This window comes from Neomonachus schauinslandi, chromosome 2 (assembly GCF_002201575.2).
Source record: "Neomonachus schauinslandi chromosome 2, ASM220157v2, whole genome shotgun sequence".
NCBI classification, from domain to species: Eukaryota; Metazoa; Chordata; class Mammalia; order Carnivora; family Phocidae; genus Neomonachus; species Neomonachus schauinslandi.
The window spans coordinates 15782489-15926667 of NC_058404.1; the positions used below are offsets into that span (position 1 = coordinate 15782489).

The window sequence follows — 144179 nt, forward strand, 5'->3', positions numbered from 1 at the left end:
AGAAAACAAGAGACATAAAATTTCTACAGTAGAAATTTGTCTCCATGATTCGCTCTCAAGCTGTGGTCAAAAAAAAAAAAGTTTCTGAAAACAGTTTTCATCCTTGTAATGACCTTGCTCACTCTGACATGACTTTTGGGTGGCCTGACAGCACACACAGTTGTGCAGATGATTTTGTTCCCAGAGTTCAAGGCAGCTAGTTCCCTACCTCAGGGATCTTTTTCTGCTCAGCCAAGAATGAAACAGTAAAAGAGTCAAGGTGCCATCAGCCAGACAACCTCAGGTCAGACAGGCTGCCCTCTCAAACCCCCAGGTGACACAAAAACCTTCTTTCTGGAACCTTCTGTAGGAGTAAACGGCTCCCCCCACCCCACCACCACCCTCTGGCTGCCGCCCTGTGTCTCACAAGCCACCTCTTTAACCCTGTCACTTAGCATAAAGAAAATCATTACCAGCTGCCCTACCCCTTCACCTCACACCACTGCCAGGACACAAACATGCCTGACTTTTTATTTCCTGGGCTTGGAGAATAGGAGAAGACTTCCTAGAGGAAGTGGCATCGACAATCGAGTTGGAATAAAGGGATAGGAGTCAGCTAGGCCAAGGTAGGAGAGGGCTCTAGGGAGAGGGCATATGCAAAGGCCCAGTAGTGAGCAAGAGCGGGATGCATTCTGGGAGCTCGAATACGTTCAGTGTGGCTGGAACAGAGTTGGGGTGGTGGCAAAAGGTGAGGCTAGAGACACAAACAGGGGTTCCCCAGTTCCTTGCTCCTCAAAGTGTCGTACCCAGACCAGCAGCATTGGCATCCCCTGAGGAGCCTACTCAAAATGTACAATTTCAGGCCCAATTCCAAATTTATTGAATCCAAATCTACATTTTAAGATCCCCAGGGGATCTGATGCACAACAAAGTCTGAAAAGCCCTCCTCTAAGTATATTAAGCAGTTCAGACTTGGGAGCAACCGGAACTTTCTGAATGATAACACAGGGGAATCACATGATAAGACTTGTGATTTAGAAAATTCATCCTTGCTGCAAAGTGGAGGAAGAGAGGGTGAGTCAGTGGAGACCCACAGAGAGATACAGAGGCCGGTTAACAGGCTGGTGCAGCTGTCCCAGCGAGAGTCGGCTGCCACCCTGCCTGGGCAGTAGGGATGGGAGATGGGGAGTGGACACAGCCAATAGGCTACGGGAGAGCGCGTCCACAAGACGGTGGTGGTGGGCGGAATTCCTCCCAGGTGCAGGGTCCACTGCCCACCCGGCCGGGTGGGGCCGGGGAGCTGGCGCGAGCTCAGCAGGGTGGGGAAGGCAGTATTAGTGGGTGTGGGAAAGCACAGGACTCTTAAGGGAGAGTCCCTCTATGTCTGCACATGTTAGAGCAGAATGTGAGCAAACCCGTTTCACGCATGCTTCACACGTGTCCCATTCAGGGCCTGGTGCTTGGGTACCCCTGTGGCAGGGCCCCCCCACCCCCGGCCGTCACTCCCATGACTCACCCTCCGATTTTAACTGGCCACGTGCAAAGCAGGAAAGACTGCCTAGAGTTCCGGGGGGGTGGGGGGCGTGGGGGAGGGTGAACCAGTAGCCTTAGCATTGAGCAAGGACAATTTCTGTAAGGGAAATTTGACAGGCAAGACCATTCCCCCTTCCCTCATTAAAAATCGCAACACAAGTGAGTGGCTAAGAACTTAATTTAACATGTATTTGTGAAAAACCCCTGCTTCTGGCCAAGAACAGTCCATCTCTGTAGCTTTAGGAATGCTACTGAGGAGCAGAAGTCCTCCAGCAAGACTTCTACATGTTTGCAAGTCAACAGTGTGAAGGAGTTAAAAGTCAAAAAGGACAAGTGTGGGTTTCTTTTTATGCCAAATAGGAGGCTCGCGCTAACCTGCAACTGCACTTTCTCAGCTCCCGGCGCTGAGGCTGGTGCAGCCGGGAAGGATGGAGGAACGGCCTCTGTCCTGGCGGACTGTGGCCGCGGCCAACCTCCAGGATAGATGCGGAGGGGGCTGGAGGTGGAGGAATGGGAGGGACGCTCAGTCCAACAGCCCCGCGGTCCTCGCCTCCCAAGGTGCCGCCGGGCCTTCTGCCCTCTGTCCACCTGTCCTGCCTGGCATCTAGGGCAGGCTGGCCGGCTTCTCTTCTGCTTATGCTGCCGTGAAAAGAAACAATTGCCACAAATATGGAAGAAAGTTCCAGAGTCCACGGCATTTACCAGTCTCCACCTTGTGACATGGAATAAGCTGCAAACAGGTGCATTTACAATGGAGAGATTGGGGGCCCCTGGGGACTGGCTAATGAAGGAAATGTGTCCGACACGGTGACGGGCATCACACCGTGGAGGGGAAGGCACAGCCAAAAAAGGTGACCCAGGCACGAGAAGTTGTGCAGCGGGAAAATTCCGGACTAGTTAGCTGATCTTCCTGACTTCGCGGGAGCCCACGCCCCCACTCACTCCCAACGGGCTTCTGTCCTCACTGCTCTGCTGGAACACTTATGTCCAGAGTTCTCACCGTGGTGGAATCCACTGGAAGTTCCTCTGTCCCCACCGTATTCCACCTTTCAATAGCATGTGACGTAACTGATCCCCTCCCTCCCCAAAACTTTTCTCTCTTGGCTTCCGGGACACCACCTGCTTGGTTGCCCACCTTCCTTCATGGCAGGTGATTCTCAATCCCCACTGCTGGCTCCTTAATTCCCTTTCACATATGCAAGGCTGGTTCTGTCTTGGGACCTCCTCTATTTCCCATCCAGATTTTCTGGTTCCCCGGGTTACCTGGCGAAGTCTCTTTGACCTCCCGTACACTGCTGACTTGCCCATGTGTTATCTCCAGCCTGACGGTCTCCTGAGCCACAGACTCCTATCTTCACGGGCTTGTCTAGCAGGCACCTCCAGGAGAAACTGTGTCCGGATTCAACCTCCTGATTCCCTCTCCCAAAGCCCATGCAAGTCTTCCCAGCTCAGCGAGGGCAGGTGCTCATCTCCCCAACTGTGTGCACACCCCAATCCCTCCCTTTCCCTGGTTCCACCTCCAACCCCTTTCCTATCTCCGCGGCCACCAACCTGGTTCAAGCCGCCATTATGCACCATGCTGTCCTTGCATGGTCTCCGTGCTTCTCCGATCCCTCTGTGACAGCCAGGAGTGGTCTTTGAAAAGGGTAATTCAGGGAATGTTACCCCTTGCCTCAAAACCCCTCATTGGTTTCCTCCTGAACCCAGAGTCATATCCAGATTCCTGTCTGGTAACCCGGCCCTCCTTCTGTAACTTTTCCCAATACTACACTTGCCCTCGCTTATGATGCTCTAGTCTCACTCGCTTTCTTTCAGGTCCTGGAATACATCACACGCCTTCTCACCTCAGGGCTTTTGCACTCACGATCCTGCTTTTTGAACCCTTTCCCCAAACCCTGTGAAGCTGGTTCCCCTTCCTCATTCTTCAGGTCATCACCGTAAGTGTCACCTCCTCAAAGGGACCTTCTCTGACCCCAACACTTAAACCAGGCCCTGTGGTCCCCTCCCCAATACTGTCTCAGTGGTTTTTTTCAAAGCGCCCATCACAATCTGAACTCATTTGTTTGTTGATGGTAAACACATAATTGTGGATTCAACCCCCAGTGGGTCTCTATAAGGACTGAATGGGGACATAAGTAAGGAACGAACACAGCATAGCACAGGAGTGTACTCCCTAGGATAATCCCACAGCTGCCAGGACCCCCATCCCTGAGGATTTCTTTCTTTTTTTTTTTTTAAGATTTTATTTATTTATTTGAGAGAGAGAATGAGATAGAGAGAGCATGAGAGGGGGGAGGGTCAGAGGGAGAAGCAGACTCCCCGCCGAGCAGGGAGCCCGATGCGGGACTCGATCCCGGGACTCCAGGATCACGACCTGAGCTGAAGGCAGTCGCTTAACCGACTGAGCCACCCAGGTGCCCCTGAGGATTTCTAGAGCAACTTCTGAGGGATCTCATGAACCAGCTGTATGCCTGTACACGGCCTCACACACACTCTCCTCTAAAACAGAGTGGCTCGTTCTACCAAACTTTTAGTCCTTGATGGATCTGGGGTTACCAACATCACAGAGAGCAACTATATTTAATTTCAGATAAGCCATAAAACCAGAACAAGACTCTGGGAAGTGATATCAGGCCCTGCTGGGATGAAGAGCAATCGTAGGATAGGAATCAAAACCATTTGTACTGACGCTTAGAGGCAGAACGGGTAGGGCCGAGAAATAATCCACCGACCTGTTTGGTCAGAAGTTCACGGCCAGGGCACCTGGGTGGCTCAGATGGTTAGGCGTCTGCCTTCGTCTCAGGTCATGATCCCAGGGTCCCGGGATCGAGTCCCGCAGGGCTTCCTGCTAGGCGGGGAGACTGCTTCTCCCTCTGCCTCTCTCTCTCTCTGACTCTCATGAATAAATAAGTAAAATATTAAAAAAAAAAAAGAAGTTCACGGCCAAAGGTGGACAAGAAGAAACATCCACAGCATGAGGTTGGAAGCTCAGTTCCAGCTTCTGTTCTGTCTCGTATGTGGCATTGATTCCATCACACGTGTGCTTTGATTTCCTCGTTGTAAAATGGGGACAGCGGTAGCATTTGGCTCCAAGGGTTGTAACGTAAAGTGGGGCATCTGGGTAAAATGCTAAGAATAGCGCCTGGCGTGTGGCAACATCGGATGCATTTCAGTTCTTCTTCTTCCAAGTAATTGAAAAAGTGGGAGGCAAACCTATTTACCAAATGCCAAATATCCTTGAAAACAAACTGCCTTTCTGATTTTGGATCTAGAATGTGGGTGCGTCATGGCGGGGGGGTCCTGCAGGGAGGGGCAGGATGAGCTCTGAGCGCAGAGAGACGACTGTGGTTTTAGCTTGCTCTTCCTCACTCCTCGTGCATCCTCGCTCCTCGTCTGTAGGGAGACGCCTGCTCTCTGGCTGTTCCTGAGAGAAGCTTAACACACAGGGGGTCTGGACAGAAGAAAAGACTGCCTCATTCCGAGTCAGCCGTCCTCTTCTGTTCCAGCTGGGTTTGAGACACAGACCACTGGGTTCTGGAGGTGTGGTCTGATTTGTGGGAAGAGTGCCACTAAATATTTACTGCTGTTGAACAGGCTCAGACCCCAAACAGTGCACCGCGGAAGTTAAGAATTGAGACAGTGTTTAGGGATTAATATCCAGAATATATAAAGAATGCCTATAGCTCAACAAAACGCACAAATAACCCTATTTGTAAAAATAGGCAAAGGGCTTGAAGAGACACTTCTCCAAAGAAGATATACAAATGACCAGTAAGCCCAGGAAAGGATGCTGACCCTTACTAATCATTACAGAAATGCAAAGCAAAACCACCACGAGATACCACTTCACATCCATTAGGATGTGCGTTATCACAAACACAGAAACCAACCAGAGAGGACGTTTACAGACAGGTTGTGGATAAATTGGAACCCTTGTGCACTGCTCGTGAGAACATCAAGGGGTGCGGCCACTGGGGCAAACAGGATGGCAATTCCTCAACAAATTAAGCATAGAATTACCATATATATGATCCAGCAATTCCACTTCTAGGTGCATACCCAAAAGAATTGAAAGCAGGGACTAAAACAGATATTTGTACACCTGTGTTCACAGCAGTATTTTTCTCAATAGCTAAAAGGTCCGAACAACTCAAATGTCCATCAGCAAATGAAAGGATAAAGAAAATGTGGTCTGTGCCTACAATGGACTATTATTCAGCCTTAAAAAGGACGGAAGTCCGGTGATGGGCATTAAGGAGGGCACGCGTTGTGACGAGCACTGGGTGTAACACGCAACTCATGAATCGTTGAACACTACATCAAAAACTAATGATGTACTATACTATACAGTGGCTAACTGAACATAATAAAAAAAAGATCAAAGGGAATTAATAAGAGTGTAACAAAGAGTATCCATTCTCCTTCAAGAAGGCCAGAGGTTATTACTTTGAGTTGGTCATGAAGGACATATAATCTTGGCACAATAAATTGGCCTGGCGCTAAATAAAATTTACTATTATAACAAAAAAATAAGTAAATAAAAATAAAATAAAAAGGAAGGAAATCCTGACCTGCGCTACAACATGGATGAACCCGGAGGATATTATGATAAGTGAGATCACCAGTCCCAAAGACAGATATGCTGTAGGATTTACCTGCAGTGGAATTCACGGAGACAGCGAAGACAAAGGTGGTTGCCAGGGGCTGGGGAGAGGGAATGGATGAGCAGAGTTTCGGTTTCACAGGATGAAGAGTTCTGTGGACAGATGGTGCTGATGGTTGCACAACAATGTACATGCACTTAAAGCCTCTGAACGGTGTGCTTAAAAATAATTAAGATGAGGGGCACCTGGGTGGCTTGGTCAGTTAAGCGTCTGCCTTCGGTTCAGGTCATGATCTCAGGGTCTTGGGATCGAGCCCCGCATCGGGCTCCCTGCTCAGCAGGGAGCCTGCTTCTTCCTCTCCCTCTGCCCCTGCCCCTCACTCATGCTCTCCCTCTCAAATCAATAAATAAAATCTTAAAAAAAAAAATTAAGATGATACATTTTACGTGTTTTACCACCTTTTTTTTTTGAAAAAAAGGATAAAACCCAGCGGGAAGATCAACCTCATTACAAGAGAAGCTTTGTGCAAGTATTTGTTCACATGAGATTTAATGAACACCTACTGGTTTGCAGGCCGTGTTGGGCGCTCAGGGAGGGAAAAGAAAGGTCATGCCCAGTGTGAAGACGCTCACACTCACTCAACTCAGGGGAAGAGGAAGAGAAAGGGGAGACGACGAGGGCAGACAAGATAAGGAGTTTATTAGCTCAAGCCAAAGGCAGAATGGATTAGGAGCCTCACCCGAGATATGTGAACAGGGCCTGGGCTTTAGAGGGAAAAACCAACCATCTCCACACCAAACACGAGATTTAAGGGAGGGAGGCGGATTTCAACCCCACACACTAGAGAAGGAACTGGGGGCTGAACACCTACAGAAGAGGAAAATCTTTACAATGACAGTGTAGCCTGGAAACCAGAGGAAAAGGAAAGAGAAAAAGTTGCCTGCTACGAATGAGACATCTTCTAAAACAGTGCTTAGTAAGAGAATTACTAAAATACACAGAATTAAATCCACCACAGAACCGCCACCTACAGCCAATGTCTCCAGAAACAGAGCTTCCCAGCAAAGAATTTGCATTTCCAAGAATATCCGTATTATTCACACCATGGTTTCTTCTGCACAACATAGCAGGGCTGTTGCCAGAGAACACGGCCGGAGGCCCCGGGTCACCCTATGTGGGGGTCAGGGAAGTGGCAGGCGGGCAGGTCTGTGGCCGAGGGCCCATCCTGCTCTGCACCCGCGCACGTCCGAGGCTGGCCCGAACACTACCCCGGTCATGAAAAGAGAGGCTTTCACTCGCTTGAAATGCAGAAATATTTATTTTGGTTTCCTTCATTGTTTTTGGAAATTCTGTTTTGGTTTATAAAACATAGAAATAGCCAACACTTAAAGCAAACATTCAAAACCCCAAGGTGACAAATTACTGACTTTTTGTGCAATGAAGAACACACATATGAAGTTAGGCTACCAAATAGTGTTACTATGATGACAGTTCTTCGGTGCCAACCCCGTCGTGCTTGTATAATACACGGAACTCTCACAAAGCCAAAACCAGCTGCTTTCAATATATAAATGACAACTTAATTCAGTCACACGTAGCAAAGACTTGCAGTCAAGTGAAATGCAGCTAAATTCCCAAATTAACTTTTTCTTTTTTTAAAAAAATCCCTTGAGAAGTTAATCCCAGAAAATGAGTTTTCCAGATTTCTACCTCCTAGAATTTTGGCTTGTCAAACACATTTCATAAAAATCAGGTAGCATTATAAGACCATTTGCTTATTACTGTCCATTTCAATAAGTACCCAAGTATATCTATTCCCTTAATAGGTTTAAAGACATGCCCTGCCTGAGAATTCATTTGGGGGTGGAAAAAGCCACTTAATCACAACACAATCTTTTGATATGAAAACCACATTAAAAATCCGTTGGCCATCACAAAGAATGACTGGTTCAGCGATGATAAAGGGGACAGTTCATGAGGCGTCACAGTTGAGCATCGGCGATCCAGGTAATTATTTCCTTCTTGAAATGCCTGTCTTCACTGCAGAGTCTAAGTCAGATTTTTTAATAACCCCTGGGAGGGAGTAGTGGGGGGTGGGGGACGGGAATCGGGTCTGGAGAAGAGGGTCTGAGATCATTCTGCTCCGCGGGCACCAGAAGCCGCTCGCTCAGGTGAGCGCCCATTCATCCGAGACGACGTCTGTGCTGTTCTGAGTCGGATGTGTTCTCTCCGTCCCTGGGAACCTTTTGCTCCTACAGGACAACAGGGACTGCTGAGAAGCACGCGCCGCTCCGGACCCGACAGCAGAAGGCTCGTCGGAGCGCGTGTGAAGTGGGGAAGGCGAGGAGGCAGGGGTTTAAAAAAATCTCTGGCCCGCTTGCCATGTTCTCCAGCTGGGACAGTTCTTGCTTTGAAGGGACAGCTTCCCTCCAGTGCACTGTACCTTGCAGAGCGGCAGAATCTGCAGCAAGTAGCAGACATCTCAGAAATAGTGAAGTCCTAATCCCTTGGTTAGAAAACTGGGAGACAGAAGTTTTCACCGCCCTTTTTTTTTTTTTTTAAACAGAGGAAGTCTCAAATAACTTAGCACGTGGATCGTTTCCCCTTTACGATTTTAAGGCTCATTTTGGAAATTGTGTATCACCATATACATGGTCTGCAACAGGAGGTGACCGTAAGGCAGTGTTCCGTGTCCTCTGAAATTCCTATGGCGAGAACCCCGAATGCACAAGTCAAACGTGGACGCTCCCTTTCCTACGCGCACTCTAGTCAAAATTACCAACGTGAAGGCCATCAGCAGGAGACTGCGGAGGGGTGTAGTTTCTTCCTGGCATTAAACTTTGATGGTGGAATAAAGTTCGTCTATCTGTGCCCTGAAATAATTCCGAAGCTCGGGCCGTTTTGCCTTCATCGTTGGAGTCAGGAGGCCATTGTCGATAGAAAATAATTCAGTGTGGAGACTAATGCCTTTGACCTGCAAATAAACGAGGCCATTAAAGCAAAAACCGAGGGCAGAATCAACCTGGGCCTAAAAACATGTGGTTCAGAACGGATGGAGACCCCATGGCCGATCCAGTCCCTCCCTGGACTCGGGCCAGTGGGCTCGCTCAACACAAGGCAGGGGCTGCTCCCAGGACAGGATCCGGGCTTGGACCCTGACCTCCAAGGGAAGAGAGTGCCTGCCCTCGGTTACAGAAATCTTTCCCCCCTGGCCAAAGCTCGCCCTTACTCATTCCTCGTGGGTTTCTTTAGGTCCCCTCGTGCTCCATACCTATTCACACAGAACCCTCAGGTCAGAAACTGTTTTGCAGGGGTGCGTGCACGGTGATGCAAATCTCACCTGTTCAAATGGTTTCAGGCCAGATTCCTTCCCAAGCCTCACCATGTCTTCCAGGATGGCTTTTTTGACGTCCTAGGAAGGTGAGAAAACAACACGCTTGCTGTGCTCCAGGTCTCTGGAGGCACGCTCAATGCCAAGCCAAGGTACAGAAGCCAGACCACACACTCCCCGAGCCTTACCTTGTTCCTGCACAGTTCCTCAAAGGAGCCTTCAAATCCTTTCTTTCGGGCCCAGGAACATAATGTCTCAACATCTGGTACCACAATTGCTATGAGAAATGCCTTTAAAACAGACAAGTGAGTTATTATGTGGCTTGATCCAGATGTTCTGAAATAGAGATTCTTTATCATTCTGCATGACGGACCACGGGAGAATCTGATAGATGTTACAGACCCTCTTTTTGGAACATATTACCAGCCCCAGGAGTCTACTGAGCCCAGGTTAAGAGCTCCCGGCTCTAAAATACAGACAGCAGCAGGAATTTTGCAATTAAATGTTTTAAAAGGACCACTAGGAATCAAAACCTAACAAAACCCTAATTTTTATTTACTTTTGCATACATATTTATATATATTTTTTAATAAAACAGTTAAATAAGCAGACAAGATAATGGATATCAAGTAACTGCCTTTAAAAGGAGAGAAAAAAAATTTACACAGATGTTTTTAGATCTCCAATGCCACATTTTTTACAATTTAGTAACAATAAAACTAAATAAAAATCGAAGGCATTTAAGACTCTAGGTCAAAGAGAGGTGCCTGGGTGGCTCAGTCAGTTAAGCACCTGCCTTCAGGTCAGGTCTTGATCCCAGGGTCCTGGAACCAAGTCCCGCATCAGGCTCCTTGCTCAGTGGGGAGCCTGCTTCTCCCTCTCCCTTTGCTGCCCCACCCCCCCAGCTTGTGCTCTCTCTCTCTCTGTCAAATAAATAAAATCTTAAAAAAAGAAAGATTCTAGGTCAAAGAAAAACAGGTATACTCTCAAAGAAAAATAGGTGCATTCCTTATAAGATAATAAAATATTCTTCCACAAGTATCTAAAAGTCTCAAGATTCGTAAAAAGATTAGCTTTCAGGAAACAAGACCACTTTCTCTCCCTTGCCACCATCTGCCCAATATTTTGGCAAAGAGACGTTACACTACAATATTGACCTTGGTTTTCAACTTCATGTATACACCGGCTCACAACCCCCACTGCTCAAACATGATTTAGGAGACACAGCATAAATACGTTGGGTCTAATATGTTGAAAATTCTAAACTTTCTTATAATCTATCAATATTTCCTTTCATAGTTTAAATTAGAAGCCTATTTTACCCACTCCCTAACATCTTTATTCAACTCCCCTTGGTACGCCAGACCTCTAGTTAGGTAAAATAAAAATATGGAATTTAAAGAGAAAAACTTTTCTGGATGAGAAAGGCCAAGCAGCAAACCCCAATAATATTCCAGCATGTCACAGGTGAAAGGCAGTTCAATACTCATCGCAGACCTTCCATCGCACTGCAAACGTCCGGAGTTCGAGGCGCCAGGCACACCTGGGCAACACGGCTTACACCCCAGAACACACGTACCTGCAAGCTTTCTCCATGGACAAACACCTGAGCGATAGGTTCACTTCGCAGGTAGATATTCTCAATCTTCTCAGGTGCTATGTATTCTCCCTGTGCCAGTTTAAATATGTGCTTTTTCCTGTCGATAATCTTCAAGGTACCATTCTGTTTATTAGAGGGGAGGGGAGGGGAGGCGCTGTGAGTGGGTCTGTGGCTGGGGGACGCCCCCGTCCCAGCCCCATATCAATCACACCCAGTCCAGGGCACTTCTCACATGCTTTCCTTTAATCCTGGTAACACTGCCCAGGGGCCAGTTATCAGCCCATTTTAGAGAGAGGGAAACTAAGGCTTGGGGAGACTAAGTAACCTGCCCAAAGCCAGTGAGTCAAGTACAGAGAGAGAAAGGGACTCCAGAGTCCACGCCCTTCACTTCATCACTGGTAGCCCACCAGCCGCGCTCTGTGTGCTGTGTATCTGCCTCCCCAAGGATGAGTCATGCTCCTTAAGGGTACAGACACAGGTTGTCCTCCTAGAGCACCCTGCACAGAGCAAGGGCTCAGTAAAAGCTCCTATAGAAAGGCCAAATGCCACCTTTGCCATTGTTTCAAGGCGGAGGCAGGGGTGGGGGTGGGAGGGGCTCGCTCCTGGGCCCCTGGGGCAGGGTCCGTCAGCGGCCCACATGGGGACCGTGGGAAGGATACAACCCCTGCCCTAGACAAGCCAAATACCATCGTGTCCACCTCTGGTTGCCAAAACCCCCAGCTGACTGTCCACCCGTCCCCACCCCGGGGTCCTTCCTGTGCTTCCAAAAGTCAGCTGTAGGCAAGTTTCTCCGGTTCTCTCACTGCACGTTGGTTCTGTGCCATTTCCCCAAGGAGCAGACTGAGGTCCAAGGAGACGATGAAATGTGTTCACTAGAGCTGAGCCAGAATTGGAAATGACACCCAATCCCTCTTGAACTTGAAAAGAGGGACTTAATTTATTTCTGAATAACTTGGGTATTCTGAAGTCTGAATTAACTGGGTGGGGAGGAGGAGTATTTTCCAAATCTAAAAATTTCCGGGAGTGTCGCGTACATTAAATCTATAAGAATCGAACGACATGCAATAATAAAACTTGCCTTAGCCATTTTAGTAATAGCAATTCAACACAGTGACAACTTAGAAAAAGCAGCGGCAAGCCAAACTGGTCAAACCCATGGGTGGCGCTTCTTGTAGGTTCTTTTCCCTCCTCCGATGGACCCTGGCCTTTGTCTACAGTAACAATTCTGAGACTACCTATGTTTGAAGGTGTTGGCCTAACCGTGGGACACTTACCCTGTTTTTAATGAGATGACCAGCCTAAGAAACATACACTCGCAACTTCTTGCCCACCACACCTTCCTGGCCGTCGACCACAATGTCCCCCCCACCTCGCTCAACTAATGAGGCCTTCACATCGAGGCCCAGCACTGATATAGAAAAAGCCATACATTGTCTCTCTGGATTTCGAACAGGAAGCCGCAACCGGAATTGATGTCACGCATCAAAACCAAACATATTCGCTACAGTTCAAGTGACAACCCTACCCAGGCACACTAAGAGTATAAAGCTGTTCCCTGCAGGAAATGGAAGAGCCTCCCCCTTGCCCCCCTCAGCAGGGAAAGGGAAAAAGTGAGGTCGCACAACAGCAAATGGCAGAAGAAAAGTATCTGTGAACGAACGGGGGAGGTGAGTGCTTACTGGAAGCCACTTTCCAATGTCCCCCGTGTGTAACCAGCCGTCTTTGTCCAGAACTTCTGCTGTTTTCACTGGGTCCTTCAAGTAGCCTTTAAATACATTGGGCCCTTTCACACACACCTGAAGAGAGAAAGTTTGGGAAGGGGGGGTGGTTAGGGGGAAGTGGAGGGAAGGGATCGAAAGTTCCGATTAGGAGACAGGTAAGCACCGGGGACCGAATGTACAGCCCAGCGACCACAACTCACACAGACACGTGATTATATTTAACAGTTAAGAGACGAGATCCTCAGAGTCCTCATCATGGGGAAAAAAAAAAATCTTTTTTTTTTTCCTGTTTTTCTTGTATCTGTGTGAGATGATGGAATATTAACGAGACTTACTGTGGGGAGTAATCCACCATAGATGGACGTCAACCCATTACGCTGTTTCCTTTAAACGCATACAGCATGTATGTCAATAACATCTCAACAGAACTGCGGGGGACAAAGGTGATCTGTAACAGCATTTACGGGGGTTCTCCAGAGAGAACGAGTGTGTGTGTGGGGGGGTGCGTATCTCAACCTTTAGCGAGAAGCCCTGAATTTCATGATCCAGAGTGCTCCAGCACAACCACACTGGGACCCTGGAGGTACGTCCAATGCCCCTGTTCCCTTGTCCTCAAAACATCAGCTGCAGTCAGGTTGTAGGGCTAACGCTTCCCTGAGGTTCTGGATCAAAGCCCCAAAGGGGAGGAAATCACTTTGAAGTCATTAGGCTTTCCTTTCACTAGCCAGTGGCTCACTAATAGGTCTGCAGGGCCATGAGCTGACAGGAGCTGTGCTTCAGGTCTTCAGGCCATGGAGACTTTGCATGCTCTCGAGCCCAAGTCCCTGCGGTGTCTGGTGGAAGAGACGTTCGTGGTCCCCCTCCCCCATAAAGGCCCTTCAAAGAGAAGCCCGTTTGATCCAGGATCACCAATAACGTCAAGTTCAGAGGCTTTATGGGACGCTGCCGAGAAGCGGCCAAGCTATCAGGGGGATGGCAACGTGGATGAGCGACTTGGTGGTTCACTCACCTCACCCTCGCCCTTGGAAGCCAAGTAGTTCATTTCTTCCACGTCCACAAGTTTTATAAGGTTGCAAGGCATTGGGGCACCAACATGGCCTGCGTGGTAAATAAAAGAATGATCATTCCCAGGAGGACTCCTACTATCCTTAAGCCAAATGACGTTTATGGCCAACAGGCCTGCTCGTGATGGGAACAGCTGATATAAACGTCTGTTTGCAGCGATGCCAGCCCGGCTCCCCCAGTAAGTGAGCACAGAGAGTGTATTTCTAGAATAGAGACAAACATTCACAAGTCTCTTAGGATCTTTCCCCAGTTTGATGCCCCAAATTATTTTTTCAAAGTATGAATAATTTGGCTGTCGACTGTAAGGGTTTCTACAAATACCTGGAAGCAAGCTTTCTAAAACTTTCACCAGGCTCCTATGGTCTGACGGCCCCTGCTCATCATTTACCACCCCTCACTCACACAGACTTCTTTTCAACATCCCCACTTTCTCTAAGAAGAGAAAATACACAACTTTGCCAAACTGGATTATTCTTGCAACGTCACCTGGTTCTGACCAAGATGGTCTTTACTTCCTTAAGTATGGGTGAACACATTTTAAATTTAAATTTATTAAGATAGGATGGTGCGGGGGCACCTGGGTGGCTCAGTTGGTTAAGCGACTGCCTTCAGCTCAGGTCATGATCCCAGGGTCCTGGGATCGAGTCCCACATTGGGTTCCCTGCTGCGTGGAGAGCCTGCTTCTCCCTCTCCCTCTGTCTGCCCCACGTCCTGCTTGTGATCTCTCTCTCTCTCTCTCTCAAATAAATAAATAAAATCTTAAAAAAAAAAAAAGAGCATCACAAATAATTCCTCCTATGTTTTAATGATGTTTGTGTAAAGAGATCACTGTTCCAAATTCTCTAGGCTAATAAGGAACCAGGGGTTAAAAATTAAACCAGGAAGAAGGTTCAGAGACTGTTAGTACAAGTCCCAGCAGAATTGTGCTTCTAGAGTCTGGACATGAGAATCCATGTTCCTAGACGGTGCTCATATTTATAATATACCAAATAAATTAGTGGCATTCACGTATCAGAGTGCAGAATGTACCACCGTCAGAGCTGGGTTGGAATCCTGGCTCTGAAACATAATGCCGGGTAAATTCTTAGACACTGTTTATGTGCTTTTTCACCAACACTCATTTCCTCTCAGAGGTAACAGGACTTAGGCCACAGGGTTGGTGCGGGGATGAAACGCACCCATGTGCTTAAGGACAACTGCTCCGTCGATATTTTCGTATCTGCCTCTCCTTGCGCCTTTTGGGAGAAATGACTTGTTTCTTTCTCTCTGTGGTCTCAACACCCGGCCCAGCACCCACTGTAGACTCAAGTCAAATTTACCAGCAAGTAATTCGACCCCAATCCATTCCCGGAAAGCTCTGTGGGGCCAAATGTTCTGAACCTGGGGGAAAGGGCTTTTATCCCTCGGCTGTCAGCTTCAGATTCTAGGTGAATCTAACGCCACCCACCTTCCAGCTGGTCCTCCAAGCACGGATGCTCTGCCATAGCAGCCCTTTCCCACAAGGATCCCGGATTGACAAGACTGTTCGCCCCAAGGCCTAATCACTCGAGACACAGAACTTCCATTGTTCCACAGAATGAACCGAGGAGGAACCCAATTCCAAGAACGCCCACCGGAATAAGGAGATCCCCATAAGGAGTGTCCCATGGCTCCTACCTGCTGTCCAGTCCCCAGGTATGGTCAGACAGCAACCGGCGGTGCACTCGGTCTGTCCGTAGCCTTCATAAAACTGGGCCACCAAGAGACGAAACGTTATTAAAGAGAACAGTCACACTGCTGCAAGGGCACAGATCAGGACGTTCTCCTCACTCCTGAGTGATGGCTAACCGTGGTGACACGTCTCTTTTTAAAATCTGTTCAGAACTACTATGATAGCACCCAAACATCTTCACCCCCAACCTGAAACCCCGGCCACTGTCCGTGGTCATCTTCTACTCGCCCTAGTGTAGACAGGCGAGGGGGCCACCAATACGGCCCGACAGGTCACACTGCACACGACCCACCCAGGAGTGCACTCGGTGCTCTGTCCGCTCACGGCTGTGCCTCACACCTGTCCTGGTTGCCCAGTCTCGGCTGCCTCCCCCGCCCTCTTTAAGGCAGGTTCTCTCCAGGGTTTGCAGGTCGGCTTATTACCTGCAACCCATCCCCGTGCCCTCAGGCCGGATTAAAGGCAAGTTTCCTGGCTGTGCTTTACCCGTCTGTGGTGGCCAGAGACGCATCATCTCCTGCCTTGGGGTCTCTAAGCAACCTGGGAATAACGTGATCTTCCAAACCAAAATGAGACACACACTTATGACTTTTTGGAAAGGAGAGTCCTGGGCTTGAAAAAGCCCGAGACAACCAGCCGCGTGACGCCCACCTCACCTGACAGCCGAGCGCTGCTCTCAGAAACGTCAGCACGGTGGCGGACACGGGCGCGGCTCCTGTGATCATCAGCCTGACTTTTCCTCCCAGGCTCGACTTACAAGGCAAGGAGAGGGGAGATAGTGAGGGGCCGATGGCTGCATGGGGGCAGGCTCCTCAAAGACCCCTTCTGGGAACCCGGGGCCCGGATCCACTGGCTCCTTCTCTGCAGGCCACACAGAGCTCACCAATGCGCAGAGAACTCACAGGCATTCAAAAGAGGAAGGCCTGGCTGGAGCTGGTTTCCTCCTGACGCTACACCCTTCTCTCTCAACGGGTATGAAAAACAAGCCAATACCTCTACCTGCAGGTATTTTGAAGGAATTAGAACAAGACTGTGGTGGGTTGGGAGGCAACCACCACACGTGGCATTTTTGGGGACATAGTATTATTATTCTGCATTCTTTACCACTGGTGCCTAAGAAATGAGTAATGTACTTGCTTCAGAAAAGGAAAGCAAGATAAAAAATTAGAAAGGCCCAGGGTGCCTGGGTGGCTCTGTCAGTTAAGCATCTGACTCTTGATTTCGGGTCAGGTCATGATCTTGGGGTCATGCCCCACGTCGGGCTCTGTGCTCAGCATAGAGTCTGCTTGAGATTCTCTCTCTCCCTGCCCCCCCCTCCTGTGCTCCTTCTCTTTCTCTCAAATAAATAAATCTTGAAAAAAAAATAATTAGACTGATGAATCACTGAACTACTACATCTGAAACTAATGAGGTACTCTATGTTGGCTAATTGAATTTAAATTAAAAAAAGTAAAAAATAAATTACAGAGGCTCTACTCCCCTGAGGCCTTCCATGTTACCATGTTGTTCGGGTTTGCATGGGACACTGAGGTTTATGTACCGGCTTTGTCCTTAATTTTTAGAAATGTGCCCGAATAACCAACAATGTGCCCTTCTCCCTCACCATCACACCTCGCTTTAAGAAGGAGCCCTCATAATTTTTATTTATTTATTTATTTATTTATTTATTTATTTATTTGACAGAGAGAGACACAGCAAAAGAGGGAACACAAGCAGGGGGAGAGGAAGAGGGAGAAGCAGACTCCCAGCTGAGCAGGGAGCCCGATGCAGGGCTGGATCCCAGGACCCTGGGATCATGACCCAAGTGGAAGGCAGACGCTTAACAACTAAGCCACCCAGGCGCCCCAAGAAGGGGCCCTCATAGACACTCCGAAGCCCAAGGTAGTCTCCCTAGCAAACAAGAGTTGAGAATGTAGCACCTGTATTTTGTGGAAGATGAGTCTGTCCCACAGGCTATTGTTTCTAACGATGCCACTGCGAAGCTCTGCTTCTTTCCTCTTAGAGGCGAAGTCCAGCAGCCATCGCTTCAGCGTGGTGTTTGCCTGCCCAAAAATCTGATGGGTCAAGAAGGAAAAGATGGTTACAAAATGACAAGGATGGCGAGAATCGAAAAGTCAGAAAATAACAAGTGTTGGTGAAGATGTGGAGAAATGGGAGCCCTCGTCTGCTGCTGGAGGCGGGGAATGTAATAGGGCATAGTTGCTTTGGAAAGCAGACTGGTAGTTCCTCAAATAGTGAAACACGGAAGTACCATGGGACCCAGCAATTCCGCCCCTTGGTAAAGTACCCGAGAGAAATGAAAACACGGGTCCACACAGACACTCGTATAGAATGCTCGTAGCATCATTATGCATGACAGCCAAGAAGTGACAACAACCCACAGGCCTACTGATGCATGAAGGGATAAATAAAATATGTTCTAGCCATACATGGAATATTACTTGGCCATTAAAAGGAATGGAGTACTGTCACGTGCTCCCACATGGATGAACCTTGTGAAAGAGGCCAGTCACAAGAGAACACGGAAACCAGACTATGCTGTTTTTAGTGATAATCATGGATTCCATTCACATGACAGTCCGGAAGAGGGAAATCTACAGATTCAAAAAGCAGATTCGTTTTGCCTGGGAGTCGGAGGGGGTAAAGGACAGCTACTGGGCAGATCCAGGGTTTCTTTCGGAGGTGATAAAAATGGGCTGTGGTGATGGTTGCAGAACTCTGTGAATATCACAAAAACCTTTGAATTTTACACTTTAAACGGGTGAATTATATGGAATGTGAATTATATATCTCAATCAAGCTGTTTTTAAAAGTTTTTTTTAAAGGACTATTAAAAAAGAGAGAGAGAGAAGGTTCTCATAGATCACAGAAGCCCTGCCTTACAATAGAGAGCATGAAAACTGCCCCGTCCAAATTTATCTTGAAGACTGCTCATGTCACACGCTGGTCTTGCCCGGGATGTGTGGTCCATGCCACAATGACTCCCCACAGAGGGGCTGGCATTCTCTCCACCCGTGGCTTGGCCTGTCACTTCTTTCCATGTGGCTGAGTAATGTTACATGCTCAGGGGCATTACAATTTCTAGAACCATTTCATAATTACAGTTATCATGTGATGCAATTGGCAACTTTATGAGCTAGACAGCAGGAGGAGGTAACACAGTTCATCATGCAGATGAGAAAACAGAGGCTCTAAAGAGTTTATGGTACAAATAATATGACCTTCCATCTTCTACCTGTATTGGGCCTTCCAGTTTACAAAGTATGTTCACCTGTTTTCTCTTATCATCTTCACCAAAGGCTCTGTGAGGTAAATGCATTCAGGCTTTACCGCTGGGTAAACTGCACTTTTTTGAGATGGCGTACAGAAGGTACCCAGAGGGCCCAATTCAAACCCAAGTCTCGGACTCTGGGTCCAGTGCTCTGTCCCCCACTCTGCTGCTCCTTGGAACTTACTCGGTCAAACATCCGGTTCAGCAGTCTGGGGACCACAGGAAAGATTGTGGGTTGAAGTGCCTTGAGGTCATCCATAAGCAGCCTGATATCTCCTTGGAAAAATCCTATTTTAGCTCCATGACACAGCATTACACACTAGGGCAGTAAACAAAAATAACCCACATGTCGTCATCAAAGCAGGGACTACGCAACATACACACAGACACACAAGGCTTCTGTTTTAGCAATTTGGACCAGTTTCCAGAAACCATTAAGTTCCTGCATGTCGACAGCTTTTCAAAAAATGTTCTTGCATTCCCTGGTCATTGCACAACATCAAAGTGTGGTTTTTTTCTCTGTATCCCCCTGAAGATAAAGGAGCTGGTAAGAAACCAGACTATGCTGTTTTTAGTGATAATCATGGAGCTTCTGCTGTTTTAGCTTTAGGATAAATAGCTGGTGAATGAATGACACGGTGTTATGTAATCCAAATATTGTACTTGCCTGGAAACTTTAGGCCTAATTTATTCCCCCAAAACTTAGCTACTTGCAAACTTGGCTATTTGCCAGCTTATTAAAGTCTCATTTTTAAAATCTGAATCTCATGAAGAAATGTCTGAAAGGCCACTGACTCTGTTGCAGTTCAGACACTGGGGCATCAAACAGCAGACTGGCTTGACGTTCAGCTATAATCTACTGCACGGATTTGTTCCCGCCCAATGCAAATCGCCCTGGCAAGCCATATGCACTTGACCCACAGTCAGCCTATTTTAAACGTTAAAGAGAAAGAGAGATTCAAAAGATGATGCCACGGAAGTATAAATGGTCTCAGGCTTGAAAGCACAAACCACTGGAAACGTACACCCTGGTTCCTGGTTTAAAAACTCAAGCTCAGGGAGTGTGCGCCCAGGCACACTTCCAAAACCACTAGGTGTATATGGGCCATTATCAACTCATTTGAGATCACTTTGGAAAGTCACAAGACCTCCTGAGGTGTGCAGGAACCAAGGAAACAGATGCAAGATGGGAATCTCGTGACCCTTGATCCTTCAGGCTAAGTGCATCCTCCGGGCCAGCAGCCAGTCAAAGGGCTGCTCGCTCTCAGTTAGTCACCTCTCGATTCGTCTGGGTCACTGACACCTCGCACAGTGCTTGGCACACACTGGTGCTCAATAAATATTTGTCAAATGAATGAATGGTGCCCACTGGTTTTTCCTAGAAGTATATGATCCAACATTGTCCCAAGAAGGAGAAGTAAGTGATGGTTCTCGTCACAGTTGTATACACTTGACCCAGGCCAAGGTTAGCTAAAGATCATCCTGCTTTTCCAAGGGCACTTGGAATATGGGTGAAAAAAATGAATCTTAAGCCGACTGGTGCATTATGAACAAGCCAAGTGAAAACCGGAAGCTATTTACAGAGGCAGAAGCTTCACGAGGCTTTGCAGGATGGCGTTCATAAAAATTCTACTTTTTACAGTTAATCTTTCTGGAATCACACCCATGTGCATAGCCTTCAGAAGTCTGAGCATCTAATTTTAAAATGAATGATTAAAGGTCAAGTATTCAGACCACCCCCACTTCCACTCCCAACATTTATACTCTTTTAAGCAATTAGCACCATTTCTAAAATGGGGCTGAGCAAAGAATTCTTTCTGGGGATGACAGTCTGCCCGTGAAAACTTACCTGAAGCAGCTGCTCATACATGTGTGCAAGTGGTAAAAACGAAATGTGTGTGTCACTGGCATTCAAGGCAAGAACTGTCTGTAAAACACAACAACTTAGCAGAACACCAACAAACGAGCAAGCAAGCACAAAGAAAACAAAACAAGGCCTACCTCTACAACTCTTTCAAACATATGGGCGAGAGGCAAGAAAGATATCAAAGTATCATCTGGGGAAGGGTTGGCTGTATTCTGTAAGCAAAGACACCGGCAAGGAGAGAAGCCTTAATATTCCCAGTAATTTCCCATTTTATTTCAGAGCACATAATACCTTAATGCTAAGGACAAGTACCGTTTGCTTACAATCTGCAGTTATTTCTCACCAAAGGATGAAATGAAAAAGCAATACTTTAACTAATTATTCAATTAGAGTGGAGGTCATTCCTCATGGTAAAGTAAACCCACTCTGGGCTTTAGTCCAAATAGGGAAAATTTTGTCCAAATTGGGATATTAATTAAGGGATCATGTGCTTTAGTCATTTAGTATTTCAAAGTTACCAGACCCCATTGTCCAGCAAGCTCAATTCCACCTTAAGTAAGAAATAAAGGGTCTGTTCCAACAGAACATAGCATATGTTGTGGAAATGGAAGATCTATTCCAACATAAAATAGCATTTTATGTTGTAAAGGGATAGAAGGAGGGAAGATAAGAGAAACTGATTTCCAGGCTGCTTTAATGTATAGTATGAATGCATTTTGAGCATTTTAGTTTGATCAACATCTTTACCTGAATGGCCTGCTTTACACCCCATGAAAAATGTCTCGGTTTGTTTAGTGCAAGCTCTGATCTGATACCATCTCCTATAAAATGCTGATTTGTGACAGAGGTCTGCATCAAGGCTGAGGGGGACATCTGGTTTCCATTGCAAGGCTAAGAATGGGCTTTACTTAGAGCCAGGCATAGTGAGGGTTTGCGCGGAATGTTCATGTTATTCACATAAGGAATTCTGGCCAAAGCGGAGACTGCCTCTAGCAGCTGCTGCCCCCCCGCAATTAAGAAATGAAGGCTCCGTCAGGTGCCTATGTGACCACTTCCGGGCCATGCCTACCCCCCCCCCCAAAGTCCTGAGCAAACCCAGCAGCCCCAGAAGCACGTGATGTAGCCTGAACCTGCCACAATCTTAGATCAATTTTAGTCAAGTGTGATCTGCATCCCGACTAGTTCATCTCAGGAGGAAACAGTTTATATGAGAAGTCAGACTCAGTAATTTCTACACTTTTCAGTTTTCTGATTTGGTACCCCCAAAAATGTGCATTAGCAAGATTAGAAGTTTTACAAAGTTGAGAATGCCCCGATCTTATCATTAATTTTAAACAAAGTCTGTAATCATTTGCCTCAGTGAGCCACGAGTGTATTTTAAGTTTTCTTCGGAGGCTAATTAGGAAATGAAAATTCCACTTAGGTGAGGTACTAAATGTTGAATTCTGTTTATGAAATATACGCCAAAAAAGGTATCTGGGACTAAGAAAGTGTGGGTGGAGGCAGGCGTGAGACACGGGCCTTCTGTAACCACCAAAGACACGCATTCCCCAAAACCATTAAGCATGGGGGCTCCTGTCGTGAAAATTAGGGCTCACAGAAGAACCCTCCCAGAGACTGCAAAAGCAAATTATGTAAAATGTGCAAAGGTATGAGGGAAAGGCATTATATTGCTCAAGAAGTACTTTTAAAACTCAAGTTTGAAATACACCCTTGCTGCTATAACTGAATTGTATCCCCCTCCTCCCCAAATTCATGTTAAAGCCCTAACCCCCAACGTGACTGGATTTGGGGATGGAGCCCTGGGGTAGGTAATTCAGGTGAAATGAGGTCATGGGGTGGGGGACCTGATCCAATAGGGCAGGTGTCCTTGTAAGCAGAGGAAGAAACACCAGAAACCTCTCCCTCATTCTCCATGCACACACAGAGGAAAGGGCAGGTGAGGACACAGTGAGGGGGTGGTTACCTACAGGCCAGGAAGAGAGCCCTCACCAGCAACCGAATTTGCTGATACTTTGATCATGGACTTCCAGCCTCCCGCACTGTGAGAAAATAAATATCTGTCGTTTAAGCCACTACGCCTGTGTGATTTCGTTACGGCCACCCAGAGGACTAGGACACTTGGGGGGACAAACTTTAAGATTATAGGAAACCAGCGAAAGTTCAAGGCTTCAATCTTTCTTATAAAATGGAAGTGAAGTCAACTGTGATAAAGTATAATAATTCAGAAACCTTCCGTGTACCATTGAACATTGCATTTGTCCACTTAAAGAAATTATTTTCCCCACACTGGAATAGTAGGTAGATAAGAGCCCAAGAGAGTCATTTCTTCTTGGTCCTGTCCTGGAAACATTTATAGAGCAGTGTCCATATAAAGTTGTATCCTATAAAGTTGTAATAGCTTCTGTCCATTCAGCTTTATGGTCACATGCAGGAGTTGGGAGATTAGGTCCGCAATGAAAACAATTTGAGGGCAGGTGACTTAGACCATATTAAAGCTCAGATCTTATCTCTACCTCAAATACAGCAGGGGCCTCACATGGCGGGGCTGCCTTTACCCCTCTCATTCTTGAGGCCTCGTGCCAATCAAAGAACATGAAGAAAGAGGACAAAATCCCTAAAGTTTACCTCTGTGACTTTCACAAAAGCTGAACAGTCGCTCACTACATTTCGATGAGTGATCAGTGCTCCTTTGGGGTTGCCTGAGGAACACACAGGAGCAGAACAAAGTTAAAGAAAGTCCATCCAAAAGTGACAGAAATTAAGGAAGCTGAGAACCCTTTATAATTGGGTTATGCCTCTAGCCTGAGGTGCACCCAGGAAAGCCAAACATTGGATGACCTGACATTCCGGAACAATCTGCCATACTTTACATGAAACTTCTTACCATAAACAACATTTATTAACATAGGTGACTTTTAGAGGGCACGTAAGAGGAGAAAACCCAGGAACTTTATTTCTGGACATCAAATGTCGGTTTGTCCCAGGAAATGGGGAATCTACTGTTGCCTTCCATAACCGTCCGAGGAAGTACACGGCACGCTCAGGTTCCGAGAAGGTCGGATACGGTGACAAGAGAAGAGCGCTCGAGCCCCTCTAGGTCCTCTGCTTTCGGTCCATCTGTAGCTCAACTAAGTCCCCCGTCACCCGCCATCCAAGAAAGGGGGCAGGGGGTACACACTTCCAGATACCACTCAGAAGCGACCACATTTCAAAACTTACCTGTAGTACCACTGGTGAAACAAATGACCGCAAGATCTTCAGGTGCTGGAGGCTACAGCACATTAAAAAAACAAAACCAAACAAAATAAATCACAACCGAGGTGGTCTAAGTCAGAACCGAAAAGAAAACTGTAAGCCATTTGCTAACCCCCAAGATGTGTACTAGTCTCAGACACAACTAGATATTGGAAGGGCTGAAGCAGGGGGCTGACATTATGAACTTACCTTAGGCCTCTGTCTGTTGGCTCTTCCCAGGTCCTTAATGAGAAAAAAAAAAAATCTTAAATGGAAATATTTTCTAAATGTAAAGAAGAAGGTGACATCCAGTCACTTCAAGCTGACTTTACTGTGGGATTCACTTATTGCTGGCTCAAAGACAGCAGACATTTCAAATGAAAGAAACTGGCAATTTTAATGAACCTGAAGCGAAATGTTTACGCATTGTTCTCAGACGCCATTTTCCAGTTGTCTTCTTTCATATATAAAACCATATAAATGGTATGAGGACTAGTCTTTGAAACAGGATTTACTCAAAAGCCAGTAACCAGAGTCTTTGACGATGGATTTCTTGCCCCCACTCCTACACCCTTTCATGGTCTTTAGCAAAGCCTGGCTCTTAACCAACATCAAACCGTAATTATAACCCAAGAACTGAAGATGTTCTGCATCCTCCCCAAATCACCCAATTCTGGGTAACTGGCATCTTCTTCAGTCTGGAGAGAAAAACCCACCTCTGCCAGATGAAATGCTAGAGGCTCAAATATCTGTACCCCCCACATGGAGTGGATAAAAAGAAAAGATTTGGGAACCCTCAATTATAAAACAGTCCTCTTGAACGGACATAAAGAGCAGCAGGTTCATTTCTGAGGGGCACATCTCTCAGCAGCTGGCTCCCCGTCACTACCAGGGGGTCATTTCGATGCTGTTCAGCTCACTGCATGGAAGCATCTCCATGGCCACGTTAATTAGCTATTAATTTCACTAATGAACCATTTATATTCTTTTCCTATTAAAACTGAATGGCTTGAATGAGCATATGGAGTGAGCATACCTAGAATTAAATGGAAATGTGATGAATGTGCTCAGGGCTCAGGGAGTTTCTGCCCGGTGTATGGTTTTAAACTGTTTTTAATCTTAATTACATTTTAAATTATATCTATAAACAGACCACTGATTCAAAACAGGAACAGTGAAGTCCAAATAGAAGTCAACCAAGAGCTGAAGCAATGGTAATTCCATTTTTTTCCCCAAAAGAATCTTCATCAGACCCAAATCTCCACTCATCTGTTCAAAATTCTTACGTAACTTCAATAGTTACATGCGATTTGGCTTTTAATTTATCAGGAACAAACATTATCCAAATGAGTGCCCTATTAGCCAAGGAAGTCCACAGCCTCAAACCTAAGGACATTATGTAGAAGAGTACAGCAACCTTAAAAATAAACGAGTTCCCATCTTCAGGCTCCAAATGCCAAAAACAAACACCTTAACCAGAAGAAAAACCAAATTCTAGTTAATGATTAACATGCTAAAGTATTTAGGGGTGCCAAAACTAGAAGTTAATGAAAATGCATTAAAATAATAGATTCACGAATGAATGGAGGGACAGAGTGATGCATGAGTATGTGATGAAGCAAATATATTAAAATGCTAGCTGTGGGGTGCTTGGGGGTTGTACGGCAGTCTACTGTTCAATTCTCCCAACTGGCTTGCCTGTTTGAAAATTTTCATAATAAAATACCAAAAAAAGCAAAAATTTCAAATACCAATATTTCCCTTTTTGATCCTATAAAACTATCTATTACTATAAACTTGATCATGTGACCAACCATAAAGCCAATTCTAAATCCACATCTTGAAAATTAACCTTTTGCTTACAAAATTTTTAAAAACCAAGTATGAATCATATTACACGGGGAAGTGTGGAATAGCGTCTTTTATAAAATAGAGCTTTTAATGTAAACTTTATATTACAATCTTAACTTACCTAAATTTTTTCATCTTAAAATTACTTCATCGTAGAGCCGTCGAAAAACACCGAAAAATTCCTGTGTGTGTATGTGTGTGCGCATGTGTGCGTGTGCATGTTTGTGTGGTGGGGTTAGGGAGAAGGAGAAAAGATGGGAGGAAACGATGACATTATTGTGAGCGGCGATCACAAGTAAAAAAACAAACGTGCAGAAACACTGGGTAAAAAGCTAGCTAAGGGCGCCTGGGTGGCTCAGTTGGTTAAGCGACTGCCTTCGGCTCAGGTCATGATCCTGGAGTCCCGGGATCGAGTCCCACATCGGGCTCCCTGCTCAGCGGGGGGTCTGCTTCTCCTTCTGACCCTCCTCCCTCTCACGCTCTCTGTCTCTCATTCTCTCTCTTGCAAATAAATAAAATCTTTAAAAAAAAAAAAAAAAGCTAGCTAAAAGCCCAATTAAACAGTATAGCACACCCGTTCTTAAGGACTCAGCTTCTCTGCTACTGTGTGTGTGGGGGGGGGGGGGGTATGTGACAGAGGCTCTGTTAGAACAAATTACAGTTTCCCTACGAAGGCTAAGTTCCTCCGTAAAGGTATTACATAGACCCTTGTTTGTAGGCTCCAATTCCTTGTAGAAGGAGAACTATAAATAAAATTTGAAACCCTATTTATAACAGTTCCAGGAAAATATTTATAACATTTTCGGAAGGAGAACAACTTACTGTATTTAGCCTATTCCAGTGATATGTACCTGACAAGATCCTCCTCTTACCAGCTTCTTAGGATTAAACTCTAATCCAAATCCTACTGGGAGATTCAGCTTCTTACACGATGTTATGTCAAACAACCGATTTAAACATAGGCCCCACTCATTTTCCTAGAATGGTAATTACCTTTAAAGTGTTGATTAATGTGCATCTTAAGAAATTTAATATAAAAATAAACCAAATCCAACATCTATGCTGGAAATTCACAACTTGGGAAAAAGAATAATGAGGCAGATTTCTGTAGCTGGCTCTGTTTTAGAAACAAATCAGTAAGTAAATGGCATGAAAGCTACTATAAGGACATACAAACTTAAATCTCCGCCTGAATTGGAAATGCACGTTTCTACCATATATTGGCGTGGCCTGTCAGTACTCTAGAATAAATATGTGAGCATTGCAACTTGTCTTAGGAGAATACTTTCTATGTGATGAATTCACAGTGGGGCATGCATGCAGAATTCTTCTTTCCAGTAAGGAGACAGGAATTTCCACTCTGCGTCTGTTATGGGTTGTTGAGCTGGGATTGTGTGATTGCACTGGATACCGCATTTGAGCCAAAATGGCCACAGGGGCACCTATCAGAGAAGTGGGCAGGATGACTCACCTCCATTGCCTTCATACTGGTGATTTCCACACCACACCTTTTGCCTCGTTCCAACAGATCGATGCCATAGGAGTCCATGAGGACAATGGTTTTAAGGCCTGGTGTTAACTTATTTTCCATACCATCTAATAAGAGGTTGGCCTTCTCTGGCTTGTCAACAAAAACCAGAGAGAGTTCAGCTGGGAAGGAAGAGACACAATGAAGAATGAGCTCTGAGATATTAAAAGCCTGACTGTATCATATCTGACACCAGGTTATTTTAAGGACTACAGTCTTTGAATAGAAAGATAGATGTGCATTTAAACATAAAATCCTGGGGGCGCCTGGGTGGCTCAGTCAGTGAAGTGTCTGCCTTCAGCTCAGGTCATGATCCCGGGGTCCTGGGATCGAGCCCCGTGTTGGGCTCCCTGCTCAGAGGAGAGTCTGCTTCTCCCTCTCCCTCCACCACTTCCCCGGTTCTTATGCTCTCTCTCTCTCTTCCCCTCTCTCTCGCTCTCAAATGAATAAATAAAACCTTTAAAAAAATAAACATAAAATGCCTATCAAATCAAATATAACCAAATGTAAAGTGACCAAATCTAGCTGATAACTAGGCCAACGTCCACCCACAGACCACAGACATACCTTTGTTGACTATGTAGGTGATTGCTTCTGTTCCAAGGGTATCATAGAGGGGAACGACCACCATAGAGTAAGCAAAGCATCCCTGTTCAATGATCACCCACTAAATGAACAGTAAAGATCGGGGAAAGAAAACGAGATGTCGTCATGGAACCACTCCAAGGAGAACAACACTCTAGAGAGATTCAAAGTGGACACACGAGACGTGACAAAATTCACATTTGTGTGTCTACTACCATGTGCCAGGCACCATGAGGGACTCATCATGAGAACAAAACACCTGCCCCTTCTTCGAAGGAAAGAGCAATTTGCCGGAAGAACTGAGGCAAATATGGGAAAAGATAATTAACAATACAAGAGAGTGACCGACTTGGACACGAGGGAGACCACGGTGGGCCACCTTTTCGGGGAAGGTAACTGAGCTCACCCTTTGCCAAGGCAGCACGGTTTGGACAGACAGAGAGAAAGGCAAGGAGACCCCAGTAGTGGGGACTGCATGATGGAGAGCAGGGAAGAGGGGGTAAGCACCCTGGCCGGAATGGGTGTTCCAGTAGGCCAGGCTGCGGCTAGGGAGGGGCCTGGCTCCACTCCCCGGGGGATGCACAGCTGCGGAGGGCTTCTCGGCACAACAGAGGCTCTTGGGTCTGAGGAAGACCAACCTGGCAGCTGTGTGCAGTAGGACCTGGGAACTGGGGAAGGAGGGACACACACTTGTGTAACAGGAAAAATGTTCTGGCAAAATCTCCCCAGAAAAGTGGTGAAGGGAAAGACGTTATGATACAGTAACTGGTCCCCTTGCCTCTAAACTCATCAGCCATGCGGCAACTACTCAGTCTACACGGCAAACATGGTGAGATCAGCCCTTCACTTAAAATCCTTGGCGGCACCGTTAACCTCCAGCTGCGGTTCTCGAATCCCCTGCAGAACGCCGACGCACAGATAAAGACGTAGCTGCTGTAGGAAGGGAGCACGACGCACTCATATTCACCTGGCCCAGAACTGTTTTTCCCCCCTTGCTTTCCTGGCACCAATTTGAAGCTGTGAACATGGAGGTCAGGTCCAAGCTCCTCAGCAGGGCCGTGTGGTACCGTAAGAAAATGCCTCCTTCCCCAACACAGACATGCTGCTTGATGCAAACATGTGGTTGTTCCTGACATTCCCTTGGCTCCCCCACCCTCACATCCTTCAACACGCCACTGGGAGGCCACCTCCAGGAAGTCCTCCTTGACTGAGCTCCCATAATCCTTTTTCCCTGTGTCCACGCTTACCACGCTACAGAGAAAGCATCAGCTTATGGGCCAGTGTTCCCTCACATGGTACCTTAGGAGGAGGATCCAAGTCACTGTTGTGCTTTGGAGCCTCGCAGTGCCTGGCATATAGTAGGTGCTCAATAAACATTTATTAAACTAGCTGATAAATACAGGAAGGAGCTTACTCTGTGAAGTAAGGAATACCTGTCCTCGTGATAGATTCGTTATAAAATTCCACTCACACAAAAATCTGGGATGTGTTCCCTTGAATGAGTTTTACTTGAGATGAAAGAAACTAAATTTCACGAGCCTGGTCATCCAGCTGTGGGAAAATGCTCTTTTTCCCATACCAATACATAAAACTGTAGGAAACCATGCTCATTTATAAAACAGTCGGTAGCACAGGGATGGAGCCCACACGTCTTTTGGACACAAGAATCAATTCAATTCTTTCAAGCTTAGGTGCTTGAATTTTTCCCAGCCAAGTTATGCCACTAATTTGTTCATGAACACTATAAGCAACAGCTCCAAAAGGGCTTCTCACATAAACTGACCTTTAATGCAAGGATCTGCAGAAGTACGATGCAGCGCACTCGACAGCCAGATAGACTGCACCCCCACATTAAGGCTGACTCACGGTCAAGGCACTTTCCCCGCTGCTCAGGGTATTTTAAATTTTGTAATCTGATCAGAGAGCAAGCTCCTACCTTTCAGAGAGCAAAGAGGAGAGTCTGCAACTGACAAAAATGTGTCCAAGTTTCTCTACAATTTACAGATGCTATTTTTCTAATCACAGACATAAGCCTTAAGGTAAGAAGAGTCTCTGTGAGTTATTTGTTCTAGTAACCTCTTTGTTAGTTTTTATTTGAGACCTGGTTTTAAAAAAACAAAACCAATAATCCAAAAAGAGATTCCCCCCCCCCCCCCGCAACATAAAGGCCAAGGAGGCCCTGGCTTGGGTTTTCATATGTGGCACTTTTTTAAAAATTTTATTTATTTTTATTTAAATTCAATTAACATATAATGTGTTATTGGTTTCAGAGGCAGAGGTCAGTGTTCATCAGTCTTATATAACAGCCGGTGTGCTCATTACATCACATGCCCTCCTTAATGTCTGTCACCCAGTTACCCCATCCCCCCACCTCCCCTCCAGCAACCCTCAGTTTGTTTCCTATGGTTAAGAGTCTCTTATGGTTTGTCTCCCTCTCTCATTTCATCTTGTTTTATTTTTTCCTCTCTTCCCCTATGATCCTCCGTTTTGTTTCTTAAATTCCACCTATCAGCGAGATCATAAGATAACTGTGTCACTTTCTAAGGAGTAACACAGAGACATATATTCTCAGTAGAGATCAGAGCACAAAATCAGGTCCTGGGCAAAGGTAGGTGTGACCTCCCAACTGGCTCTTCCATCTGAGAACTCTCAACACCACACACAATTGTTGTCTCATGGTCAATACCTCGGGTCTGTTCTGAGCGAAGATGCCAATGAACTGATCCGGGGCAGCCTTGAAGCCCTTCTGGATGAGTGCTGAGCCCACGCACTCGGATATCTCTGCAACCTAGAATGGGGAGGACAAATATCAGGAACTGCGTCAGGCCCAACGCAAGGAACAAAGCTCACGGGGTGATGGCCAAGCAGCCCCGCGGGAGCAAACAGGCACTCTTTCTGCTCTACATTTTTGTAAAACGCAAGGCTTGATTCACCAGAACACACCATTAAGGGAACTGATCACAGGGCTCCTTCTGCGAAGCGGACGAATCAGATCCCGACAGCTGCAGGTCACAGGTCAGTGGATGCCAGGCCTTCTGACACATTTCTATTTTACACTTTAGTTTTATAAAATTATAAAAGTAATACAAGGACACAGAATTATTATTATTATTACTGTGACTATTGGTAGTTATAAAGAGCAGCAAAGCTGCCAAAACTTGTCATTTGCTATAAATACAGAAAGAGCAAATTTGGGGGACACCTTCAAAAAACTTGTAACAATTTTAAGTAAAATAAATAAATAAGAAAATAAATACTCTTATTGCAAGTAAAAATAGGTAGATTCAAAAAAATTAGGTAGGACTATAAAACTGGCCCTGTCCTCTCCCCATTCCTATCCCAAAGTAACTAAAAAATAATTTTTTTTAAATCTTCAAATCTGGAATCATTTTCTTGATTCTCAGTTGATGGCTTCTCAAGAGCACTTTGAAATTGCACCCACGCCTGTAGGGAATAAAGCCACACCTCTTCTGGCCCAGAACTCTGTTTGTCCTGCCATATAGCATCACTGCACTCTGCCTATGGGAAGGAGGGCTGACACAGGGGAGGTGACAGCAAGAATGATACGAATATGCTTACTGTTTTTCTACTCACAGCCTGTTTCACAACCTCTGCTCGCATGTCGGGGATGGGAACCCGTGAAATGCTGCCGTGGTTTGCAGAGCATATCGGGATAACCTGCAGGCATTTCTAGCTCTAGAAAGAGGCTCCATACCTTTCTTGAGAAAACCTCAAAGGGGCTCCTAGCCCCACAAAGGTCAGAGTCGCTAGGCTAACGAAAACACTTGAATGTACAAATCCAGAGTTGGCTTCCGTGGGTCTAGTTTTATTTATTTATTTTTAAAGACTTTATTTATTTAACAGACAGAGAGCACAGCAGGGGGAGCAGGTAGAGGGAGAGGGTGAAGAAAGCCCCCTGCAGAGCAGGGAGCCCGACTCGGGGCTTGATCCCAGGACCCTGGGATCACGGCCTGAGCCTAAGGCAGACGCTTAGCCGCCTGAGCTACCCAGGCGCCCCACCCGTGGGTCTAGTTTTAGATCGTCACCAGCCTCTGGCTGAAATGTACAAAAACACAGATTAACGCCTTCAGAAAACGCACTGATTTTCAACCCGCCTTGAAAAATCCAATCTGCCATGGACTTGCCTTCTCTGCCTTCCAGCCAGCATACAACAGAAGGAACCAGACAGCACTTGGGGATTCTGTGAGGCCTGAAGCCCCACCATGCAACATTATGTGTCCAACACACATCAACTGTTTATACACCACGTGTGAAAATGAGGAGGCTCCGCAGCAACTTTATTTTGGCTCTGGTAATGCAAAATAAAAGCGGTGGATTCCCTCTGGCCCCTGGGGCTACACAGCTCTTCGCTCCTTCCACAAGAAAGGTACACCGAGCTGTTTTGCCTCTTTGCTCTCTGTCAAGAGCTACGCAAGCAAAGCCTTCGCATTTCATTCCTCCTCAGAGGAGCGCAGGGGAAGAGCATGTGGTGTGTGTCTCAGTCTAGGGAGGGCCTCAGGAGTTCCTCGTGGCTCCTTGGGGCTCCTCGTGACCATCTCCTGTCACGTACACTCCAGAGCGTGCCAACTGCTAGAAGCACCCTTCACACCAAACATGGAAGGAGGAAGCTCATTTGTATTCACGAATGCCACAGGACGACCTGCCCCTAGAGCACAGAGCTGTTTCCTGGACAGCTGTGCTGGAAACAAAAGGCAGCAGAGCGGACATTTCCAGTGGCTCCCATACACCCCTGGGGTCCTACGTCCATGGGGGCGGGGGAAGCAGGAGCTTCGAGATATCCTGTTATCACGATAAAAATAAAAAGCAATGTCTTCCTGCTCTGCTCCCTGCTGTCAGAAACTATTTAAACAGCTGCAGCTGTGGATCAGTTGGGCTTGCAGAGGGACAAGAATAAATCCGCCCAGATCCCAGCTTCCTTTGTGCTTGTACGATACTGCAGGTGTCGTCTCTGAGCCTCTGTACCGCTCGCTGTGGCTGCCCTGGGGTTCAATGTCACACCAGTCCCAAGCTGGCCGGGTTCATACGATGCACTGAAGAGCCCTAGACCAGAAGATGTGGAGCTCACTTCTGGTCCTGTTTCTGCCACTGACCAGCTGTGACCTTAGGCGAGTCCCGTCCTTTCCTAGGGGATGTTTTCTCATCTATAAAATGAGAGAGTTGCTCTATAGTGGGGCTTCTAAATGTCTCTAGTACCCTGCAAGGCAGAGAATTTCTATCCCCCCATGGGCTCTGGGAGAGAGTCACCTGCTTCAAACACATTTCTAGAACGTTATCATAGAATTATATTCTACTTCACAATGCATCCACTTCAGTTCTACAAGAAAGTGCTTTTGACCCACCAATTAAGTTACTTAACCAGTTTTTCCCAAATCTTTGTGTAAAACTTCTCCCTTTGGATGATGCACGTTTACCCCAGAGCTCTGAGCTAGTCCAGTGCACAGATTCTACAGCAAGCTTACAGCCCTCACAGTCAGTGGCTCCAAGAAGGGATGGATTTCAGCCCCACGGCATGCATGACGACCCACAGAACCAGAAAACTCACCTGTTTGTATGAAAGCCATTCATAGGGTTGGTCTGGCTTCCGAGAGCCTAAACATGGGCCATTATCTAAAAAAAGGGAAAAAAAGGAAAAAACAAAAAAATGGATTTAACGTGCATAAATATTCTAATTTGTATCCCACTTTATACTACAAAGTATCAGGTAGACTTTGGTCCCCAGACTAGAAATAAGGAGTTCAGATTGGAAATGTGTTCTCCCTGGGTTCTTGTCTGATTTTTTGTTTGTTTCGCTGTTTTGTTTCTTAAATGGGGCAGGAGAAGAGGAAAGATAAGAGAATATGAGGCAGGGGCGCCCGAGTGGCTCAGTCGGTTAAGCCTCTGCCTTCGGCTCGGGTCATGATCCGGGGGTCCTGGGGTCGAGTCCCACATCAGGCTCCCTGCTCAGTGAGGGGGTCTGCTTCTCCCTCTCCCTCTGCTGCTCCCCCTGCTTGTTCTCTCTCGCCCACTCTCTCTCAAAGAAATAAATAAAATCTTAAAAAAAAAAAGGATATGAGGCAAATACAATTTTTAAGGACACTCAGTCTGTGAATTCTTCCATACCCTATTGGTTTAGAAAGGAGTCAGTAGCTGCATGGTAAAGAAATCCTGGTGTAGGTTTTCAGAAGAATTCCTCAAAATTTCTAAAGTGTAATGCATTCTAACTCAGAATATAAGAAGGAAAAGATGACTCTTAATTGCCCAAATTCTGATGACCTGGGATGTAGTTACATGGGTGAAGCCTTAATTGCAGAGAAACAAAAATAAGGAAAAGAGGCAAAATCAAGAGAAAATAAGGGGATATTTGTGAAAGCAAAAACTAAGAAATATCAGGATGTGTCCTGACTCTAATTTACGTACTGAATAAGCAGGAAGCAAGAAGACCCATATTAAGTATTCACGCTAAGGGCTAGCACAGTAATAATAAATATCACTCGAATCATTTATATTTGGAATCATGAGATTCCTTCTACAGATTAACTCCAAGCTCACTTTATGCTCAGTTTGTAGCTATTGAAGGAAAAGCTATGTCCACCTAAAAAAAAAAAAAAAGAGAAAAAGCTGCCATGTTCCGATGATCAGAGCTGACCACGTACAAGAATGCTTCCTAACTAACCCAGGCTCGCCCGCCAGCTCTGTGGTAAGCTGGGCCTCATCATTCCTTCTACAGGGTGTTTTTTGTCACCTCCCCTCTGGAACAGGGGATCTACATTTCTGTTTTTTGTTTTGTTTTGTTTTTAAGATTTTATTTATTTGACAGAGAGAGACACAGCAAGAGAGGGAACACAAGCAGTGGGGAGTGGGAGAGGGAGAAGCAGGCTTCCCGCGGAGCCTGATGCGGGGCTTGATCCCAGGACCCTGGGATCATGACCTGAGCCGAAGGCAGATGCTTAACGACTGAGCCACCCAGGCGCCCGTCTACATTTCTGTTTTGAGACTATAATGTATGCGGCTTCCCCATTCTGGGTTTGAGTGTCAGCTAAGGTGTCCTGATCCGGTTTGGGGGCCTGGAGGACGGGGGCAGGAAGGCAGAGCACGGCCCAATCAGCAGCTCTGACGAGGCTGGGCCCATGACATGGAGTTTTGTCCTTGAGAAGAGAAGTGGGATGCGCGCGTGTGTGGGTCAGTTGTGAGGATGGGGAGGACCCAGGCTGGACCGATTCACTGCTTCACACGGACTTTTGGCTGTCTCTACTGCTCTGATGAAAACAGAAAGAGCACAAAGGGCCTCATTCTCAGACCCTCTGCCATTCACTGGGACTGCAGTGAAGACCAGGCCAGATACCTCAAGTTCCATCAGTTGTTTTCAGACATGTGCCATATGAAACGTTATTTTATTCTTCGAGAACAGGGACTGGCAATGTCTAGGCTGCAGCCAAATCAAGCCTGCCACCTGTTTTTGTAAACACAGTCTTATGGAACATAGCCTCACTCGTTCATTTACATATTATCTAAAACCTTCAGCTGAGCAGGCCTAACAGAGACCACGTGGCCCGAAGAGCCCACATATTTACTATCTGGCCCTTTTCAGAAAAGGTTTGCAGACCCCAGCTCCAGGACAGTAGGAACTTAAAAAAATACCATACCCAGGCCCTACTAACCAAAAATTTTTTAAACTTTTAAAAAAAATTTAAATTCAATTAATTAACATATAATGTATGATTTCTTTCAGGGGTACAGGTCTGTGATTCATCAGTCTTATACAATACCCAGTGCTCATAACAACACATACCCTCCCCAGTGTCCATCACCCAGCCAAATTTTTGATATAATTGGATGGGGATGGAGCCTGGGCCTCAGTATTTTTTCAAAGCTCCCCAGGGGATATTGCAGTGCAGCCAGGGACAGGAATCCACAGATTCACAGGCAGAGGCCTCCTCCTTATAAGCAGCTCCCTGTGTACAGTTTGAAAAGACGAGGTTTAAAAACTCCACACTGGCTTCTCCTGTCATTCAACAAACTCCCAACTACCTTATCTAGATGCTGGTTTTTGCTCTCCTATAAAGGCTTATCTTATGGTAGTCTAGGAAAATTAAAGCTTAGAATAAGGGCGCCTGGGTGGCTCAGTCGGTTAAGCGTCTGCCTTCGGCTCAGGTCATGATCCCAGAGTCCTGGGATCGAGCCCAGCATCGGGCTCCCTGCTCAGTGGGGAGTCTGCTTCTCCCTCTCCCTGCCGCTCCCACCTGCTCGTGCTCTCTCCCTCTCAAATAAATAAATAAAATCTTTAAAAAAATACTTAAAAAAAAAAACCTTAGGATAAAAAGCTCCTCTCGGGGAAAAAAAAAAAAAAAAAGGCGAAAGTGACCTGCAAAGCAGCTTCCTTCAATCAGTATAGGTTAAGAAGAGTGAGCTCTGTTTTCTTCAACTTCTCTGAAACATTCATATAAGACTTTCATTTTCTAAGTACAGAAAGTGACCAAAAAAATAAAGGTACTGTCTTGAGGTCAGAGGAGAGTCAGAAGTATAATGTAAGTCACCATACTACCAGGATGAATTCATTCTCTGCTAGAAAAACGTAAGAACATTTCTACACATGACTTTGTGGTAATGGGAAAGATTCTATATACATATATACACATCTATACATAGAGAAGTGTTTAATATATAAATATTTTGAAGTGGTTATATGGATATTTACTATCACAGACCAACCCTGACCCTGACACTGACTTTGAACAAGTTCATAATATAGAAGTTTGCTTTCTCTTTAGAATGGGGCTTAATGAATCTGTTACAGCAATACTGGTCAAAAACACATTAGAGCAATCCGATGTTACCAGTACCCAGTAAAAAACAGGGTACTTTTGAGCACATGTCATATGCAGTCCCTGACTGTCAGGGGACTCTAGTCTAGCTAGTTGTAGCAAAAATAAAGGCTAATCACCAAAAGATTTAAATAACAAACAGGGATCCCAGAGACCATTTCTAGGGAGTAACCTGGAACAAGCCAAAACGAAGAGGCTAAAACACAAAGGGGGGCACGGGAAGCGGGGGGGTACTCTCTCCATCACTGAGGACACATTAATGGAGCACCTACTGTGTACCAGTGCCGAGAGAAGAGACGGCCACCTGTTCAAGGAGCCCTGGCGAGTGGGACAGAACAGCAGGTGAATGCCTCTGTGCCCTGGCGGGGCTATTACAGAAATAAGTACAAGATGCTGGGGGAGGGAGGGCCCTCACCTGGAGGTAGGAGATGAAAATGACAGACTAGGGTGGCGTTACAGAAAAGGGAGAAATGCAACAGGAGCTGCAGAGGGTTAGTAAGTGCATAGCAAGCACCCTGGGCTGGAGGTGGGAAAGAAGAGGCTTTATGATCAGGAAAAAGACAAGCGCAAAAAGGCGTGGGGTTATGAGAAAGGGGAGGAGGTCCAGGTTTTGCAAGAAGTTCAGCGTAACTTGAGGAGAGTCTACCCGGAGCCTGGCAGGGAGAGAGGCCGGAAAGGTAGGCAGGAGCCGCGGAGGGCAGGCCGGGTTTCTCAGGCCACTGTTAGTACGGAAGCGTTGGTCCCATGAGCTGACCCTTGCAAAGGGTCTCATAGAACGCTGCTTCCTTGGCATGTCGGTGTTCATTTCTCAAAATATGGGTCTCATGGTCAAGTAAGTCTGAAAATGTTGGATCGGGCCCCGTTAAACCTGTCTTTTGACCTCAGGAAATGTCAGAGCCCAATAATGAGCTGATGTATGTGAGACTCTCCATAAAACTCAGGACACGCTGCAAACCTATTTGACCATAGAACCCACTCTACCTGGGGAGCAGCAAGAGGGGCTCATGTGCTTTGGGGCTCACTCTGGGAGATGCTATGGGAGGAGGGGGACTTGAACAGGTGGAAGTAGATGGAAGATGAGAGCAAATACAACTTCCTCAAGAGAGACCACTTGTTTGTTCTGAATGAAAATCGTTAAGCATTAGTCACACAAGTTCAGAAAATGCTTACTTGACACCTGGATGCCCCTCTGGAAGCCTTCATATAAGGTTCTGACGTCATCGTAGAAATACACCAAGGGCTCATCGCTATCCAGTAGCGGGGATCTCCGAGCACCATCACTACCCTGTGGAAAGAGACAGACTCATGAGCACGTTAAGAGGAAAATGTTAAAAATAAAAAGCCTAACGTGCATGCCCACCAGGCCCTCCATAGGGCCCCTGTGGGGAGCTGCTCAGTATTTGTTGAACGAACGGAAGTGCAGGATTTGCTAAGAGAACTCATTTGTCTGGGGTCAAGTGCAGGCTTCAGAGAATCAAGGCTAAAACCAAACAGCTATCAGAGGGTCCCAGGGGTCTGGCTGGATAAGGCGAAGAGAGCAGGAGGACTGAAAACCTGCGACCAACACACATGCCTTGAGCATCCTCAGACCTCCACCATCAATGGCCCAGAAGTCCAAGGTTGCATCAGCTCTCACGGAAATGACACACCATTCGCTTTTACTTCTATCATGTTATGTATGTTCCTTTTGAGATTACTGCCACTGTTTTATCTCTGTGTCAACAGCAATATAACCTGTTAGGAACTTCTGATTCTCCGGGGAAATCAGATGAGGATACAAGAACTTCTGGTACTACAAGAAAGGACCATTCACAAGTGGGAGACATCATTTCTAGCATGAGGTTTGAAGAAAGCAGAGAGGAAACCCTTCACGAAGAAGGAGCAAAGGCTGGGTCTCAGAGAGCAGAGTCTGAGCACGCAGAGCTGATGGAGAAATGGGATGCATTCCAGGGGGAAGAACCAACATGGAGACCCTTTATAGGTCATGACCACCAGACAGATTTTGATGTATCCTTTTTCTTCTTCTTCTGTTTTTCATTTGTTTGTTTTGTTTTTAGGATTTAGGTAAGATTCTTCATATTTCCTCCTACAAGCTCTCTCCCCAACCAATTTATCATATATGTACTTCAAAAAAAGCAACAGTACAGAAGTATTTTTTTTTAAGATTTTATTTATTTATTTGAGAGAGAGAGAATGAGAGACAGAGAGCATGAGAGGGAGGAGGGTCAGAGGGAGAAGCAGACTCCCTGCTGAGCAGGGAGCCCGATGCGGGACTCGATCCCGGGACTCCAGGATCATGACCTGAGCCGAAGGCAGTCGCTTAAACAACTGAGCCACCCAGGCGCCCCAGTACAGAAGTATTTTAAGAAAAAAAAAAAAAATGACTAGCCCCTATTATCAGTTCGATGAGTTCCTTCCAGACTTTTTTCTATGCTTTACATTTATATAAACTCTTTCATTATCTACAATGTACTAAATATGTGTTTGACACTTGATCTAAAGCTAATCATCATTTTCTGGAATAAATATCACCCAATGATATATGTTACTCATCATCACAGTCTTCTCTATCTTGACAGACACTTTCTAATACCTGCAGCCATGATTCCAAACATGATTATTAATTATAACACACTACTTAATAAAGCAGAGAAGTTATTCTTTGTGTGCACAATGGTGGGAAAATCTCTGCTCTGTAGAATCATGCATTATTATTACCTAATCTCTGAGTCTTGTTTGCTTGTCTGCAAAATGGGGATCCCATGTGTCCACGTCCAGGGTTGTCTTTAGCTAAACAAAATTGGTCCTATCAAATAGGTCCTATAAAATATGTAGAATACTACTCAGACACCCTGTAACGTGCCCTAACTATAATGAGAGTCCTGCTTAGCCTGGATCTTTTCTCCAACAAATACTCGGATTAAAATTCAGAAGCAATTTTGTGGCTTTACCATAAGTACTGGAAGCCTTTTCAACCCAGGAAGCCACCCACCAAGAAGAACCAGGGTATCACGGCTAAGGTAGGAGAAAAAGGAGCAAGGGATGGAGTGACAGAAAATGGGAAAGAGAAAAAAGCTAAGAAAAGAGGTACGCCCGGTAGAGAGGAGCAGACTCTGCAGTAAGTAACGGCCTGCTGCCCATTGGTCCAGCCCAGCCCACTCCGCCTAGCAAGCATGGCCAGGAGGCACAGGCAGCCTGGTAGCCCAGACAGGTCCTCATGACCTCAGCTTAGGAATGGGCTCTCCTCCACCTCTCGTCCTGACACTCGATATCACTTGCATGGTATCACTCAGGGGTTTCTCTGCAAAAGCAATGCTGTCCTCCCCAAGTATTCCACTGAGAACTCCTACAGCTGTCAATGGGGCAGAGGGGAATCAGGTGAGTGAGACACAGAGCTTTTCCCGAAGGAACCCAAGTGACTCTTATCCTTACATCCCCAGAGGTGCTCCACGGCACACAGGTTGAGGCAAGAGTGCTCAGGAAGTCAGAATGAATAGACAGGAGTAGCCTGGAATCTTTGGAGCACAGGCTCGTCCTCGAGCCAAGGTCCCTGAAGGATGGTCTGGGGAACACCAGGCCCTTCTAAGGAAAGCAAATTAGCTTGCCCTTCACCAGATCTACTGAATCAGAAACTCTGGGAGTGTTATCCAGCAGTGCAGCAAGCCCTCCAGGGGATTCTGGAGCATGCTGAAGTGAGAACCACTCACTGGGGACATTAAGGTCCCAGCAGGAAAGTAGTGAAAATGGAATAATGCTTCAGAAAGACATCTACAAGAAGCGAGTAAGCAGCATGAAGAATGGCATGGAGGGAAAAGGACTAGAGAAAAATGTACTCATGTGGGCCTGGGTGAGGGCAGTGGCAAGTGGGAATGGGGAGAAGGGTGACACCAGAAGTAGGAAGGGTTAATGAATGGGATCTGGCCAGTCACTGGGTCTAAAGGAGGTCTAAAAATAGCAGTTCCGTTTAATCAAAAATAGAAGACTGGGCATGGGCACCAGGTTTGAGAAGAGCGTCAGTTTAGCTTTGGATATATGGAGACCATATCCCTTTCAAGATAGTAGGTCAACCTTCCAATTCCTATTTTGAGAATCGCTGCTCTAGAGTATAATCTTATAACAAACTTTTGGTTAAATAATCCTTTGGCTAAGGTTAATTTTTTGGTGGTATACAATCCTCAAAACTTTGAGAAACAGGGAGGTAAAACAGCCAAATCCAAGTTAAAGAAGTTAATTATATCCCAAACAGCCATCATCTTGACAAAGCAACCTGCAGACAAGATATTTATTATTATTCTAATTAGCAATTAGAATATTTAGCAAAGGTTTGAAGATGAAGCAATAAATGAACTCTATGCCAAAAAGGTACACCGTTTAAGGAATAGGTGAAACCGGATAAAAAGTCACACTGTCACTTACTTGTAATATACTCTGTAATTTCAAGAGAGGAGTCTGAATGAAAGGGGAAGGGGGGGCACTAAGCAAGATTTGTGCTTTGAAATTTGTTGTTCTATGAAATGATCACATGTTCCCCTGAAGCAGCATCATTTTTGATGTGCATATGTGCTATTCTTCCTGAACAAAATGCTATTTGTATACGCTGGGTGTTAGCACCTTAATTATACCTACAAAGGGGAGGGACTGCACTCTGAGTGTTGGGAATCACAGCTAAAACAACCGAGCTCAAATGTCTATATGTGCTACAAATCGAGCCATTTCAAAAGGAGGGCATTCCATTACTGGGTCATGCAAGTGCATGTCGCTATTTCTAGGAACACCTACTTAAATGAAAAAAAAAAAAACAACTTCCGGACTTCTGATATAACCTACAGATGGAGGGTAGAGGCCGGGGTTTCAATTCTGCTCAAGAAACAGGGAGAGCGGGGTTCCTGGGTGGCTCAGTTGGTTGGGCATCTGCCTTCTGCTGGGGTAGTGATCCCAGGGTCCTGGGATCGAGCCCCGTGGAGCGGAGGGTGTCCCTGCTCAGCAGGGGGCCTGCTTCTCCCTCTCCCTCTGCCTCTCTCCCTGGCTTGTGCTCTCTTTCTCTGTCAAATAAATAAATAATAAACAAACAAACATATAAATAAATGAAAGAAAGAAAGAAAGAAACAGGGAGAGGTAAGCAGACAACCCCAATTAAACGTGCAGGAAATCAGTCAGTAAGATTGAGTGACGAGGAGGATTATGCTATACACTTCTTTAATGTGGTTTTAGAGTTTTTCCAATTTAAAAAATTAGAGAAGATCGTGAGTCAAACACACTATGATCACATCAGTGGTCCTGAGTCCATTCGGCAACATCTATATAAGCTAAGGTCCCTCTTGAGGTCAGTCTCCCAACGTGAGCTGAATTAGGACATGAAAGTTCAAGTTCCATGTGGGGCCAGTAAGGGCAGGACCACAGTGGACATCTGCATATCCGTGGTTCCCAAGACCAGAACCTTTGCCAATATGGGCCCTTGCTCCCGCTTTCTGAAAGTTCACTTTATGACACTTGACCTTTATGAAAGACCCACATTAGTAGTACCTGTTTTCACTAACCAGACGAAATCTGAAGAGGAGTTTTGAGTTCATGCGAAGAGGAGTTTTGCGTTCATGCGAAAAGGAGTTTTGTGTTTACGTAGGTCTTTTGTAAAACGGAAGTGGCATAACTTGAACTTTTGGAAAGTGGGGGACACTCTTGCTTTATGCCATTTAGGCTTACAAAAGCTTTCATAGGGGCGCTCTACTTTTGGATAGCAGGGGAAACCTATATTTGATAAAAAGGACTCTTGATGGTGAGAGTCATTTTGTGCACTCTCATATTTAAATGCCAAAAGGGAATTACATCCTTGAGGATTTCTGGGGGATAGAAAGATCCAGGCTTTATAAACCGGTCTCGTTCCTCTCAGTCTAGAAAATGGATATCTGCAGGTCATGACATTCAAGTTCCTCTTGTGTTACTGCTGTTTACTCCTGCTGGGGGGGAGGGGCAAGAAGAGGGAGGGAGACAAGGCAGGCAAGGAGAATGTGTAACTTGTAAGGAAGCTGTTGAAGACGTGGCTGGATTTTCATGTTAAATCCATCTCCAGGGGGAAAAGCAGCGGGTAGAATCACAGTCCTGGGGGCATGGGCACGGGATTTTTTTGTTGGCTTTTTTTTTTTTTTTCTGTTGCCAATATGTTCCATGTGAAATATTCTTCCCAGCACTTATATTTTTACATGCATCTTACCCTGCCCAGAACACCACTGTCTGCTTCTCAGGCACAAAAACCACTCTTCCATCCAGTGACCTCTTAGAGAGACTCCCTGGCCATTGATTCTCATTTCCAGCAACGCTACATCTTTGCTATATGAGCCAGGGCCTTTAAAGGCCAGCCAGTCGGTGACTTTCCCAACCATACTTCCCAAACGCGAACAGACAAAACACACGTAGACTCCCCATGATATGCTGAACTGTCTATGTCCCAGGATAATGGGGAACCCTCAGGTTCACGGCTCATGCTCACCATTGAACTAGCTGACTTCCCGAGATCCTTTATGCCGAGGGAGGAAAGAAAGGGCAGAACCATCACATCACAATCAGTGCTGGGTTCTGTCATCTGAATGCAGGAAAGCTGGAAGCTAAGTGAGTATTTCCTGAGCGCCTCTTACACACCAGGGGCTCTTCAGGTGAGAAAAGAGCCCCAGGGCAAGGCTTTGGCAGGACATCTAAAATGTCCTGGACTGAGCTCCGCGGACATCCGGTATGGTAAGAGGTTTTTGTGAATCCTGAGCAGGTTCAAACTCACCCACATACCGCTCATCTCTACCTTCGAGGAGCCAGGCCCAGATCACCGGGGGCCGACTCGGTTATTTGGTTCTTCAACACCTTCCTCTAATCCTCAGAAGGGCTTCCATTTCAACCCCCCTCCCCAGTTTCCTACTTCCTGAGCCCCCGCTATCCCAAGGGGAGGATGTGCTTCGGTGGGGATCGGGGGCTGGCACGGCACTTAGAAACTATAGTTCTGTGCCCCCAAGCCCATTTCAATGTCATCACCAGGGCAAACCAGCCAACCACCAAAGGGAAAATAGCATCCTCCCACCTCCACGAGAGGGAAGAAAGTCTGGAGCCACCAAATCCAAAACCCACAAACACACATTGTGCCAGCAAAACAAAACTGCCTACAGCATCTCTACATGCCTGCCATTTAGAATATGCGAGACATTCTGCTCCACTTTTGACTATTCTAAAGGGAACCAGTGTCTTTCTTATCCATGGTTGGCCTTCTAGACACGAATGTGAGAAGCAGGGATTTTTGTCGAGAGGCTCAGAAAGTTGGTATTTGTCATTTGGCATGAGTTGACCCTGCCTGGGTGCAGGCTATTTGTAAACTTAAATAAATATTCCAGCACACACTTCTGTCATTTATAAATATACACGTTCTCTGCTTAACGAAGCCTCTGAGAGGCAGCATCCTTCGTACAAAATCAAATTGCATTGTCAGACCTGCTTTACCGTATTCCTATTAAGTGAACGGATTAAGCTTTTACTGCCCAGTTAAATGGAACTGAGGAATAAATTTTTCTAAAACAATCATCTTTCTTTCTTTGAATTCCTAAAGGCAGCTACTTAATATCCTCTGTGGCCCGGTCTTGGCAGGGAGATCAGAAACTCTGCCTTCAGTTCTCTGTCATGCCTGTCCTTCGCTGTTGTGCCCACTCACCCAACCACCACTGCCCCGTGACCAGCACCACCTCATTCAAATCCCTAGTCACTTTCAATTAGTAGATGAGCCTAAAAACATATAGAAGCTCAGTTAAGTTTCCTACAACGTGAGTGCAGTTAAGAAAAAGTAATCAGCAAGGTTTTTCATGCTTGGTCATTAAGAAGCCTGCAGAGTCTTAGAAGAGGTGCTAAAGTTACGGCAAGGTATGAGAATGCTGATGTTTGCACACTCCCAGAATAATACGTCTAAACAAAAACACCCCTCCAAATACATTCTCTCCATCCACTCCCACTGCCCCAACTGCTAGGACTGCTTGTTGAAAATGCCCTCAGATGCCATAACGCTTCAGAAAAAATGTGTCTGAAAACTCTCTGAACGCCACAGCAGCCAAGCTGCTAGGGATAAGATTAAAAAGGCAAATCTTTAAAAAAAAAAAAGAAGAAGAAAGAAAGGCAAATCTTTGCATACATCTTTGTTTGACCACACACCCCGTTATTTTGCCATCAGGTGAGAAAACAGCCCCAGGGCAAGGCTTTGGCAGGACATCTAAAATGTCCTGGACCCAGCTCCGTGGACATCCGGTATGGGCAGTGGGGGAAGCACGGGCAGTGGGGAAATACTGACCAGGACACCTGCAATTACAAACGGCAAGTAAATGAAGGTTAATGCCCCCAAACAGGGATTTACACAATTATCTGTACATTAAGTATATACAATTTACACATTATTGACAGGTTTGAAGCCAGCGATCAAACCAGGAGATTCTCTGGAAGTCCCACCCAGACTTCTAGTCGACCATTCCGAGCCTTCCCAGGGATGAGAATTCTGTTTTTATTTAGGCTTCTATTTACAAGTGACTGCAGAAACAACTAGACTGTTCCTAATACTCCTCCCTTCCTCTTCACGCTCCCCTGCGACCTCCCACCGGGTTCAAATTCATGAGTCTAACACCCCCTCTTACAGGTGCTCTGCCACAGACCGCCAGAAAGGCGGCCATGCTTCCACTAGCTGAACGCACCTGCCCTTCCCAGACAACGTCTCTTCCTGCTCTGCCCTGGCAGCTCCCACGCGGACCCTCCCTGCACCTCTGCCTCATGGCCGAGTTTGCCCCCGCCCCACTGGAAAACAGCGCCCCCACTCGGAACCAGCCCCAGCCATTCAAGTCCAGCGCAGTGCCATTCTTTGCCTTTTGTTCTTCCAGCTTTACTGAGGTGTCATTGATAAAACCGTGAGGCCCCTAGAGTGTACCCAGAGTGTTGCCTACAGTGTGAAAAGATTCTCACCATGGAGTCATTAACATCTCATCACCTCAGAATTTACATTATTTTTTCATTTTTCGGTGAAAACACTTCAGTCCTACTCTCTTAGCGAATTTCAATTGTACAGTGCAGTGTTCTCAACCGCAGTCGCCATGTTGTAGGTGAGCGCCTCAGGCCTTGCTCAGGGGGCAGCTGAAAGTTTGGGCCTCCAGCCCCAGGCAACCCCCCTTCTCCTCACTGCTTCTGTGAGTCAACTTCTTTGGGTCATTTTCACTCTCTGGATTGCCGATGTCATGACCCCAGAGGCAGGCCGTTTGTCTGTGCAAGTCCCACGCGAGTCGTCGTCAAGACTTAAAACCACGCTATCTGTGGCGCACTGGTTCACAGGCCAGATGTGTGACATTTAGTTTGCTCCTTTCAGAGTTCTTATGGGAGAATGAACCAGAGTTCTAGCTCGAGGGCAGGAGTCCTTGGCGGTACTGCCCTCTGGCCTGTAAACTGCAGGAGGCCAGCGGCCTCTTCTTCCCAGGGATTGTGCACACATTACTTGGCCGATGTTCAAGTGCTTCTGAATGGATGTCTGTCAGATCATTACTCTGTGACTCACGGAGGATGAAATCCAGAGTGTCACATCCTCCATAAGAGACCATCTGGAGTACGGGATTAAAATGCTACAGCAAGCTGCTAACCGTATATAGCCCACCATGTGGACGGGTCAATCCCAAGCTCTCATGCTGAAGGAGGAGCCAGCCATCATGCGCCTGAAGGTCACTAGCTCACCTGGTGTGAAAGTCATCTAACTTAGACAAGATGACTGACACCCAAAGAACCGGTTCTGCATCTTGAAAGATATGAACCCACACTAGAACCAAGGAGCCATAACTAACAAGTTTAAACAGTGAATCTGTTACAGACTAATTGGTTTAGTTGACAAAGGTAAATTTGAAACGAAGTTCTGATATTCTTAAAATGAAGTCTCAGAAAGGCTATGGATTTATTGGTATAAAAAAGTTTTTGGGGGGCGGGCGCCTGGGTGGCTCAGTTGGTTAAGCGACTGCCTTCGGCTCAGGTCATGATCCTGGAGTCCTGGGATCGAGTCCCGCATTGGGCTCCCTGCTCAGCGGGGACTCTGCTTCTCCCTCTGACCCTCCCCCCCCCCCCCATGTGCTCTCTCTCTCTCTCTCATTCTGTCTCAAATAAATAAATAAAATCTTTAAAAAAAAAAAAAAGTTTTTGGGGGGCGCCTGGGTGGCTCAGTCGGTTAAGAGTCTGCCTTCAGCTTGGGTCATGATCTCGGGGTCCTGGGATCAAGACCAGCCTTAGCTCCCTGCTCAGCCGGGAGTCTGCTTCTCCCTCCCCCTCGGCCCCTCCCCCTGCTTGTGCGCTCGCTCGCATGAATAAATAAAATCTTAAAAAAAACACAAACTTTTTGCATCCTAAAATTTACTTCCTTCTCTAATATTTAAAAACAAAGCAAATAACTTGGGTTTTCATTTAAGTACATTATAATCTAGCAGTAGTTACCCAAAATCTTTCCATCTTAATTTGACAAGTAAGCTATCTCAAGGCCTATCTCTCACTGCTTAAAGGAATTCTCATATTCTTTCTACTACCTCCTTCAGCAATTACAATGATTCCTTTTTATACTTTGGAATGGTTTGTTGCCTTGATCCCTTAAACTCTGGTAGGTGGGCCTATGACCCCATCAGCACCAAGTTTTGCTCTGACCCCATCTATTTCCAACCTGGTGCAGGGGCAGAGGAGGAGGCGAGGCAGAAGCTCACCAGAAGTCCACTTTTGCTGCTAGCTCAGTTCCATGTTCCCAGCCCCGGGCCTCACTCCCATCCCATCCTTGATGGTGTCTGATCCCACACCCAACCTGTGCGGGAAGCTCAGACTCTATTCTTCTATTACCTGTTCCTTTTCTTCCTTCCATACCATCACTACCTGCAGACTCATTTGCCTGCAATACCCATTTTCAGAAGAGGCTGCTCCTGGGTCCAAAGGTCTAGCCACTGGCTCTTCAAATTAATGTAGGTAGGGGCACCTGGGTGGCCCAGTCAGTGAAGCATCTGCCTTCAGCTCAGGTCATGATCCTGGGGGTCCTGGATTGAGCCCCGCATCAGGCTCCCTGCTCTGCGGGGAGCCTGCTTCTCCCTCTCCCTCCCACTCCCCCTGCTTGTGCTCTCTCTCTCTGTCAAATAAATAAAATCTTAAAAAAATTAATATAGACAGACCCAAACTTTCCTTATTATCCTTATTTTCCTCCTCCCCCTGCCCCTGAAAAGCCCTACCTATAATATATAACTTTCAACTACCGTAATGAAAGCAGCAGAACAGAGCTCTTGATATTCTACTAGCTGTATGATACAATTTTGCTTCTTTGGATTCAGCTGTTTTCTTGTATATAAAACATGACCGTTAAAAGAGGAGGCCTTTTTAGAAGAAGAAAACTAACATTTACTGAACACTTAGTATGGGCCAAGTGGACACTCTGCAAGTATCTATGCAGTCCGCTTAATGTCCACGAGGGAGGACAGAAACTGTCACTCCTGTTTTCCAGGAAGCTGAAGGTCAGGAAAGTCAGGGGAACTTGCCCAAAGCTGCCTGGTCTAAGCAGAGGAGCCAGGCCCAGCCTCTACCACATCCGCCGCTTCCCTGGTCCCTTCCAGCACCATCATGCTCTCCTCTGTCCCTTAGCCGCAACCACCACGGCCTGGGCCCTCACGGGTCCCGAAGGGATTCTAGTCACTGCGGCGAAGGTCATCCTCACCAAGGGACATGGGGATCTCAGGCAACAGGCAGAGGCAAGCTGAAACCTGGAAACATGCACGTCACTTGTGAAAGTGATTAAGGGCCACACGGACACAGGAAAACTCGCTTCCCTCCACAGCTCAGAGTTCAGGCAGCGCTTCGGGCCCCGAAACCACAGGCATAGCCCTCTAAACTCGGTCCAGATCAAATATGCCTGAAAGTTAGGAAAGGCTTGTTGGATTCTGTTCCAAACTCCGGTTTCTCTGTCCTGTTCTGCAGCCTATGTCCTCACTGCCTTTCCTACATGGGGCTACAGCTCGAGTGCTAACATAACTTTTTTTTTTTTTTAATTTTCTTCATTTGAGAGCGAGAGAAAGGGGGAGAGAGACAGAGCACAAGTAGGGGGGAAGGGCAGAGGGAGAGGGAGAAGCAGACTCCCCGCTGAGCAGGGAGCTCAATGCAGGGCTCGATCCCAGGACCCTAGGGTCATGACCTGAGCCTAAGGCAGACGCTTAACCGACTGAGCCACCCGGGAGCCCCTTTGACCCTGACTTATAAAAGGAAATGTCAGAAGCTGTAACTTATCAAGAACTTCTGTGCTGCTACTTTATGAAGGTGTAGCTTGGAATCAGCCGCTGTGAGGAGTAATGAGATGCAGCAAAACCGAAAAGTGCAGATTCCTCTCATTTTAATATCCAGGTAAGGTTTATGGGAAAAGGAGGGTAAAAATCTGGATGCGAAATCGGGGCAGGGGGCGGGGGATCAGGGTGTGGAGTGGCAAATGGCACTTACTTGTTTTCAAAGTAGGAACAAAACAACATTTTATTCTGGCAATCAGTTCCTCGGACCGTGCCAGATATGCCGGCTCTTCATGAATACATAATGAAGTGAATTCAGTGCTTCTTTCTGCCATAGCAGTCCGTATGACCATGCTAGCTATGTAAAAGCCCCTATAATTACCGAGTATCAGAACTCAAAGCTCGTCTTAAATTCAATATTTTAAGTTCTTTCTTAGAAATGCAAAGCAAATTTTGTAACTATTCCTAAGACCTAGAAGTTCTGAAAATCAGAGCTAAATCCATTTCTATAAGTGAAAAGAAAAATCAGGAGGCCTCTCTGCGAGGCAGTGGAATTGGAGATTTTAATTTTCTTTCTGCTTATCGGTAATTTTTAATCTGTCCTACGGAGGACATGCATGCTTATTTTCCCAAGTCTCACAATGACTTTATGCTTAGCTGGAGCTTAAAAAGCACACTGTAAGCACCTCCACAATTTCTCATACAATACATATTAGGCATTTACAGTTACTGCTAAATTATAAATATCTTAAATCTGCACTTGCCAAGTACTCTTTCCATAGCGATGGTAATGCTACTATGAGACACCAGGTCCTCCTCCAGAAAAAAAGGAATGTCAGAAACCTCACACACATCTATTAGGAAAATTGAATTCTACTCTTTCATGGTTTGTGATTAGCTGAGGTAAAATATTAAGTCACGTTCACCTTCTAAACAAGGTATAGAACCAACTTTTCTTGGCAATAATTCAGTCATTCTATTTTTACATTTTGGCATGAATTAGACTGACATATCTTCCATATATTTTAGAAGTTTCAAATTAATGAATCCAATCAATTGTCTAAAGGAAAGCAAAGAACTAAAACCCTATAAATAACAAAGAGGTACTCAATGAAGGCCAAGGCTTCATTTGAAAGGGCACCTCTCCTGCTCATGGCCATCAGCCTGGGGAGCAGGGCAGGATGGGGAAGAAGAAACATTCTTTACGTGTGTTGAAAGTTATAAATACTGAAAATCGATTCTGCCCTGGGTAGGGGAAAGCGAGAGACTACAATGCAGAGAGTAGGCCAAGAGGCCCAGCACCAGTGAGAACCTGGCTGCTTCATCTTTTCAACCCCTCACGTTTTGTACTAAAGAGATTCAGAAGGGAAGGAAGGCAGAGCCAAAGCATTAAGAAAGAATCTTTCTGAAAAGCGTCCTTAGCTTTCCCCGTGCCATCCCACCCATTCAGCCCTAATGAGGGAACACACGCTCTGGTTTCATTTTCATGACGACATGAACATGGCCTGTAATTTGCCCAAGTTCTATACAACCATGGTCTTCAACAACTCAACCTTCGATATCTCCTGAACGCCCTTGGCTTGTTCATGTCCTACCTGAAATTCTGTGGTCATGTTATTCTGGCAAGTTCCTAGCCTCACCTTTTCCTAGGCGAAATCTCAGAGTTCCTTTCAAAAGCTGGGGGAGGTGTTCCAAGTATCAGGTATACCACAGATGAAATCCTTCCTTCCGGAACGTTTGTTCGACAACTCTCTTCTCTGTGAGCCCTGCAGGAGCAGCAACTCTATGCCTATCCTTTCCCACTCACGGAACCCTCTGGGCCTCCTGCAGCGCCTGGCATAGGGTTGAAACTCAATAGGATTTGTGCAATGAGCCTCTGTGTGACTAAAGGGAGACACCCCACCAACAGCACCTCCTTTGTCCCTCTGCCCTATATTTTGGCCCCTACCCTCCATCTACTACCCCGTTGACAAACTTTGGTGTGTTGAGCACATTTTGGCTTACAAAGCGCCCTTGCAAACAAGTATTTGAAGGTGACTGATGTCGACCAAGATAGCACTCAACATGGGAATCCGGGGGAACACAGAGAAAATGCACACGGCAGGCAGGCCGGCCCCTCCACTTACCGCCACCTCCACAGACTGCATGGAGAGGTCGCATGGTGGCTTCAGGGCTTTGGGCCTCGTGGCGTACCAGAAGGTGGTGAGCGCTGCAAAAGCTCCAAAGCCCATGAGCGTGTTGGTCGGCAGCGTGCGAACGTATTGTCGGAAGTCAGCCAGCTCTGGCATTCGAAAATACCGGAACAGCTCGTGGGCTTGCATCGTCCCGTGTTGGTGGTTCCCTAAGCTGAATTCTGTCAAAAGAGAAAAATGTCACATTCCTCTCAGGAAGGCAAGACTTGTCTCCAGAATTCCCAAAGGCCAGCCATCCGGCTTGATGCCTGGCTGACCGATCAAGGCATTAAGCCCACAGTCTAATGGTCCAGCTCTTTTCTTGGCTGTCAAATGTCATTTCTCTAAAAACCCTTTAGAAATTCATTTTATGTCTATCATTTTGTGTCGAGCTTCCATTCCCCACATTAAAAAGGTTTCGCTCACGAAGAATTCTTGTCACAACACGCTCAAGTGGCGTAAGTTACCACCTTCTTCCCTGATACCGTCTCTGTTCTCTTCCACCTGATCAGATACACTCAACTCTCCTTATCATGGCTAATGAGAAGAAAGAGACAGAAGTACAAATAAGCCCACACCACCTAACGGCCGTCCGCGCCTGCTTCTTCCCACGCATCTCAGAACTAGCTCCCAATGGGTAAAACACACCAACCTAAATTCCAACGTGCCTCTCACCTTCCCCATACTCTGTACCACAAAAGCAGCAATACAAATGCAAGGCAACTGTAGTTCGCTATTCTGATCAAACAATCTCCTTTATATTCCTTGAGATACTATAGCTAAAATATTATAATGATAAAAGGGTGCACATAAACTTTAAACCAACCACCAAATATCTAGAGAGAGATTGCAGCATAGTATCTGAGAAAAAGTACAGAATGGTACTTAAGATCCCAGATTCAAGAGCCAAATCCTGTCTTCCCAGCTTATTAGCTGTAGGATTGGGGACACGCTACTTCGCCTCCCTGAGCCTTGTTTCCCTATAAATGGAGGCTGAAAATAGTAGCAATCTCGTGGGGCTTTTATAATGACTAAATGATTTACACCGACAGCTTAGAATGGCATGGGGCACCAGAAACTGCTCAATACATTCTAGGTACTACCATTATTTCACCTACCAAGATTCTGTGATTAGTCCTGTGTGCAGAACAGGAAGGGATAGAGTTAATTAAAAACAACGCTTGCCCACAAAGAGTTTACAAACAAAATTAAGAAGCCAAAAACACACAGAAGAAAACTAGATGAAAAGCCTCACACTGGATGTTACAGACAACTTATATATACATCATTATAAAAAGTGTGCAGTACAGATAATAAATAAGAGTAATTCTAACGAGAAAACTATTGATGAAGAAGTGCTTTAAAGCGCCTTTGACAGTAAAGGGAAGGGCATCATAGTAAATGCTCTGAAGGCTTTTCTCAAAAACAGCCTGCCAACCCGCCAAGTGCTAACGTTTTAGCTATCATTCAGAAGGTATTTGTGAGCTACTTATTATATGTTCTTTTAAATAGCTAGGTCACAAGGCTGAAGATAATTTTTTTTTTTCAAATACAGACATCTTTACATTTCAACCTATACTATCGTTCATTTTTTTTTTAATCGGGTAGCAGAGGATTCAGCTTTCACTGGCCACCAATCCTGTAGTATATTTGCTCAGCTCAGACAGTCTTGTGCTACAACAGCTCTGTGTAGGCGCGCGCACACACACACACACAGAAGAAATTTCCAGGTTTTACGTAACAGTCGAGAAGGAACAGATAAGCAAGACTTCTTCAGGTCATAATCGTGGAGACAGAGCTCCAGGACTTACAAAACCACTCACCATCTGTGCCACCCAGAGCTGACGGCTAGGTGACACGCCATGCAGCCATGCAGAGCAGAAGAGGTGGTGACGGTGGGGGTGGGAGGGGGGCTGGAGGAGCTCAGCTGCCGCTTACCGGACCTGCCAAGGTCTCTCAGGGCATTAGTCACATGCCGACTCCTGCACTGGGCTAAAGGTAACTAGCAGACAAAACTCATACTTGACTTCCCAGGAGGAGACAGGCTGGAGGAGGGGCCAATGAGCAGCTGGGAGCAGAGTCACCCCACTGCTCCACCCATGGGCAGGGACAGGCATCTGCCAGTGCCAGATCTGAAAACGGACACTGTTTTCTTTCTGCTTGGCTTCCCAATAAGAAGAGACAATGGACAGAGTTTTTTTAAAAACACCAGCAAAATACATGATCAGATGTTGGGTGGTTATATCAGACCAAGGAAGAAACAGATTGTCCGTAGTATACTCCCAGCAGATTCATTCTAGATGAATGCATAGGAACTGAGCTACTCTAGTCGGTGCCCAGGGCGGAGCACCCGGCGTGTGCCAGGCCCTGTGCCCAGCAGCCGGGAGGGTGGTGCTGATGACCCAGTGTAGGGTCTCCATGGGCAAACTGGCTGGTGGGGAAGCCACGAAATAAAGCAAGAAGCGTTACCACCGGTGGGAGCCGGGATGAGGCAAGGCCTCTGGCAGGAAGGCACGTGCGTACACTGAGACCGTGAGGATAAGCAGACAAATCGAGTCTGGCCCCTTTTGGCACCGAGTGGGCAGGTTTCATAAACAGCACTGCCACCCTAAGAACGCGAAGCAAGCTGACGTGTACAATGTGCAAACCTGCCTTCCCCTCCAATCATCCCACCTTCCAGCCGTCCTCATACCCACGGCACCCCAAATCTGAAGAGGACTTTCCCACCCCTCACACACACACACACACACACACACACACGCGCGCGCGCACACACATACACACACACCCCTGCCCTTGTCTCTTCTCTCCCACAGGTCCCTGAGGTGATTTCCATAAAACCTAGATAGCGTGAATTTGCAGGGGCTGCTCAACAGAATCCCATCTCTGTGTGAGAATACGAAATAATTCCCCCATGAACAAATGCACTCAGAAGCTGGTGATTTTTTTTTTTTCTATTTTAAGCATCAGCAGTAGCCAAGCTGTAGACAGCATTAGACTAAGAAAGAAAGAAAAGAAAAAGTCTATTTCTAGAGATAAGAAATAAACTAAGAGACTAAAAAACTAAGAAAGAAAACCTGGAAAAAAACAAAAACTTCAGAAAATGACTGATTTAGTAGCACCCATGCAAGAATATTTAATCTGACATGAGTCTGTAATGCTAAGGGTTTAAATCCAGCTACATTCTTATCTTTAGTGGGTAATGACAAGGTATAGCAGTTTAATTCATGCCTCTCAGTGGGCAGCCAGGTGACAGGCTGCAAACCAGGTTCAATGAACCCACCGGTTAATGCTGTGCATCGGAAAACTGTAGTCCATCCAATAAAGAACTAAAGAAAATCCTTCTTTTAGATCCACGTGAAGAACAACTCGTCAACGTGAATGGAAAGCATTATAAACCTTCTCCCTTCTATGGAACTGCTATTAAGGAAAAAGTACTTGGGGTATTTAGAAATGGAGGCAGACCCACATTCAAAGAAAACTGGCCACAATAAATAGCCTTTCAAGGCTGCAGGTGAATATAAACACCACGCTTTAAGACAGTCCCCCAACAGGTCTCAAAGAAGAAGAATCAAGACTCGTATGTGCCAACACATGATTAAAAGCCAGACTGACTTTATTCTTATTCCAATGGTGTTCCCGTTGGAATATTTTTAAGATTCTTTCAAAAGCAAATTTCCACACATCCTCTCTGGATGTTTGCAGGCCAGGCAAATAACAATGCTACTGTTGGCTAAGAATATGATTCAATCGGCTTAAAGGCTTAAGCTGTCAGTATTTCTTGGTCAAGAACGCACAAGCCTATGGGCAGCTAGCTTCTCCTTCCCCGGCAGCTACTCCTGCATCTCCTTCCTCCCCACACCTACGAAAAGTGGGTTTGCTCACTCGGGTCCTGGAGTCTAAAACCACAGGACGACAAAAGACATAACAGTGGTCAGGGAAGCGTGGTACATGTCCGGGGCAAAGAACCAGAGGGAAGGATGCCTGGGCAGAAATAGCTATACGGGGCCAAGTAATAGAAACTGGATCGCATGACTCTCAGAAAATAGAAATCCTGGTACTTATCGACCCACACTTTGGGAAGCATAGCTAGCAGCCCAACAAACGCTGATTTAGTGTTTCGGTAAGGCTTTCACATCCTGTATTGCACTGTCTTGCAGGACAAAATGATCCTAAGGTAGCTGAGGCTGGAGATTTAAGAGGCTTTCCCGAGGTATGTCCCATGACGGGGATACCGACCTAACTCTCAAGTCATGCTTTTTCCTCTAGGCAAACAATTCCTAACCTCTGCAGAGCCGCTGATCCTCTGCACCTGGAACACGTGGGTACTCCTTTGCATGGGGGGCTCGCAAGTCCCCTGCAGCCCACCCCGGCTCAGGAATGGTGAGGGCAGGTGCTCTCTAAAGGTCCTTCCGGCACTCACATTTCATGGCATGATGAGAGCTTAGCATCTGAACTCCATGCTAACGCTCCATGTCTTACATAACTGCTCGCGTTTGCCCCCTCGTCCTGGAGTCTGAACATATGGGTCCAAGGCCACCCAGATACAAACAAAGGTTCACCTCTTACCATTTTGTTTACACCAGGAAAAAGTGCTGCGGGGCAAAGGTGACTCACAAGGGCATCCCTCTCTAAGGACACAGGGACATGCGCGCACACACACACACACACACAGGTCCTGTGATTCCATAGATTTATACTTACATCAGCATTTTATTTTCTTCCTGTCATTTACAAACCAAAAAAAAAAAAAAAATGGGTGATCTGGACGTGTCTCCCCTTCTAAAGTTCCTCACGCTTTCATTCAGCTGAATAACAGTGGTCTGATGGAATACTTCACTAGGAATGCAGCCTCCAAGCAAACCCACATAAATAGCACCCTTGCCCCGGCAGGCGCAGATGAAGAAATCCTGACATCTCTCCTTAAAAGCAGCAAGCTAAGCTGGCAAGATGCTGCCTCCCTCCTTGCCCCACCTCCTCCGCTTGTACAATAGGCTATTTACAGAAGGCTGAAACTGCCCCTTTGTCCCGGCACCGGCTGGGCAGAGCTCGGCCTCGGGGAGGAACAAGGGAGCGGGCGGCCAGACCGTGCACTGTTCTTTCAGTGTGCCACTCCAGAACCGCTGGCCTCGTGCTCCTTAACCCTGGCTGGCAAATCACCTAACGCTAGATTTGCTTAAGCCATCCCTTCCTGAACCAAAAGAGCAGCCGGGCTCCCCCTGAAGAGGGATGTATGGGAGCTCCACAGGGATGCCAGAGTCCACCAGTTAGAGAGGAAAAACAGAAGTCGCTGTCCAAACCCCATTCTATACAGGACCTCCAGACCACGGTCACTGCCCTGGGACCATCCTCCCATTCTGAGCATGAGAAAGAGGAAGACCACCCGGGGAACTCCGGGATCCCACACAACAGTGTGTAAGTCATCCCCCAAGGAATTAATTACTTCCTTCCACTGCCTTGAGTGTTTCTTTCCAACTAAGGATAGTAAAACTTTTTTTTTTTTTTTAAAGATTTTATTTATTAGAGAGAAAGAGTGAGCACAAGCAGGGTGAGGGGCGGAGGGAGAAGCAGACTCCTCACTGAGGAGGAAGCCCAATGTGGGGCTTGATCCAGGACGCTGGGATCATGACCTGAGCCAAAGGCAGATGCTTAACCCACTGAGCCACCCAGGCACCCCAAGTAATAGTAAACCTTAAGCGCGTTTGATTTCCATGAAAGTGATTCTCTGGGTCACCAATTCAACTTCCAAGAAGATTTTCAAAGGAGAAATGAAGCAGAGATGCTCTGCTTTTAGAAACCTAATTTATGGAAATATTCAAGTGAAGTTGAAAATTCTCTACTAAACCACTCCCACCCTGCCCATCTCCCCAAAGTCAGAAAGAGTAGTACATAAAGCTTTTAAAGCATCAAGCTCGACCAATTTGTAACCAGCAAGATTAGCGCGATACCTCACCTGTTCATATTGGCCACCAAGCCACAACTACCATATATGTCCCCAAGTGGTGAGATTCCAAATATAATGTGGGTAAACAGATAGGAACATTTACGGATAATGAAATGGTGCAATGCCTACTTACGACAGTTTCTGTATTCAGTAAGCTACATATATACTTAAGTCACATGACAAAATAAGTTACTTGAGAAGTGTGTGCTTTTTCCCTATTTACATTTCACTGATATTTTATTAAAATTCTTCGAAAATGCTTCTTCAAACAGGATTTTGTGCAGTCATGTGTGTGGCCATCACTGAACAAATTCTCCCATGTCACAGGAACGTATTTGTATAATGTTAGGACAGTTTAAAAAATGTGTCTGATGGGTCCATATTCATATAACTCAACCTCATACTTGACTGCTTTTTAAACTGACTTTTTAAAAGCTTTTGACAGTAATATCCACCATTTGCCTTTGTAAGGTCAAGCCTCCAGAAATAACAACCCAGCTACTGTTAAATTTCTTTGCCTTAGAAAAGCCTGAAATCAGTTAGGTGGGTTTTATGAGAACCCAAGACTAGGACTGGCAGAGGTGGTTTCGGGAAAGGGGCCTTCTCTACCTGATGGGTGTTCAAACTGAGGTGACCGACAGGACCCCTCACAAAATGAGAGCCTGGGTGACATATGATGACTGACAGAGTTTGGGGGAAACCCTCACCCTCTCTCGGGGCATGTACATTATTTACTCTTCATGTGTGGACCCCATTCAAGAGGCTTGGAAGTAAAAGACGTAACACAAATATACATATACAACATAGTGAAAAACAAGGCATCAGTCAGTGCAAAAGAAACGAGAAAAGAGGTCCACACCCTCAAGGAGGACCCGCATGCAGAAGACACAAGGGAGGCTGGTCCTCAAGGGATGAGTGTGGTCTCAGAACATTAGCTCTGCTATAGGGCACAGGGGCCAAACAGGATGGCGAGAAGCAACTCCCCAGCTCAACTCTAGGATTTTTGGTAAATTAATCTGGAAGGAGTGACAGGATTAAATTGGGTTCAGGAGAAGGGAAGGAAGACATTCAGAGAAATCAGTCTGAAATCATGATTTCTTTAGGAGCCATTGTGCTAAGCAATCACAAACATGACTAAATGCAATCCTCACAACAGTCCTCACTGTAGGGAGATGTTATGAGCTTCAATTCAAAGACAGGAGACTGTGCCCGGGAAAAGTTCAACGTCCTGCCCCAGCTCCACGCGAGAACGGGACTAGAGGCCAGGTCTGAAGGCAAAGCCTGTGGACATTGAAAAGCACGTGTTGCCACCGAGGCACGCAGTGATTCATATCTAGACAAAGGTGGGAGGCGACGCTCAGGATGACAAAGAGCCATGACACACAGGGCTTTGAAAAGCCGGGATCTGAATCCCAACGCTCATCAACAGATGGAGGGACACCCAAGAAGTGGTACCTGCAGACAACGGGGCATTATTCAGCCTTTAAAAAGAGAAGAAAATTCTGGTGAGAACTAAGCAAGATGGCAGAGGAGTAGGAGACCTGGTTTTTGTCTGGTCCCAGGAATTCAGCTGGATAGGGATCAAACCATTCTGAACCCCTATGAACTCAACAGGAGATCGAAGAAAAGAATAGCAACAACTCTCTGAACAAAAGAGCGACCACTTTCTGGAAGGTAGGACGTGCGGAGAAGTGAATCTGAGGCGATATTGGGGAGGATAGATGGCGGGGGAGGGGGCCTCCATCGGCCGCTTCTGGCAAGTGATAGAGCAGTGGAGCACAAAATCGGAACTTTTAGAAGTCTGCTCCGCTGAGGGATGTCACTCCAGTGGCTAAGCGAGGGGGGGGGGGAACCTCGTGGGACAGTGTGGTCTCAAGACCTTCGGGGTCACAGAAAGACCAGGGGTGCCTGAGTGCGGAGAAGCTCCCAGGTATTGGAGCAGGGAAGCCGGCTGCAGAGACAGAGCAGAGGAGTGGGCTCTCAGCTCGGGGTTGCCATAAACCGTGATCCGAGGCACAGTCGGGCCACTGCTCCTCCAGCAGGGACCCAACAAGTGGCAGATCCAGGGAGACTTCCCTTCCTCTTCCGGGCACCGCAGGGATCTGCTGGGTGTGGAGACTCCACATGGGGTTGTGTGCAAGAGATAGAAACCCTCGGTCACAGGCCGGGTGAGCAGGGAGTGCGGGCGGAGACCAGGGAGATGGGAGTGATTGCTTTTCTCTGGGGGTGCACTGAGGAGTGGGGCCCCAAGTTTTCAGCTCCTCTGGGGCGGAGATTGGGAGGCTGCCATTTTCACTCTCATCCTCCAAAGCTGTACGGAAAGCTTGCAGGGAACAAAAGCTCCCGAGAGCAAACCCGAGCAGATTACTTAGCCCGACCGGCAAGGGTGGGGCAATTCCGCCTCCGGCAAAGACATTTGGGAACCATGACAACAGGCCCCTCCCCCAGAAGATCAGCAAGAACAGCCAGCCAAGACCAAGTTTACGGATCAATGAGAATGGCAGAACTCCAGCGCTAGGGGAATACTGCACATAGAATTCATGGCTTTTTCCTCATGATTCTTTACTCTTTCAAAGTTAATTTTTTTAATTTTCTTTTTTTTCTTTTTTTTTTAATTTTTCTTTTTCCCTTTTTCAACCAACATCTTATCAATCCCGTTTTTAAAAATCTTTTTTATTTTTCATTTTTAGAGTCATATTCTATCCTTCATTGTAGTTAACCTTATTTTTGGTACATATCTAAGTTGTTCTCTCTTTAAAATTTTGGGATACAGTTTCTTCTAACAGACCAAAATATACCCTAAATCTCTAGTGTATGACTTTGTTCTAGTCTTCTCCTGCCTGATCACATTCTCTCCCATTTTTTTTTAAATTTCTCTTCTTTCTTTTTTCAACAAACTTCTTATCTTATCAATTCCTTTTATAAAATCTTTTATAATTTTCATCTTTACAGTCATATTCCATCCCTTCATCGTATTTACCCTTATTTTGGTACATATATAAGCTTTTCTTTCTCCAAATTTTGGGAGGCAGTTTCTGCTAACAGACCAAAATACGCCCAAAATCTAGTGTGTGGCACTGATCTATTCACCAGCCTGATCATACTTGATCATATTCTTTTTTTTTCTTTTCCTTTTTTTTCTTTTTTCTTTCTTTCCCTTTCTTTTCCCCTGGTTTCAGGTCTCTTCTGATTTGTTTAGTGTATATTTTTCTGGGGTCGTTGTTACCCTATTAGTATTTTGTTCTCTCATTCATTTATTCTCCTCTGGACAAAATGACAAGATGGAAAAACTCACCTCAAAAAAAAGAACAAGAGGCCGTACTGACTGCCAGGGACCTAATCAATACGGCCATTAGTAAGGTGTCGGAACTAGAGTTCAGAATGACAATTATAAAGATACTAGCTGGGCTTGAAAAAAGCATGGAAGATACTAGAGAAACCCTTTCTGGAGAAATAAAAGAACTAAAATCTAACCAAGTCGAAATCAAAAAGGCTATTAATGAGGTGCAATAAAAAATGGAGGCTCTAACTGCTAGGATAAATGAGGCAGAAGAGAGAATTAGTGATATAGAAGACCAAATGATGGAGAATAAAGACACTAAGAAAAAGATAAACAACTACTGGATCACAAGGGCAGAATTTGAGAGATAAGTGATACCATAAGACGAAACAATATTAGAATAATTGGGATCCCAGAAGAAGAAGAAAGAGAGAGAGGGGCAGAAGGTATATTGGAGCAAATTATAGCAGAGAACTTCCCTAATTTGGGGAAGGAAACAGGCATCAAAATCCAGGAGGCACAGAGAACCCCTCTCAAAATCAATAAAAATAGGTCACACCCCAACATCTAATAGTAAAACTTACGAGTCTCAGAGGCAAAGAGAAAATCCTGAAAGCAGCTCGGGACAAGAGGTCTGTAACCTACAATGGTAGAAACATTAGATTGGCAACAGACGTCTCCACAGAGACCTGGCAGGCCAGAAAGGACTGGCATGATACATTCAGAGCACTAAATGAGAAAAATATGCAGCCAAGAATACTATCTCCAGCCAGGCTGTTATTGAAAATAGAAGGAGAGATAAAAAGTTTCCAGGACAAACAAAAACTAAAAGAATTTGCAAACATGAAACCAGGCCTACAAGAAATATTGAAAGGAGTCCTCTAAGCAAAGAGGGAGCCTAAAAGTAATATAGACCAGAAAGGAACACAGACAATATACAGTAACAGTTACCTTACAGGCAATAAAATGGCACAGAATTCATATCTTTCAATAGTTACCCTGAATGTAAATGGGCTAAATGCCCCAATCAAAAGACACAGAGTATCAGACTGGATAAAAAAAAACAAGACCCATCGATATGCTGTCTGCAAGAGACTCATTTTAGACCCAAAGACACCTCCAGATTGAAAGCGAGGGGGTGGAAAACCATTTCCCATGCTAATGGACATCAAAAGAAAGCTGGGGTGGCAATCCTTATATCAGACAAATTAGATTTTAAACCAAAGACTATAATAAGAGATGAGGAAGGACACTATATCATACTTAAAGGGTCTATCCAGCAAGATCTAACAATTGTAAATATCTATGCCTCTAACATGGGAGCAGCCACTTATATAAGCCAATTAATAACAAAATCAAAGAAACACATTGACAACAATACAATAATAGTTGGGGACTTTAACACCCCCCTCACTGAAATGGACAGATCATCTAAGCAAAAGATCAACAAGGAAATAAAGACTTTAAATGACACACTGGACCAAACGGACTTCACAGATATATTCAGAACATTCCATCCCAAAGCAATAGAATACACATTCTTCTCTAGTGCCCATGGAACATTCTCCAGAATAGATCACATCCTAGGTCACAAATCAGGTCTCAACCAGTACCAAAAGATTGGGATCATTCCCTGCGTATTTTCGGACCATTATGCTTTGAAACTAGAACTCAATCACAAGAGGAAAGTCGGAAAGAACTCAAATACATGGAGGCTAAAGAGCATCCTACTAAAGAATGGGTCAACCAGGAAATTAAAGAAGAATTAAAAAAATTCATGGAAACAAATGAAAATGAAAACACAACTGTTCAAAATCTTTGGGATGCAGCAAAGGCGGTCCTAAGAGGAAAGTATATAGCAATACAAGCCTTTCTCAAGAAACAAGAAAGGTTTCAAATATACAACCTAACCCTACACCTAAAGGAGCTGGAGAAAGAACAGCAAATAAAGCCTAAAGCCAGCAGGAGAAGAGAAATAAAAAGATCAGAGCAGAAATCAATGAAATAGAAACCAAAAAAGAACAGTAGAACAGATCAACAAAACTAGGAGCTGGTTCTTTGGAAGAATAAGATTGATAAACCCCTGGCCAGACTTCTCAAAAAGAAAAGAGAAATGACCCAAATAAATAAAATCATGAATGAAAGAGGAGAGATCACAACCAACACCAAAGAAATATAAACAATTATAAGAACATATTATGAGCAACTATATGCCAGCAAATTAGATAATCTGGAAGAAATGGATGCATTCCTAGAGATGTATCAACTATCAAAACTGAACCAGGAAGCAATAGAAAACCTGAACAGACCCATAACCATTAAGGAAATTGAAGCAGTCATCAAAAATCTCCCAACAAACAAGAGCCCAGGGCCAGATGGCTTCCCAGGGGAATTCTACCTAACATTTCAAGAAGAATTAATACCTATTCTTCTGAAACTGTTCCAAAAAACAGAAATGGAAGGAAAACTTCCAAACTCATCTTATGAGGCCAGCATTACCTTGATCCCCAAACCAGACAAAGACCCCATCAAAAAGGAGAATTACAGACCAATATCCCTGATGAACATGGATGCAAAAATTCTCACCAAATACCTGCCAGTAGGATCCAACAGTACATTAAAAGGATTATTCACCACGACCAAGTGGGATTTATCCCTGGGCTGCAAGGTTGGTTCAACATCCGCAAATCAATCAATGTGATACAATACATTAATAAAAGAAAGAACAAGAACCATATCATCCTCTCAATAGATGGAGAAAAAGCATTTGACAAAGTACAGCATCCTTTCTTGATTAAAACTCTTCTGAGTGTAGGGATAGAGAGTACATACTTCAATATCATAGAAGCCACCTATGAAAAACCCACAGCGAATATCATTTTCAATGGGGAAAAACTGAGAGCTTTCCCCCTAACATCAGGAACACGGCAGGGATGTCCACTACCACCACTGCTATTCAACATAGTATTAGAAGTCCTAGCCACAGCAATCAGACGACAAAAAGAAATAAAAGGCATCCAAATCGGCAAAGAAGAATTCAAACTCTCACTGTTTGCAGATGATATGATACTTTTGGGGAAAACCCAAAAGACTCCACCCCAAAACTGCTAGAACTCATACAGGAATTCAGTAAAGTGGCAGGATAGAAAATCAATGCACAGAAATCAGTTGCATTTCTATACACCAACAAGACAGAAGAAAGAGAAATTAAGGAGTCGATCCCATTTACAATTGCACCCAAAACCATAAGATACCTAGGAATAAATCTAACCAAAGAGGTAAAGAATCTGTACTCAGAAAACTATAAAATACTCATGAAAGAAATTGAGGAAGACACAAAGAAATGGAAAAATGTTCCATGCTCATGGATTGGAAGAACAAATATTGTGAAGATGTCAATGCTACCTAGAGCAATCTACACATTCAATGCAATCCCTATCAAAACACCATCCACTTTTTTCAAAAAAATGGAACAAATAATTCTAAAATTTGTATGGAACCAGAAAAGTCCCCGAATAGCCAGAGGAATGTTGAAAAAGAAAAGCAAAACTGGTGGCATGACAATTCCGGACTTCAAGCTCTATTACAAAGCTGTAATCATCAAGACAGTATGGTATTGGCACAAAAACAGACACATAGATCAATGGAACAGAACAGAGAGCCCAGAAATAGACCCTCAACTCTATGGTCAACTCATCTTCGAAAAGCAGGAAAGAATGTCCAATGGAAAAAAGACAGTCTCTTCAACAAATGGTGTTGGGAAAATTGGACAGCCACATGCAGAAGAATGAAACTGGACCATTTCCTTACACCACACACAAAAATAGACTCAAAATGGATGAAAGAGCTAAATGTGATACAGGAGTCCACCACAATCCTAGAAGAGAACACAGGCAGCAACCTCTTTGACCTCAGCCACAGCAACTTCTTTCTAGAAACAAGGCAAGGGAAGCAAGGGCAAAAATGAACTATTGGGACTTCATCAAGATAAAAAGCTTTTGCACAGCAAAGGAAATAGTCAACAAAACCAAAAGACAACCGACAGGATGGGAGAAGATATTTGCAAATGACATATCAGATAAATGGCTAGTATCCAAAATCTATAAAGAACTTATCAAGCTCAACACCCAAAGAACAAATGATCCAATCAAGAAATGGGCAGAAGACATGAACAGACATTTTTCCAAAGAAGACAACCAAATGGCCAACAGACACATGAAAAAGTGCTCAACATCGCCCAGCATCAGGGAAATCCAAATCAAAACCTCAATGAGATATCACCTCACACCAGTCAGAATGGCTAAAATTAACAAGTCAGGAAATGACAGATGTTGGCGGGGATGTGGAGAAAGGGGAGCCCTCCTACACTGTTGGTGGGAATGCAAGCTGGTGCAGCCACTCTGGAAAACAGTATGGAGGTTCCTCAAAAAGTTGAAAATAGAGCTACTGTACGACCCAGCAATTGCACTACTGGGTATTTACCCCAAAGATACAACTGTAGTGATCCGAAGGGGTACATGCACCCCAGTGTTTATAGTAGCAATGTTCACAATAGCCAAACTATGGAAAGAGCCAAGATGTCCATCAAGAGAGGAATGGATAAAAAAGATGTGGTATATATATACGATGGAATATTATGCAGCCATCAAAAAAACAAAAAAAACCAAAAACAATGAAATCTTGCCATTTGCAATGACGTGGATGGAACTGGAGGGTATTATGCTGAGTGAAATAAGTCAATCAGAGAATGACATGTATCATATGATCTCACTGATATGAGGAATTCTTAATCTCAGGAAACAAACTGAGGGTTGCTGGAGTGGTAGGGGGTGGGAGGGATGGGGTGGCTGGGTGATAGACATTGGGGAAGGTATGTGCTATGGTGAGCGCTGTGAATTGTGTAAGACTGATGAATCACAGACCTGTACCTCTGAAACAAATAATATATGTTAAAAAAAAAAAAAAAAGAAGATAGTAGGAAGGGAAAAACGAAGGGGGGAAATCGGAGGTGTAGACGAACCATGAGAGACTATGGACTCTGAGAGACAAACTGAGGGTTCTAGAGGGGAGGGGGGCAGGGGGATGAGTTAGCCTGGTGATGGGTATTAAAGAGGGCACATATTGAATGGAGCACTGGGTGTTACACGCAAACAATGAATCATGGAACACTACATCAAAAACTAATGATGTAATATATGGTGATTAACATAACATAATAAAATTAAATTAAAAAAAAGAGAAGAAAATTCTGATACGCGCCATAACGTGGATGAACCTCGAAAATATGATATATGTTCTAGGGACTTCAAATGAGGCAAATTCGTAGAGACAGAAATAGAGGCTACATGAGTGGAGGGTGGGAGGGAAAGGGAGAGTTATTGCTTCACGGGTACAGAGGTTGTGTTTGGGATGATGAAAAATTCTGGAACTCCATAGCGCTAATGGTTACGCAATATTGAGAACGTACTTAATGCCACTGAATTGTATGCTTAAAAATGGTTAAAAGGGTAAATTTTATGTTATGCCTATTTTATACTAAGAAGTTTTTAACAACTTAAAAAAAAAACACAGATTTTGGTAACTAAGTGGATATAAAGGGGAAAGAGAGAAGAAATCGGAGGGCTGGGTTTTTGAGACCGGGAGAATGAACTGCGGAATGAGGTCCTCTCCTGTGTCTCTGGGTGAGCTCCCCTCCTGGCGCCTCGCAGTTCCTCCGCTGCGCTCCTGCCCTTCCCTGGAACCCACCAGAAAGTCCTCACTAGGCCTCCATGCCCACTCTGCATCCCCCTCCCTTGCTGTCTCCTTCACCTACAGCCCTTTCCCTGGCCCTGTTTTAAGATGTCCAGCCTTACCCACATAGGCCACTTTCTCTCATTAACTCGTAATTACATGACCTAGGAGGTCAGAAGCAGTCAGTCCTCCTCTGAATTCCAGGAGTATGTTCCTTGTAGCACCTCCTACTTTACACTTGTGGGGGGTGTATGCGTCTCTCTCTTTCAGGGCGAGGGCCTCTTCCCATCTGTCTTTCTATGCCCCTGATGCCTTGCCCAGAACAGGTGCTTCATTAACCGTTACTGAGCTATGAATGACCCTCTGTGATGCTGCCCAATTCTCTGCTACCCATCCCAGGAGGGTGTATTAATAGAACAATGATTCTTCAAAGAGAAAGGAGGTATTCAAAGTATTTCTAAACTTTAGCATTCTCCCTCTATACCCCACATTGCGGTGGCGGCTGCCATGAGCCCATGTGCTAGAAGGTGATGTGGAGGGGCGACTTAAAGGTGGAAAACCACTGATTTAAAGCTACATAAAAATACTCTCCTGCCCATCTTCCCATGATGTTTTTCAATTCTCAGACTGTTTCACTTATGTATAATGTCACCCAAGGTCACCAAAGGACCAGGGTCCTTTGAAGCCCGATGCGGGGCTCGATCCCAGGACCCTGAGATCATGACCTGAGCCGAAGGCAGACGCTTAACAAGTGAGCCACCCAGGCGCCCCAGACAAATACCTTTCTTAAGGAGAACTGCAAATGTCAGAAGAAGGGCTTGAGTCCAGAGCCTTACACCAGGCTGGCATCCAGCTTCTGTAAGCAAGTCTCCTATGACACAAAAGAGAAGCCTCGAAACCAGAGAAACTTCCCAGGAGCTGCTGGGGAGCGATGGCAGGACGGCAGTGAGGAGAGCCCTTGGACACGCCCAGGGCACCAGGCGGGTGGCCATCTGAGACGTAGGAATGCTGCAAGTAGGACCTGCCTGGCATTCTCCGGAGAGCAGGGAAAGAAAGCCAGAGAGTTCTCCTTCCATCACCCTTCAACACTGATATAAAGACACGTCACGTACAGCCACTTGGGAGAATGATAATTACAGTTTGCACTTGCCCAGTGAAGACATCCAGGCAATGTGAGGTGGCACGGACTTGGAGAAGTTTCCATTCGGAAAAAAAAAAAAAGTCCTAAGGGAAGCAAGAGTTTTCCATTGGTCTTCAAACATTGATTTAATTTTGTTAAGTGAGTCCTCAGAAGCCATGATGAGCCAGGGACGTTTCCTGGTAGGAGTTCAAGAAGGGGTAGGCTGGGCGGAACAGGCCTCAGTCAGTCGCCTCACTTGAGCTGATGGACACAAGACCCGCTGGCTAGGCCAGCCCAACCCTTCTGCAGGAACCGAGACAGAAGAGCCTTCTGTGGGTCCGGCTTCCCACTCATCCACTGGATCCAATAAGGCATGATACTCAGTTGACATGTGGTACAGGGAGAGCCCTAATTATGCCTGGAGGACTGCATTTTAAGAACATGACACCATGGTCTGGGGGATAGGGCAACCCAAGGAGAGACTATTATGACAAGAGCTAGGGAAGGAAATATAATTCAGAACGTACTCTCCACCTTCCTGGCCTGCGATGAACTACAAAGCAAGCCCTGAGACAGGAGGCTCCACCTCCTAACAGGGAAAGAACTTAATAGGAAAGAGGACAAATGTTCTTTTACAAGAGCCACAGCTGGACCCAGCGAGGCAGGAACTCCTCTCCACTCAGGGCCCTGGGACGGGAAGGAGGGCCCATTTGTTTGAGAAACTGCACACAGAGAAGGTACCCAAGTCCCGGGTTCCCCTCAGACATTGTGTCCAAGAGAACACTAGTCTCAGAGGCAAAAAGTTCATTGTTCTGGGTACCAGCTGTGTCCGACGAGCTGCAGAATCTTGCACCCGCTTCATTGCTGCCTGTGTGGACCTCAGAGGGGATAAAGGAAGGATGGGAAGAGAGGAAAGGTACTCCCCCTTCTGTCACCAACACCACGGAGCATCTCCAAGAAGGTGCTAGAGAAAGCAAAAGGTGGCCACAGAGCCCTGACTCTGGGGACTCCATAACAGGATTCCCACCTCCGTGCAGAAACTCCAGAGGACGGCACAGTGCAGAAAGAAAACAAGCAACATTAGAAACTGTCCGTTCTACGCTTGTGCCCCATAGGTATTTGTGACTTTATTATTCTATGTACCTTGCTGTGTTATTATTATTATTTTTTTATTTCTCAAGATAATGGCCTCCAGAAAATGGCCTAGCGTGGCAACCTCTCCTCTAGGAGAGTGACAGATGGGTAGAAGCCCCTCCCAGGTAATACACACCAAGGCTCTCACCGTCCGCCCTGTGTGGGGCCCTGGCGCAGCCACTGACCAGCTACGTGGCAACTTCCACATAAGGGTCCCTTTGAGAAAGGTCCCACTGCGAATGAACAAAATCGCAGGGGGAAAAAACCACTCTCCCTCGTCCCTTGCCAACAGAAGGCCAACCGCATGAGGACGCAGTGCTCCAAGCTCTTCCTCTGCCTTCGACGAGTTTAGGGTATCAGTGAAAACAAACACACCTGCAGGAAAGATTTAACCAAACTATCCAGACAGAAGGTGAAGAAGTAAGCAGTGGAGGGCTTCGGGAGGGAGAAAGCAGGATGGATGGGCCTGAGCGTGGAGGCAGGGCCTTCTAGAGAGCCTGCTGGAAGCAGGCAGAGACGGTGGGGGTGGGGAAACAGCCTGAGAGCCAGCCCAGGCTGGCTGGGGGCGGGAGGGGGCAGGGGTGGCTGGCTCGTTAGGAACCACGGTGCCACAAACCGGGGTCACGGTCACGCCGCCAGGGCTCAGGCTAAGCCGCAGCTGGCTGCAGAAGCTTGTCCCCCTGCAGCGGGGAGTCGTCCACAGAGTATCCCGTGTCCCCACCAGGACGAGGCCTGGTGTGGGAGACAGAGAACAAGGCCCAGTCCTTGCTGCACACAGAGGTCGCGACGATCAAATAGCAGTGACCTGGATAAGAAGGCTGAAGGCACACAAGGTTGGGTAGAGTTACTTACACCTCTCAAAATAGACTGCGGCTTCAGGGGGACTGATAAACCAGAGGGACGGCTTAGCCGCACGGGCTAAGTGGGAGACGGAACACAGACAGACCTCTCCCCACACAGAGGAGGGCCAGCCACTCACAGATGGGGACGCTTTTGAGTGTTTACCGATTTCAGCACGGAAATTAATTGTTTCATTTAATTGTCTGTGTCCCTAAAAAGCAGCGATGAAGGGAACCTACCAAATATCCTTAAGCGGTGGGCTTCCTCAAGATCATACGGAGCCTCTGAAGAGCGTGGGACCCCATTGTGACCTCTAGATGTCGTCAGCTCCGTGGGAGACCTCAGTGGTGGTGCAGGAAGCGACACATGAGACACAGACAGGGTTGAAGGATTAAGCTCATTGTAGGTGGAGGGAAGAGGGCGGGCTTGGTGACAGCCGCGGGACAAGAGCTAGAATAACACCCAGAGTTTAGGTAACAACAAGAGGAGGTGGGTGGCCCTAGGAAGCTACAAACAAAGAAATCCAACAAGTTGCAGAGGACTGTTGAAAAATGACGCTGTGTTCAAAGGGGAAGGAAGAAAAAGAGATGGTCTCATCCAGCTATTACCTACTTCCAACAAGTGACACGAGTTTGGGGTCTCTATTTTCCCCTTGTGTTTTGTTTAAATTTTATTATGAAAATGTCCACATGGATTCAAAGGTATATAGAATAGCATAAGAAGGCACTACGTGCCCCTAATCCCAGCTTCAGCTTTAATCATGATCAACATTTTGTGATCACTGTCTCCTTTTACACCCATTAAAAAAAAAAATGATTTTAAAGCAAATCCCACACATCTTCTCATTCAGGTGACACTTTCGAGGCCCATCCAGCACGATGCTCCTTCAGCTCTGCGAAAGGATCTGCTGGGAGTCACGCTGACTGACACATTCCCTGCGTCCTGCCAACTGACTAAAGGTTTCAACAAAGAAAGCCAACCTAAATATTGACACAAAGTGCCATACCCAGCATGGTATTTAATTGTCACACAAGGAAAGGTCCATAAGTCCAATTTGAGAATATTTACTGTGTATGCACTCTATATCAAACATTGCTCCAGCCTCGGGCGACACAGTAGTGAATAAAACAGAAAAAATAAATAAAATCTTTGTCCTAGGAACGCATGGGTGGCTCAGTCAGTTAAGCATCTGCCTTCAGCTCAGGTCATGGTCCCAGGGTCCTGGGATCGAGCCCCGCATCGGGCTCCCTGCTCAGTGGGGAGTCTGCTTTCTCCCTCTCCCTCTGCCCCTCCCCCTCCTCATGCTCTTTCTCTCTCTCAAATACAAAATGAAATATTTAAGAAATAAAAAATAAATAAAATCTTTGTCCTGATGAGGCTTCTACATTGTTAAGTTTTGGTCCAAAGTCAAAATATACTCTGGATTTAACATGACTCTTCTGACGTCTGAGGCCAATTTGACGTGAATCACAACCTAGTTTTGCAAAGCAGCTTTAATCCCCCCTTAACTGACAAACTGAGTTCTCCCTCTCTCTCTCTCTCTCTTTTTAATGGCATTTATAGGTATCTTGCCACGCTGATGTAGAGAAGGAGTTTATTTTCTGGTTCTCTAAACTTTTTAAAATGCATCCAAAATAATAAATAAATGTGTGCTTAATATGTAAATGCACTCATCTATGAACTCTAGACATTTGCAAATATTTTCTGAACATTGTAAAATATACATATATGAAGTTATGCTAAAAAATAAATATCTACAGAAGTTCTTTTTTTTTTTTTGAAGATTTTATTTATTTATTTGAGAGAGAGAGAATGAGAGAGAACACATGAGAGGGGATAGGGTCAGAGGGCAAAGCAGACTCCGTGCCGAGCAGGGAGCCCGATGCGGGACTCGATCCAGGGACTCCAGGATCATGACCTGAGCCGAAGGCAGTCGCTTAACCAACTGAGCCACCCAGGCACCCTCTACAGAAGTTCTAATACGTCCACTCTGCACGGTGGGTGGTCTACCCCCACTGCAGGGCACGTATGCCCCATTTTGGAGACTACTACTGAGCAGTACCTAAATTCTCTGGGCGCCTGCCTGGCTAGAGTCTCTGCCAGTTCCTGAGTATGAGAGGCAATAAATAAAAGGGCTAACTGGAGCACCCTGAAAAGCTTGCCACGGCTAGGGGGCAGCGTAACAGTTGCGGCCAAAGCCCACACACAGACTTCCCACCTAAGAGGGAGACAAAGATACTCAACGTTGCCCATGAGGGCAAGAAGTGTTCTGGAGAGGACAGGACATTGCCAGTGACGTCACTGGCCAAGCGTGAGAGCCCAAATGGACTGGGCCAGTTAATCTGGAGGAAGGAGAATCAAGACCTCAGGGCCACAGCCGACCAAGAGGCTGGCCTCATCTGAGGAGGCCTCTTCTGGGGAGCCCCTAGCTTCAGCCCCTGCCTCAAGGGCCAAGGGTCTTCAGTCAGCCTACACTCTAGAGAGGTGTTAGCATTGGTTGTGCTTATCTCTGAATCCTGTCCGGAGAGGAAAACACTGGCTGGCTCTGGCTTCGGAGTCTAGCCTGACTGGGCTGCCAGCCACACCTCTCTGGATCGCGGTTCTGTCCTCTGGGAGGTGGTTGGCTGGACTGCTTGACAGGCATGTTCCCTGCCAGCTCCACAATCCCGGGTACCTCAGAAGCTTGCCTGAGGCACAATGTGGGTAACTGTCCCTACAGAAGGAACAAATAGCTATCTGACCATTTCACTAGTAAAACATAAACAAGGTATGGTTTTAAGTAGAAAAACCAGGTAAATGAAGACTACAGTACAGTTATGTAAGATTATCTGGAACTTGACACTGATCTGCCTGCCTCCCACATCCTGCAAAGCCTACAACCACCTGCTGCTCGAAAATCTCTGAAATACCCTGAAAGAGATACCCCAGATGGACCCCTAGCCACTAAGTTCAACTCGATGAAAGTTCAGGCTCTGGTCTAGTGATTTTTGATGCTTGATCATAATACCCAAACCTGGAACATTTAAATGTGTATTCTTGTCAGTGACCCCCTTCTATAGGACACCTGACCATCTGAATGTCTCCTGGTCTCAACCAACCATCAGATGATATTAAGTGCTTACTCACGGTAAGGTCCCATGTTAAATGCTGCTGAAAACACACAAATGACAATGACTAGGTCTATTAAATGCCCAGGGCCTAGAATGTAGCTGAGGAGCCTATGTGAGGGAGCAAGATATGTTCACATGAAAGGCAGATGAAGGAGGGAGGGAGGGGTGCTATTCCAAACAATGAATAACCAGTAGAGCCAGGCATCAACCTGGGAAAGAAGTAGGCCACTGGCCCAGAACAGGCTCAGGAGATCCTTGGATGAACCGGGCACTAACTCTTCCAAATCTGATTTAGGGGTGGGGGCACTTGGGGTGGCACTTATTTCTAACCAATATGGGAGTGTTTCGGCATTTTATCCATCCTTGTGGCTGCTGGTGCACCCCAGCTAACTGAATGTCAGCCTAGGGTTCCAGTGAGTGATCTGGAGTTTCTAAGGAGCAGGGCTACGAGGAAGGAGGGTGCAATGAGGAATTGCAGACAGGTCATGCTAAATGAACAGGGTCCATGAGGCCCTTCCAGGACATAGGAAGTCCAGTCAGGCAGAAGAGAGAGCTCATGGAAAGGGTTTTGGGATGCAGAGATCTTGAATGCAACCCTGTGCTTCCAGAGTCTGCTTTCCAGAAGTCCCAGGATGTGGTAGTTTGGGAGAGGCACGGGAAACAGCAAGTTGGAAGCAAACTCTAGAAGTTCCCAAGAGCCAAGCTAAATAAAGACTTGGGGCTTTCTAGAGGAAGCCCTGGAAGGCTTCTGAGCAGAGGAGGGATTCAATCAGAGTTCTGCATTAGGAAAAGTAATCACCCTCCCTCTTTTTTTTTTTTTTTTTTAAATGAAGGGTCTCTGCTAAACCAGAGGTGACGTGCTATGGATTGGCAGTGATGCCGAGGAGAAAAAGGAAGAATGGGTATGTGTTGTGCAATACTGTACAGAGAGTAAATTAGGAAAAGCAGATTGCAGGGCACAAATCAAGGAGTACATCGAGATCCGGTCATTCCCCGAACCGGCCCAGGAACAAACTCCACTGTGTGCCATGGCCAAAGGGGAACACAGGTTGTGTAACCTGGGCTAAGTCATCCATCTCCCACACAACAGGTCTGCCCAGGGAGCAAGTTAGGCTATTTCAGTGTTCTGGGGGCCTGGGGTCATTTGGAAGTCCCTCAGACCGGGGTGACCGAGGAAGCGAGCATACATGTGTGAGCTGGGGTTCCCTCCCCTCCCCCCTTCGACCGTGGCAGTCCTGCTTTTGTATGCTATCTTGGGGTTCTGCCTAAAATTTTACTAGAAAAAAGGCACCTGCACCCACTACACGATACCACCATTGTGCCTTCAAACCCTGAAAATTCACTATTCTGTTCTCTTGTCTAAAACATGCTGAGAAAGTCTGTTTCTGGTAAAAAGCACCCTAAGATATGCAGCAGAAAGCAAATCTGTGTGTCATGGCGAGGCTGATCTCTTCCTTAAGTGAGTGGCGCTTGACCATCTCTGCTAAGCTTTGGTCCCTGTTCCCAGCCATGCACTCTCTTCCTTCCACACACTTGATGCATTAACCATGCGCCTCAACTGTTCGCCCATCTTAGGAGACCCACTTCCAGGGCAGGCAAAGCCTTTTACTCTTTAATTCTCTAGAAAGTCATAGCTGTGTAGCAGGTGATCTTGCCGCTCACCAAACCAAGCTGAACCAAAATTGTTGTCATTTTCAGCACTCTGGTGGTATAAGACAGAGTGTAAAAGTGAGACAGGGAAATATCAAGGAGCAGTGACATGGAAAAAGAATCCGCTCTGTCCTCAGTCTTGCCACTAGCTGGGTAACCTGGAACTTTCCAGATACTCCTGGACTAGGAAACTTTCAAGCTCTAGGGAGGCAGCCGAGCCAATTAATTAGGAGCTCTGACCCTGAAGCCTGACTGTGTAGGTTCAAATCCTGGTTTGGGCGACTTAAGCCCTGCACCTGTTTCTATATCTTTTGTAAAATAGGGATAATAGTAGGACCTCCCTTGCAGGGTTGTTGGGAAGATTAACTGAGTTAAACACGAGAACCACTGAGATCGGGGCCTTGCGGGGTTGGCTGTTATCACCACCTATCATGCCCTGAGCCTGTCCCTGCCCGGGCTGTGGCCACAAGATTAGTAAGCTGATAACTGCCCTGCTTTGTAGGTGACAGCTGAGCCTTGAGGGAGAAACTAGTCTCTGCAGCAACTTTCTCTTTACCCTAGTTATTAAAAGAATAAATGGTATTCGAGGTATCTGGGCCTTAGATATACAGATATTTCTTTCATAACAAACCTGAGGGGGGAAGTACCCATTTTTTCCGCAGCCAAAACTGTGCACATGGACAGATAATACATTTATCAGAAGGCCTTCCCGAATGAGGAAATGGTATAAACAGCAACCCACATTTCCTCCTTTGATGCCCTAATTTTTTCCATTTCTCTCTCCAGACCATGAAATCCTTATTTCAACAGCTTCGGACTAGAACACATGAACCCAAAAGTCCATTAAAATCATTCACCAGCAAAAATAATTTTCAGGGGGCGCCTGGGTGGCTCAGTTGTTAAGCGTCTGCCGTCGGCTCAGGTCATGATCCCAGGGTCCTGGGATCGAGCCCCGCATCGGGCTCCCTGCTCCGCGGGAGGCCTGCTTCTCCCTCTCCCACTCCCCCTGCTTGTGTTCCCTCTCTTGCGGTGTCTCTCTCTGTCAAATAAATAAAATCTTAATAATAATAATAATAATAATAATAATAATTTTCAAATCATTGTCAATTTCAACAGTTTTAGAGCAGAACATGCCCTAATTTTTAAAAAAGATACATTTAAATACATGAGAAGCTTGGCAAACTGTTCTGAAATAGTTATTCTTAAATATCCAACAATATTGGATTGAGCCTGGGCGGCTCAGTCAGTTGAGCGTCCAACTCTTGATTTCAACTCAGGTCACCATCTCAAGGCCCTGGGATCAAGCCCCAGGTTAGGCTCCGCACTCAGCAGGGAGTCTGCTTGAGGATTCTCTCCCTCTGCCCTTCCCCCTCCACATACACACACATGCGCCCTCTCTCTCTACAATAAATAAATAAATCTTAAAAAATATATATATCCAACAATAGGAGAAGGGTAAATAAATAGGGACATATCCCATATACCACATTATGCAATCATCCTCAAAACTCATTTTTTGAGGAGCAGGTAACAACATGGAAAAATGTTCACAATATAACTTAGGTGATTCAAATTAAGTTATTAAAATTTTTATCTTCAATTAAAACTATATGCTTAAAGTAAAAAAAAAGTTTATAAAAACACAGATAGGGGGCGCTTGGGTGGCTCAGTCGTTAAGCATCTGCTTTCAGCTCAGGTCATGATCCCAGGGTCCTGGGATGTAGCCCCAGGTCCCCAGGTCGGGCTCCCTACTCAGTGGGGAGTCTGCTTCTCTCTCTGCCTCTCTCCCCGCTCATGCTCTCTATCTCTCTTTCAAATAAATAAATAAAATCTTAAAAAAAAAAAGCTCTCAGAGCCCCTTTAAGTATGACAATGTTTAAAACTAAATTCAGCCACTGGCAGCTTCAGATCAGCTCTGTTCACTGAGATGTAATCTCCAGGAGTGAGTGTCAAAGAAAAGTGACCCTAAGATGTTTGTCTGCCTAAGCTGGAGTGATAACCTTCAGTAAAAACTCTGGCACCTTCAGTCTGTCTCCTCTGACTGACCTGCCTGTGAGAGAGCAAGGCTTGAAGACCAAGATTTCAGGTTAGGCCACAGGATACCAACAGCTTGGAGCTGCCTTAAAGGAAGTTCCTCTGTATTTTTTAACACAAGAGTCTAACCCATTGCATCATCCAAACAATACTGTTCATAAAACATTATTAATGGATCCTAACTCAACGCAATTTGGATATAAGAGAGAGTAAGTGCAAAAGAATAATGGACATATGCTTTATGTGGCAAACTTGCATAATAAATTCAGCAACTGACCTTAAAAATTATATATTCATCTCAGGTTACTGAGTATCAACAGAAATTACTAGTATTCTTATAGTCTTGCCCTTTCCAGAAAAGTGAAACTGGAAGAGAGAGAAGAGAAATCCCTAACTATGATGACAAAACAATCTGATCTTTCCCCGGCCCCTCCTCTGAACACGTCTGTTTTCCACAAGACAGCTACATCAAAAACGAAAGATGGAGTAAGGCCTGGACATGAGGCATGACACTGTGGCATTCGGGGACACTTTCAGTTCTTTCAAACTTCATTCAAAAGAGAGATAGCTATGAAAACTCTACCTCTATGATGCAAACAGAAACCCGTCCCTACCTGCATTTGTCCAAAGTAGCTATCTCTTAAATGGCCCAAATTAAAAAGCCCAGAGATCTCTTTTTAGTCAGGCTGCCTGCGAGAATAATAAAAGTACTGCCAAAATATGCATAACAGAGACAGGAAGGAAATAGGTCAAAATGCTTATAATTGTGAGGGAAGGGTGATTAAAAAAAAAAAGTCTTCTCTGTTTACAGTAAATGCAGAAAACAGATCTATAATATGTGGTCTATAATATATCTATATTATTTTAAGTGAGGAAGGGAGGTATGAGGTTTGCTTCTTTTAAGGATCTTCTTTTTCCAGTCACAGAATCTTAGCTCACTAAAGACTTTAGCCTAATGCAGTCCTTCCACAAATAAGGAGTCAAGTTTCAGACTGGAAAGGGATTCTCCCAGTTGAGTGAGGACAAGAAAGAACGTCTCCATAGACTGGCTCCACCGTGATGGGAAGCAAGTTTTCCTTTAAAAGTTCGACCTCCTCGACCCCACTCATCTGCCAATCTAACCTGCCATCTCCACTTGAAAGTGCAGAATCAACCAGAAATTTTTGACTGACGTTTTGTCTGTGTTAAGCAAATAACTGTTTACACTGAGATAATCACAGGTGAAATTTGTGTGGGAAACTGTGAGATGTCATGTTTTTCTCATGCTAAGCAAAGACAAAAAATAAATAAATAAAAGGAAGGATATTGACAGTCGGGGGCACTCTGGATACTCCTGCACCAAGAAGATGCTTTTTTTTTTTTAAAGTGTCAACTTTAAAAGGCAAAGAGCACTTTTATAATGGTCTTAATTAAGCTCCATAACCTTGAAAGTAGGTGGACTGGGGCAGGGGTCTGAGATTCTAACCTACACACTGATTATGATTAGTGTCTGTCTCTAGGTTCTAGTCCACGTGTCCATTCAAGTCATTTACCACCACTCTTCGTCTACGCTGCAAGGAGATAGGTATCGTTTCTGCTTCCTAATTTCAAGACACCAGGCTTCGGACACCAATGACTCCAACACGGCTATGTGCCGCGGCTATGGGCACTGCTCTGGAGACACCGCGAGAATTTCTACATTTGGCAACCGGCTTTTGATGCTGCATTTGACCCTCCTGCAAGCGCTCCGCGCAGGGGCCACCATCACGCCGAGGTAGCAGGACCGTCCGTATCCGATGCTTCCAGACGCGGTCCGAGAGCGCCTCAAAAACCCCTCCACGGGGACAGGAGGGACGCCCGTGTCCGAGACACCACCGGCCCCAGCCCCGCGGGATCATCCCTCGCATCTGAAGCTGGGGGTCCGGCTTCTGGGCCGGGCCGGTCCCCGCCGCCACACAAACAGGAGGCCGGTCCCGCGGCGCGCGTCACCCGGACCCCGCCGTGCACCAGCCCCGCGCCCGCGCAGCCCGCGGGAAACGGCGGCGGGGCATCCCCGGCTCAGGCACAGGAAGCGGCGGCTGCTCCGGCGGCCCGAAGGCCTCCGCTGCCGCGGGAAGGGGAGCCGAGGGCAGAGGCCGGAGAAGCAGAACGTCCCCGGGAGCCGAGGGGAGGCTCACGCGCCTCCGCTGCGGCCGCCGCCTCCCGGGCTTGGGCCGGCGGGGCAGCCTGAGCCCCCGCCGAGACCACCGGCGCCACAGCCGGAAAGGACGCGGCTCCCCGCGGCAAGAGCACTCACCTCGGCTGGCCGGGCCGCTGCGCCGCCGGCTGTCACCGCAGCCCACTGTCTGTCCAGCCCCGGTTCCGGATGCTATTTAAGGGCGCCGCGGTAGCCACTGCGCCCTGGCTGCGCCCCAGCCTCTGCCGCTGCGGAGCCAAGCTGCTGCCGGTGCGCCGGCCACGCCCGCCCCGCCGGCCCCGCCCCGTCCGCAGGCCCCGCCTCCGCCGGCAAGCCCCGCCCCCGACGCGCGCCCGCCTCCCGTCTGGAGAAGCGCGAGCTGGGCTGCCTGCTGGCGGGTGCAGGGAGGCGGCGAGCGAACTCAGCAAGAGTCGCTTCGCGTGCCCTCGCTTTCATAGCGAATCTGTGGAAGGGCAAAGGGTATATTGTAGGGCCTCAATCTAGAAGCCCGGCCGGCCTTGGGGTCCCGTTGCTACGGGGACCGGAAGACGCCCTTTCACGACTTCCACTCCCAATTGCCTGCCTTGCTCACTGACTTCTTGGCGGACCGGGGCGGGGCGCATTACAGCGGAATGGAGACCCAACGTTTCTCAAGGGCAATATCCACCTGCCAAATTCTTAGGGCCTGTGTATCTTACTTAGCCCTGGCTGTGGTTCTGAGGGTTTCTGCATCCGTGCGATGCCCATTTGGCATGAACATTTTCCAGGTCCTATCCCAAATGTTACTTTTCCTCCTAACACCTGAGGCCTGCCAGTGTCCTTAAACCCTAATAACCGTTCGGGTTACGGTGGTACTTGCGCCCAGTATTGGGAGGAGGGCTACTATCTAGTACTTCTTTGAATTTGAAGAATGAGAAGCATTATTGTGATGATAAACCCCTCTGATAACAACAGCTACAGTTTATTGAAACAATTCACACACATTGTCTTCTAGAATCTTCATCATAACCCCATGAGGTGGATGCTGACATGATTCCCCATTTACAGATGAGGGAGAAACTGAGGCACAGAGGTTGAATGCGAGTGCGGGCAAAACCGCACTCGGAACTCAACGCAGTCGGCTTCCAGAGCATGCACATAATAACCACCGGACTACATTTTGTCCTTACGTTTTTGTGAGCCTGTGCTCACTGGAGGCCACAAGCATATCAGGTTGACTTGAGCAAGTAATATCCTAAGGACTTTCCTCCCAAAGTGTGCCGGGCACCATAGAACAGTGATGGTGAGGGCAGCCCACACTCCAGTGGCCTCTGTAGCAGCTCAGTGCTCTAAGACCCCCTTCTACACATAGACTGCCTAAGATTAAAAATGGACTCCACTTTCCTTTCTGTTGGTTTCCATTTGGATAATCCTTGGTTTCTCTGCTCAGGTCTCTTCCTCCTCACCCGTGATTTCATCATTTTAGCCTCTTCATTTTTCTCTTGCTTCTCCAACCCATTCAGTCCTTCAGCCCCTCCTTAGGCACTTCAAAGTTGTCTGCTGTAGTGGTTTGTCAGGGCTGCCATTCTGAAGGATCACAAAGCAGGTAGCTTAGACAATAGAAATGTATTGTCTCATAGTCCTAGAGGTTGGAATTTCAAAATCAAGGTGTGGGCAGGGTTGGTTCCTTCTGAGGGCAGTGAGGGAAGAATCTGCTTCAGGCATCTCTCTTTGGCTTGGAGAAAAGGGTCTTTTCCCTATGTCTCCTCACCTGGTTTTCTCACTGTATGTGTCTGTCTCCATATTTCTTCTTCTTATGAGGACACCAGTCCTAGTGGATTAGGGTCCACCATAAGAGCATTAACTTGATGCCTTCTGTGAAGACTCTGTCTCCAAATAAGGTCACATTTTGAGGTACTGGGGGTTAAGACTTCAACAAATAAATTTGGGGAGAGGATGGGATGCAGTTCAACCCACAACATGTGATAGCTGTCACTGACCGTCTTCCCTAACCCTTCCCCCTCCAAGACACTTTTCTCCTCATCGGTATGCTCTTCCTTGGTTTCTAGCCCTAATGCAGGTAACTGACCACCTGAGAGTGGGAAAAGCACACAACCAGGGATTACATCTCAATTCCTACTCTCTCTGGTAAAGCTGTTGTGTGACTTAGGGCAGCAAGTTCAGGTTTCTCCTCTGGAAATAAAGGGACTAGATGAAATAATTTCTCAGATCCCTTACAGTGCTAACACTTAAAAAAAAAAAAAACTTATCTCCCTAAAAGTTTCACAATGTATGGGGTTGTCCCATAACCATGAAATAAAGACTTTGAAGGTAGGCAGTATTACACAGTGGTTAAAAGCATAGGCTTCAGAGTTGGGCATTAAGCCCCATCTCATCCTCTGTAAGACAAGAATAATGGTACCCACCTTAGAAGGGTGTCAGCCCATGGCCTCAGTTTTCTCATTAAATGAAGGTTCCAGACTCCATGGTTGGGGGTTTCATTTTGTGACTCGGGAAGACGTAGGAACACAGTCTTAAGTCTCTTTTCCACCTACTTTTTCCCCCAGACGTTTCTGTAGCCACCAGAACAAAAGCCAACTGGATGTTGCAGTGGAGTAAGTCTCCTAATGGAAGTTTGAGTCTCTGATCAGTTGTTCTCAGCCCCATTTTGGCTTGATTTAAATGTTGTGGCTAATTCTGGCTAGATCCAAATCTATTGAACACCAATTGAACCATCTTCTAGAGAAGCTAAAGAGAGTCAAGGTCCTTTTTGGGACAAGCTGAGGGACAGGTTGACCACGATCTTGTCTCAAAAGCTCCCACTTGTGATTGCCAACTGTGGAGTTGTGACTATTATAGATCTTCTGTATCTACTGCTTTTGAGCATGGTCATCTGAAGATTAGCCACATCAATTAATAGTGGCCAGTGTGCTTTTAATTCCAGGATAGTTAAAGAAAGGGTTGGCATCAATGGCCGGGTGCTCCTCACTCAGTCTGTTTTGAGGCTGTATCTATGTCAGGCATATATCCATCTCCCCCATGAAACTGTTAATGCCTAAAGAGCGGGCACTGTGTGCCATGAATCTCAGATTTGCTGGGCTTCCAGCAATAGGGAAAAAGGATGTTTCCACCAAACTGACACCGTTCTGTAACTATTGGTGATTATCACGTGGTCTCCAGTGGCCCTCATTGAAGCCATAGTCCTCCCTTCTCCCATACCCCTTTTATTGTTAACGTGCATTTGATCCTCTGATTTCATTAACTTTATGAGGGCGAGTTAGTCTATAGCTCTCTAGGCAATAACTTCCACGGGTGTACCCCTCTTCCCACTGGGAGGCTCCCAGAGGCTCTCCGTGGCTCCTGTCCAGCTGGATGGAAATACTTGCAGGTTAAGAGCAAAGGCTTGGAGTCAGACTGCTTGGATTCAAATTCCACAACTCACTGGTTCCTTGGGCAAGAAACCCTCTAATCCCTAGCTTTCTTTCTTTCCTTTTTTTTTTTTTTTAAGATTTTTATTTATTTATTTGAGAGAGAGAGACAGAGACAGAGAAAGCATGAGCAGGGGGAGGGGCCAAGGGAAGAGGGAGAAGCAGACTCCCCACCGAGCAGGGAGCCTGACACCGGGCTCCACACGGGGCTCTATCGCAGGACCCCGAGATCATGGTCTGAGCCGAAGGCAGACACTTAACCGACTGAGCCACCCAGGCACCCCTAATCCCTAGCTTTCTTATTTGCCAAGTGAGTATAATATTGTATGGCATCCAATCTAAGTCACAATCCTTTGTAAGATGAATCATTATTTTATGTATCTCTGAGAAAGAAAAAAAAATGCTCCACATTCTAATTACAACATCACAGTTGAGAAATGCACCCTATGTTGCTTAGCTTTTACTGCATAGCAAATCTCCTTAAATCTTGGCTTAACATCTGCCTTCGACTCAGGTCATGATCTCAGGGGGGTCCTGGAATCGAGCCCCTGCATCTGGCTCCCTGCTCAGCAGGGAGCCTGCTTCTCCCTCTCCCTTTGCCTCCCCTGCTTGTGCTCTCTTGCTCTCTATCAAATAAATAAATAAAATCTTTAAAAAAAAAAAAAGAAAATAAAATCCTGTATCTGATTCCTGAATAAACACTGGGTTAGATATGGTTAGATAGGTAGATGATGATGATGATAAATAGACAGGTAGATAGATAGATAGAGATGGACAAAGAGATAGATATGCTTGGAGTATAGTGGGCCTTTTGGGGACCAAGTGTCATCCTCAATCCAAGAAAGGATGATTATATTTTTAAAAAATGGGGGGTGGTGTTGAGTTGCTCTGTGAGATAACTTAGTACCGTGCTTGGCCCCCCATGAATGCTCTATAAATACTATTACTTTTGCTTCTCTTTGGAAAGTCTTTGTAGCTTATGCTTCTTTCTACCTGCAACCCTGTAAAGTCTTATTTATCATCCAAAACCTAACTCAGGCATCCCTTTCTCTAGGACACACACACACACACACACACACACACACACACATACACACACTGTGTTGTCCCCAGAGCGGTGCTAGCCTGCTCTGGTCGCCTGTTGTAACTAACAGGTTATCACTTCTGTGCTTGTAGGCCCATGGGCCCGGCTTTGAGCTCCCTGACGGTGGGTATTCTGTGCCTAGCCATCTCCTACCCTCATGCCAATCCAACGCCTGACACGTGATACATGTTTACTCAACTGAACTGCTATGTCCCCTCCAATAGACCTGCTTCTCATTCCCCTAGATATAATTGTTCTTTCCTCTGGAGGTGCTCCCACAGCTCTTTGTAATGTTTCCGTCATAGGACTTGTCACATTCAGGTGTGATTACTTGTTTGTGTAACACTCACATGGATAGAATGTGGCTTAGTCTCCTTTATATCACACAGAGACACCCCCCCCCTTTTCCCTGCACTATGCCTGATAGGTAGCACTCTATAGATTCCTGTAATTGAATAAAAACAGTGTTTCAAATCCCCATTCTAGTTATACTCAGGATGGCCTGTGGCCTAGAAGTCCGGAGGAAAATTAGATTTGGTTATGTAATTCATCAATAGTTACTTCTAGTTCTTTTCTAGAACATGAGGTCCTTGGCTTCCCTCTCCTCTTAGGTCACAATGCTGCTCCCTCACCACATGCTTGAGGCAGTGATCAGTGGAGGCCCATCCCACCATCCCTGGGGCCTCTCTGACCCTCCCACCCCCACCCAGGGAACTTTTACGTGGCAGGCCCACAACACCCAGCAGTATTTTAAGTTTCTCTCAGTGAATAGAATGTGTCTAAAAAAACCATGGGGAGTGTGGGGGACTTGGACCAGATCATTGGTCAACCCATGTCCCTAGGGCCAGGACACTGGTAACTCCCCTAGGGTTGGCACATCAACTCTGAGAGGTGTTGAAATTGGGGGAGTGGAGCAACACGCAGCCTCCCTCAGATCTGCTCTGGCCTCTCCTTCATCCCCACTGCACAAGCCCAGCCCCTGCTTGCCACCCCCAGCCCACACCTCAGCCTTCTGGAGGCCACCGCCCACCTTGAGAATCGGATGAACGATCTGGATCCTCACTTCATAAATGTTTACCGTATGCTGTCTACGGGTGTCCGAGGGTCCCTAGTTTAAGAGCCTCTGATCGAATAGAAAGAGTATTCAATTTGGAGTTATAAAGATTTAAATTCAAGGCTGGATGCTACCTCTTAACTGTATTTTAAAAATGGTTAAAGAAGACCATTTAAGTGATATTGATGAGGGAGCAGAAAGGAAACTGAGGGCAAAGCACAATCTGACACCCCACAACAACCTCCCCCCCCCCACACACACACTCCACATGGGATCCGTGTGGCATTCCTCAGGCACTCCTGACTGCCCTAAAATTAAGGGAAGGAAAAAAACAAATGGTTAACTAAGAGCGATCACAGTCCTGCAAGACCTGAGTCTCTATCAGTTTACAAACGTCTTAGTGATTTACAAGAAAAAAGCATTCTTATGGGTCTCTGGAAGTTAGGTTATTGATAGACCCGTCGATTCAATTTCCTGGAGCCCCAACATCACCCTCCATGGGAAACAAAGGTAGAAACAAATGTAAATAAAATAGAGTTTCCTTACAACTTGCAGCCCATTGACAAGTACTTGAGACCGGCAGCATAGAACCTTCCTCCAGGAAACTCCCAACTGTCTGAATGTTAATGCTTTGCTAGAGGAAAAAAAAAACAACCCTAGCTGGACAATAGCAAGGCCTCCAGGATCCTGAGAGTCTTCTTTAGCGTATCAAAGTCCTTTTGGACACCTCCCTTTTTCCTTGCCTCCCCCAACTCCCAAGTGTATCATCAGCCTCACAAGCCCAGTGCAGCAACTCTTTCTGCCCAAGGGTCCTGTCCCCTCACTTTAATAAAATCACCTTTTTGCACCAAAGATGTCTCAAGAATTCTTTCTTGGCCCTCGGCTCCAGACCTCACCTACATTCCCAAACTACGTCAATATGAACAAATTACTTGTCCCATTCAACAACTGTAAAGTAGGGAGGAAGGCGGGAAGCGTTTATAAGATAAATAATACATAACAGGGAAGACAAAAACAGAAAATATCTGATTGGCTGGGGTTACACAGTTAACCTTGATTGGAGTGAGAAGGAACAAAGAAATATGTATATGTGTAGAGCCCGAGTTGGCTTGGCATTTGGGGATTGGCCGACTCAATATACTGCGTTTCTGGTCAAGTGGAGCATTTATAGGGACACAAAAGTTATCTGAATTTTGGTTTACTGATGGTACACCCTGGGCAGGAGCAGATCCATCTTGGGCTTAGAAATTTGTTTTAACGCTAGCCTCATTTCCCACATCTGAAACTACGGGTTGTAAGGGGCCTGCCACCTAATAGGTCCTTGGTTCTAGGTTCCCCAGCCCAACATTTCAGGTATGCTGTAGCCATTTTTAAGTGAATAGTGCTATCAGTTTGGCATGTGTAAGCAGCGAAGGATTGATGTTTTATTCGAAGTTCAGCTCTGCATACCTTCGCTTAAAAACATTTGCTGGGCATTTACTAGATGCTATCCAGGAGGCTGGTGCTGGAGCGTGCAGGTATGTGTGTGTCCACTTGTGTATGCACCTGCTCATGAAAGATGTTCAGAGTTGACTAATGTATGGGACCGCAGCTCACAGTATGATGACCTCGTGCCTCTCAATCCCTAGAATAGACTCTCTCTCAAAAATTTTAGCACAAAATATTTTGCCTAATTCACTCACTAAAAAGACCCGGTATGGGTGCCTCCAGCATTTTGGCCATGTGATCAAAGTCGGACCCTTGTTTGGTGCCCACCTCTGTCTGTGAGTACCTTCTCTTCCTTGACTCTTAAATTCAAAGCCAAGAGTCTCCATCAGGAATATTCTTACATAGTCAGAACTGAGGGAGATGTCTTTGGCCTAAATACACAGAATACGTGGTTTTTCGAAATTAGTTCAATGTGGTAGATATCAATGTTCTCACTGACTGAATAAAATTGATTATAATATTCGCTCTGCCCAGCTAAAGGCTATTAAAATGTGTTTTGCAGAGGACTGGTTTTGCATCACTGTAAAAAATCCATCTACTTTTTCTTTTTTAGAGCTGACAAGCTATTCTTCAATTTAAAATGTAGGCAGCTCACATACATACGGGCTTCTGGTCATTTGGACTCACTATTAAAAACATTTAGATGCCTCTACTCTCATGGGGTCTTCTTCAAGTCAGTCGATTTGCCAAAATTTACAAAGTTCCCACTTTGCCAAGCACTTGGCTTCTTGGTAACCTGGAGAGGTTACTGAAGACTTAAATAATCATAATTTTCTGAAATCTCTTTCTGCTGGGTGTTGTTCCTACTGAGGTACCCCATGCTATTTAGTTTCTGTAACTTTCATGTTAGATGAAAAAAAAATAGCATAGTCTAGTCTAAATGTTGGGTTAATAGGTCTGCTTTAATTGGTCTCCTTTTCAAGTTTATTGAAAAATCGTCTCTACCATCCACTCACATTTACTGAGCAGGCCCCATCTGGGGCTAGGAACTGTTGTGGGTATTAAGACATGACTTCTGTTTGCAAAGGTTTTTAAGTTAAATTGGGAAACTGGGATATAATAAGGAATATATTTGGTCTTTGTCCTTGATTCCTGGCATGGAATCCCTAAAACCCTTGGAATTTCCCGAGTGATAAGTGTCTTTTATCACTCAAAGTGAGTCCCTTTAGCTTGAGTTTATGCTAATGAGGCGATTTAGAGTGGTCTCAGGATAGGGTTGATCTTCCAGCCTCATTCATTGACTTCAGGAAGGGGCAGGGGTCTGGAAATTACGTTCTATAAAACCTCTGAAAAGAAGAAATTTGATGAGCTTCTGGGTTAGTGGATGCATTCACCTGCTGGGAGGGAGGGAGGGTGGTATAGCCTTACTCCACAGAGATAGACACTCCTGCACTCAGGACTGTCCTGGACCTTGCCCTATGTACCTCTTCATCTGGTGGTTTACTTTTATCCTTCGTAATTTCCTTTAGAGTAAACCAATAAATGTAAGTGTTTCCTTGAGTTTTATCAGTTGTTGTAGCCAATTATGGAACCTGAGAAGTGGGTCAAGTTGTAGCCAAATCGGACATAAGTGTGGGGCCTCGCTACTTGCAATTGACATCTGAAGCTGGAGGGCAGTCTTTTGGGACTGAGCCCTGAACCTGTAGAGGTTTGTGCTGACTCTAGGTTAGGCACAGAATTGATTTGTTGACGTCAGCAGAAAATTGGCTGTTGGTGTTAGAAAACATCCCAGGAACACAGGATATATTTATTTAAAGATAACTAAGAATACCAAATAGCTCATGAGAAATGTAGAATGAGTGGTGCCTCAGTCAGCTTATGCGAGGTTTTGCTACAGTAACATGAACTCTAAAATGTCAGTGGCTGATATACTTGTGTTTATTATTCTTTCTCATGACAGCTGAACTAGAGATCAACTGTGGATGCCACAGATCTTCATCTTTCTAGGACCCAGGTTGGAGGGAACAACTTCTCTCTAAGCAGATGCCACTCATGGCAGAGAAGAATGTGCAAGGGAAGGGCCACGAGATCACTCTCAAAGCTCTGCTTGGACGGGGGGGGGGCATATATCACTTCTGCTCACGTTTTATTGGCCTTGGAGGTTATGAGGGTGACGTATAATCCTTCCACAGGCTTCGAATAACAGGGCCCAAGAAACCCACCTATCATAAATAATGTAGGGAAAGAGCACTCCAGGAACGAAGAGGGGGTACGCTCTCTGGAAGAGTAGCTATGGCGGGCCCTTCAGTTGGAGCCACTGAAGGGGCCTTGAAGGATGGTTAGGATTTAGATAGATGGAGTGGTGCTGAGCCCTTAGATGCGGTGGCCAAGTGCCCAAGACATATTCAGATGACAAGAAATAGACCATTCAGAAAGAGTAGGGTTGGAGGAGGCAGGTTGTTTAGGAGAAAGGTTGAACTACTTGAATCACTACATATAGATACATGATAGCAACGGCTATTTATTGAACTTTGCACTAGGAGTTTCGATAAACATACTCTTCTTTAATTCTACCATGAGATTTCTCCCCATTTTAGAGAAACTGTGAGTTCGAGAGGTCGAGCTCCTGGCCCGAAACCACAAAGCTGGTGAGCACAGAAGTCAGGATTCAAACCAAGACAGTCTGTTGCAGAAACAAACAGTCTTCACTCCACCACTGCAGGGAGCGCCTGGAGGGATTAAAACACCTGCCCTATGCCCTATGCCAAACCAGTTGGTTTCTTAGCTGTAAACAATAGAAGCCCATTATGACTGATGTGGATAGATCTGGAACACTGGAAAGAACTCACAGGACATTCAGGACATTCACCTGGTATCTAAGCCAAGAAGCAGGAAGAAGCCTAGCCATCTCTTAGCAAGAACAGTCTCGTTAGAAGGCCACCACCACAGCCAAGGTAACTGCCAACCCTCCCTTTGTGTCTGTTGTCTTCACTCAAGAGTCCAAATTGTAGGATGAGCTTCTGGCTGCCAGCCTCTGGCCCTGGGCCTGTGCCCTGGCTGCCAGGGGTAGAGAGAGAAAGAGGGAGGATCTCTCTGCTTTGTCATCGGGAGTTGCCAACAAGGTAGCTTGACCCCACACCCCCAAATAGGAGGAGGGTTGAACACTGCAGAGTAAAAAATGACAAATGTCCACCACATTCTGTAACCCCGTGGGGGGGGGGCAATTTTGTTACATATACCATATATATCATATGCATATATATGCAAATATATGCATATATAACCTATGCAATGATAGAGGCAGGTGCTAGGATTGGAATTAATGTACAGGAGGGGAATTAATTATTTCTCAAGGGCTTGGGGTGTTGGGATTGCAGTAGGCCTCAGGGTGGGGTAGCCCCTCAAAGTTTTGAAGGATAAATGCATAAGAATCATCAAGCTGACGATAACAAGTCCAGGCTCCCATGAGCATGTAGGGAGGTACAGATGTGTGAAACAGAACCGACCGTGAAGTACCGGGAGTAGAACAAGGACTTGAGGCCGCCATGACAGTTGCTCTCAGCCAGCCCAGCTGGTTGCCCTGGGTGATGGAGAGGTACTCAACAGTTTCAAACAGAAGGGGCTCACATTTGCATTTTAGAAAGTTCACTCTGATCCCTGGTGGAGGGTGGACAGCAGGAATGGGTGTGGGTTGGGGTTAAGCCTGGTAGGCCATGGGAGATCAGATTTCTATTTCTGGCTCTTATACCAATTAACTGTGTGATTTGGCCTCCAACTTAGGCTTTGCGTGTTTAGGCCTCATGATTCTCATCTTTAAAATGCTTTGGATGGCTAAGATAATTTTTTTAAAGATTTATTTATTTATTGGGGCACCTGGGTGGCTCAGTCATTAAGCGTCTGCCTTCGGCTCAGGTCATGATCTCAGGGTCCTGGGATTGAGCCCCGCATCGGGCTCCCTGCTCCGCGGGAAACCTGCTTCTCCCTCTCCCACTCCCCCGCTTGTATTCCCTGGCTCCCTATGTCTCTGTCTGTTAAATAAATAAATAAAATCTTTTTTAAAAAATTTATTTATTTATTTTAAATGGGGGGCAGAGGGAGAGGGAGAGAGAGAGAATCTCAAGCAGACTCCCTGCTGAGTGCAGAGCCTGAGGCAGTGTTCGATCTCACGACCCTGACTGAGATATGACCTGAGCAGAAATCAAGAGTCCCACGCCTAAATGACTGAGCCACCCAGGCGCCCTGGATGGATAAGATAATCTGAACGTGGTCCATTCTCCCTTTAGAAGTGCAGGTTTAGTCATCCCAAAGGAAGATTGGAGTACAAGTATAAAAGGCCTTCAATTCCAGGGTAAGGTATTGGAACAACTTATTTACTTACTCAACAAATATTTATTGAGTTTTCTATGTCAAGCACTGTTCTAGGGACATAGCAGAGGACAAGAAAATTCTCCAACACTGTGTGAGCTTTTTGGAATAAGAGCTTACATTCTAACAGGGTGGGAGGTCAACAATAAATAGACATGTCTAATAATATAAGGTGGCAATATGTGCTATCAAGAAAAATAAAGCAATAGAAAAATAGAAGTTGGGGGGTTTGAGAGTGACAGGAGAGAGGCATTCCTTACATGCTGTGGCAGGGAAGGCTTCTCAAGGAAGCAAAAAAGATTTTGAGAAGATACATAAATGAAGGAGGGATCAAATGCCATGAAGACAGGTGGGAAGAATTTTCCCAGCAGAGTGAGTGAATAAATGGCAACTGCATTTGCAGTGACGTGAATGGAACTAGAGAGTATTATGCTAAGCGAAATAAGTCAGAGAAAGACAAATACCATATGATTTCACTCACATGTGGAATTTAAGAAACAAAACAGATGGACATAGGGGAAGGGAAGGAAAAATAAAATAAGATAAAAAGAGAGGGAGGCAAACCATAAGAGACTCTAAGCTCTAGGTAATAAACTGAAGGCTGTTGGAGGGGAAGTGGGTAGGGGGATTGGGTAACTGAGCCACCCAGAGAAGGCACATGATGTAATGAGCACTGGGTGTCACTTGCAACTGATGAATTGCTAAATTCTACCTCTGAAACTAAAAAAAATACAAAATAAAAAAATAAATGGCAAGTGCAAAGGTGTCAGGGAGTTATGTTTAAGGGAGAGCAGGAAGGTCAATGAGGCAGAGCAGAGTTAAGGAAAGTTTCAGGTAAAGGGAAGAGCGAAGGCAAAGGCTCTGAGTCATGTCTCAGGAAGGGCAGGGCTATCAATTCGGAAGAACAGAGCAAGCCAGGAAAAGGGTTTCAGTAGATGACTTCAGAGAAGTGGCTATGGGCCAACCTTCCTCCATGATTTGTTTTTATTCCATTATTTCAGTGTGGTAGGCATGAGGCTAAGCTCTGGGAACACACCCATCAACTGGCCATGCCTTCAAGGATCTTAAAATGCTTCTAATGCACTCACAGGTTGTCAAACACATTTTTAGTCATCGACCGTATTTTCCAGCACTTCATATCTTGCCAACTCAGTCAAACTCTTCTCATCTATCAGGCTCTTCCTTAACATGTTTGCTTTGCCCAGCTTTGCCCTTATTATCAACCCACATATCTAAAGCCTTTTTGTCTTTAAGATAAGCTCAAATACCAGTTTCTTCAGGAAATGTCTTATAACCTAGGTTGGAAGAAATCACACTATCCATTGATTTATCCATCCATCCATCCATCCATGTGTCCATCCATAATCCTAGTCTTTGATTCTTTTTCTTTCTAACAGGAAGCAGATCTGTGCTGGGCATTGTTGATGCAGCAGTAAACAAAACACAATCCTGCTTTCAATTAAGTCAGAACATAATGGCGAAGTTTGACAAGAAAATCAACCATTGAAACACAGGAAACATTACAATTGATTGTTTTTTAATCAGGCACTTCCTGTTTGCCGAATGCCAATATTAAACACAATGAATAATAATAAAAAGTGAAATATCAAATCCCAACTTTAAGCATATCTCCTGTTTTACAAATAGAATTTATAAATAATTTTTCAACGTAGAGAAAAGATATTAAATATCTGTTGATTAAAGGCTTCATATAAAGTTCAAATAATAGAAATTCAATTGGATAATTTACTATGATGACAAAGATAAATACAGTTGACCCTTGAACAATGTAGGAGGCTAGGGGTACTGACCCTTCCCCACACAGTTGAAAATCTGCATAAAACATCTGACTCTCAAAAAACTCAACTACTAATAGCCTACTGTTGACCAGAAGCCTCACCGATAACATAAACAGTCGATTAAACCATATTTTGTATGTTATATATATTATATGTATAATATATAATATATATAAAATAAACCAAGCCAGAGAAAAGAAAATGTTAAGAAAATCATAAAGAAGAGAAAATACATTTACAGAACTGTACTGTATTTATCAATACTGTAACTTTACATCATGTTTACAAAATGAATCATCTGTCAGTACCTACCTCAATATTGTCTTATATGATACAAAAACACTGTAGATGTTAATACATATTAAGAACACTAGACATCAACAAATGAAAATATAATGTAAAAAATTCATATTTATTTACAAGTATAATGATTCATGCATTGATAATGAAAAAGCAGCTAGATGATTGTTTTATGGTAGCCTAGTATATCCTGTATGATTACTTCACAGGAGCCTAGCCCATATGTTAATGAATGAATTGCTATAAAATTTTTATGGCACACAGCATTATAGTTATATTCATAACACAGTTACACAGTACTGAAAACACTGTTGCATTGTTTAAAACCACTTACCCATGATTGGCCAATATGTAATTTCTCCAATTATGAGAGAGAGGCATACTGTACGGTGATATAATTCTTTGAATGCAAAGTTATAAAACAGTAAGAAAACTAAGACATTATTAATGTTATATTAAATACTACTCATGCTATGCCTACATAAGGATAGGCCATCCATTTCCATACAAGTCTTGCTCACGGTATTCTATGCAGTGAATACCTAGCCCACAGCAAGGATGATGACACAGGAACATCTCATACAGTTCTTGCCCTACTGATGTTAGATTTTCACAGACGTCACATACACATTCTTAATGGAATGGTGTGATAATGATATACTATTCATTAAATGGAAGAGAGTCATCACAAAGGTCTCCATTCTCATTATCTTCCACATTGAGTAGGCTGAGGAGAGGGACGAGGAAGCATTGGTCTTGCTGTCTCAGGGCGGACAGAGGAGGAAGAGGTAGAAGAGGTAGAAAGGGAAATCAAGAGAGGCAGGACACTGCGTGTAAATTTATAGAAATATATTGTAATTTCTGCCTGACTTTTTTGCTTTTTCATTTCTCTAAAAATGTTTCTATATGGTACCAATCTTTTTTCCACTGTTTCAGTTTCAGTGTCTGTATCATAGAAGGGTCCATGTCATTAAAAAAAAAGAAGTCAAAAGCAGTCTTGATCAGATTGTTTTCTGCCTGATTGTCCAATGACCATTTTTCGGGCACTGCCCCTCCTGCATCTTCTCCCTCATGGTCTGGCATTGGTTTGGAAGCATTCATCTCCATCAGGTCATCTCCTAATTCCCCTGATGTGGCATCTATTCGTTCTTGAATTTCTCTAAGACCCATATCTTGAAACCCTTCATTCCCTTACCTTTTCCTTCCATATCCATAATCTCTTTCCTGATTTCCTTGATTGGCTCTGTTGTAACTTGTGTGAAGCCACGCACAGCATCTGAGCAGGTTTCTCCAGCAGGAATTCATTGCTTTGGGCTTGATGGCCTTCATGGCTTTTTCTATAACAACGTCTCCAATGATGTAAGTCTTCCAGACTTTCACGATTTCTCTCTACTGGGGTTCTTTTATATAGCTTTGGCAATCCTTTCTGTAGAGTAATGTGTGTAATGAGCCTTAAAAGTCCTTATGACCCCCGATCTAGAAGCTGAATTAGAGATGTTGTGCTTGGTGAAGTGTCTGTCTTCGGCTCAGGTCGTGATCCCAGGGTCCTAGGATCGAGTCCTGCATCGGGTTCCCTGCTCAGCGGGAAGCCTGCTTCTCCCTCTCCCACTCCCCCTCTTGTGCTCTCTCTCTCTGTCTCTTTGACAAATACATAAATAAAATCTTTTAAAAAATTTTAAAAACCCATTCGGGAAGATCTTTGTCCTCAGTGATTTTCTTAATGTGTCTGGGAACTTATCTGGTGCCTCTTGGTTAGCAGAAGCTGCTTCTCCTGTTATCTTGAGATGATTTAAGCCAAACCTCTTTCTAAAATCAAACCATCCTTGGGGCGCCTGGGTGGCTCAGTCGTTAAGCGTCTGCCTTCGGCTCAGGTCATGATCCCAGGGTCCTGGGATCGAGCCCCGCATCGGGCTCCTTGCGCTGCGGGAAGCCTGCTTCTCCCTCTCACACTCCCCCTGCTTGAGTTCCCTCTCTCTGTCAAGTAAATGAATAAAATCTTTAAAAAAATAAAAATAAAAATAAATCAAATAAAATCAAACTATCCTTTTCTGGCATTAAATTCTTCAGCTTTAGATCACTTGCCTTCCTTTTGCTTCAAGTTGTCATGTCAGGACTCACTTTGTCTTGAATCTTGTTAGAGGCTTTAGGTATGCCTTTCTTACAGCAATCCTGCACCCTGATAAAAGCTGCGTTCTCGGTGCGTGGGTGTTGCAGTCCGTTAAGAGTCTGACTCTTGATTTCGGCTCAGGTCATGATCTCAGTGGCATGGGATCAAGCCTCAGCGTGGAGCCTGCTTGAGATTCTCCCTCTCCCTCTGCCCCTCCCCCGCCCAACTTGCACATGCACACATGTTCAATACGAAATAAATGGTATTTAGCAAGGCGTGCAAGGTTTTCATGCCTGTTGGCATAAGCGTGGCGATGGCGTCATGAATTTTCTTTTTTTTACAATGGTCCTTATGCTGGATTCATTTACTTGAAACCACAGGCAGTCACAAACTATAGATCACAATCTCCTGTACATATCAAGCAATTCAACTTTTTTCTTGTAAGGTCAGGACTTTTCTCTGCTTCTTGGGAGCACTTCCAGCATCACTAGTGGCCCTTCCTATGGATTCCATGGCATTCTATAGAATTTAAAGTAACTAAACTAAAGTAAAATAACATTCCATGTTATTTAAAGTATTGCACTAAACATGATGAAAAACACGCAAGACCTGTGAGCGATCACTTTTTACTGCGATGCACAGTTTACTGGAGAGATGAGTGGCCAACATGGAGATAATTAGCATTACAGGGCATTTTCAGAGGATACGTGCAAGAACAGCAAGAGGTGGCTACGGAATTATTAGTGTGGTGCAATATGTACTACAGTTAGTTTAATGCAGTTATGATTTAATACTGCCTCTCTCTGTTTGTTTACATTTCTCACGACTGCAAATCGTGGCATGTAGAGTCTGTGTTTGTGCGTGTTTTGATCAATTGTGACTTTTTATAATAGATTTGTGTATATTCTATGGTAGCAAGTGATAAAATAGGCTAGTCTCTACATATATTTAATTCATTCATGACATAGCTTTTCCTGAATTTCTTTGATTCATCTAGGCTATGTGGTTCATCTATGAGTTTTTTCAAATTGCCACAACTCTCCAAATATCTTTCCAATATTTCATTGAAAAAATCCACGCACAGGGGGGAGAGGGGATTGGTTAGCCTGGTGATGGGTATTAAGGAGGGCACTACTGCATGGAGCACTGGGTGTTATATGAAAACAATGGATCATGGATCACCACATCAAAAACTAATGATGTATTGTATGGTGACTAACATAACATAATAAAATTTTAAAAAAATATTACGAAACATTCTACCAACTAGACACTGTGGGAGAACCCCACTCAAGGTATTTATATTTATGTTTAACTGTGGGGATAAGACCCACACATATGAAAAAGTAGCTGCATTAAAAAAATAAGACGGTGAAGGATAGCAACCAAATTAGTAGTTTACAGAAAATAAGTGATATAAATTCAGAACAAGCATTGAAGAGGGAGGCTTTGAATTGGTCTTTCGCGATGAGCAAAATTCATAGTATGAATACGAGTGAAGGCGGAACCCCCATTTGGGGAAATAATGACAGCAAAGGCCTGTTTGAGATGGGAAAGTATTAAAAATCACAGGAAAGAGTGTGGAGCTCATTCAGACTTAGGGAGTTAGCACTGGTCTGTGTTGTTCATCATCATCCCCAGCATATGGCCTGACATAAATGTATGTTGCATGCATGAATTTTAAAAAAATGAATGAATGAGCCATAGGAGCTACGCAAATTCCTATTTAGGAAAATGACTTAAAGATAATGGTGCTTCTAGAAGATTCGCCTGCCACAGCAGAGTAAGAGAGAGTGAAGAGAGGGCCACCCTGGGAAGTGTAGCGTTACATGGAAGAGCCAAAAATCACACCAGAAAGAGCCAAAGATGACACCAGGGATCAGAGGGATGGCGTGTGTTTGTAAGGGAGGAGGATGTTTGAGGAGAGTCGTCCTAGGAGAAGGTGAAATTCGGGCAGAGAGGGGTGGGGGGGCAAGCATGAGGATATAGAGCCCCCTGTCCAATCCCAGAGAAGAGCATTGGAGGTTCCTGCTCTCCTGTATGGAAATGGGCAGGCAGAATCCCATGGGAAATATTCCAGCTCAGCGTGCCCTCTTCCTTCAAGCTAATTTCCCCTGCAATTCTGTAGCAATACAAACTCTTTAAATAACGAAATCAGCAAAGCGTGCCGGTGATTTATTTCCATATGTGTTTGATATCTCCTTCATCTTATCTGATCCAGCAGACGAAAGCTATTATTTTATGTTTTGTTATGTTTGTTTATGTTTGTTAAGTGAGGGGCAAGGGGTGCTTGCTTGCTTCTTGCTCTGCTGTTGTACCCAACCCCCAGGAAAGGCTGGGGTGATACAGCTAATAAAGGATGGGGTTAAAGCCTCTGCCGGCCTGTCTCTGGATCCCCCATCCATGGAGAGTTTTATAAATAGAGCAGAGTTTTGTCTGGACAAGCTTGAGACCTGTCCGAAGGCTGGTGTATATTTAGATGACTGCCCACTTGTATCCATCCTGCAGTTTTTGTGCTCTACTGAAACACATTTGTTAAATACAAATAAAAGTCATCTTACTGTAGAGTTCATTGCGCATCCATTTCTTTGTCTCTGTCAGCAGGATAATAATGATTCACAGAATTTCTGAGCGCCATGGCAGCACTACGTGGACCAATTGGGAACAGCCGTGCCAGTGACGGATGATGGTGGCTTCTACCAATGTGGCAGCAGGGATGGTGGAGAAATCTGGTATATCTGGAATATATTTTGCAGTAGAACCAATAAATCTTATTTCTTGGTTGGATGGGGTTGGGTGGTGGTATTGACAGGAGAAACAGAGGACTCCAGAATGACTAGGTTTTTTTGCCCTGAGAGACTGGTAGATCAGGGTGCCATTGACTGAGAACCAGGAACCAGTTTGGGAAGAATGTAAAGAATTCTGCTCTGGAGATGTTAAGTTTGAGATGTCTGTTACCCACCTCAGTGAAGTTTCTGAGCAGGCAATCAGATATACACTCAGGGGAGTTCAGGGCTGGAGGTTCAAATTTGGGAGATGGATTTTTGCAAATCTCCTGCCTCTTCCTCAGACATTAGAGGGGGGCTAGAGAGGGTAGAAATGCTTCTTGCTTCAGAGAAATGAATAACTGATGTCCATTTGCTCATTCATATTGTCATTCATTCCTCAAATTATTTATTCAGTTCTTTTCAGTGCTAGATACTGTGTTAAATTCTGTGAGTACAATGGTGATTCAATGAGCACAGACAGACGCAATCCCCACCCTCATCGAGTCTGACATCTAGAACAGCACTGTGATATAATCTGAGCTTCCCGACCTAAGTTTAAATTTTCTAACAGCCACATTAAAAAAGTAAAAAGAAATAGACAAAATCATTTTAAGAATATGAATAAATTAAGAAATTTAATATACATTAAACTCAGTATGTCCCAAATAACGTCATTTCGACCCGTAATCAATATTAAAATGATTAATAAGATATCTTCCATTCTTTTTTTTAAATTTGGTTTTCAAAATCCATTGCTTGTTTTATACATAGAGCACGTCCCAGTTCAGATGAACCCCACACTTCAAGGACCCAGTAGCCACATACAGCCCAGATCTACAGGGCGTTGTACAACCTTGCTCTTTGATGTCTAAACCCCTCCCTTCTGCCCGCTGGTCATCTCGGGACACTGGGGACCATTTGGAACTCTAGGATGCTGTCAAATAGTGCGGCCGAAGCTCTGAGGGTCACAGTCCCAGAGCCTGCTCCCCGAAGGGCCGGCAATGGCAGCCTGATGGAACAGGCGCCATCGAGACACAGCCCAGTATCCAGCTATCCCCAGCCACACCCGGAGTAATTGTTGACCCACTGGAGGATAATTGCTGTGTGTTTGTAAAATGACAACATCACCACCAGGGTAAATACGTGTAATAGTAGGGTTAAAAAAAATAAAAAGTTGATCTTCAGTAAATCAAGCTGTCTAAATCCCAGGGTCTCCCCCAGACAGCCCCCCTTGTCTTATTTCCTGGCCATGTGGTAGTGACTCCATTAGTCAGGCTGGGATAATCTGGGGCCCCTGAGAAGCAGTAGCCGAGGATTTGCTTCAGGAGCTGGAGAAGAGTGGGATTCCCGTCAGACTGTCCTGCAAGTGTGACCTTGAGTGAAGGAGGGGAAGGAAGGTGGAGTGGACACTTCCTCGGTTTTGGTGCAATCAGGAAAGTTGGGCAAGGCCCAAGGGCGTCCTGAGACAAAGTCACCAGTCAGACCAGTCCCACAGCTCCCAGGAAAGGGGCCCGTTCCCAGCGCCCGCCACGTCAGTCATCAGTGGGGCACAGCCTGTGGGAAACGTGGCCTCGGCAAGGCAGAGATGATTGCAGAGCAGAGTGCAGGGGCAGGTACCCTGGGCCAGTTGCGGCCCCGAGTAGTTGGAGGTCTGCATCCTCAGGGGCCCCCTGTAGGCCCACATCCAGGCTCTCTCTCAAACGAGCTGTGTGGGCCCAGCTTGGCTCGTACACAGAGCAAGTCCATGTGACATGGTGGAATGTGCCCGAGGAATTGGCATCGAGGTTCTGGGCAGTTGAGCCCAGAGTCCCTGATTGTCACTGGCCCTGTGACCTTAGATGAGTCACCTAACCTCTCGGAGCCTCGGTCTCTTGATTTTAAAGTAACACCTATCTCACAGTGTGGTGAGGAATGAAATGAGCACACATGGCATAGAGTGCTTTGTACGATGTTGATACGAATGTGCATGCTGTAACAAAATCAACAAAGCGCAGTTATTAAAGACCGATGACAGAAAGTCTGGAATTTTGCCCTCAGAAAAGTCTGTGGCAATGATGGGGATTTGCCCTTCTTTGTGGTCACATTTGTACAACACTGTGTCCTCTTCCAGGATTCAGATTCTAGAGGGTCTCATCACCTACTAGATGTCAATTTCTAGATTATGCTCTAGGCAGATATTTATTAAAAAATTTTAAAAGGCCCAGGGATTGAGGGGGGACAAAGAGTATTTGCAGAAAGATCTAACATTTTATAGAAGAGGGCTATTCTGCTGCTCCCAAATAATTCACGGTTGATGATAATTCATGGTAAGTCAGTGGTATCAGCTCACTGCTTCCCTGCTTTCCTTTTCTGCCTTCGAGGATCAGCAGCATTTTCCTGCTGATGCAAAGCTGTTTTAGTTAAAGGATGTCCCTCAGTTTATATTCTTGGCAAATACTGAGGTTTGAAAGGCAGGACAGACACCTCTTAGACGCTGCAGGGCATAAGATGACAGGCTAAGCAGTGGCTCTGAGACCTCATCCAGAGACTCAGATTCCAGATCACTCATTTTGTGAAGGAATCTAGAAGATGGAGTGCGGAAAGCTGGAAGAACAAAGCTGGAAAGACTCCGTGGATTTATTTCTAAATAGTTGAAGGATTTAGAATGGTGTAGATTTCATTCTGAAAGAAAAGAGGGGGGTGTTGGGGGTTTGAAGCAGCTAACCTGATGTTACACTCTAGGGTTCTAATGTTGGCTCTGGGGTTGCGGGTAAGTGAAATGAGATGTTGGACTGGTAGGAACCAGGTAGCCAAGGGTGGAGGCTGAACTGTACCAAGTGATTCAGCCCAGTAATAATGTACTCAACTATGAAGAAACAGGTCACTCCACCCAAGGACACCCCCAGAGAGAAGACTCTCCAACCAGGCTGCTTATCTCCCTGCTGATCTCAGTGAAGTGCTTTCATTCATTTTGCCACCACCCAGAGATTAAAGGCGGTGATTTCTCCTTCAAAGCCAGCCTTAAAGTTATGGCTTTCCCAACTTCTCCTTCCTTCTGGCCATGCTACTTCTTCTACTTTATGGCAGTCCTGCATCCATGGCCAGTTCAAAGGGCACATGACTACAGCAAGAAGGAATAAACTAGACCTGGACAGAGGGGGTCTGACTAAGCCAGAGCTTCTGAAAGTGAGGTCCACCGACCCCCTGCATCAGAGTCACCCGGAGAGCTCATTAAGGAGGCTTCATCACACTGGGTGTTGTATGTAAGTGACGAATCACTAAATTCTACTCCTGAAACCAATATTACACTACATGCTAACTAACTAGAATTTAAATAAAAATTTGGAGGAAAAAAAAAAGAAAGCTTCCTAGGAGTTGCAAATAAGAAGCAAAATGAAAGAAAATGTCAATCAATCAACCAGCATCAAAGTCATTAGCTAACAATGGTAAAAATAAAAATAATATTACTATTGTTATCATTAAAAAAAGAGAAAAATTGCAAATCATGTATCTGATAAGGGGCTAATATTCAAAATACATGAAGAAATCACACAACTCGTTAGCAAAACAACAAGCAATTGATTTAAAACTGGGCAGAGGATCTGAATAGACATTTTTCCAAAGAAGACATACAGATGGCCAACAGGCACATGAAAAGATGCTCCATCGCTAATCATCAGCAAAATGCAAATCTGACTCTTAAATACAGAGAACAAATTGATGGTTGCCAGATGGAATGGGGGTGGGAGAATGGGTAAGATAGGTAAAGGAGATTAAGTACCAACTTCCAGTTATAAAATAAATAAGTCACAGAGATGACAAGTACAACATGGGGAATATAGTCAATAATACTCTAATAACACTGTATAGTAACAGATGGCAACTATACTTATCATGGTGAGCACTGAATAATTTATAGAACTGTTGAATCGGTATGTTGTGCACCTGAAACTAATATAACATTTTATGTTAATTATGCTTCAATAAAAAAAAAAACCACAATGAGGAAAAAAAGAAAGAAAGGAAGAAGGAGGCTTCATCAGTCCCACCCAGACCTACTTATTCAGAATGCCTGGGTATGGAATGCAGATCTGTGTTGTTTCCACACATACACTAATTTGGACCCACACATACACTAATTTTCCCCCAAGTGATTCTTTGCACACACAAGTGTGAGTACCAATTAGATGATGTCTAAGCTCTCAGATAAAAAGATCCTGTGGCTTCATGACCCTGGTTTGAGAAAATTTATCTTGTTTTTCAGTTATTTACAGTTTTAAAGTTTTAAGCTCCTTTTTCCCTTGGGTGTTTTCTCTGTGCCTTCTCTTTTATTAGTCAAAGATCTATTTTTTAAGTCTTAGCAAATTATTTTTAAAAAACATACATAGCACATTACATGCAAGATGCTATGTTTTGCATGGGGGATGGGATACTTGCAAAAATATATGAAGTGCCTGCCCTGAAGGTGCATACAGGCCAGAGAAGGAGCTAGGATCTTGTGGAACCAACTTCGTTGCACGGCTGAGGTCAATCCCCAGGCTGATAATTCAGGAGGCTCCCCCTTCTGATTTGTCAGTCCTTGGCCATGCCAACTGAAAAATATTCTGAATATCCATCCTGGCAATAAGTACTATATAAATAGTAGAAATGAAGTTCTTCAAGATTTGAGAGGAGGAATATATTTTGACCAGCTGGGGCAATGAGGAAGCTCCATAGAGAAAGAGGCAATTGAGGGAGACCTTTAAAGATAGATAAAATTTCAATGGGAAAAAGACATTCCAGTGGAAGAAGTGTTATGACAAAAGGCACAGGTGCAGGGAATTGTAAGGTGTGATCATGAGATTGAGTCTGGAGTGAGCGGAGAGGGGTTTCATTGGGAACATGGAGTGGTGAGACCTGAAGGAGAAGACGAGAGTTCACTGAGGTCAGATGAAGACTGTGGACCTAGTGTTGGGCAAAGGGGACATGTCCATGAAGAGATATGCTGTGGGAAGGGGTGGGGAGAAACTGAAACACACTCTGAGGATTATTAGTGGTACTGGCCTCTCCAGAAAACAAAAAATAACCTCCTGTGTTTCCTTTGCTACTACCTCTGGCCATATTAGTTATCTAGTGCTGCATGACCAACCACTCCAAAACCTAAAGGCTTAAAATAACAACAATCACTTCTCTTGCTCAGGATTCTACAACATGGCTTTGTCCCATCAGTGTCAGCCTAACTGGAGCTGGGGGATGCACTTTCAAGATGGCTTCCTCACATAGCCGGAAGGTTGGAGGTGGCTATTTGTTCTTCTGTAGCTCAGGCTTCCTCACAGCTGTTGGGTTGCAAAAGTAAACATTCCAAGAGAACCAGGTGGAAGATCTCTCACCTTTTATGACCTTTTTTGGGGGAGGCATAGTGTCGCTTCTGCTGTGGTCACAAGCCCACCCAAATTCAAAGAGTAGGAACAGAGACTGCAACTCTCAATGGTAGGAACGTCAAAGTCTTTGTAAGAAGAGAGTGCAGGAAGGGAGATATTGTTGTAGCCAACATCAGAAAATATATGTGAGAAGAAACTCCAATAATGCATTAAATAGTAATATCAAGTGCTTTTTAAAAACATAGGTGATTTAGGGGTGCCTGGGTGGCTCAGTTGGTTAAGCAGCTGCCTTCAGCTCAGGTCATGATCTCAGGGTCCTGGGATCGAGCCCCGCATCGGGCTCTCTGCTCAGGGGGAAGCCTGCTTCTCTCTCTCCCTCTGCCTGCCGCTCCCCCTGCTTGTGCTCTCTCTCTCTCTCTGTCAAATAAATAAATAAAATATTAAAAAAATAAAAATAAAAACATAGATGATTTCAGTACATATGTCATAACAGCTTTCCAAATAAGCAAAGCAAAGAGTATTCTTATTTTACAGATGAAAAAAAAAAAAACTCAGAGAGATGGCATGGGAAAGTGGGTTTACTAGGAGTTTAATGAAGCTTTAGCTTCAGTGCCCCTCACTAGCACTGACACCTTCTATCAAAGCCCTACGAGGGGCCCAGAATTGTGGTTACGTAGTCATACGTTTGGTAAACGTTCAGAGGTAAGCTACATTAACTGCCATTGGTTAAATCTATCATACTTTTTCACTTCAACCTCCCCTCCATCACATTGTTCCTTGTGTCAGGTGTCATTGGAGTGGGTATTGGCATTTTGAAAATCTAGTTAAGGAGAAATCAAATTATGGATACATTTATTTTTGGTGGATAGATTGATGTGTTTTTCAGGAACTTCAGCGTATAGTTAAGGTATTACTGGGAATCCCAAAGTAGAATGACTTTCAGGAATACTCCTAGAGCTTATTGGCTGACTCACCCAGCCCTGCGATTCTGAAGTCTGGGACGCGAGGTTATACTGTGATGTCTGGAATTAGAGTGGAAATATACGTGTAGTGGTGGAGAAACAAAGTTAAAATGTACATAACCAGAAGCTTGTCCGTGGAGAATGCTTCTGATTAGGACATCATTGCTGTACCTTTCCAAAGGCAGAAAAAAATGCAAGGAAATCAGAAAACATTATGATACAAGTGTTAAGAAAGAGGGTCTGTCCTGAAAGTCTCTGAAAGGAAGAGAGGCTCTCAGAGCTGCTGACAGGTAAGAAGTGATGTCTGCAGTGGGTTGGCAGGAGGTGAAAGAGAAATAAGGCTACCTTGTTGTCACCATAAAGAGGAACCTGCAGAGAAGAGGAGTGGGGTCACCATCATTATCAACCAGCAACAAAAAGCACTTATAAAGTACCACTCTTTACATGACACTGGGTGGGGATACAGGAGTGCAGAAAGTGACTGCTAGTTAGACACACTGAATTAGACATGGTTTCTGACTCGTATGATACAAGGTAATGTCAAATGAAGCTAACTCAAGCTAGCCTATTGGATGAAACCAACAAAAGAAGGAAAAGTAAACATTACTTATACAAATGTGGCAATTGTGCCTACATTATTCATTGGCACATAATATTTGTCACTTGAGATGGAATATAGGTGTCATGTTTGGGAAGGGGATAGATGGAAAAGAATCACCAAAGTCCCATGCTTCACCAGGGCAGGAATTCGAGAAATCCAACAGGAGAGGCTTTGTGGAGGAAATATGATCCTAAGAACCACTTCCAAGTGGGTTGGGGCAGGGAGGTTATTCCCATGACGTGCTCCAAATAATAGTTGGGGGGTACAGCTCATGATGGAATTCCAGGGTAAGAGGGGAAGGAACTTTGAGTGTGTTTGAGGAGTGATCTAAAACCCACAATGATAACAGTTGCTATTATGTTTTTAGACACCTGTGTCAAACCAGAAAAAAAAGAACTTAGGTAAAATAACCTTCAATCCTGATGATGCCTTTGAAAGAGAAACAATCTTTGATGTGGTTGTTAAAGGTCATAGGCCCCAGGATCTCATCAAACATGGTGGGGTTGGGGTCAGATGGGTCAGGTTGAAGAGTGGTAAGACCTGAAGGAGAAGATGAGAGTTCACAGAGGTCAGATGAAGACTGTGGACCTAGCGATGGGCAAAGGGGACATGTGCATGAAGAGATATGCTGTGGGAAGGGGTGGGGAGAAACTGAAACACACTCTGAGGATTATTGGTGGTACTGGCCTCTCCAGAAAACAAAAAATAACCTCCTGTGTTTCCTTTGCTACTACCTCTGGCCACAGCCTGGTTCTCCAATGAATGGATGAATGGGCAGTGCCTGCTGACTTTTATTACCACCTGCTTCCTCCCAGGCTGGGTTCCAGCAGTCACCTCACCAACTGCAGAGTTTCTTCCGAGTCCCCTCAGTCTTTTCTCTCCTCAGCAGACCTCACTCTCCTTTGGAAAAATCCCTTCTCTGTTTTGTGACTTCGGCGATCTGCATTGTCTTTTTTTTCCCCATTATTATCTTCTCTCTCCCTCTACTCCTTCGTTTGGTCTTTCAATGGATCCTCTCCCATCTCATGTGCCCCAACTGCAGGCACCTCCAGGTATCAATCCGAGTCCTCTGGTTTTCTCTCTTTATATCAGGCTCGAGTTCATTTTTGTTTTTCAAATGAAATACAATTATTATAGCAATCCCCAAATCTACGTGTCCAGAGTCAACCTTTTTGTCAAAGTTTCTAGTGCCTAGTCCTCAATGCATTACCATCATTTCAAACTCAAAATACCCAAAACTTAACTCATCACCTAACTCCTCAAACTAACTCCCTCCCTCGCTTCCTAATTTCTGGTCATATTATCACGCTTCTCCGTTGCTTCCAAATGTGTGTCTTCGGGCTTATCTTTTCCTTTGTCCCCTACATCAGCCACCAGGTCCCATGGACTCATCTTTGTGTTTATGTTTGTAAATTCATCCTCACCTGTCTCTCCTTCTCCCAAGAATCCCAGGCCCCTCATCACATGTCTCCAGGGTATAACCTGTAAGCTGTTTTCCTCTAAATTATCATCTGGAAATGTTGTTTTGGCAGCAGTGATAGTAGCAGAAATACTACGTGTCAAACGCTTACTGTACGTCAAATACTTTAGCAGAAGTTTAAACACATTACCTCCCTTAAGAATGGGTGCTACTGCCAAACACATTTTACAAGCGAGAAGACTGAACCTCAGCAAGTTTAGCTGTCTCCCAGAGTCCTTCAGGTAACATGGAGGATGGCCTTGAACTCATATCTTGTCTAATTCCAAAGTCTTCCATGCTATGTATGTGCTAAAATATCTCCAGCGGTCTCCTGTTACTTATCGGGTCAAGCCTAGCACCCTTGTTCAACATCCAGTGTCTCCATAATCGAGCTTCACCAAGCTGTCTAGTTGACTGGGTTCTTCAAGATTTGAGAGGAGGAATATATTATGACCAGCTGGGGCAATGAGGAAGCTCCATAGAGAAAGAGGCAATTGAGGGAGACCCTTCTTCTTAACTGCCCCTACCTTCCTGTGTAGTGGGTGGAGCCCAGACATTGAGTCACGATTCTGACATTTACTACTTCTCTGATTTTGAGTTCTCTTATTTGTAAAATTCCCCTCTCAAAATCCCAGATTGCTGTGAGGATTAGATATAATGAATATACAGGGTGTGGCATGGTGCAAGGCACGTAACAGGTGCATAATAAATAGGACCCACTGTGACGGGTGGTGTCATTTCTGCCTCTGTGCCTTTGTTCATGATCTTACCCACATATAAAATGCTTGTCCTTCCTATTGGTCTAACCTAACAGTTCTTAAAGGCCAAATCCCACCTTTATGAAACTCTGCTCTACTCCAGCAAGCACTGATCTCTCCCCTCTACAATTGTGAATACACTTTTTGTATACACGAGATGACTAGTATTATATACTATCTTATTCTCTAATGGTTTCCTGTAAATAAGACTCACATGTGACTTGTGCACTTGCTTGTATTTCTTCTGTTCTCATCTTCTTTCTGTTCCCATCTCAAAGTTCCTGGCAAAGTGTATGAAGTGATTTGTTAATCGATTGAGAAATTTAAACATTAGGAGAAGCATGAGAGAAAAGAGAGCAAATTGGGCATTATCTTGCTTGATTTGATTTAGCAATCAATGATCTGTGTTTAGTTTATCCTATAAGATAAGGCCTGGACCAGGGGAGGTGGTTCAGAAAAAACAGTTGATAACAACTATGGTCCAGAGAAAGAGCAACAGTAGATCTCTATATTACTGAGCTCTTACTTTGAAGAAATGACTTGAGATACATTTTCAGGGAATGGTAGTGAAAGAGACACAGATAAGAATGAGGATGAGTAGCCTCGAAGTAGTGAAAGGGGGATCCAAGACATTCATTTTTTTTAAATAACAGAAAAAAACAGGAAATACATTTCAACAGAAAACCCGGAAGTTATATTACAGAAGTAAGATAGTGACTGACCTCAAGAGTAAGAGGAGAAGCCTTAAATGAGCTCAGGGACTCAGTAAATTAGGTCATGGGAAGCCAGAAGCTTTGCCTAACTAGCTACTAATGAAGGAAATTATATAACCATATTATTTTGAAAGAAACCAGATTATGTTTATTGAGTGATCTGAAAGAAATGAAGGGGCTAGATATGGAGGCTTTGTGTTGGTTTCTGAGGCTGAGACCCACCACAGAGCCATTTTGCCATATTCGCGAAATTGCCAAAATGGGCAACGACCTTGACAAGCTTATGAGGTTTGACAGGAGGGACTGGCCACCATGGCTGAGCAGCAAAGATAAGTTGAAAGGAGAGAATGTGTTCATGACTTTGAACTCCCTTCTAATTCTGCTGTGGAGATGTAACTTGCATTCCTTAGAGTGAAGACAGAGTAAGTACCAGGAGTATCGTAAGTCACTCGTAAAGCACCGTCTTTGACTGTGCCACGTGGCAAAGCTGTTTACTCCCAAGACTGCAGTGCGTAAGTTCTTCAGCGTGAAGGAGAAGAGGAATGTGTCAGCCAGGTCTGCTAACTATCAAACCGTCCCAGAACTCCAGTGATTCGCCTCACATCCAATCACGTGGAAGGCATGTGGTCTTTCCCATGATCATTCAGGGACATGGCTTCTTTCATGCAGTTCCACTGTCAACACAGGATTTCAAGAGTGTCCTGGTATCATCCAGTCAGCAGATGGGGGAGTGGGGCAGAACTTCCTCAGCCCCTCATGGCCAGTATCACTTCCACTATATTCCATTTATGAGCACTGGTTATACCACCTCATGCAGATGCTATGGCGATTGGGAAATTAATTCTACTGTGTTCTTAGGAGGATGAAAGAGGCTGGGTGAGTCAATCTCTTAGAGAAAAAATATAGTATTGGGTTGGGTAAAAAATAAATCCAGGTAATGATTCATATTTTTCTGCCCATCAGCATACCTATAAATGTGGGATGATTTAACTTTCTATTTCAAACAGATATTTTGAGCTATGAAAACCCAAAAAGCAGAGGGATCCCATATGCTTTTTGGTAAAAGCATCTGAGTAAATGAAGATTGCAAGAATTTATTTGTTGAATGCATGTGTTATTAAATCAGTGAATCTTCTATCGTGATACGGTGGAAGCTAATTTTGCCCCACCAAGAAACAAAGAAAACGTAAAACTCTAAGAAGCAGAAATGAGAACAGAGCTATGAAAATGAATCAGTTAGCCAACAATTAGAGCGTGTATCAAGAGACAAAAAGTATACAGCATTGAAATGTTTGAAATCTAGTGACTTTAATGTTCCACAATTGCATTTTAAAGGTTATTTTTCTTGTTTTAGGTCTCCAAAACACTTTCAGACTGAAGGAAATTATTATGATTTTCATGCAAGTATCTTAATGTACAAAGCTCAGGGAATTTTACAGAGGTGTCAAAGGTAGATTTGAAGGTAAAAACACCTGACCAGTATGATACAGCTTATAAAGATGGGAAAGGTCATTCTGAAGCAATAGCATGAGGGATAGGAGTTGGAAATAGACTAGAGCTGTTTATCTGCGTTGATAATTTTCAGACTCTGCTGGAAGACACATAGATCTACTTAAAGAGTTAGTCCAAGAACCATGCTTTCTCCCCACAGAGTTCTCAGGTAACAGAAAAGATGTCTCAGCTCTAAACTCAGCATTTTATAGCAGAAAGAGGTCATCTAATTTAATGCCCATTTTAACTAGAAGGCAGTTTCCTCAGAGCGGGAAAATGATTTGTCCAATGTCACAGATGGAGCGGATAGTCTAATTCCATTCCAAAAGGACATAGGAGCAAATCCACGGTCGTGTTCAAATTGAGGCTATTTGGATGCAAAATATCATAGGTCCTTTGGCAAAATGGGTGATGGGGAGTAAGAAAGAAGGAGGACCCTTGTTTTTGAAGCAGTGGGTAAAGAAAGTCTATAATCGGGTGGGTGAGGCCTAGAGCTGGGGGGGATGCAAGTGCTCAGAGCTGCTCTCTGGAATTTGACTGTTTATAGCAGGAAATGACACTATGGGTCAGTTCAAGCCCCAGAGATGGGGCCACGCTGGGTGCCAAGGCCACCAACAACTGAACTGGAATTCAGAATAAGGCTGGCCTCCTCGTGGCCTAGAGACTAGAGAGGGCAATAGATCAGGCGTGAGGAGGGTGTACCCAGCTGGAGATGAGTGCAGGGAAAGAGAGGGCTGGGGACTATGGGAAGTGCTTCTGGAAGCCACCAGTTCAGACAGACAGCAAGGTCCCTCGGAAGTCACCTGAGCCCAGGTATTGTGTCCAGGCCACAGGACTGGGTCTGGGCTGGTGGCTTATTCTCAAGCCACACTAGGTACGTGAGGAGGGTGGAGAACCTTATGTGTTGGGTCTGTGGCATTCGGGGCTGGCTCTGGGGCTGGGGGTATGAGAGGATTAGGAAGCTGGGAGGGGATTAGGAAGCAAGGGCCCCAGAAGCAGGGAAGATTAAATAGAAATGAAGAACAGACCCAGAGCTCTGTGTGTCCCAAAGGTCCTAGATTTGTCCTCTAAAGACCTTAGAATCGCAACTCAGTGCTATCACTTAGTAGTTTGCTTGACCCTGGGCAAATTTTCTGTCCTCTCTAGGTTGTGGCTTCTTCCTTTTAAAGGGAGAAATAACATAGCTGATAAGTAGGGACACTGAATCTCAGCAAGTTGGTGATGGCCCCAAATTCAGTCTGTTTTGGTGGCCCAGCGGCTAGAGCATCAAAGGGGCTGAGGCTCGGGGAAGTGCTCTCAGAGCTGGAAGGTGCTGGGCGGGTGGAGGGCTACCCTTCCCAGTCACCTCTCCTCTGGGGCAAAGACCTTCTCCCGGATTTTCCCTCACAGGTCCATTATCCATTTCTCCTCACCTGATCAAGTCTGGGGTTGGACAAAGGCCGTGAAGAAAGAACTGCCTACCGAAATAACTGTTATAGCCTATACCCATTTAGGGAACCTCACTACCAATGACCGTGTATTAAATCCTTCCATTGCCAGGTTCCGTGTGAGATACATGTATCCCTTAACAGCCCTGTCACATAGTTTCTGTTATTAGCCCCGACTGATGAATGATGTCACTGAGGTGCACACAGAAGTCGCCAAAGTGGTGGAATCACACCCAGAATTTGAACTCAGCCAGCCTATGCAGAAAGACTGGTCACCAAACCAGTCTTTCTCTCTTAGATTAAAGCTGCCGGATCCTGAACAAGTAGCAACAGAGCGTAGGGAAGGAATTTCCCACGGGAAGGACTGATAGCTGGAGATTTGGGGGAGACGGAGAGGAAAGGAACTGAACTGGAGAAGAAAAATATCTGTGTGTGGGGGGGAAACAGAGAGTAAAATTTGTCTGGGGAATAGGATGAAGATGAAGCCTTCAAAGCTAGGTTTATTCATGCGCCGTCATATACCGATAAATTAAACCTTCATTGAATAGTTGGAAGGAAATGTGGTATCAGCCTTCAGGAGACTCACAGGCTAAAACTAAATGTTTGCACACCTCTGAAGTCTAGTTTGGTGACAAAAGAATTTCTGACGGAGTATGGAAATCACTGCCTAAAATAGATCCTTGGGCCAAAGGTCACAGGAGAATTACAGGAGGGCTTCAGCAAAGATGCGGGGGGGGGGGGGGGGGGGGGACCTCTCTCTCTCTCTCTCTCTCTCTCTCTCTCTCACTCAGAGGATCCCTCCTGTCTCTGCGCAGAGCAAGTGTGGAGGGGGGGTTTCTGTGTCATGATGAAGAAACTCAAACTCCATTCATCCAGGTCAGGCTCCCTCCCCTAATTTTGGCCAAGATCAGACAAGAATGAACAAAAACTTAGGGTCAGTGACTTGGGGCCGGAGAGGACATGTACAAATGAGGCCACTGGGGACCTTTTTTACATTGCAAAGCCCTGAAATTATTCTCAGTTTTGCTCTGTTGTAAGAGGTGCCAAAAATTAGCAACCGTTTCTTGGTGGAGAGATGCAAAGCCTGGAAGTCTACTAACCTCTGCCCGATATTTTCAGATCAGCTCTGTGAGTCTCTAGAAGATGCATAATGTCCTATTGGAAGTAGGCAGAGGGACAAGACAATTATTCAAAAGTTATTGCAGACCTGTTTTTAAAGGAAGAAAATCCAGATACCAGAAAAGTGGAGCTCTTGGTCTTTTGAACACTGATGTAAACTATGATGGTGATGGACAAGAGTGAGCAGGATTAACAGGGTAACTGGGGTCCACATGCTTCTAGAAGCCAGAAAGCCCAACACATAACAAGGAGAAGAGCAGGATGGTTGACTGAGCAGGAGTGACAGGTCTCATTCCTTAAGTTTTGCACCCCACCCCATGTCCTTGCCGAGCATCACCAGACCTGCTCCTCTCTATGAGCGGATGAGTTTACACCAAGGGAGAAAACCCCATATTGAGCTAGTATTGTTTTTCATAATTGCTTCCCTTCTTCCACTTATGTTTTTTCCCAAATATAAAAATAGTATACTTGGGGCACCTGGGTGGCTCAGTGAGTTAAGTGTCTGCCTTCGGCTCAGGTCATGATCTCAGGGTCCTGAGATCAAGCCCCATGTCAAGCTCCTTGCTCAGTAGGGAGTCTGCTTCTCCCTCTGCCCCTCCCTCTGTTTGTGCTCTCTCTCTCTCTCTCTCAAATAAATAAATAAACTCTTTTTAAAAAATAACATACTCATTGAAAAGGATTCAGAAAATAGAGAAAGGGTCAAAACAGAAAATTCCTTGTAATCTCAATATCTGTTATCCTTTGCACTAAGAGTAAGGGGTAATTTGTCTTGTTTACCAAGTTCTATCCCCCAGATCCTAGAAGAGTAAGCGGCACACAGTAGGTGTCCATTATAACACCTTTTTTTGGTATGAATCAATCCATATTGATCCATTAAAACGAATCAATCAGTATACAGAGATTATATCTTAATATCTAATTAGATATTATCCAATATTTCAAAGCACACTTTTTTGGGTAAACTTGTACATATAATTTTTTTCTGTGCATTCTTATTGTGGTAAAATACACATAACATAAAATTTATGATTTTAACCATTTTCAAGTATACATTTCAGTGACAGGAAGTACTTTCGCAATTTGTACAACCATCACTGCTGTCCATTTCCAGAATTTTTTCATCATCCCAAACTGAAACTCTGTCCCAATTAAACACTAACTCCCCATTCCTTCCTCCCCCAGTGCCTGATAACCTCTTTTTGCTTTCTGCCTCTCTACATTTACACATTCTAGGTACCTCTTATAAATGGGATCTTACAGTATTTGTCCCTTTGCTTCTGACTTATTTCATTCAGCATAATATTTTCAATGTTCGTCCACACTGGAGCATGTTAAAGCTGAGTACTATTCCATTGTATGTATATTCTGCATTTTGTTTATCCATTCATCTATTGATGAACATTTAGGTTTTTCCAGTATTTACTGTTTTGCAACTCCTTTTTTGCACTTTATAATTTCTCACTCATGAGCATTCTCTATTTGTGTTATATATTTCTTGTTATATATATGCTATATATTATATATATTCAATATATTATATATACTCACAAATATTATAATCATATCACAAATTTGGTTATTATTGTCATATATAATTATCCATTTTATTATTTTATTTTGGGGGAGCACATTCTATCTGATTGAGTGACAATTTCCTTATGAGTGCACAAGAGATGACCTAATCATTCTCCTATGTTTGAACATTTAGGTTACCTCAGACTTTTGCCATGGTAAGTAAGGCTGCCACATCCTTGGACATAAAGCTATGTCCGAGTGTGTGATGGATAGTACTGTTTCCAGTAATAGATTTCTGGAAGGTGCATTACTGTAACAATTATGTTATCTAAACTTCTTTTGATGTTTTCTTTCCAATTTGTTTCTCGTATGGTTTTCCAGAAAGGCGCATGGGTCTTCCACTTGTGCATGAGAAAGTTAATCGTATTCTTTCCACACTGAGTGTTATCATACGACATGTCTTTGCTGATTTGATTGACGAAAATGGTATCTTGTTGGCTGAAGTTGCATTTGGTGGGTTACTGGACCTCACTCAGACAATCTCTAATATGTCCATGTCCCTCACAGCAGCTCTCATGACATGGGCAGTGGAGAAGTCTGTAGCAATGGGGGTGGGGGCAGGCAGGGTGAAAGGATAGGGAACAGGTGGAGCGGGGGAGTGGGGACTAGTTAGCTATAAGTATGACGATGTGGGGCTCTGATAAGTTAGACTCTACCTGCCTTTATAATGTACTGAGTACTTAACTAAGCTCAGCCCTCTGCTACAACCTCGGTCATTACAAGCTGAGTCTTCTCAGTTTCTCAGGCTACTAGGCCGGCTGCGGTTTATCTGCGGTCTCAAATGATTTCTACACAGTTCCTTTGGCTTACCACCAATAGGTGTTATTATTTGCTTTTTGCAGATGAGAAAATCCAGCCTTTAATAGCTTAAGGAACTTTTCAAGGAAACACAAGTGTTAAGTAGCCAATCTGGGATTTGAGCTACCTGACTATAAATCTATGCTTTTCCCCCTACATTCACTTTTTTAAAAAGATTTTTTATTTATTTGAGAGAGAGTGAAAGAGAGAGAAGGAGTACGAGCAGGGTGAGGGGCAGATGCAGAAGCAGACTCCCCGCTAAGCAGGGAGCCGGATGCAGGGCTCCATTCTGGGACTCCGGGATCATGACCTGAGCCAAAACTCAACTGACTGAGCCACCCAGGTGCCTCCCCACCGACATCCACTTTTAAAAAGCTTCACAAACTTGACAAGTGCTGTTAATTTATACCAGGTACATAGAAAAGAATATTTATTTTTCATTTTACTTAGATGTACCTTTTTTATAGCATTTTTATATAGATCAGTGAGATTCCCAAGTGAATTGGTAAGTGTTAGAATTTTCTATTTTTAATCTTTGGATTTTAAAAGCACAGTAGAATGCAGCAAACACACCAGAATCTAATCCTGGCTCTTCTGCTTGCTGTTTGTGTTCGACTTCGATAGATCACTTAATCGCTCCAAGCCTCAGCTGTAATGACATCCAATTCACGGAGTTGTCGTGACGATTCAATGTGACAATATATGTAACTGAATCTAGCAACGTAGGGGGCATGCATTTGGTGGCCAATAAAAAATTTTAAAGGTCATGGTGAGATGGCAGTTGGCAAAAGGGAACAAATTGGGGACAATTCAGGGGCAAAGGAACCAATGTATTTATCGCTAGTCTGTATCTCTAAGGGAAAGGAAGATACATTTTCTTTAACTTTTTATTGAAGTATAACACAAATACAGAAAAGTGAGCAAATCGTCGTATGGCTCAGTGAACTACCCCAAGGAATCACACTCACGTGATCACCTCCAGGACAAGAAATGGAACATTACCAGCAATGCAGAGCCCTCTTGGTTTCCTCTCCCGATCATTTTCCCTTCAGGCCTCCCCAGTGGTAACCAGCCACTTGCCTGTGGATGTTTAAACCAATGGACAGAGACCCCTATCTCAGACCATATATAAAACATAAAGCATCTAAAAAAGTATGGATGACTCTCACAAGCGCAATTTTCCGGGAGGCGGGGGGAGCCGTTCAGGGAAGAATATCATTTACATAAAGTTGAGTAACAAATTCTTAATGTAGCCATATTTGTCAATCTTTTCCCTTACAGTAATACTTTCTGTCTTGTTTAAGACTTCCTGTCAAACGATGATAAAGAAGAAGAGAATATATAATAGGAAAAAAAAGAGCCTCTTCAATAAATGGTGTTGGAAAAACTGGACAACTACATGCAAAAGATTGAAATTGGACCCCCATCTTACACTATCTACAAAAATAAATTCAAAATGGATGAAAGATTTGAATGTAAGACCTGAAACCATAAAACTCCTTAAAGAAAACATAGGCAGTAAGCTCTTTGACATCTGTCTTGGTGATGATTTTTTTTTAATTTCCAAAATAAAAAATTAACAAGTGGGACTACATCAAACTAAAAAGCCTCTGGACACCAAAGGAAGCCATCAACAAAATGAAAAGGCAACCTACTGAGTGGGAGAAGATATTTGCAAATCATATCTGATAAGGGGTTAACATCCCAAATATATAAAGAACTCTTAAAACTCAATTCATTCCATTGAAGTAGCAAAACAATCTGATTAAAAAATGGACAGAAGAACTGAATAGACATTTTTCCAAAGAAGACATCCAGATGGCCAATAGATACATGAAAAGATGTTCAACATCCCTAATTATCAGGGAAATGTCAGTCAAAACCACAATGAGATATCACCTCACACCTGTTAGAATGGCTATCACCAAAAAGGCAAGAAATAACAGGCATTAGCAAACATGTTGGAGGAAAGGGAAAGACCTAGTGCACACTGGTGGTGGGAACGTTAATTGGTGTAGCCACTAGGGACCCAGTATGGAGATTCCTCAAAAAGTCAAGAATAGAACATATGACCCAGGAATTCCACTTCTGGGTATTTATCCAAAGAAAACAAAAACACTAACTCCAAAAGATATCTGCGCCCCCATGTTCACTGCAGCATTATTTACAATAGCCAAGATGTGGAGACAACTTAAGTGCTTATTGATAGATGAATAAAGAAGAAAGATGGGGTAGATATATATAGAATGGAATATTACTCAGCCATAAATAGGAATGAGATCTTGCCATTTGCAACATCATGGATGGACCTTGAAGGCATTATGCTAAATGAAAGAAGTCAGATAAAGACAAATACCATATAATTTCACTTACATGTGGAATCTAAAACAAACAAATCAAAACAAAACAAAAACGAACAAACAAAAAAGCCAAGCTCATAAATACAGAGAACAGATGGTGGTTGCCGGAAGAGAGAAGGAGTCGGGTGGGCAAAATGGATGGAGGGGGTCAAAAAGTACAAACTTCCAGTTATAAAATAAGTAAGTCATGGGATGTAATGTACAGCATAGTGACTATAATTAATAACATATTGCATAATTGAAAGTTGTTAAGAGAGTAAATCTTAGAAGTTCTCATCACAGGAAAAAAATGTAACTATGTATTGTGACTGATGGTAACTAGGCATTGTAGTGATCTCTTTGTAGTGTATATACAAATATGAAATCATTATTTTTTTTAAATAAGAAAAGCATTTATTCGAACATTTTACTGTTGTCCTAAGAATTTCAAAAGTGGTTCATGCTTGTTGGGAAACAATTAGAATAATAAAGATGCATATAAAGTAGAAAGTGAAATTCCTTTTTCCTTCATCTCGTAATCCCTAGAGATGAACATTGTGAGTTTGGAGTTTTTTATCCTCCAAGAATTCTTGTAATCCTATATTATAGACTTCATTTTAATAATAGGAATCCATTATAATATAGTATTTTACAACTTAATTTTGTACTTAATAATATATTATGGCTATTTTTTTCCATGTCTTTACACGCTGATCTACCTAACAATGTATTTTATTTTTTCTTTTTTTAAGTTGTTACGTTGCACACTTGAAATGTTAATTATGCCTCAATAATAAAACAATCAAAAATAAATTAAAAAAAACTTAATTTTTGCTTGTTGTTAGGCTAGATGGATACAATTGTTTTTGTATATTGGTATCCAATAACTTGGCTAACTAAACTCACTAATTAAATCTAATAATTTATCTGTAGATTTTTTGGGGTAGTCTATGTACATCACCAAATTGTGAATAGGAGCTGTTTTTATCCTTGTTTTCATATTCTTATACTTGCTTTCTTTATCTTGCTTATCAAATTGGCTAGGACATTTTTGTCTCACTCTCAATTCCAGAGGGAATGCTTTTAATATTTAATCATGCTTGTGTAAGATTATTTATAGGTGCATTTTATTAGATTTAGGCAATTTTATTTATATTTGCTAGAAGTTCTAATCATGAATATATATTGAGTTTTGTCAAGTTCTTTTTCAGCATTTATTTAGAAGGTAATATGATGTTTTCCCCTTCATTCTGTTAATGTGACAAATTTCATTTTTTTTCAAACATTAAACCATTCTCTCTTTCTTTGTTCCAAGCATGATGGATTTTTTTTTTTAAGATTTTATTTATTTATTTGGGAGAGAGAGGGAGAGGGAACACAAGCTGGGGCAGGGGCAGAGGGAGAAGCAGACTCCCCACTGAGCAAGGAGCCCCATGTGAGGCTCAATCCCAGGATCCTGAGATCACGACCTGAGCCGAAGGCAGACTGACTGAGCCACCCAGGCGCCCCCATGGTGGATTTATTTCATTTTACTCTGCTGTAAAACCAAGGATTCCATTACAGCACAGAGACCATTATATTTCTAAAAGTCTTGAAAAAGTGGTGTGGCACATGCAAGACATGAAATACAGACTGGAGGATTGGGTCATTTCCTTTACAAGACGAAACTACGCCGTCACTGAGACACGCATGTAAACTAACATTGCAGCATCAGGCTGAAATGTACCACAAACATGACAACTTCTAGGCATGCCTTCAAGCACCGACCTTAGGATGGACTTCCAGTCTGTAGACTTCAGTGTGGGGAAGATTACCATTCTTTGGAAAAATAGAAAGTTCACACTTCTGAAATTGCACAGGAGAATTTTAAGGCCAAAACACAGCAGGTTCATGTCTCTTCATCTCCAGGGACAAAACTGATGCTTTACTCAAAACCACATTAAGCTTCTTAGTTCGAATCCCACCCCAACCTTGTGACCTCCTGCACTGATGTTCTTTTTAATCAGTTAAAGCTGATGGGTTTGGTTTGACGCCTGGTTGAAAGGTTGGAGTATAACCCAGTCCAATCAGGCTGGGATTATTTGTTTTAGCAGATAAAGGAGTTCTACAAGCCAGTGTGTAGTTAGCAGCAACGTCAAAATAGGTGTTAGTGCTAGCTATGTAAGCAAGGCTCATTGGTGGTCCAATCTTCTCATTTTAAGCCCCTGGTAGATAGAACCTCCAAGTTCAGTGCCATCATTTACTTGAGGGTGCAGCTGGAGGTCTGTAGCCTTGTAACCCAGGGCAAAATTATTCTGTGACTGTTTAGGTTTGGCTCTGTCAAAACTCATCTGAGAGCCAGCAAGCCAACCTTCAAAGGCGAACACAACCCAATCATAAATGGTTGGTTCAGAAAAATCTATATCAACATTACTGTTGAGACAGAAACAATCTTATTTATAGGGGACTTCAATTTCCCACTCTTCTTTCCTGTGTTCAGTACAAATATGGTATCAAGAGTCAGTTTCAACCCTTCAACCAACTTACTCTCCAAAGACATTTCTGCCCCAAGGGTGTTGTCTCCTTCATTTTTGGTTGAAAATAAGTCCCTCGTTACAGATCTTATATTTGGTCTCTAGGTTGTCTGATGCTTTCCCTGTATCTGTGGAAGCATGACTGGAAGTAGAAAATTCCACTCAGCTACAAGATTGGGTTCTCAGATCTACTGACTATACCAAACACAAATCCTCTGTTGAAGACATCCTTCACAACCATTTCTAGCTCACAGTAAGTCAGCGTGTCACATGTATCTCCAGCCGGAGGACCTCTCTCCATTCTGCCAGGGCAACCCAAATGGTAAACCATTCTTGCCTTCCTGGAATAGTCCACTTTGGTCACAGTGTATTCACCAGACATTGCTGGATTTGTTTTGCTAATAGTTCACTTAATTTTTTTTCACATTATGTAAAATGTGGCCTATTATTTTCCTTTTTTATAATGTTCTCATCAGCTTTTGGTATCAAGGTAACACTGGCCTCAGAAGACAAAATGGAAAGTGTCTCACTTTTTCTATTCTCTGGAAAAGTTTATGTACAATTGGCATTATTTCTTTCTCAACTATTTGGTAAAACTCACCAGTGAAGTCATCTGGATTTGGGGGTTTTTTTTATGGAAAGTTTAAAATTATTCATTCCATTTCTTTCATTGTTACAAGCCGGTAGAGATTTTCTTGTGTCCATTTAGATAAACTGTGCTTTTCTAGAAAATTGTCCATTGGTAAAAAAAAAAAAATTCTAGTTATTTACATAACATTGGCTTTAATATCCTTACAATATTTCAAATATTTGTAGGATCTATAACAGTGTCCCCACTTCCATTCTTTTTTATAAAGATTTTATTTATTCATTTGACAGACAGAGAGCATGAGAGCACAAGCAGGGGGAGCAGGAGAGAGAGAAGCAGGTTCTCCACTGAGCAGGCAGGGACCCTGACGCTGGGCTCCATCCCAGGACCCTGGGATCATGACCTGAGCCAAAGGCAGATGCTTAACTGACTGAGCCACCCATGCGCCCCATCCGCATTCCCATTCTTAACATGGGTTATTTTTACCTTTTTTTCCCTTGATCTCACTAGGGATTTAGGACTTTATTAGTCTTTTCAAAGAACCAACTTCTAGTTTTGGTGAGCCTCTCTATTCTGTATCTTATATTCCATTCAGTTCTCCTCTTGTCTTTATGATTTCCTCCCTTCCACTTTGAGTTTGATATTTTTCCAACTTTTTGAGGTAGATGCTTAGATCACTGCCTTTTCAGCTTTTCTTCTTTTCTATTGTATGTGTTGTAAGCATATAAATTTTCCTCTAAGTATGGCTTTAGCTGCAACCGACATGCTTTGCAGTATTTTCATTATCATTCCGGTAAAATATTTTCTAGTTTCCATTGTTATTTCTTCATTGATTTATGGGTTATTTAAAGGATAATTCTTTCTTTTCTTTTTTTTCCTTTTAGTTAGAGAGAGAGCAAGCATGGAGGCTAGGGGCAGAGGGAGAGGGAGAGAGAGAATCTTATGCAGGCTCCATGCCCAGGGCAGAGTCCAATGCGATGCTCAAATTCATGACCCTGAGATATGACCTGAACTGAAATCAAGAGTTGATCACTTAACTGTCTGAGCCACTGAAGTGCCCCTTAAAGGATAATTCTTAATTTCCATACCTGGAGGGATCTTCAAATGATCTTTTTATAATTTATTTCTAATGTGATTCCACTACTGCCAGACAACAAACTGTATGATTTCAATCCTTTGTTTTTCATTGAGATTTGACTTAAACCTAGCATGTGGTAGTTTTTATAAATATTCCAAGTGTAATTTTAAAAAATGTAATCTACAGGGTTAGGTGAAATATTCTTTATATATCAATTAGGTCAGATTTGTTAATTGTGAAGTTCAAATCTATATTTTTTTGCCTCCTTAATGACAAAGGCATGTGAAAATTTTACACTATGATTGTAGATTTATGTATTTCCTCCTGAAGTTATGTTGCTTTTTGCCTTACACATTTTGAGGCTATTTTATTAAGTGCATACAGTTTTAGAATCATTACATATTTCTGGTAAATTATTTATTATAAAATAGTCTATCAATAATTTTTTTCCTTGAAGTCCACTTTGTCTGATATTAATATAATAACCCTCGCTTTTTTTGGTTAATGTTTACATGGTACATCTCTTTTTTATTCCCTTACTTTCAATATTTCCTTGTCCTTACCTTTGCGATGTGTTTCTTGTAAGCAGCATATAGTTGTTTTCTTAATCCAGATCTACCATCTTACCATTTGCTTTCAGTTGTCCCACCTATTCTATATTTCTTACTTTTAAATTGATTGTTTCTGTTACTTCATTTTCCCATTTATTTTGGTATTAATACATTATTTTACTATTCTTTTAGTAGTTACCCTAGATATTATTACATACACCCTTTTTGAAAAAATTAACATCAAATACAAATACTTTTATCTCTTCCTGGACAATGAATGCTAGGACCTTGTAGCACCTTAACTGTATATACCTTCTTACCCAAATTAGATGCTATTTTTTCCATATGTTTGTCAATTTAATTAACTTCATTAAGATGGAGTTGACACTCCATAAAATGTTCCTGTTTTAGGCATATAGTTTGATGAGTTCTGACAAATGTATGCAGCCATGAAACCAACATGATATAAAACATTTACTTAACCCTGAAAAGTCATCTCATGCTCAGGTATTTATTGACCTGATTTTTGTTATTATAGGTTTGTTTTTGTAGTCTTTTGTGTTTGACTTCTTTAAGATCATCATGTTTTGAGATTCATTTATGCTTTTACAGATATCACTAGTTTACTGTTATGTATAGCTGAATGATATTCTACTGTGTTAATAGTCCACAATTTGTTTATACAGTTGCAATTTGATGGATATTGGAATTGCTAGGTCACATATAGTGTATGTTTAGTTTTTTTCAGAAACTACTGAATTGTTTTCCAAAGTGGTTTTGCCATGTATTTAGATTTTTATATATTTCAACCCCATTAAATTTTATTACCATGATTGCAATCATCAATATTTATTTATATTTCTTTTTCTGTGCATCTTTTATTTTTCTCTTCATGCTCTTTTGCATCTCTGAACTGCTATCTGGAATCATTTTCTTTCTGACTAAAGAACACCTTTCAATCTTTTCATTAGTGTAGGTCTGTTGATGATGAATTCTCTCTATTTTTGTTTGTCTGAATGTCACTTACATTTTTGAGGATATTTTGGCTTTTATTGTTTCTATTGGAAAAGAAACTGTCAGTCTTATTGTTACTATTTTGAAGGTAATTTTCTTCTTTTATTTGCTACTTTTAAGACCCTTTTTACCCTTCATTTACAGCATTTGTACTGTGGTGGGCTCAGGTGTAAACGTTTTTATAGTTACCATCTTGGTTCTATTGTGCTTCTTGAATCTGTAGTTTGATATCATCCATCCATTTTAGAAAATTCTCATTTGTTATCTTGGCAAATAGCAATACCATCCAATTCTCCTTCTTTCTTCTCCTTCTGGACAGCAATTATGCATATCATAAAAATTTTCTCTGTATCTTTTATGTTTCTTAGTCCTTTTCTGCATTTATTATTCTTTTGTTTCTCTGTGCTTTTATTTTGGATATTTATTACTGATCTTTCAGTTCCTTAGTTCTCTCTCCAGCTGTTAAACCCATTATGTTTTTTCTGTTCTAGAAGTTTCATTTTTAAAATAATTTCCATTTCTCTACAAAAATTCTCTGTAAGTTTATCTCTGTAAATATATTAGGTACAGTTATTTTGAGGTCTCTGATTATCCAGATACCCGTAAGTCTATTTTTGTTGTGTTTCTCACTTTGGTTATCTATCACAGTAACTTGTCTCTTCATAGTCTTGAATATTTTAAAACAAATATTGGATATTGTATATGAAAAATTGTAGAGAAAAATTGAAGTTTGGGATGATAGTCTCTTTCAGTAGAGAGGATTTATGTTTTTCTTCTTGTTAATAGCTAAGGGTTCAAGTTATCCCAGACAACCTGAATTCAGTCAAGGATTGGGATTATTTGAAGCTTCTTTAGTCCCTTTGAGATTAGGTTATTTATAGTTCACAGTTAGTCCCCAGGTGCAGCTGTGTAGCTTATCCAAAGCTTAGAGGGGTATTTGGATCCTCCTCTTTGGTAGCTTCTGAACTCCAGGTTTTTCTCCTTAACTTCTTGAATTTGTCACCCTCTGTTGAACTCCTAAGCCTCTCATCCACCTCTTCTGGAAGCTCCAGAGACCCCAAATGCAATGCCCATCTCCCTGGGTTTCCTTCTTTTCTAAGATCTTGGCTCCCTGATTCTTCACTGACTTCTTAATTCCCTGATGCCTTCAAACACTTTTAAAAAAATAATTTTTCAGCTCTTCTAGTTCTTAGCAAAAAGAGTAATCTGAATTACTCAGATTACCCACAATCAGAAGGGGAACTCCCAGAACAAAAATCTTTAGGTATAAATGAAAAGAATCAGAGTGAAGAAAAAGGCAGGCTACAAAATATTAGAAATCATATGTGTATGAACATACTTACGAAGAACATAAACAGTACAAGTGAAACATAGCTGTAGCTTCTCAGTAGTCTTCAATACCTCTGTTATCTTCTACATACTATCTTCTATATATTTTATCTCCTGTATATATTCTACCCTATGACTAATCACCTCCCTACTTTGGTACATTTGCCTGGGAAATGTAATGAAATTTGTTATATAAACCCCAATTTTCAATTATTAGTGAAAATATAGAAGAAATTGAGAGGGGGGAAAAATTAGTGATATGTATTACAGTTACTTAGGTAATAAAAAAAGATTATAAGATGCAAATGGTCAATCAATTATTAGGGACAAAACAATTGCCATTCAAAACATGAATTGATAAGAAGATGTGAGAATAGTAAAGATTTAAAATATAAAAATTAGGATAACTCTATGGTTGCTGTTAAGGGTAGGGAATAAAACCAAACTAAGAGCAAAGTAGTATTAATAAAACAAAAGCACAGTAGCATTTGAAAAAAAAAAAAAGAAATCAATCTTCAAAGAAACTTTATCACCAACAAAAATAATAGAAAATGAAGTGGTGGTAAAATAAAAATTAAGGAAATAAAATTTCTTAAACAGAAAACTTTCAATATCAATTCTTGTTGGAAAAGTCATTTTTCCATAGTTAATAGAAAATTATTTTCTGCCTCAATAGTTACAATGCATATCATATATTTCAAGAATTTTTGTTGCTTTAGGACTTTATCATCAGTTTTTTAGGATTAGCACTTTGAATATAGTCTTTATTGAGCAGATGGAAATGTCAAATGTGTATGGGAATCAGAAGAATCTACACAGACCCAGTTGATCCTGAACAATGCTTTTGGAATAAATTCCTGGTATAATTTGTGTTTTCCTTGTATTGGCTTCTTTTCCTTAAAAATCTGCTTACGAAAGGATTCCAGTGAAGTGGTTAAGCAATGACTTTAAAGGAAAGTACAACTTCCAGAGCTGCAGCAATTTAGCGCCACTGTTCCAAGTCAAAAGATGCACTTGTAAATGCGGGAGAGGAAAGGAATCAGAATTACTGAGGATGAAGGATGAGAAGCAGTCCAGCAAATATTTTAACTTAAAGTCATTTCTTGGTTATTAGGACAAGATAGTGTACTGAATGAGGTTGAAAGCCAAAGTAGCCAACTAAAACCAGGACCTAAGAGCTTCGTGATCAGTTTACTTGAGAATGAAAGAGAACACCAAGTACAGCACAGCAGGTACTCAAGCCTGGTACATTCTAGAAATCAACATGGAGCATATAAAGCTAGATAGACACAAGAATGTTCAGCTCTTTTAGTCTTGCGTTTATAACTGAAGAACAACTTGATAATATGGAGAGTATATTAGAGAACATATATAGTAATGCAGAACACAAATCTGGTGTTCGAAAGCTGAAAACTAGGTCCGGAAAGACTTCACACAAGCCATCAAAATATGAGGTCATAATATGAGTGAAAATGCAAAGATTGTACTCTCAAAACAGGATATAATTCTCTTAACCTGAACTTCTGACTCGATGTTTCCTCTATGAGTTTCTTTTCACTTATTGTTATGAAGAGGTTTGATGAAACCATCCACTGTAGTGCCCCACAAATTCTCCTCTTGTTTTTGAGTTATCCTAAGTTGTCTTCAGTTGTTTCAAAGAATGGTATGAAATCCACAAACAAATGAACTAATAGTTTTTTGGGTTTTTTTTTTTTTAAGATTTTATTTACTTGAGAGAGAGAACACAAGCAGGGGGAGCTACAGAGGGAGAGGAGGAGGCAGGCTCCCTGCTGATCAGGGAGCCAGTGGGCTTCATCCCAGGACCCTGGCGTCATGACCTGAGCCCAAGGCAGATGCCCAACTGACTGAGCCACCCAGATGCCCCAAATGAATTAATCGCTTTACTTTGCTTTAACTACAAACTAAATATATACCAGAAGGGATTTAAGGAGATCATGTGGAGTGTCATAAAACAAAATAACCCAAGAGTACATCCTTTCTAAAAAGTGTGGTAATCACTGCATTATCTAGAGTGTATCTGAAAACACTATATAGTTACCATACAAGTGTCTTAAAATGATCTGAAGCTACAACATATCAAAAAACAAAACACAACACTAATGAACTGAGCGAAAAAGGCTTGCTTCAGGGATACAGAATCAAAACGATGGATTTATGCTTTTTTCTTTTCATCACGTTGAGTCATGTGCTACTTGTAAAACTATTGTCTCTCGGGTTCTGACTTACCTCCTATGCTCCGCTTTGTAACGCAGGGGCTGGGACTCTACCCACCATTTTCTTGTGCCAGCTGTCTCCCTCGTGGAGTGCCAGTGAGGAACACTGGCAGAACACTGGAGAAAGACTAGGAGGCAGGAGGAAGGAAAGGGACCTACTCCTTTTGGTAGCTCCCTGTTCTGGTCAGCGTCAGAAGCCCCGCTTTGTCCCCGCTGAAGCTGCACTTTGTTCCAGAGGGAGCGGTTTGCAGCCCTCCTAACCTTTGGAGCCCCTTCCTCATTGTCCCCTCAGAGAGGCCACCACTAGTTGCTGGCCTCTTGTCCTCAGAGCTGGAGGTTTCTGCTCTGTGGGCCTTTTCTTTAAGCTCCTAAATTTTCAACATGCCAACAGCTTCCCTTTGTTGGAACCCTAGGGGGGCCCGCTGCTTCCTGTAGTTGCTAATTCTGTCTATAAAATGCGACACCTTAGTGTTCCATTTTTGCCTTGTCGGTCACTTTGATGGGCAGAATAACAGTCCCCCCCAAAGACATCCACAACCTAACCCTCAAAACCTGTGAATATGTTACCTCACACGGCCAAAGGAATTTAGCAGTTAAAGATCTTGAGATGGGAAGGTTACCTGGGATTATCTGCATGGGCCCAGTGTCGTCACAAGGGTCCTCACGAGAGAGAGCTAGAGGCTCTGAGTCGGAAAAGTGGGTGTGACAAAGGAAGTGGAGGTTGCAGGGATGGGAGGGCCACTGAGACAAGAAATGCAGGTGGCCTCTGGAAGCAGGAATAGGCAAGTAAGCATAGATTCGCTGGAGCCTCCAAAAGGAACACAATTCTGCTGACACCTTGATTTTAGCCCAGTGAAAATGATTTCGGGCTTCTGACTTCCAGAATTGTAAAGTAACAAATCTGTGTTGTCTCAAGCCACTCCATGGGAGGTAATTTGTTAATAGCGGTAATAGAAACCTACTGTAGTTACCTGGTTAATAACAGTTCACATTAAATTCTGTCTGTTAGACCAACTGCTGTGGTGCGTATGTCCTGACCTCACCCTGACTGATTCAAGTAGAACTGCAGATCTAGTTCTGTATTATTAACAGCTTAAGTACCGCTCAGTTATTTTATTTGATTATTTATTTTATTAGAATCATCAGGTCTCAATTATCCTCCCCAAGGTTCCCATGTGCTTGTGATGACATACTGAGCATTGAATGATTTAAAAATACTCTTCCTATTTGTAAAATTTTGTCCTTCCTATCGAGGCCAACTTCACATTATAGAATAGAACGTGAAAACATATGAACTACATTAGAAATGAAAACAAAAGACACTTGCCAGTTTGTCAGGTTGTTGTGAACATCAGGAAAAACCAGCACAAGATCCATGGCACTCATTAACGTGGAAAGCAGAGAACACCTGGAGGCTGAGAGCAGGGGTCTGATTAATGAGGAAATGAGTGAACGTTACTTACCTGGACATGAAGGTACAATCCAGGAACTAGAAGTCCAGTAAGACTGGGAGACGGTGTCAAGTGCAAATTCTAGGAATGTAGCAAAGGTATGAAGTCATAGCTGCACATAGTGCTTCGGGTAGTTGAACTGGATCCAACGATCAGGAAATGCTCAGGGGACTAGAAGCAAGGCTGCCATCATGGTTGGTAGTAGACAAATCGAGTTCATAGTCCAAGGGTGTCTACAAAGGCAGTAACGAGCAAGTAGATCCACAAAAGGGTCTCTTTTTTCTTTTAAAGATTTTATTTATTTATTTATTTATTTATTTGAAAGAGAGAGCATGAGCAGCGGGGAGGAGCAGAGGGAGAGGGAGAAGCAGACTCCCCATCAAGCAGGGAGCCCGCTGATGTGGGGCTCGATCCCAGGACCCTGGGATCACGGGATCACGACCAGAGCCGAAGGCAGACGCTTAACTGACTAAGCCACCCAGGTGTCCCCACAAAAGGGTCTTTGATCTCTATTTCTCAAAGCAGATACATGGATATGTGTAGTTTTAACTCTGATTTCTGTAACATCTACCCCTCCGTGTGAAAATACGCAAGGACTCCAAGTCGATCTAGAGTTAAGTACATATACATAAAATATATTTAATATATGATCTATGTAATATATTCATATTTCTACAAATTTATGTTTTATATATTTTTTACTTAATATTATGTTTATATTTATATATATAAAGAGATTTATTTTAAGGAATCAGAGCATGTAATTATGGAGGCTGGGAAGTCCAAAATCTGCAGGATGGGGTCGCAGTCTTGAGACTCAGGAAGAGATGATGCTGCAATTCAAGTCCAGAGATCATCGGCTGGCAGAACTCCTTGCTCTGGGGAGTCAGTCGTTAATTCTATTAAGACCTTCAACTGATTATATGAGGTCCACCCACCTTATGGAAGTCAATCTGCTTTACTCAAAGTGCATTGATTCAAATGTAAATCTCATCCAGAAACACCCTCATAGAAACATCCAGATAGGGACGCCTGGGTGACTCAGTTGGTTAAGCGTCTGCCTTTGGCTCAGGTCATGATCCCAGGGCCCTGGGCCTGAGCGTGCCCTCTGCCGGCCACTCCCCCTGCTTGTGCTCTCTCTCTGACAAATAAATAATAAATTAAAGAAAGGAAAAGAAACATCCAAATTAATGTTTGACCAAATATCTGGAAATCATGGCCCAGCCAAGTTAACACATAAAATTAATCATGACAACCCTCTTGCCTAGCTAATGTGGTAGAGGAAGATACTGTATTTTAAGAGTAGAGGATATTAACATAGCCCTGCTGTAAGTTTTTATTCTCTCCAATATCCTGAAGATAATAGAACAATTTGAGAACTAAGTTATGTAGTACACTCTTCAAATGCTGGGTCCAGGTTAAACAAACCAAATTTATTTTGTTCCAAGGTTTTTAAAAAAGTACAATTATAGTAAAACATCACATATTTAAAAAGAAGTAATCGAGAAACTTTTTCTTATATAATGTAATTACAAAAAGAGAAATAATCTTCTCCCTTTAAGGGAGGGTTAAGAAGCAAAAGTTTCTATAACACACATGCTTTTTTTTTTTTTTTTTTTGTCTAAAGGGAAAGCAATTGTATAAAACATAAGACTACCAATTATAAGAGCAAGACACACTGAAGAAGTGGGAAGCGACACTTCATAGCTAAAAGAAACAATAACCCTGAGACTTCTGATTGCTTTCTACTTCTTCAACAATCATGTGGGGGTCACTTAATGATTGAGTAAAGTAGTGCTATACATCCCAACAGCCCCTGAAGGTATTATAGTCCCAGAGCACACAATGATAATCAAGAAAAATAACTGAGTTATTAAATGGGCTTATATTCAGTACAGCACTGAATCTGTAAGAAAGAATAGATATTGAATCGAGATACAAAACTGAGTGCATGTTTCTACCCAAAACGTCCAGAAAAAAAAGACCTTAAAACATTTTTAAAAATGAATTAAAAAGAGATTAAAAAATAGGAAGCACAACCAGAAAGCTTCAAACTTTGAGAAAATTCACAAATGATAAAAAGCAGATGGGATCCTATAAATGGAGGAAACCCTAATCCAAAACACATGTAGGAGAAGGTAGCTATGGTGTCAAGGAGAACTTCTGGCAGAACTTCGAGCTCAGGGTCAAGGGAAGAAGGAGCAGAAGTAACTGAGTCAATAAGCAACTTGGCAACTTGAACAGCTGAGGAAAGTGGCTTCCTCCTCCTTCCCCTTCTCGTGCAGAGAAAGGGCATCAGCAGAGGTCAGCCCCGGTGACAGCAGGGCTGGTCGGGTGGAGCATAGTGGAGGACCCCGGGCCACTGCCCCCAAAGAGATCTGAGAAGTGCCTTAGATATCCAAGGGGGGGGGGTTTCAAATCGGCAGGTGCGAATTTGCTTCTGGAACTCAGGGGAAAGGTAGGGACTGGAGAGACCAGCTTGGAGTCATCCTACACCTACAGATCTGACCTCTATGATGACCTCTGAGTGTGATTTCATCAAAGGAACCAGTAGATTTCCTTGTACTGTAACAATACTCACATCCTCTTGGAATTCCAGTGTCTATTTAGATCTCAATGGAGTAGAGTACCTGACTGTTAGCCCTAGTTAATGGGAGCACCCTTCGCTGCAAAGAAGAGGAAACAGACAAGAAATACATGCACAAGGAAAAAAAAAATGTATTGTGAAATACTTCCATGCCAATAAATATAGCTCTACCTTATAATTTTTTTATGACTTCAGAGATTTCCATTTTATAAATTTGTAACTCAGTTAACCCAATCTACATTCTTGGACATTGAATTTTTTCCTATCATAAATGCTGTACCCAGTTTCAAACTGCAGTTTGGTTATTTCTTGAGATAAATTCTTAGAAGAGAGTTTGGTAGATTACACAATATGCTTTTAATGGATTTTTGACACGTATTGCCAAAGTGCTCTTCAGAAATGTCGTACCAACATATACTCCTACTATCAGTGACCCCTTTTCCTACACCATTGCTAACTTAGGCATTATCATTCTTTGAAATCTTTGTCAATTATTTGGGTGAAAAAGGTAACTTATTGTGGTTAAAATTTACATTTCTTTGCTTACTTTTTTAAATATTTTTATTCAAGGCCAATTTATCAAGCTGTTAAGGATGCAACAAGAAAAATGCAACCTAGTGCTGCTTCTTTTCCCAGAGTGACTTGTATGGTGGCAGATTTTATCTAACAGGCTTTCACAAGTATCTTTGGACCCAGACATCTGGGCGGTCACACAGCAAGATACGGGGTCGGCTGAGAACTCTGAGCCTGTGTCCCAACCCTTTGCTTCTTGCACTGAAACAATGGTCTTTCACAAGACAGCAGAATAGTGTCTTAAGGCTGAGGAAATATATACCTCTTTTAAACAGAGTTCGCCTAATGATGAAAGACCTTTGTTGCCAGGGGAGGGTTGGAGGGGAAAAAAGAAAAAAAAAAACTGCAGAAACCAGCTTCACAACTTCATGAAAAGCAGTTCCAACAGCAACAAGCCCTTTGCTTTCTGGGCCAAAGATCAATCAAGAGCCTACTCTTCACCCATCCCCTCTAACAATTTAGTAGGAAACTTTGTAACTCTAAGATGATTAAAAGGTTTCTTGTGCAGTGTCTGCAGTTTGGGTTGGTAGTTAGTCCCGCTGCCTCCGTTACTGATGTCAAGTGGTGAGAGCTTTGGCTTCCCCACCGTTAGGGACCCAGGCTTGCTTACGTCAGTGGCAAAATGGGTTGAAGGCTTTTGAGGTTTTAGAGGATTACAAACGATACCCTGCCGTGGCTACAAAATCATAAGGTGACATTTTATCACACAGTCCATGAAGTGCTTGGGTTTTCTCTATAAAAACAGAAATAAAAATAGGCATTGCATATGGTCACCTTTTCTTTAAAAAGGGAGAAAAAGACCTACCTCCAATTCAAGCAGGCATTGATTATTTCAGAGGAGTGAAGGCTTTTTGGAATGAATTGCTTGTATGGGGCAAGGGAATGCAGCCAAAATGCTGATGAAATTGAGAAACATACCTACTGAAGTGTAGAAAAAGTCTGGCGATGTTCAAACAATAAGGAGGCACTGCACTTATAACAAAAATGCACTTCCGCCACCAGTGTTCAATGGTGTCCCCATCTGATGTCTTCTCTTCCCCAGCACTGGCCTCAGTGAATGCCCTCCCTTCTGGCCCTCCAACAACCCAGCAGGGATGGGACACTGGACAAAACCTGCGTCTTAGAGCCAGGAGGGACCTCAGAATGTGCCTAGTACAAATTCCTTGGAGCTTAATAGCCAGCCCAGAGGAGATACACTGGACATCTAACTGGGCCGTCCTCCTTCCGAGATGCTCTCCCTCCGCCCACACCAGGCACCTCTCAAGCCCCTCTCCGATCAGCTGCTCCTCTATGGGAGTGGTAAGCATTCTCCATACGTGCTAAAATGATTTTACAGATGAAATATAGGATGTCTTGGATTTCCAAGGATGGGGAGACCTTTGTAGGGACATAGATGAAACCAAGTTGGCTATGAGTTGGTCATTGTTCAAGCTGATCATGGACACATGGAGGTCATTATACTATTCTCTCTACTTTCACCTATGTTTGAAAACTTTCATAATAAAATACTTTTTAAAAATCATGAGATAGTAAAAAAACAAAAGAAAGGAAAAAAGAAATCCTCTCTAAAACTCAGGGTGTGAGGAGCTAGGAGTAACTTATAGAGCATTGATCTGGTGTCCTACACATGGCTTTTGGTCAATAACTACAGACAACAGTGATAATGATCAGAACGATGACATGTGAAAAGATGGGTACAGAGAAACTCAGTAGATATGAAGGGAGTTCAGGACTCTACCTTCTAACAAGTGCTTCAGCTGATTCAAAGTAGGTAGCCCAAGGACCACAGTTTGAGAGACCCCTCACTCATGAGTTATGGAACATGGTCTGATTTCTAGCTTCCAGTTGGGCTAATTTCCTTTATTCTAGCAAGGCCACTCTAACAGTAGGATGTGAGCAATTAACTCAATTTATCTCAATAGCCCGAAGAGATCTAAAAAGTGTGATGATAGGTATTTCCTAAATACTACATACCTCATTACTCTCACCCCAACATATTTATTGACAGAAAAGCCTTCCGGAGCTCTTAAAAGTCTTTGTGTATCAGACTAAAGAAGCACCACTGGGTGCTAGCAACCATTTTACCAGGAGATTTAGTAGAAAAACTATTAATTATTGAAAAAAATTGGAAAATACTAAAAGTTCTTAGTATTCTTGAAGGTATTTGATTTAAAGAATTTTTAAAACTTATCATTTATTAGAAGAAAATAATATGCTAGCATTTCTTTGGCAGTTCTAGGGAGCCAGGTCATGTTCCGGAGAAGAGATAAATCAACAGTTTTCCCCTCTAGAACACAATTGCTAATTTTGGATCAAGTTGTGTAATCTGTGAGTTATTTAAGAGCAGGATTATAGGAAAACAGGATCTCTCATACCTTGTTTTAGGATTGCAGAATGCCACAACCCCAGTGGAGGGAAATTTAGCATATCTATCAAAATTACAAATGCATGTGCCATTTGACTCAGTAATCCTCTAGACACAACTTCACACATTTAAATGATACAGTCTTGCTACATTTATTATGATAGCAAACAACTGGAATAACCCAATTGCCCATCAGTAGCAGAGTGGTTAAATAAGTCATAGTCGTCCAAACAATGGAGGCTATGCAGCTGCTAAATAAATAAGTAAGAAAGAGAGAGAGGGGGGAAAGGAGGGAGGGAGGGAGGGAAGGAAGGAAGGAAGGAAGGAAGGAAGGAAGGAAGGTAGGAAGGAACAAGGAAGTGGACCACCTCTATGTCCTGTTATAGGGAAGTCTCCAAATCGTTAAGGAGAAAAACAAGATGCTGAAAAGAACATAAAAAAGAGGGGGAAATAGGAATATATATTCTTATTTACTTGATTCTGCATAAAGAAAAGTTTGAAGGAAGTAGTGAAAGTAGTTATTATAGATAGGGTAACCATATTATTTTTTGTCTAAGGAAATAAGGAAGAGGGAAAGGGATCACCATTTTTGAAATGGAAAGGGATCACCATTAATGTTTATACCAAGACAGTAGGTACAACTTGGGACTGTCCTAGACAAACCAGTCTGTAGGCTTACCCTACACCACCCTACCTACCTAGTGGGGAGGGGGAGAATGGGCATGGGGAACAGAGTAACTGGGGACAGGTGGGAGTAAGACTTCACAAAGTACCCCTTGTAACTTTGATTTAACTTTGGAATCATGCCTATATATTATCTATTGGAAACAATGAGAAATAAGATTAAGAAAATATTTGTGAATACCACAATAATGTAAAGTTGACTACTGGATTTTAATGGTCTTTATGGTGGATAAGCATTTAATGATATATCAACTCCCTATTGGTGGTGTTTGAAGACAAGACCGGGGTATGCATGAATACTACTATGTTCTCACAGGTGAATTTCCCAATTAAGAGTGGAGGATAGCCAACCTTATTTATTCAGCCATCCATTCAGGCATCCATTCAGCTTTCCACCAATTTTAATTGAGCACCTTCTATGTGCTGGGCTAAGTGCTGAGGCAGGATAAATTCTGACCTCTTCATGGAGCTCTGGGTCTAGAGGAGGCTACAGATAGCACACAGGAAAAAAAGAACAGCATAACAAAGCACAGTGGCCAGCAAAATAGCAAAGCTGTGGGCTCATGAGCTTCCCTGAGGATATCCCTGACCAGCTGAATAAGTAAGTGAAAGAATGAATGAATGAAGGCAATAACATAAGATGACTTCTTCTATCTCTTCCAAATCTGCAAATTGTTTGTTGCATGACACATAGAGCTATTAATATCTTGGAAGAACAAAAATGAGCAAACTCAAATTGTTCTCTTTGGTTGCCAAGAGGGTTTGGTAATATAGAATAGTCCAGAGTTCTGAGTTCTAGTTCTCACACTGGCTTGCTGTGAGACTTCAGAGACAGTAATAAGACTGTCTAAACGTTAGAAAATATAAAATAATGGTGTCTGGCAAATTGCTGCCCATGGGTCCATAATTCTCTGTCTGACTTGCAGATTTGTATCTCTATATTTCCTTCTACTTCAATAGCAGACATGTCATTTTCTCCTCTCAGGACCTTTGCACATACTGTTCCCTCTGTTTGGAATGGCCTTGCTCTTAGTCTTCACGTGACCAGCTCTCCTCATCTGTTAGAGCTCATTTTCCCCTTTTCAAAGGGGCTTTCCCTACTGTCTCTCTCTCTCTCCGTTCAATGCTCTTGTTATTTTCTGTTTCCTTCACAGTTCTTACCATACTTTTCAGGTATTTTATCTGAACCTGTAAGTTCTGTAAAGCAGGAATGGTGTCTGTCTTGTATCCCTAGAGTCTAGCCCCCGAGAAGTGGTACGTTCTCATAGGATATGTTGAATGAATCCGTTAAAAAGTCCTTTCATTCTGTCATATTCTAATTTCTTGAGTTGAGTGGGAGGTGGCATAGATCATTTCCATAAGATGGCCATTTCCAGCTTAAATACAGCTGTGACTTGTCCAGACTTACGTGGCTTCCCTGCCACACACACTGGGGGGGGGGGGGCCTGCATTTGTGCTGTCGAAACACTTAAGTGATTACAGGCTGTGGTGCAGGTTTTGGAGGTTGTTCATCTTGTTTCCACATCTGGATATTTCTGAGACAGCTCCCACAGGACACCAACTTTTTTGTCTGGATATAATTTTTACAAAACTGATCATTATTTATAGCAGTTTACACAACTGACATGCAATTCTGCTGGGACAAAAGTAGCATGGTTAACAAGAAGCCTGCCAATTATGTATTATTTTGGGCCCCTTGGCACAAATCTGTTCTCTAAGACAGACCAAAAATCATCTTCCTCTGGGCCTCTTCCTTTCCGTGATATTTTTTTTCCTCCATTTCTGCTTTTACATTGCACTTAAGAGGCTAAGGCTAGCTTAATTTAGTAGTTACCACTGAGGGCCTGTCACCTGACTCAACCCCTGACTCATCTCTCCATTCATTTTATCAATGACATCAGCCCAGGCTAGAAATAAATGCTGAGGAAAAGCCAGCTAAGGGGAACATACAAAGTTTTTCATTGGGCTCTGAGAATGAATAGTTATTTTGAAAACATTTTCATGGTCACCAATGAATCACATGTTCTCCCCTCTTGCCTTCCACGGATGTCTAGATCTCTGAGAATGCCACAGAACAATGGAAAATGAGTGGTAAAAGGGGTTGCGTTCTAGAATCTAGACTGAGTGTGGAGGTAGAGCCAATCTTCTTTCCTACTGTGTTGGGTGTAGTTGGTGAGAGAAAGGGAAGGGTCAAGAATGGCTCCAAGATTGGGGAGCCTGAGAAATGGAAGGATGGACTTCCTGTCAACTACAAGGTAACAAGTTCAGTTCAGTCTGCTTATTAGACACCCAAGTGGAGGTGCCAGAGTGCTTGCTTGTAGGACGGGCCTGTAGGGACAGAACACACTTCTTAGGGGCCCACAGGCTGGTGTCTTGTCAGTATGGCATGGCTACCAATGGTAGCCCCGCTCTTTTCCCCAAATGAACCATAGTGTTCACCTCCCCTCCTCCCACTTACTCCTGCCTCTAAGAGGTCTTTGGTATTTTTCCTCTTTCCCGGAGAGTCATCTCAACTCACTTCTTCCTAACTAAATTCAAACCACCCTTCAATACGAACATTTACTCTGAGCCGGACAGTACATAGGATAAAGTTGGATGGGGTCCCTGCGCCTTGTGGGAGCCTTTCCCTTTGTCCGCACTGCCTTCTCTGATCTCAACCACAGACTGAGGCCCTACTGCCTGGAGCCCTCCTTCTGACCCCCGGTCACACACAGCCCTGATTGTCATTTAACAATGTGGGGTGACTATCCTGCTCCCTAATGAAGATGGAAGCTGTCTGCATTGGGTCCTTGGTGCACATTCAGCGACTCCTTGTGGGATTGTATTCACAACTCTCGTTCATTTGTTTGGTCACTCTCTGGATGCACCTCCGGACCCAGCCCAAGCTCCCCCGACCTAAGGGTCTCCCAGATTGGTAAAGGAACAAGGAGGAGAGGAAGGTGAGGAGGGAAGGGAGGGTCTAAGTTGTCAGTATTGGACTCTTGGCTTTCATCTAATGGGCTTTGATTCTTCTGCTCTAGCACATAGCCCTACCCCCCTGAGCCAAGTTCATTAGCACTTCTCTGAGGAGGAGGCTGCGTGGTGTCATATAAACAGCATGGGCTTTGCTGTTATGATGACCTGGGCTTGAATTCTGCTCTGCTACCTGCTAGCGGGCAATATTAGCCACGCCACTTAGCTTCTACCATCCTCCTCTTACTCACTTCTGTAATAACATACCCTTCCTTCAAGGTTTTTGTGAGAATAAATATATATGTAAAGCAGATAGCACAGTGCCAGATAGATAGAACTGCCCAGGAAATAAACCCCATCTTTGAAGGGCCCACCGGGACCTTCTCTGATTCCTGTGCTGGACCATCCCAGTGCTGGTACGGTCAGTTCCTTGCCTGCTGGCTGTGGCCAATTCCAGAGGGCAATGTCCTGACAACACTCCGAAGTGAGTCCAGCTTGAGCAACCTGCTGCACAAGGATGGACAGCTGCCGTGTCCCTGGGACAACTCAAGATAAGAGAGAGTCCATATGGGGGAATCACAAAGGAGTTATGGGGATTCCATGTGAACCTCATTCTCTTCTCTTGGATCTCAACAACTTCCCTCACTCCTAGTTTGATATGACTTGATCCCAATAATTTTAGGTGCAGAGAGAGTGAGAGGAATTTTAGCCTTTCTTTAGTGCTCTGAGAGAGCAAGTGTGATTGGACATAGGTGAAGTGATCCTGGAACAGCAAAATTAGTCACAAGGCCCAGTGTACACAGGCCAAATCAAGTGGAGTACTCTCTCCTCAACTCAGTCAGGACTGTCTGAAGAGCTGAGAAAGAAGGAGAGGATTGTGGACTTAAATTATAGGGGAACAATTCTCTGCAGCTTCCTTCAATGCACTTGCAAAGGCATGATTCCATTTAATCCTTATCCCTTTCTGGGGTTTTGGTCCCAGGTAATAGATGAGGACATTGCTTGGAGCAATTACAAGGACAGAGTCATGTTCAGAACCCAGGTCTTCTGATGCCAAAACCGGTTTTCTTCCCTGTCCTCTATCCTGCCTCAGATATGGGTCTCAATTCCCCTCTTCATGCACAATGAGCATACATGACAATCATCTGATTAAATCCCCACGTTTTATGCCCTGCTGGACTTTTTAAAAGGAGGACATGCTACATTTTTAAAGTGCCCATTTTCCTATGATTTGTGCATAACTTGAAGCTATGTGAGGGCGATGACCTTCCTTTGCTTGAGCTATCCAATATGCTATCACCACATCCCGGTAAATACGACTGCTTTTCCCAACTAGTAGGAGCAAGTCTGAAGCTCATCTCTTTACCCTTTCTTTCATTTGTGGTTTTTAGGTACAAGGGTGAAAAGTCTCCAGCTCTGCAGAATTGCTAACAGATAAATATTTAATAGAAAAGAGCACTGGGCTCAAAGTCAGGGCAACATTCTGCCTGGTCAGCAGCCCTCACCTTTGTCCCTGTACCATCCTCTTTAAACATCCCAAATCTGCAGGCTCAACTTCAGTCTGGCCTCTGGGGCCAGTCCTATCCACAGCCCAGTGGGTTTAGCCCCACACTGATACCCTTTTCTGGCCCCTGCCTTGTATGCTCTTGCTTTGCTCCCCAAAATGAACCCCATCTTTCACCTGATCTTTGGGTTCCTGCCCTATTTCTTAAACTTGAATATCCGTGTTTGTCTCTTGTCAACCACTTCAGTCCCTGTGGGACTGAGTTTCTGAGTTTCTAGTGCCAGAAGCCCTCCCAGAGACAGAACACCTATTCCTGAAAATGGCCCAGTACCTGGGTTCTGCTCCCTGCCACCAGGGCACCGAACACCACCTGCCTGCAAGATCTCCCAATATCACATGCTCCCAGCTTGTCCTTGGGTTCCAGCAGCTGTTGTTTATACCATCTCTTTCTGTAGCCACAAACTTCAGAGACCTCATTGTTTACAGACTGCACCTGCTCTTAGCAAAGCTCTCTCAGTGTGTTCTCCAGGTCTCTGTCCCATTCTGGTAGGTATGCTTAGTCCCAGGTTCTGATCTTTGTAGTCTGTCCCATTTGAGAAGTAACAAGGTCATGCAAGCCACATCCTAAGACAGAGGAGTGCAGAGAAATGGTTCTAGTCTGGTCCTTTTACTAATTAGCTCGGTGGCCCCAGGCAAGTCAGATGACCTCCCTGCGCCTCCTCTCTTAACCTCAGAATGGTGAGTAGTAAAGGTGCTAAATGTGTGTGTATGGTGCGGAGAGGGGTGTCTAGAACTTTACTAGATCATCTGCACTTTGGGGATTTTGTGACCTCCACATTTACACAATTAATTTATATGATGAATAAGACGGAAGGCCATTGTGCTCAATACACAAACACACACTGTGATGGTTAACTTTACATGTCAACTTGACTAGGCTTAGGAATGCCCAGATGGCAGGCTTCTGGGTATGTCTCCAAGTGTGACTCCAGATGACATTAGCATTTGACTAGGTAGACTGAGTAAAGAAGATTGCCCTCAGTAATGGGCATCAATCCAATCTGTTGAGGGCAACAGATTTTATGAGAATAGAACAAAAAGGTGGAGGAAGGGCAAATAGGCTCTGTCTCTCTCATTGAGCTGGGACACCCATCTTCTGCCCTCAGACACTGGTACTCCTGGTTCTTGGGCCTTTGGACTCAGACCAAGATTTACACAAATGGCCCCCAATTCTCAGGCCAACTTTTCAGTTTCCATAACCACATAGGTCAATTCCTATAAGAAACTTCTCTGCCTCTGTCTCTCTCTGAGAGTGGTCTATATACTGTTGCAATTCTGGTGTGTCTAGAACAAAACAGGGAAGCTTGGTTGCCATTGACTGCCAGCCAGGATAATCTCAAGAGAGCTTGAGGCCTGAGAGAGAAGGGATGCAGCTATGTGGAGTGGGTGCTCATGACTCTCTGCCCCGGACCAGATTTTGCCTGAGACTCATTTTCAACATGGCACTCCAGACAGCCTGAATCAATTGACCACAAGTTAAAACTTACTGCTCTCCTTCCCTGGAACAAATCCCACTGTGTATAACCATTGCCCCCAGTATATTAACTTATGAAGTTCCATGCACAGGAGAGACATTGTGGAAGAGGGGGCTGGCATGGAAGGACTAGGTACTGCCTGGTGGTGGCCTGGGCAGAGAACAAGGGGTGCTTTGCCTTTTGTCCACCTCCTTCCCCAGGGCAGGACAAGTCTCCTACCCAATTCTACCTTATGCACATTTCAGGGCAAGGAGCAGCAATTCCTCATAAATGCATCTAAATTACCAATTCTGGACGTTCTTTTGAATTGATTTCACTCCTTATACCTGGATAATTTTATAGATTTTATAGACCAGAAGGAGACCTAGTTTCCTATCTGTAAAAACTAATAAAGTATGTCTGTTTATCAATATGTATTTCAATTTCTTTAACCAGCTATCATATTTGTCATTTGTTCTCTGAATCCCAAGTGCTGAACTCATTTTTTCAAAATAAACAACAACAAAATCCTGCCCATGCGTACCAGGGAGCTTGTGGAGGGCTGGATGGGTATAGGTGTTGGCAAGGTCAGGGAGGCTTCCTGCCTGCGTGCTCCCATTAAGTCCTTGAGTCTGTTTTGCCTTCGATGGTATGCACTAGAAAGAAAAGGTTCCCATCCTTCAGAACAATCCTGTAAGGTAGTTCAGACAAGTGTTACTCTTATTTTGCAAATGAGGAAATTAGGCACCAGAGAGGTTAAAGGCCTGTCCAAGATCTCATGATTGGTTAGGATGAGAAACAGAGTGCTATCCCCTGACTTTTTCTGCCATTCTCGCTGGGCCCCGTAGCTATGACAGTTCTGCTATGATGTGGCTTGTGAGCCTTCTCTCCTTACCATCTCCACAGAGACTCATTTCCATGCACTGAACACTTCAACGCACACAAGGGAAACTTCCTGATCACCAGCCAACCCCAAATGAAACTGCTTTCTTAACTAAGTAATTCCCCAAGGAAACAGATACAGGGCCACAGTCACAGATAATGCAGGAGGGACATAGGGACAGTGTTGGAGGAGGTCACAGAGAGGATGTGACCACTGGTTGACCCATAAGCTGAACTCAAGCAACCAGAGGCTTCTCACCCCCTCCCCTGCCATGTTCTGCTTGCCTTCCCCATGCTAGCAATTTCCCCAAGAACATAGCCTTGATGTGCTATTGAGACCATCTGGATGATAATTTTGACTGAACCCACTTAAGGCCTCTCTATAAACTTGTAAGATCTGCTAGCCAGGTATGGAGATCGACTGTTCCTGTGGCTGCCCAAGATGGTCCTTGTAAAGAAGTTCCCTTGCTTATTAAAACTGCCACCTACCAATCTGGAGTGTTTTGCTTCTTTCTTTGGTCTTTCCTTACCCTGTGAACTAACAGAGAGGTTTCCATCCTCCCTGTAGCTAGAACAGGCCTATATACAGAGGGACGAATCTAACCCAGCACTTCAGAGTTGAGGGAAATATTGCAAGTCCATTCAGATGCTCCTAGGTTCCCGGTTCCACAATCAATCTGGAAGATTTCTTATGTGCCACTCCTTGCTGAGTGACGTGAGCAAATCTGTGAATCTTTCTACACCTCTGGGTGGGGGCCCCAGTCTGTAAAATGGAGAAAATAAGATAACTCACCTCCCAGGGTCATCATGAGGGTGAGTTGAGATCATTGTTTTGTAAACACTGAACTTCTATAACAATGTCGCCATTGTGATTGTTATTCTGTGGTTGGAGTGTGGAATATAGAAATAACAGATGGTCTTTGCTTCCTCTTCAAGAGATTGCCATCAAGGGGGAGCCTCCACTGTATTCACAAGTCAACTGCCTTCCTGAAGAACTACATCATGCAAGACTCACCTAATTCAAGTATAATTTTTTTATAGTCAGAATCACAAAATGGGCCAGGAGATTGTGTTCTCGGAGCGTACAAATCCGTTACGAATAGTGGCATTTTTGTTTTAATGATGCTTTTTTAAAAAGTCCTAGCAACATCCCTTTTGTTTTGCTGTCTTTCCCCGAAATGAACATCACTAAAGTTCACGGCCACTGCCAGGCCTTCTTTATCTACTGCATCTGACCTCATTTCAACAGCACATTTGCAGCACGGCTACTTCATAGAAGTTTAGATGGTACGATCATAGGATAGAAAAGATGTCAAACTATTTAAACAATGCATGTTAAAGTAACTGCACTATCGTCACCAAAATCACCCACAACAGCTTCTGCCCCAGAGTCCCACCATGGCTCACCACGACGGTGACCAAGGCTCGGGGGGAGGGGGGACATTTCTATTTACCACTAATGTAAGCAGCCACCAGACAAAGGATCAAAAGTGGTTTAAATTTCACTAAGTTGGTGCTCTGGCTCTGTTATGCCATTCTGGACAAATCATACACATTTGGAGGAATTTGCACTATTTTAAGTGTTGCCTGTTCAGTGATATCTTATGACTCTTTTACAGAGATTATTTAAAATTTACATAATTCCAGTATACACGAAATGGGGGTGCATGGTTCCAATGAGGACAACTTAGAGCAAATAACATCCAAGTGGCCTCTAAGCCCTGAGAATAAAGGTGGGAAGGATCGATGGGGAGGGGGGCTACTGGCTAATTGAGGAATACTTTTTGAAGAATGAACGTTTTGAATACACTGAATAAAAATACATTTTGAATATGCTTGAATAGAAAATAATTTGGAATGTGTTGAATAGAAGACATAGTCTAATGACTATAATATGCCAATTCCTTGTACCACTGGAAATAGCTCAATTTCAGAATCAATAGTTCTTCTGATGGCTGCACTTTTGAAGGAACCTAGGATCCTTTCTATTTTGCAAATCCTTTGGGTTTCACTCAGCAGCAGGGTAAACACCCAGGGGCAGGGAAAGAAGCCACCCCACAAAGGGTGAGGGCCACCTGAAATTCCTGGGGTGGGGAGTGGGGGCAGAATTCAAACTCACTTTGTCAAACAGAGCATGGATCACCTAATATTTCTCAATAACTGAAATAACTAAAATAACCACTAATATCTGCTTGAAAGAAGCTTAAGTGGGAGTTCTATCTTTGGTTGCCAAAGGATACATTAAATCCTTTTGGGTGTTTGTTTGAATAATAGAATAGATAGTTTAGGTTGCTTAGGGAAACACAGGCATATTTTTATTTTGAATGGGCAATTAGAAATCCTTACTTTAAAATAGCAACAAAATTCCTTCTTTGCTTGAATGAGCACATCAATCAGTTAATCAACAAATATTTATTAAGTTCCTGCAATTGGAACTTTGACTTCCTTGTTTAATTACACTTGACGAATTCTCTCATCTCCTGTCAAAGAAAATATTTCCTCTACCCAATTGTCTTAAAACGTGTTTATTTTTCCATTTCATCTTTCGGCTAGCTAAAGGTGTTTTGTGGTGGTTGTCATGCATTTTTGCTTTTTTCCCCCCATAGAGATGGATTATTCAATCCTACGTCTCTTTCCAGTTCCAAATTCTACCACCTGAGGTCAAGAAAGGAAAACTATGTTTCCATGTTATAGAAGACAGACCAACTGGTTAAGGCCACCTACATACCTCGTGCTGTAGTTCCCAGATCTGGTTGTGCATAAAAATCACATGGGGGACATCTAGATATGTATGTAATCCAAAGATAGTCAATGAGCCTTAATCCATAGAATTTCACTTGGAAACTACTGACTTCATTTTAAGGCAAGGAAATGGAAGGCACACGCTTTGCCACAGAGATGGGCCAACACCCCCCAGCCTCCTCCCAGCTCACAGCCCTGCTTCAGATCCGCTTAAGCCCCCATTACATTCAATAACCTCCAGGATTAAAGAGATGAGTATCTCTTAATTAAATCCTACATGCATTTTTGGACATATCAATTTTATTTCTTTCCCTTACATCTCCACTCTCTAGGAATATGTGGGGTCTCGAGTTCCTTAAGGGCAAGAACCTTTATTAAAAGTGACTGGATAACACATAATTGTATACTGGGTGCTTTTGAAAACCAACCACAAAGACTCCATTTCATCCCTTTAGATCAAATCAATCATTTAGCATTTACTGAAGGCTCACTAAGTACATGGCTCTATGCTAGGCTCTCTGGGGATAGAGGATTAAAAAAAAAAAAAAGGTATTCCAAAGGAACGTGCAGAGTGCTGTCTTAGGGCACTCAAACGTACAGAAAGAAAATTAACCCAATTTGTGCAATTAGTTCTCCTCTAGGGTTTGTTAGGGTAGGTTAACTGCTGTAACACACAAAACCCCCACATTTAATATAAATTTCTAGTACATGGGCAGCTTTCCTTCAGCAGGTGATTCAAACACATGGTATGAGCTATCTGTTGCTAGTGCTTTAAAATGGTTAGAATCATAAAGCAAGACTGCCTCATGGTCCTCTCACTGAATCATTTATAAGGTGAGTCTTCTGCTTGGGATTCTCTTCAAGCATTTGGGAACTCCAGGCTGAGTGTCGCACCCAACCTTCATAACTGGGCAAGACCTCACCAAAGGTGCTCTGGGCATGAATTTTCTCTTTGGTCTTCTCATCCTCTATTTTTATTTTCCCTTTTCTCTGACTTCTCTCCTTCCTTCCTTCTTCTTTTTTTTAATCTTACTAATGTATAAATTTTGGAAAGGAAAAATTTATAAAGTTTAATAAGTGGAACCAAATCCAAAAACTGTAAATGCTATTATGTCACTTCAAAGCCTTTTCTAATGAAGTACAAATGCAAAAGTAAACACGTGAAAATAAAATGTACTGCCATTAGACAAGAAAAAGAAAAAAGGCATCCAAATTGACAAGGAAAAAGTAAAACTTTCACTATTTATTGATGACATGATACCCTATATAGAAAACCCTAATGACTCCACCAAAAACCTACTAGAATTGATAAATGAATTCAATAAGGTCACAGGATACAAAACCAATGCACAGAAATCCACTGCATTCCTATACACTAATAATGAAGCAGCAGAAAGTGAAATTAAGAAAACAATCCCCAAGGCGCCTGCGTGGCTCAGCTGGTTAAGCATCTGACTTAATTCTGGCTCAGGTCATGATCTCAAGGTCATGGGATTGAGCCCTATGTCAGGCTCTGTGCTCAGCGGGGAGTCTGCTTGATATTCTCCCTCTCCCTCTGCCCCTCCCCTCTGCTCATGCACGTGTGCATTCTCTCTCTCTAAAATAAATCTTTTTTTTTAGGATTTTATTTATTTCTCAGAGAGAGAGAGAGAGAGCAAGCGAGAGCACACAAGCAGAGGGAACAGCAGGGGGAGAGGGAGAAGCAGGCTCCCTGCTGAGCAAGGAGCCTGATGCGGGACTCGATCCCACGATCCTGGGATCATGACCTGAGCTGAAGGCAGACGCTTAACCGGCTGAGCCACCCAGGCACCCTAAATAGACAAATCTTTTAAAAAAATAAAACAATCCCATTTACAGCTGCACCAAAAAGAATAAAATATCAAGGAATAAACTTAACCAAAAAAGACATACTCTGAAAACTATAAAACATTGATGAAAGAAACTGAAGATGACACAAAGAAATGGAAAGATTTTCTATGCTCATTGATTGGGAGAAAAATTATCATTAAATGTCCATACTACCCAAAGCAATCTACAGATTTAATGCAATCCCTATCAAAATACCAATAGAAGTTTTCACAGAACTATAACAAATAATACTAAAATTCGTGTGGAACCCCAAAAGACCCCGAATAGCCAAAGCAATCTTGAAAAAGAATAAAACTGAAGGTATTACATTCCCAGATTTCAAGATACACTACTGTAGTAATCAAAACAGTAATCAAAAATAGACTCATAGATCAATAGAACAGAATAGAAAATTCAGAAATAAAGCCACGATTATATGGTCAATTAATCTTCAACAAAAGAGGAAAGAATATCCAATGGGATAGTCTCTTCAACAAATGGTGTTGGGAAACCTGGACAACTACATGCAAACGAATGAAATTGGACCACTTTCTTACATCATACACAAAAATAAACTCAAAATGGATTAAAGACCTAAATGTGAGACCTGAAATAATAAAAATCCTAGAAGAGAGCACAGGGAGTAACTTCTTTGACATCAGCCATAACAACTTTTTTCTAGATAGATAGGTCTCCTGAGGCAAGGGAAACAAAAATAAACTACTGGAACC

At 44.0% G+C, this 144179-nt stretch overlaps 1 protein-coding gene and 1 pseudogene across 4 annotated transcripts; both read right to left on the minus strand.

The window, feature by feature from the left end:
* Nucleotides 1–7415: 7415 nt before the first annotated feature.
* On the minus strand, nucleotides 7416–78418 carry ACSL1 (acyl-CoA synthetase long chain family member 1). 4 transcript variants are annotated; one of them, XM_021694263.1, is made up of 21 exons: nucleotides 78266–78418; nucleotides 51104–51330; nucleotides 37873–37987; nucleotides 33444–33508; nucleotides 30567–30668; nucleotides 27863–27962; nucleotides 27239–27417; nucleotides 24127–24159; nucleotides 23902–23953; nucleotides 23308–23381; nucleotides 20662–20739; nucleotides 18997–19131; nucleotides 17461–17595; nucleotides 16198–16293; nucleotides 15490–15562; nucleotides 13778–13866; nucleotides 12727–12843; nucleotides 11027–11170; nucleotides 9636–9737; nucleotides 9457–9528; nucleotides 7416–9090 (listed from the first exon to the last, which is right to left on the minus strand). In XM_021694263.1, exons 2-21 carry the CDS (start codon nucleotides 51296–51298, stop codon nucleotides 8950–8952), a joined length of 2097 nt encoding a protein of 698 aa, XP_021549938.1. In that variant the 5' UTR covers nucleotides 51299–51330; nucleotides 78266–78418; the 3' UTR covers nucleotides 7416–8949. The 4 variants fall into 4 exon arrangements, with proteins under 4 accessions (XP_021549938.1, XP_021549940.1, XP_021549939.1 ...); XM_021694265.1 differs by lacking the exon at nucleotides 20662–20739 and adding an exon at nucleotides 20814–20891; XM_021694264.1 differs by lacking the exon at nucleotides 78266–78418 and adding an exon at nucleotides 52972–53408.
* A 38548-nt stretch (nucleotides 78419–116966) lies between these two features.
* Nucleotides 116967–117933, minus strand: LOC110584129 (annotated as a pseudogene).
* Between the last annotated feature and the right edge of the window lie 26246 nt (nucleotides 117934–144179).

What these genes read in the sequence shown, in the direction of transcription:
- ACSL1 (XM_021694263.1), bottom strand. Translation starts at nt 51,298, where the DNA reads ATGCAAGCCCACGAGCTGTTCCGGTATTTTCGAATGCCAGAGCTGGCT. An exon ending in TGCAGTCTGTGGAGGTGGCG is followed by an intron (nt 37,988 to 51,103) that starts GTAAGTGGAGGG and finishes CTCTTTCCACAG; the next exon opens with GGTAGTGATGGTGCTCGGAG. An exon ending in CCAACAGACAGAGGCCTAAG is followed by an intron (nt 23,954 to 24,126) that starts GTAAGTTCATAA and finishes AATGTGCTGTAG; the next exon opens with CCTCCAGCACCTGAAGATCT.